Here is a 121,896-nt window from a genome sequence, read left to right as displayed (position 1 = left end):
TTTCTTTTTTAATTGTATACAACTTATTGATGGCACCTACTAGTCTTGATATGGACATCAAGAAAAACATTTTCAGAAAGAGAAGGCTAAAATTCTGAAATGGTGACCTCTAAATGTGTGAATGGAATGGATTAGTCCAATTGAAATGGTTGACATGGCTTGAAATTGCTGACAACAAACACATTATAAATTATAGACCCTGTTACCCCTTATCTTGTATGAGATTTCACAGATTGGAGTAGTTGTTGGATGAGCTTGGATGTATTGATGAGAGAGATTTTTCATGTGATTTGATGCCCTTGGCGATGGTAGATGGATATGATTATGGTGCTTGATTTGTTTTCCTTGCTTATCATGGTGTTGCTCATGATAATGTACTTATATATGTGAGATGTACCAAAGCAATTTTCCCTTGAGGCTACACATTTCTCAAATTAGAAATTACCCAAGTTGCCAAGTGGTCTCTTCAATTAAATCAATGTTGGTTTATTGCCTAGAACATTAGATCATGAGTCTATTGCATCATATCAAGCTACAACCACACATTTTGGGAAAACAATTGTTTGAGTAATTCCATAAATTCAATGCCAGGCAATTTTTCATCAATTAATTATATTGTGAATGAGGAGAGGAATGATGGAGTGAAGTGCTATGAACGTACATTAAAAATTATACTACATTTATTAACTTAACATAATATAGTTGTTTAGTTGTTTACCATTAAATATATGGTTCTTGCATTTCTTGAACAATCCTTAGTCTTGGAAATACAAGCAGTGAACCAAGCCAACTAGTCTTGACCAAATAGAGCCACTCATTCATCCTTGTCGGAAAAGAAGCCTTGAACTTGACAGAGAACACAATTTTTTAATTAATTCCACGAAAGTGTCCATGTTTATGAGATGGATAGGCCATAGTCACATCATCTACAGATCAACATTAGAGCAATTTTTCACATTGAAGAAGGAATGTTCCATGCTACAGGATTGAAGAAGGAATGGTAATAATTTAAGGTTGAGTGTAACTTCCAATAGGGTATTCTCTATGTGAATGCCATTGGTCATTAAAATTTGATAGAGTTTCCTTTTTCATATGTTGTTGGAGTGTGAATGCACATTCAATACATGCTAGATATTTTGCATTAGTTTATAAGTGAACTAGGAAAATCACAACATAAAATACAATACTTAATCAAGCACACATGCTTATGAATACGATACAATTATTTGACTTAGCAACTTGGATCCCATTAAAATGGTTTTTTAGTAAATGAAAGAAAATATTTATATTATTGAGAATTTACAAAGGAGCACATCACATCATTGTAGAGACTAGACAATCTTTCATCTAGTTTAGTGTTCCTATACCATAGTTTGTATATACAACATTTGGGAAAAAAAAATAGCAAATTGCTCATCTATTGCTTGTAATTTGTAAATACCACAAAAAGAAAGGTTGTTACTTATAAATAAGGGTAATTGCTTATGTCCATCATAATTCACCATGAATGCATGAGTATAGCAAGATTCTTAGATATGCATTGCAGTAACACATAAGCAGGTTGCTCTCTTTATTCCTCTCCAAAGACCCAAAGAGGTTGTAATAAGTTCCCTTGCCTGAGAGGTAGTGAGTGAATGATTAATTAAGTGATGGGGGTAAAACCCATCGATTTATATGGATTTGAGATTTGGGGCCCCAACCTTGGTTGTAGATGGAGGTCTTGCATCTAGTGGTTCTAGACTTGTGCTTGAACACCTTATTTGGTGCAAACTTATTCATAAAGATTGATCAATTGATTTTTCATCATCATATAGATCAATTTATATGTCATTTTATATACATGCACATAATCAGTCTTCCTAAAACATGGTTTTTCTTTGTGTGCCTTAGACTATTAAATGCCACAAATCATAGTGAGATGTGCTTGAGTGTGGGTTGAGTAATTGTGGGGGAACAAATATGCATCTACATTGTATATCAAAAGAAGAAAGGTGCATTATAGAATGCATGTGGGGTCATAAGAGAGGCTCCATGTCACTATCCTCGAGATACAAATATAAAAGGGTAGAAAAAATGTTAATATAAAAATGGATACCTACAATATCTAGTTAAAGTAGGGGTTTTTTTAATTGGGAAGGTGTATTGGGTTCATATTGGTAGGGGGTTAAATAAAGTGTTTTTTAGAAGTATTTTCCAATATGTAGTCAAATTAAGGGTATTGTTTAGTATGCCATGAATGCACGTGTTATGCCAGAGGTTCATTGAGTGATGCCCACATGAATAAATCTTGGTGTGAAATTCCTTTGTGTAAGTAACTCCTAAAACTCTGAATCTGGCTCAAGGATGGTCAACTATAAGAAAGGTTGCAATGTAGTTGGCTACGGTTGGGTGGAAAATTTAAGTCTCTCCTTCAATTTCCATTCATTTCAAGTTAAACATATAAGTATAATTACGTGTATCCATTTGAACTATGGATGATGAAAATGTCTAAGATGTGATATGCAAATGTATGGTTCAGCACTACCTATGGAAGGTTGTTGAGATTAATGTATGTTCATGGTCAATGGTTTGCTTTATATGCGTTCATAGTTATGTTGAAATTTTAGATATATGTGATTATTATTATCTTCATGAACTACAGAGTTATTTACATGAATATGATTGGTTTCTTGAATCTCCTCAGTTAACTTGTTATTGCAAGTGTTTTCAATTATCCAATATGTTTATGAATCTGATGGCTCACATCCTTGCTTAAGCTTGTAAACTACTTCACATAATAAGGAGATAATCCATGAATTGTATGTTAATAAAGATTTAGTTAAAAAAATATTGATAGTTACTTATTTTGAGAGTAATGTGGGAATGTTATTATTACACACCCATGTACATTGTTGTAATGTCTTGAGCTTCATAGAGAAAACATGGTTTGTGGTTTTCCCTAAGAAATTCATCCTTTCGAGCCATTTCTCCCTTTGCTAAATATATTATGTAAGTTAGGCCTATTGGTGTCATTAAATCCTTTGTGCTCATTGCACAATACCTTTGAAGGTCGATTTTCAAAATCGTGATCTTATCGTTGGAATTTGGTGCTCTAGGTAGATGTTCTGCCTTAAGGAATTTTGATAAAATTCCTTGAGTTCTTCCTCTTATAAGTTTTGGTAAAAAGTTGGATGATGTATTTAGGACAGGATCATCTCTTGGAAGACTTGTATCCGGGTCAGATACCATTTTCATCTCCAAAGAGCGAACTACATCCAAATGTGCAAGGGGTGGATTCTAGCTTAACATTGTGGATGCATCTGCTAGTCTAGGCCATCCGGCTGGATAGGCTACGCACACTTTTGAAAAGAACTGGATTTAGATTAAGCCGAATTTTTGTGAAAGATATAGTTTAAGATTTGAGATTCGACGTAGGCCCTGCTGAGGTGGAACATTTTGCGCAAGGTCGTATTTTCCCACAAACAGATGTTGTATCTGAAATATGGAACATTCAATCATGATTGAGTTGTTCATGCCTGGAAAGTCTCGGATGGGGTCGGGACTAGATAAGCCATAGAAATTGCATATGATTCGGAAAATCCAAGATCCAGGGGCGGTATGTGGTTGTTAGGCCCCTATACTACTAGTGTAACTCCTTATTGTTATTAGTACAACCCCCTTATTATATTGTTGTACCCATGTAGTCCCCATATTGTTACTATTGTGCCCCATAGAAGCTCACTATTGTTATTATTGTGCCCTTACATTATAATTGTTATGTCGGCTCTGATTATATTATGACCTCTTAGACTCCTATATATAGAAATGAGGTCTTCTCATTTGTATCATCCAAGAATTGTTCATTTGTGTAATGTAAAAGAAGTTTCCCCCTCGAAGAGGCTGAATTATAAGGCGTTGATATATCTTTTCTATCTTTTTGTGAGCTGGTTTCATAACATTTGGTATCAAAGCTTTGGATTCTAGGGTTTTCGCTGCTCCAAACAGGTCATCGTGGCATTTTCACTATAACTTTATTTTTGCGACGTTTCAGAAGCTAAAAATAAAACCCATTTGAGACGAAATCTCGCTGAACCTCGGGTCCGAATTTCAGAGCTTGTCTCGCTATATTTTCGGAGATATGATCTGAGGAAGTTATAGTTTTTGCAAGCTCTAGAATTTCATCTAAAATAGGTCATCATGGAATTTTCGCTATAACGTTTTCGCTACGAAGTTTCAGAAGCTAAAACAAAAACCTATTTGAGAAGAAATCGATCTGAACCTTGGATCTGAATTTCAGATCTTGTCTCGCTACATTTTTGGATATATGATCTGAGGAAGTTAGGGTTTTTGCAGACTCTCGAATTACATCTTAAACAGGTGACCTTGGGAAAATCGTCATAACTTTCTCTCTGAGCATCAGATTGAAATTTTGTAAGAAGTTATAGAAAGAGGAAGGATTGTAGTCTTTTGTGTGTATTTTACAGATTCGAAGCTCAAAACAGTGACATGTGGCACGTCATACAAGTTCGTTATTCTGGAAAGGTGTATAATCAAGTTGTCTTGGGAGATTGTGCATAACTCTTTCTTGGAGAATCCAATTTTGTTCAGACTGATGGCATTGGAAAGAGGACGCAGAGAACTATTGTAGGTCATGATTTCAAAATTGGAAGATATGAAATTACAGAGTTACAGTCGTTTCAAGATCGAGCTCCTAAAATAAAATAAAAGAAGTCGAGATGAGGAAGTTTGATGGCAAGGATTCGGTAAATTGGATACTACAGATGGAGAAATATTTTGATCTACATGGTGTACCAGTGTTACAAAAGGTATGTATTGCATCTAATTATTTAGAACCGAATCAATTTTTATGGTATAAAGGACTTTGTTCTCGTAAACCACTTGTCACGTGGTCAATTTTCACGGAGGAAATGATAGCACATTATGAGGATACAAAGAGAAACACCTTCTTTAGCCAATTGATAAATCTCAAATAAAAGTGTTCAATGGCAGAGCACATTGAGGACTTTCAAAAATTAAATATAAGGGAAAATGATATTCCAGAGAAGCAGAGGATTGATGTCTACATAGGGACTTTAAAGGATAACATTCAACATGAGGTTCGTCTTTGGGAACCTGATTCATTGGAGAAGGCATTCAGGTTGGCAAGAAAAGTGGAAGGCAAAATTATGGAAACAAGGAATTCTACCCCTCACAATTATAAACATGGAAGTGTTGTTTCTCCTAGCCTTCCACAACCTACAAGGGTGACACCACAACAATTGGAAGAAAAAAGAGAAAAAGAGCTTTGTTACAATTGTGATAGAAAATGCACTAAAGGTCATAAGTGTGCTGATAAGAAATTATTTTACATAGATTATGAAGAGGAGGAAGAAAAGGATCAAGAAACATCAAAAGAAGAGGATATGCACCAGGAACCAACCCCAGAGAAAGAAGAAATGTTTCCGACCATATCTTGTAAAGCATTGGCAAGAATTACCACTCCTCAAACTCTCAAGATAGAAGGACATATCAAGAAGAAAAAGGTTCCAGAAGAGAAAGATCACATCGAGAAAGAAGAAATGAATTCAACCATATCTTGTAATGCATTGGCCGGAATTACCACTCCTTAAACTATCAGGATAGAAGGACATATCAAGAAGAAAAATGTTCAAGAAGTGAAAGATCACATCGAGCATCAAGAAATGAATCCGACCATATCTTGTAAAGCATTGGAAGAAATTACCACTCCTCAAACTCTAAAGATAGAAGGACATATCAAGAAGAAAAAGGTTCAAGCAATGAAAGATCACATCGAGCATCAACAACAAGTTCTCCAACTTTTAAAAGATAACACCACTTTGGTGCAGAATCGAATGAAACAACAGGTAGATCAACATCGCAGTGAAAAATGTTTTGATGTAGGTGATTGGGTATTTTTATGGTTACATCTCAAGCAAGCTATTTATGAAAAGGAAATGTTGGCAATACTACATGCACTTAAGAAATGGCGACCTTACCCAATGGGAAGAAACTTCAAGATAAAAATGGATCATGATAGTCTTAAATACTTTTTAGAACAAATGTTATCTTTAGAAGAATAGAAAAAATGGGTCACAAATATGTTGGGTTATGGCTTTGACATCATCTATAGAAAAGGGAAGCAAAATTTTGTTGCAGATGCACTCTCAAGAAAGGATGAGGATGTAGAAGCATTGTTTTGTGCTATTTCTATTATCCAACCAGATTGGATAAACAAAGCAAGGGATGAATGGAAGAAGGATGAAGACGTGTGGCCACTCATTCAAAAGTTGCAGAAGATCCCAATTCAAACAATATTGCGAGAACTTGAATAGGAAAGAAAAATCATATTGGAACCTGGAGCAGTCACAAAAACAAGAACCCGACAGCTACAAAATCAATCAATTTCAAAGTATCTCATCAAGTGGAAGAACTTACCCACTGAAGATTCCACATGGGAGGACAAGAATTTTATACAGGAGCATCAAGAACTACTTAAGCGTTGAGGACAACACTTTTTGAAGGAAAGGGGCATGTTAGGCCCCTATACTACTAGTGTAACCCCTTATTGTTATTAGTACAACCCCCTTATTATATTGTTGTATCCATGTAGTCCCCATATTGTTACTATTGTGCCTCATAGAAGCCCACTATTGTTATTATTGTGCCCTTACATTACTATTGTTATGTCAGCTCTGATTATATTATGACCCCTTAGGCTCCTATATATAGAAAGGAGGTCTTGTCATTTGTATCATCCAAGAATTGTTCATTTGTGTAATGTAAAGGAGGTTTCCCCCTCGAAGAGGCTGAATTATAAGGCGTTGATCTATCTTTTCTATCTTTTTGTGAGCTGGTTTCATAACAATGGTGCCCACCTTTGTGGAGTCTCGGATGTCCACGAAGCCAGATTTTCCATGACACAACTAAAGTGATATTGAGGTTTGAGGGTCCAAGGGTGTGTCAACATTAGATAATGTGTGACAACACATATTTCCATGGAGCCAGATATAATGAAGAATTGTCACACAACACAAACGGGTTGGGCCCTGTAGGACATGCTAGGTTGGGATGATGTGGCAATAACCAAGGAAGCTTGGTAATGGCCTTGTGGGTGCCATGTTGGGATCACGAGTGATGTGGACTATTGGGGTGACGTGGCAGAGCCACGTGGTTCACACGTGGTTTCCACATGGAGGTCCCTTGTTAATGTGGTGCAATGTAATTGGTCAAACTTCAAATGGGCATAACATTCAATCTAGGGTTTGTATTGAGATACAATTTATATCGTCGAAAATCTCTTGATGACGTGAATGCGATGGTAGTGTTTTTTTTAGTTTTGAAGAAGTTGGAAAAAGAGGATTTTGTAACCTCATCTTCATAGCAAACCTTTAAGGTAGTGTTAGAACAGTAAGTAACACCTTCCACAACCCAAAATACCTTTAAAAAGTGACAAAAAGTGTTACAACATTGCTATGGTCTTTCTAATTATTAAAATTCAATAATAGTCTTATATTAACTATGACATATAATAACTTATATTTAATATTCTATCATATTTATTTATATATATATTAAAGCGATAACAACACCAACAACAAATCTGTTGATTTAAATAAATACTTTTAAAACCAAACAAAACAAAAAACACCACACCTTTAACAAACAAAATAAAAGAAGCCAGACAATTACCTCTGGATTAAAGCACGTGAAATCATACACGACTTTTGTATTATCGGGCCCTAAACCCTTGGCATCTGCGTCCACCTAATGAAATATTTGAAATCTTTAGCTTATCAAGTTTTCTATTTTTTTGGGACATTGTTTCTACCAGTGTTTTTGCTCATCCTTCAGATTCTCAATTTATTTTCATTTTAATGTATAAACAAACCAAAGCTTGATCATCCCCCGCTAATAACACAGTAAAAAGTGAACCCAAATTCTCAACCTTCAAGCTCTCAACATCATTTAAATTCAAAATGTAAAGACAAATGACTCCAGGTTGGTGGGTAGAATAAAGCACGTGCAAAGGCTAAACCCTTCTCATTTCAGTATGCGTCCTTATCATTTCATTACTGCCTTCAATGTCTAGATTTATTGATTACCCTGCGAAACTATCCAAAAAGTTATTTTCAGGCTCCATAACCTCCTCAAATTCAGTTTTTATAGTACATTTGTCCACCTGCTATCTCGAAAATTTATTTTCATTACTATTAAGATCAGTATTCAAGATGGTTTCTTTCTCCAAGAGTATGGAAGCGCATTGTCTGATGATGAATTGCAAATATCAATATTTGCAGGGCCCGATTCACAAATAGTCGTTTTGGAAACCCGTCGTTCTTTCTGGGAAATCTCCAATAGCGCCCACCCTGACTTCATTTTGTTTTCCCCTTGGGAAAAATTCCACATGCTCTTGTTCGATGGCTGACCTACTTGATTTGGATTATTGGACTGTTAACAATTTGATTAGACCGTGGGTTCTTCTTGCTAACCATTAATAACCTAAGACCCAGTAAGGAAGAAGTACGGCGAATCGTGTCGGCGAATCGACATTTTGGCGCGTGAAACGTGAACCATCTCGGCTGGCTTTTCTGGTCCCTGATCTACTTTCCCGCAACACACAGATTGAGTTAATGGTAAGTAATAAATTGTATACACACATGGGACTTTCATCCTATTGTTGAGGCATTCCATTGTGGGTTGTTCCACGAGTTTCTTGACACTTTACCTAACGATTTGGTACATGGTTTAGTTAACTACATATGGCTGGGATGATTTAGCACATAATTGTATCGACCACTTATGGTTTAATAGCATTTCAACCTTTTAATATTGAGATTTAGGATTACACTTAGGCTCAATTACATGAGGACTGCGGCTTTGGAATAATAGCAATAGGAAATGGATTTGGCAAAATTGAAGAATTGGTTCTCATATGACAAATTTATGAAGACTCACTGGATTAGAGGATTAGAGGCTTTGAGGTGACAAAGAATGGTGGGTTTTAGGCAAATATTGTGAGGTCAAAAAAAATTACTTTGTCATCAAATGTTACAACATCTGGCTACAATTTGGGATAGTGTTTCCTTGTGAGGCACTAAGAACATGTAGACCAGTTTCCTACTCTCCTTGAAAAGATGTCCCTGCTTAGTTTCTAATACCTGTTTCTATCCATCCTTGAAAACTGTAGAATTTGAACCTATAACCTGATCTGAAACCATTTCCTTATATATATATTTAAAACCCAAGGATGAATCCTTGTAGGTTGGTCACAAAGTTTGCCAATGATTGCAAAAGCTTGAATATAAATTTCTTGTTCTAGAGAACTTGCAATAGGCTCATCACTATTTTCAAAGAGCAATAATGAATACGCATTTTCTCACCATGGAGTGTAAGAAGAAATCAAGATTTCTTTATCCTGGATAGAAGTTGACATTTTGAAACTATAATTCTTTTGTTTTACAAAATAAAAGAACATATTTTTCAAATGCATAGGAAGTAGCCAAGGACCAAGTAACAGAACCACAATTTCTTGAAAAAGAGTCATCATTTATACCTGATTGTTTTGCAAGATCCCTTCATTTCTTTGTTAGCAAGGCTGACCTTCTAGTGGAGTTTTGAAAAACAGTGGAGTTGCCAGGTGAAACTGTGCAGCCTGTTTCTGATCCTTGCTCACCTGATTTGATCTTTGTAAAACCCAAGGAAATATTTCTTTCAGATCCGTTCCCCAGAAATAGCGCTAAAATTTTTTGTTTCTTGAGATGTTCTTGGTTTTTTAGTAACCATGGCAAGGCATCATTGACCAGCGTTTGGCTTGAAGTTGGCTCTTGGGCCACAGGCGCTGCCACAACTATCGACAACACCTGGCTATTTACTGTCATTAAGCAATCGCATGTTCCTTTGAGCTCATAACACTAGATTTAGATTGGAAAGGATGATAAACATGGTTGAGGAAACGGAAATAGATTAGGATAAAAACACTGCAAATCTTCGAAACTAGAGGCCTTTCCATTGTGCATAGAGTCTCTTTAGCAGAGAAGAATAGTTGATAATGGAAGGTGGAAGAAATTAAGGAAAATAATAAATATCATACCTAGTAGTGAGTAAGGCAGTCACTACAAATTTGAAATAAAGAAAGGTGATTTTGCTAGGCATTTAAACCTGATTCCAACAAATGAGAAGTGTTATTGAGTTATTCTTATATTGGGCATGAGCTGAGCACAAAATAGTGAATTTTGTTGATAAACACTTGTTAAAATTGGCAACTAGGGCCAAAATCCATGTGGGTCATCTTATTTATGGCAACTGATATTTTTCTTGGATCCCTCTCATCGAGAGGTGTAGGATTGATCTAAAGATCATCCGATTCTGATAAGTATTCATGGAGTTATGAATTTAGTTGCGTTATAAGACAATTCGTCAAGGTCGGCCAGCAACCAAATAAACCCTACATGTGCTCAACGTTTTAGTATAAATAGAGGTGGCCTTCAAGTCATTTCAACACACTTGGGATCTCTTCCTCTCTCTACTTGTCTTTGGGTTTTAGTAGGAGGAGAGATCCTAAGAAATAACGTTGCCCTGATCCAGAGGGCAGAAAGCTAGAAAAGCCAGAAAAGCCGGAACTGCCGGAAAAGCCGGAAAATCCAGAACTGTCGGAACTACCGAAAAAGCCGGAAAAGCTGAAAATGCCGAAAAAGCCGGAACTGCCGGAAAAGCCGGAACTGCCAGAAAAGCCGGAAAAGCTAGAACTGCTGGAAAAGCCAGAACTGCCGAAAAAGCCGGAATTGCCGGAAAAGCCCAAAAAACTGGGAAAATTGGAACTGCCAGAAACACCGGAAAAGCTGGAACTGCTAGAAAAGCCAGAAAAGCCGGAACTGCCGGAAAAGCTAGAACTGTCGGGACTGACAGAACTACCGAGAACAACCGGAACTGTTGGAACTGCCGAGAACAACCGGAACTGTTGGAACTGCCGAGAACAGTCGGAACTGCCGGAAACTGTCGAAACAGCCAGAGCATCTGTATCCGAAGGAGAGCAGCGTGCAAGGGACAACTAACTAACATTGGGACGGTTGTATGGTACTTAGCAACAAATACACCAAGCATGCAATGTTACAACTAGCATGCAAGGGACAACTAGCATGCAACAACAAGCATGCTAAGGACAACAAGCATGCTAGGGACAACAAGCAAGTAAGGGACAACAAGCAAGCAAGGTGCAGCGAACACATAGGTCAGGATGGCAACATGGTGCAGCTATGGCACATAATGCAGTACAGTGATGGGTACAGTCATGATTAATGAAGCGTGATTAGATGCAACATAGTGATGATGGGTGAAGCATGATGCAGCGCGGTGAGGTGCAACATGATAACGAAATGCAGCACAATGATATGTGAAGGAGTCACCTTGGCGAATCAGTTGAAGCATGCTGCTTCAACTGATCTCATGTATCATCTTCTTAGAGATAATCTATGCTCTTATCTAGATAAATCAAAGTGTTGACTTCTGTTGTAAACGTACTATCTCTCTCTCTCTCTCTGGTGAACTATTGAAGAACATATAAGAAGAATTGATCAAGGGTTTCCCCACATTGGGGTTTGTCCCTGGCTAGCGCCACATCTTGTGTCCTCTTGTCTTGGCTTGTCTTCTGCGATTTATGTTTATGTTCTATCTGCAATTTACTTTAATGCTAATGTGATTGCTAATCTGGAAAAGATATGGAGCTAACTGTGAAAATTGAAATAAATTGCTCTAAGCATAGAACATCCCTAAAATTAACAACACTTCAATGTGTAATTTGCATATATATGTTAAAGATGCACATATAGTAGTGGTAGTAAATTGACTGCAAAGTTCAATGATAAAGCAAGAATGAAGATGAAATTTTAAGAAGCCTAACACAAAAAATAAAGAGAAAACAAGGCTTTTCTACTATGAGAGGTGAATCTAATAAATGGTTTCCTCATTCAGAAAGATTTACACAGAAAATGACCCCTTGGGCTCAAGACAAAAACTCAGTCTCTCATTGCCAAAAGTATTCCTCTCCTCTAGTCCCCCTGGAATATCTTCAATTGTTGTTTATATGATGTTGAATGCTGATTGGATGTCTTTATTTCTGGAACAAATTTATAAAAATAAAATAAACAAGAAATCACTTAGGAGTTTTAGACACCTGGAGAGATGAGTTGTCTCATCTTTCTAACTATGAGGAAATGGTTATTTGTTTGAAATCTCTTTGTTGTCACCTATTTTTTCTCCACCAGTTGTCATAATAATTCTGCTATACTTGTTCCTTAAATGGTGGTACTGAAATTACAACCTCATAGTCCTATAATCCATCTGTTGTCTTGTATCGTGGTTAGTGTCAAAGTCATAGCCAAACCTTGGACTGACACATAGTTTTTCCCATCTTTCAAACACAAAAACTGAAGTGATGAGGTTGCATTTGTTATGACTTGACGTACATTGGCTTGTACATGGTTCCGATAAGTGAATAGGAAAACAATAGTCAATGCAAATCTTAGGTCGTATGGGCTATCACTCCAATGACAACATGCTCATGGTTCCAGGTATCCAATCTCCAAGAGCGTATAAGTTGTAGACAGAATTCCAACTCTTCCAAGGACATTTATTTCGTTCAAGGAAGCTTGGATAACCATCATCGGTAACCCTGTCAAAAACATTAATCCAAGACACTGGCAGCACCACAAGGACAAATGTAACAACACCACTTGTTGATACATAAGCTAATACATAAGCTAGAAAACTCAGGTTGTGTAACCATACTTTAGGTAAGATAACTAAAGCTGAAAGTAGAATGAATGATTGTTGTGAGTTGATCCTTATCCTTGCAAATTCTAAGGCCACTTTAGGAAAAATCCGGGCCAAATTATCCCCCTCCAAAATGAGGAATTCAACCATAGCATAAAGCACAACATAAAGTAATATTGATACAATGATTCTTCCTTTATGGCCAAAAGCTACCTGCCCAATGTCAGGATAGTTGCAAGTTCGTGCATTAGTTTCCATACATTTTTGTTTTCCAAGGAAAATTTGCAACTTTATTCATAATGAACATGATTACATATTGCGGATGCTAGAAAGCATATGCGTAAAACAGTGGATCCTGGAATCTGACATCAATAACAACTCATCAAAGAGTTAATACAACCAACTCTACTCTCTTCTACTTTTCTTTTTTCCCACTTTCATCTAACCATTAGAATTGAGAGTGGAAGATACAATAGACATTTGAGTTTCTTTTACATTTGCAAGATATTCTTTATCAGATCTGATCTTTCTGATGCATGAAGTCTTCTGGTACCACTAACTTCTTTTTCAGATGGGATTTTCTCTACCTGTTGCTGCTGAATGGAAGGCATAGGAACTATTGAAGAATTATGTTTTACATCACTCTTCTGCATGGATTCCTAAGGCTTCTGAATAGTGTCGTTTGTAGTTTTTCCCTGGAATTTCTACATCCTCTACTTCGACTTCCAGGGATTCTGAAAATTGCCAACCTTATGGCTTTGAAGCTTGTTGGATCTGTTTTTGCTTGTGGACACATATTTTGAAGATGACTAGTTTGAAAGCACATAGGAAGGTCGTATTCTCATAATCAATAGGCTGGGTCCACTTCAAATTGTTGTGTAACAAAATAATTCTATCAAGTAATCCTTTACTGAGATCTACTTCTACGCATATTCTGGCAAAGGTGAAAATGCCTTTTGAGACTCGATCTGCATCCACTTTTAGGAACTTCCCCAAGGAATTCCCTATTCCTTGTAATACTAAGTGATGCCAAAAATGTAGGGGAAGGTTATGTAACGGGACCCATACTGACATTTTGGAAACCACCATGGTATTTGCATCGAAATCCAGGAACCATGGTGTCAATAAGAGACCCGCATTGCCCCAGAACCATGGTCCCTCATTTAATACGTATTCTAAATCTGTTGCTGTGTCAAACTTCACTATGAAAAAACCTTTTGAACATAGATGAACTTCACAGTTTTCTGTCCAAGTAGAGAATATCCATTGATCTAAGTTCTCCAATTTGGACTAGAAAACATTAAATCTGCATATTATTGCTTTTGCATGGAAATCAGAGTATAGTTCATTAACTTTTGGCAAGTTGATTGTCAATGTTGGCACCTAGTTCATCTGCTCCACAATATAAGGAGCAGGAATATTGGGGCGTTGTTCTGCATTAGTTTGTGGTTCTGCCTTCTTTTTAACTGCATCCTTGAAAGAAGCTGGGCCTTTGGAGCTAGATCTCGGACGCCTTTGGAGCTAGATCTCGGACAACCTCCAAGTAGACGCATGTTCAGGATGATGGTTGAATCAGTTCCAATGCCGTAGTCCTATAACTTGAATCCCTCTTGCAGAGATTTTCCCGCATAAATCAAATTTTGAAATCGTATTGGAATACCCAGCTGTTCATGAATCTTTTGCTGCAGAACTTGCACCCATTCCCAGATCCAAATCCTCACACCTACTGACTTCCCGGTCAGGGTTTTAATAAAAATTTGGGTCAGACCCCCGTCAATCAGGTCTGGGGCTTGACAACCTTGATCCGTCTTCATATGGATCGGGCCTCCTTCAAAACGATCGGAGGATTGATCTTCATAATCCATCCCATTATGCCTCCATTTTAAAGCAGACTTTGCTACTCCTTCGACAGGATCTGCGAATAAGAAAGAAGAGGGACGAAATTGACGCGACAAATCTTGGAAGAGATAAAAGTTTCGACCCAAATCCACACTTACAAACTTAGATCGATTAAGGCGCAATTCATCAAGTCTGTGTCTAACATGAGTGATATGATCGAGCTGGATAGCTGCATCTGCATCAAGGTATTTCTTGTAAGCAAAAACCTTATTTAAGATCGCATTTGTACCAACCAGATCTGCTCCATGCATTTACCCAGAGCTCAGATCGCCAAAATGGGGGACGGCGTACAGATCTAAGACAAATTAGCTTCCATACATTGTAGGAGATGAAAGTAAAACCTTGTGCAATTGTGGAGGTGATGGAGTTGATACATCATTGTTGGATAAGCTACAAGCATTCCCTCTTGTATCAGAAGATTGCTCCAAGAGGCATAGGTGTAAGGGATCCAAACTAGTGTTAAACTCCACGCATTTTAGGTTATAAAACACCATGCCACTTGTCAATCTGATAACTATTTTGAGGGGTCTCTCAGCTGTTTTGAAAACCGTAAAGAGGGCACCCAACTGTTGGCACGTTCCCCATTAGAAAGAAATGATGGTTTCCATTTCAAACACCCGCACTTTATTGATTCTCGAGTAGGTTGGGAGGGTTCGAAATCCATCATAACCATTGATTTTCCACCTCCTTCCATATCTCGATCTTCTGATACTATCACCTACACATCTGTATATATGACCAGCTCCATAAAGGCTTAAAGAGAAGATCAGAGAAGTGCAAGATTGTTAGGTTCTCGATGAGATCCTTCCTTGCATTGATTTCTTCAGACCATCAACTTTCAGCTCTTCATAAACATTGGTTTGTGAGAAAGCCGAAAACTATATCTGCACTTGCAAGTGAGCTTGATATAGCAAAGTCCTGGGGGTACCTTGACAAATTTCCCATATATTGTGCCATCTCTATGGTTTGCTTGTGTCCATGGAAATATTTGTAATTGATCATGTAGAGGCATAAACTCGACATTTAAGACAATAGATTTGATCCCAAAATTTTCAACATTACTGCAATATGATATATATCTCTTTCCTTATTAGGTATGGCATGTAATGCCTTCGATTCAAGCACTTTGATGATTGAACCGCAATGTTCTCTCAGTAATTTTGTTTTTATTATTATTTTATATTAAAGTGAGAAAAGCACCAGCAACAAATCCTTTGATATAGACCATTTCTAAAAACAAAATGACCCTTATGTCCACACACCTTTAACAAAAGATTAAAGAACTGTGAGCAACGGAAATTACTTGATGATTCAAGCAAGTGAACTCACATGACCTTTGTATTTGTATTCTCAAGCCCTGAAGCCTTGGCATCTGCTCCAACTAATATAATATTTACTAATATAATATTTTCAATCTTTGGCTTATCAAGTTTTCCATTTTTCGATCCACTATGTTTCTGCGAGTTTTTTTTTCTCATTCTTGAGATTCTTATTTATCAATTTATTCTTAGTTTAATGTATATGCAAATCAAAGCTTGATCATCCCCCCTGCTAACAACACGGTAAAGTGAACCCAGATTCTCAGCCCTCAATCACCCATCACTGTTTAAATCTGAAATGTAAAGACAACTGACTGAACCCTTCATATTTTATTATGCATCCTTACCATGGGTATCATTTCATTACTGCCATTAGTATCTAGATTTATTGAAGGTAAAAAAAGTACTTCAAAAAGTTGTCGGACTCCATAACTGCCTCAAATTCATTTTTGCCTGGTACATTTGTCCGCTTGCTTATTTGACTTTTATTTTCGTTGCCATTAGGACCAGTATTCAAGATGGTTTTTTCTGCAATAGTATGGAAGGGCATTGTGCCTGATGATGAATTGCAGTAACATATTTGCAGAGCCTAATTTACTAACAATCGCTTTTGGAAACCCCGCTTTAGCCCATAATTTGGTCAACTAAATATGGTTTAATATGATTTCAACCTTATGGTCTTGAGACTGAGGATTACACTTGTGATCCTAACTTAGGTCCAATTACATAAGGAACTAGGCTTATAATTAAGCCATAATTTTATTTTTTAAGAAATAATTTAAATAAAAATAAAATTCACTTTGATCAAATTTTGACTTGAAATAATAGTAATAGGAGATGGATTTGGGAAAATTGGAGAAATGGTTATCATAGGAAAAAAATTATGGAGACTCACTAGATTAGAGGCTATGAGGTGAGACAATTATTGGTGGGTTTTGTACAAATATTGAGAGAGGTCAAAAAAACTTTGAATTTGTCGTGAAATATTACAAGAAGTATAATGATCATATGTGCCACAACAAGTGTAATGCTTATTCGTATGAATACCTTTGCTCTGCTTGGATTAATTACCTTGTTGTTGGGTCATGGTGTTAGATTTGCCCCCATTATTGGCATTAGGTAATTGGCCTTGGTTGCCTAGGTTCCCTTAATTATGGGCATTCTATTTTCCTTTCACTTTATTCTTTTTCTTTAAATTAGGGGGATTATTCACGTTTTCATGTGCATACACCTACCCCTATTGGGGTGGTGCATCTTGATCCATGGGACCCTAAGGTGTTGGGGTGGAAGGGGCTAGATCACTTGGCTATGGAAAGGGGTAATAGGAATTCAAAATTGCACTTTGGAAGGTGGGGTTAGTACAAGCATGCTCAGGCACATGCCGATGGGGATGGGTATAAGCATAGGAAGTACTAGTTCCCCCCTTTGAGAGAATGCAAGAAGTATCGAGAGGAGAATAGGTGTAGGAGGTACTAGTTCCTCTTTATGATTAGTCATATCCCATTGGTCCAGGTGGGCTCAGGTGAGGATGATGGTATGTAGTGATCTAATCACGATGTCAAAGGCATGAGATGCCCCAAGTATTGATGTGTCGCTAGAGTAAGAGTGAAAAGCATCGGGGATGATAGTATATAGGTAACCAATTGGGCATAGATTAAATCATATTGAATGGCCTTCTAGATGGCCACTTCCTCGGTTATAGGGAATGTCAAAGCAACATCCTTGGCTGTGGGAGGAAAGAGTGACTTTAGGAACCAATACATAAAGAACCAATCATTAAGTTTTGGAGTCTTGCATAGGCCACTCATAAATGTGATTAGTAATGTGAGTGGTTGTCATCTGGAGACAAACAATTAGAATTATGCACGGGGGCTTCACTGAGGGAGCAATACCATACCATGTGCATTCATATTGGGGGATATATATTGAGGAAAAAATGACATAATATATTGAGCATATAATAGGAGGTAAAGGGTTTTTATATGGGAAGGTATAAAAAATTGAGCCCAAAGTTGATGAAAAAATATAAAGGTGTATAAAAAATGTTAATAAAAAAATGGATACCTACAATATCTAGTGAAAGTAGGGGGTTTTTTAATTGAGTAGGTGTATTGGGTCTGTATTAGTAGGGGGTTGAATAATGTGATTTTTAGACATATTTTCCAATATGTAGTCAAATTAAGGGTATTGTTTAGTATGCAATGAACGCACATGATATGTCAGAGGTTCATTGAGTAAAGCCCTCATGGGATTATGATGCTAGCTTCATGGAAAACTAGTGGCTGAATATAAGAAAGGAAGGCATTCACAATAGTTATGAACTTTTGATGGGTTCCATGGGGTTGGTCAATGTACCACTTCATCGGAGCACCAATCAGTGTGCGTGAAATGGACAAACATGGATAGAGTATTTTGTAATGGAAATCTAAGAACACCACATGTGGAAGGATTGGATATGGTTGGATGGATCCTTGCTAGAATTCCCCTCAAATTGGGAGATAATTAAGGGAAGTTTGGTTGGCATTGGTAGCCAATTCAAATCGTGGAGGAGGGGATTGTTAAAGTATGAGCTTGTTCAAATCCAGCAAGTTTAAAATAGCCATAAAGTGTAAGAAGGGTTTGGTGATGTTTGTTCTAGGGTTTCTTCCAATATTATATAGAAAAATTGACTCTAACCTTAAAGATTAACTACACCTCATACAATCCCTAAACTATGTTTTGAATGGCCTTCAACACAACCTAAGTGCTAGGTAATCATGCCAAGTAAGGCCAAGTGAAGGTAAGAGGAAACAGTTACCCTTAGGATCGGTTAAGTGATGGAATCTTAATGACTTATAAAATCCTACCTCAAGTGTAGTTTCGCTCCATAGCCACCATCTTTGGGATGGTTTTGCCTAAAAGATTGGCTACTATGCTACCTTCATCTATTGGAGGTGAAAGAATCTCATCTTGTGGGTGTCAACCACACACCTAGATTCCCTACCAAGAGTTGAGACCCTCAAGCAGAACCACTAGATCTAAATTCTAAGCCTTAGCCCCTTCACAAGTTTCTTCTTGCTACTTAGTTTTTACCAATGGATGGTGAAGGATTTCAAGCTCCTTATAAAGACAACTATTATGTTTGAGTGTAAAGAAACTATAGGAATTTTATTGGATGCATATCCCTAAGATCCTAACCTACCTAATAATGTATTTTGGTTTCCCAAGTGAGCTTAAGTGAGTTAGATTAATGTTGCTTTTATAGAGGCTTAGCTTGGGATCGTGAACCTAGCATTGCTTATCGTATTGTGCATTATGTGCACATCTGTTGTGTTACAACTTAAAATGAGATGTTTCTTCAAAATGAAAGGAAAATAAACCATTAGCAATTAAAAGAAAGGAACATAAATATACTGCAAAATAGAAATTCTCCTAGCCTATAAGGGTTTCAAGCAAGCAAAAATGTCCAAAAACGAGAACTAAAAGGTTGGAAAATGTATGAAGAACAAAGGATATGTATTTTCTACTATCTTATGGTTAATGTTTCCTAACTTACTACAAAAAATGAATCTGGTTTTGGGCTATAATCAATGAACTAAAAGGTCAACTAATGGGAGGGGGATCCAAGGATATGAAATGGGAGTATTAATATTAAATCTTGAAGGAAAATTTTGTAGTTCAAACTCAAGGAATGGAGCTTAACAAGTGGCCAAAAAGTTTTAAATCTAAGTCTCTACTAGTCTAAAATAGTAAAGTATTCTATTGGTTACCAAGATCTAGTTTGGTGGACAAATGCTAAGAACCTTTTGCGGTCTTGTTTTTTATCCTAGGAACTAGTGCTATAAAGATATTAGTTTAATGAGGGTCTACTATAACAGGAAAGACAAACCCTAGACTACAGGATGACAACTAAAATAAAAAACTGGAATTTCTAAACAATTGTCCCTTATATGTTTCTAACGTGTTTTCTACATTGGCAACACAGGTGTCCCCTCAGAGGGTTGTGTTGAGCCACTGCATGTTTCCCTAAGAAGATTTGTTGGTAGGTACAAGTACTCTGGCTACTGAAAACTAGTCCTCAAATGTTGTTTGCCAACCTCCCAAATCTTATGACCTATACACATAAAATATAGAGAAAACAACGACAAATGATCCAAAAAAAATAGTAAATGAGAGTAAAGGACAAGTAGAAAGAGGGATTTTACCCACAGGATACAAACCAAGACCTTAATGTCTACATATTCCTAATGGAGTGGTCAATTTGTTGGTGTAATTCCTACAAAAAGGTGAGCAAAAACTACTTCTTAGTGGTTGTTCCTAGTCTAACATCAAAAATGGATTACAAACCCTAGAATTTCATGATTATTAAATTAAATGTGCTACTCGTAGATCTAAAACGAACAACATCAAAATAGAAATTAGAGATATGAGAGACAAATAACAAAGTAATAAAGTCCAAATTTATATTACCCAAGAATGACTTAATTTTGTGACCCTTGTGAGTTGGCTAGAAAAAGTGGTTTCCTAGCCTTCTCCTTGTGAGGGTTCTTTATGGATCCAATCCATACAAGAAAAGTATCCATCTCTCTCAAGCAGCTAGCAAAAATAGCTATGGCAATAACTCAATAATGGGAGAACTCAAATGAAGAAAGACTATAACAATGATGAAATGGTCATGGTGAAATGAAGGAGAAGACCTTTCCTATTTATAACAAAATAGTTGTTACATTTGATATGGATGATAAAAATGATTATTGGACCAAATCAAGATCTAACCACTTTTGATATTTTATTATTATTGGGAGAGAAAAAGTCAAAAAGGTGGTTAGTGACCTTTATCATAGGTAACTAACTCAAGAATAATGATTCTTTAAGACCATTAATGAAAATAATTCATAACTAAATGATTTATTGAATTATTTCTATGTGAATGACTCAAATGGGTAAAAATAATTTAATTAATTTGACATAAATGGGTAAAATAGTGAAAAGACCTAAAATTACAGGATTTGAGTTATTTTCATATAGATAAGCAGGGTACCCACTCAAGTACATCCATCTATAGGCTTTGGGTGGTAGATGAGTAGGCATATCAGTGTAGAGAATCCATTTTAGGGTGACATGGATATATGAGCACCTTTACTTCCTTTATTGATACTCAGACCAGGAACCCTTTGATAACTGACCTGATCCTTAACCTTACACCTTACCTCACCTTCCATGGCAGGGAAGCAAGCTCGATACTGCCTAGGGTCAACGATTTGAAGAGAGCATATGGCAACTTGTGATCAGCACACTAAGGCCTTGGCTTAATGAAAATATCCAGCCAGAAAGTATTATATTAGGGAAATAGGAACATGGATATACTCCTTTGGAATAGATCAAATTCTTATATTTTTACGTCAACTTCTTCATTATTTTGTGAGTGGAAAATTGCTAAGGGATTGTGTCCAATTTTGATTAAAAGGAGGTCAAATATTATTTTTATCGAGTAGTCTTTAAGTGTGACTTTTTGGAAAGTTTTCAGGTTTATTTTTTGATCTGACTTGTCTAGAATCTGGTAGGGATTCATTGAAGTCACAAGTTTGATAGGTGAACTCTTCACAATCGAAGTGCCCTAGGGGTTTTGAGGTTGTTGAATCCATATATGCACTCAAAAAACCAGTTTAAACAACAAAAATCAAGATTTTGCCACAAATTTTTTAGTCGGATTGTGGCTAGAAATCCACTTGAAACTCCAAAAAGTCATACTTAAAGACTACTCCTTATTTTTATTAGAAAAATGTAGCAAAATAATATTTTATTGGAGAATGGCAACAAATATTATTTTATTAAAATGACAACAAAAATCTATTAAGTGGAAAATGGCCTTCACCAATAAAATAATATTAAAAATGAGTCTAAAAGCATGGAGATAAATTATTTGAGAGACTCATTTGTTGGGCATCCTTTGACTATCGCACTTCACATTTTATCTTCTCTTGGAGTTGTTTAGCACAAGGGCCAGAGTGTTGTTTAGAACAGGAATTCCAGGCGGAATTCCACCCTCATTTCAGAGAACTTCGAGTGTCTCCCTAGTGAAGAAGTTGGAGAGTCCATTTTTTGGGCTTTCATAGAGCATATTGCAGGTGTTTACCCAGTTCCACATATTTTCTGGGCGTAGAAGCAGTTCGGAGTGTCCATTTTGAGAAACAACTACAGAGGGTTGGAGTACCCAAGGTTTTGCAGGAGATTTCTCTTATTTGCACTGGTGATTTTGCAGTGAGTTTGCAAGATTGAAGAGTTGAAGCATTTTGGTATGAATTTATCTTATTTGGAGCAATACGTAGAGTTGGGTATATAGGGGAATTCACACTAATTGGGGCTTTTCGGGTCAATTGTAATTTGCCTACGATTTTTTTGCATTTTTTTTTTGTTTTTGTGAGAGACATGGTTTAAATTTCATAATTTTTCGGGCCGTGTTCGGCTGGAAATCAACATTCCTTTGGCAGTGTGTTTTATAGGTACACTGGGTAATTCACACCACTTGGTGGGCTTGTTCTTGTCTTGGAATTAAGTTAAACCATTTATCGGTTTTTATGGGTTTGGTGTGAGGAGATCCGAGTTAAATTTTCAGAATTTTCTGACCAGTTTTGAGGGTAGAAACTCTAGTTCTTCTTTAGCAACAATAGTACTATTTTATGGGCAGTTTGTGCTACCTGTTTGGGTCATTTCCAACGCTTGGGTCTTCACATTTTCACCTGGGTTTTGTATTTCTTGTAGATTCAAGCCTAGGTTCTATTGTTCTCACTTATATGTACCATGTTTTCATATTTAATAAAATGGCTCCACACTTTCGCCTTATTTCTTTGGTGTACTGGTGCTTGCGTGGACAAAATTTATTTGTTGTTGCTAGTTCATGTTTTGGTAGTTATTGTTAATTTTCCAATTAGGAATATTACATAAAATTAACTAGAAAAAGTGGTTCGTTGGACTATTTTCATGAATGATAGGTTTTAATGTGGTAACTGATGAGCCTAGGTATTGCACAATAATGCTGCAACTCCCGGGGCTACCAGCTTTACTTATCAACGCGGGGTTCGTATAAACTTGGAGGTGACAGTGCTATATGCACAAGTAGAAGTGAAGGTCCTGCCTGTTGTCACTGTTTATAGAGTCAGAAGAAACTTTAATTCTTTGATGGAAGGAGAGCAAACCTTATTCTAAGAGAGAGCTACTTCTATTGCAGTAATGAAGAAAATAGCATGAAAGGCTAAACTTGCATCATAACCTAACTTAATCAACCAAACAACTATGCTAAGCAGAATTGCTAATTTAACATTAACCTAAGGCTAATTATCTATGTTTGCAGAAGTAAAAACATAAAAACTAGACTAAGGAGTAACAAAGAAACTTAGGCTAAGTTGGGTTTCAGGCGGAAAAAGCGATCGGAGGTCAAAATTAGTGAAAGGAGGGCGTGAGGGAGAAACAGTGCATAAGAACCGTTGGATCAGTCGGGTGAAAGGTAATGAATGGTGGAGATTTGATCGTGGAAGGTTACGTAGGCAGATGGGTGAACAGGGTTGCTAACGGGATAGACGGTTAAGATCTTATTGCGAAGGTTTTAAGTGAAGGGATGGACGAACAAGGGAGCAAGGCAGATGAACGGCAGAGATCGTGTCGCGAGGGATTTAGGTGAGTGGATGGACGGATAGGGGAACAAAGGAGATGAGTCGCTGAGATTTAATCGCGTTGGTGAAGGTCAGAGATGGACGGCGGAGATCACATCGTTGGGAAAAGCAACGTGTGGAAATGAGTGGGTAGGTTGCTAAGGCGGAAAGTAGTTTCTCGCGCGCCCTTCAGGCAGTAAGCAGTTTTCAGAATTTTCACGCAATTAGCCTTACTGCGTGACACGTAGCACGATAAAACCACTTTTCTCGCGTGCTCTCGGGCGGATAACTTTCGTGCATTAATCCGCGCGAGATTGTGCGATAGCCATTGGATCAGGCGGGGCTGATCAATGGTGGAGATAAGCCAAGCTAGTTGGCGATCGGGTGAAGCGACAGCCGTCAGGTCAGGCAAGGCAGATCGACGGTCGGGACTTAAAGTTCATAAAGTGAATGGTGGACTCCACATGAGGTAGTAGTTGAAGAAAATAGTGAATCGGATGGTGATTGTGAAGCTTTTTTGGTGATCGGACAACGAGGAAGTGATGGAGGGAGAACGTGCTAGAGGCGGTTTCAAAGGAAAATAACAGAGAAAACCAGTGAGGGTATACAGCTAACTGCATTCAAACAACGAACTCCATAACCTATGCAAGAACCAGAAATTGTGTTTTTGGGGTTGCTGGCGGGTCTCTGCCTCGAGTCATGGTCCCAGAGGGAGGAGATGAGGCCAAGACACCTACGCACAACCTGATCGTAATATTTTCCTCTAATCTGACCTGTGAATTAAAAAAACACAAATGACAGTAAACTACAACAAATGCAACTACTGAAACAGATGAACAGAAACATGAAGCTATTCAAATAAATGAACAGAACCAGAAAGCTGCTTAACCAAATGAATCAGAACCAAAACTTCTTGAGAAAATGCATCAACAAACCATGAAACTACTTAACAAATAAACAGAACATAATTCTATGCTAGAATAACAGTACAGTAAAGAGGAGTTGTGGCTGCTTGGGTTGGGCCCTAACCCAAGAGCTTCAGCCCTCGAAGTTTAACTCAAAGCTGGCTTAAACAGAACTCATCTTTATTATAAAAACCATGGATTACAGAGCAAATTCACAAGTCTTTGCAGTTTAGAAAATAAAACAGAGTTTTACAAATGAAGTTCAAATAATAGTGAGGTCCTAAGCCTCTCTATTTATACATATGAAGTCTCCAACAACTTCCTCTCAAATTAGGGTGGTTTGGCTCCCAACTCAAAATAAACTGTTTTCTGTCCTTTTCACTTGTTTGGCTGTCTTTTAGTCCTAATGATGTGGTTTTTCGCACCTCGAGCTGGTCGAGGAATATTCGAATGGAGGGGTAGTATATGAGGAGGATTAACCTCCTATAATTCCTCTGCATTGTCCCATTTGAGTCTTGACCAAGGTCTTTGCTATAATTCTTTGCTTTTATCCTTTATACTTGCTTTTATCCTTTATACTTGCATTTCTCCTTGCTTTTATCCTTTATTCCTGCATTATATGCACATTAGACCACAAAGCCAAATATCCAACTGTAACTCATTTCATAAACAAAATATAATCAAAAGTGTGCAATAAGTTGTGAGAATAGCTAGTTTGACTGAGCTACGAGGTGAATTAAAGCTAATTAAGGCTCATATAATTACTCAATAATGAGGCTCATCATCATCCCCTACTGAAAGTGTTGCTCATCCTCTAAGCAACTTAGTGGCTCTGGTAGCCTCTCTTACATCCCATGCTTTTGCTGGGGTCTCTTCTTCTTGTTCATAGAACCCTGCTTTCCTTTCTACTTCTTCCCACTACCTCTTTTCCTCTTCTTCTTTTCTCTGATCTTCAAATTGTGTGGCAGTGTGTTCTATTTTAGCAGGCATGTATATTATCATCTCTTAGCAGCTTAAATATATCCTCAAAATGTGAAATTGCTTGCCCTTGGGCAACAAGATATCTAAGTGCCAGCTGAGGATCATTTGCAATCAGATTATGGGTGCTGAGTAGGGCCATGGGATTTGATTGTTCAGCTTTGATGAAAAGAGGTTCATTTTGCTCTCTGGCCAATATTCTTTCATCTCTGCAGCCCTTGACTTCTCATGGTTTAGCCATGATGCCAAAGCCATTAATTGTAGATCTCCTAGCTTTGCATTAGGATCCCAATTATTCATGTCTGTGAGGGCCATGTTATGCAAGTAAAACTCAACCATTTTGGCCCCATCCTTTAGTGCACTTTGATCACAAAGATCAATAAATTGTCTGCAGTCCTAAAATGGCATGGTGCTCCTTTGTGCTAGTGTTTTAATCTAAAATTGCAGTTATTATTATCTGAGGTAAAGAGCATAGGATTTAGCTGGCATCCTACACTGGATGGCCTCCAATGAGAAGCTGGCCATACATGCTAGCTGGTTTTCCTTTTCCTGCAGTTGTCCTCTTTGTTTTTCTTATCTTCTTCCTTTTGTTGTTCTTTCGCATCTCCATCAGTTTCTTCCTTTGTTTCCTCCTCTTGTTTCAGCATCATCTTCCTTGTCTTCTTTCAGCATGTTCCTCTGTATTAGTTTCTTCTTCACCCATCTCATCCCCGTCTATGTCTGTATCTTCTTATTCTTGTTTTGCCCCCTCCTCACTGGCAAAAGGACTAACATCATATGTGAGGGTTTTGATTTCATCTTCTGCTGGTAAGTTTCTGAAGACTGACCATGTTATGGGGATCATGAGGCTTTGGAGGGCATCCTTAATGAGGATCCTGATCAACCCATGGTGAACCAACTACTGGGAATTTCCTTCCTTTACTTTGTTGTTGGAGTCTATGAGTGATTGCATCAAGAAATAGGGTATGTCGAGTCTTTGGTGAACTGGTGTTTTTACCCCAAATCTTAATTCTTCAAGTATTCTCAAATGGTTGCCATAACAACACTATATCTATGGACTCTTGCATTTTCTTTTGAATTATTAAAGAATTTCCTTTTTGCCACCTTTTCACTTATAAACCAACTACCTCTTAACCTTTACAACTTTTGATCAAATGATGCATATGAGAGAGTGAGTAGGATACTTACCTATGGTTTTGATTCCATGCTGCAATTGTCAAAGATCAGAGGTGCTGTTGATGGTCATTCTTCTTCCTCCTCTGTTGTTTGTTGATGGTTTATTAGCTTTTGCAGGTGTCTGTGACTGAAGATCTGATGCTGCTGTGGAGCTCTTGGATTTGATGCTATTGCTATTGTGGAGCTCCTGGATTACCACTTGGCAATGTTTGGTGTCTTCCTTAGAATTCTTGATCATGTTGCTGGATGGTGCTGTGAGGATGCTGTAATGAATGGACAGAGGGAGTAGGAGTGTATGTGGATGCAGGGATGATGGTAATGGTTGAGGTGATTCTGTTAGAAAACACAATCTTCACCTGAATGGAAGCAATGAAGTGAAAAAACAATAGAATTGATGGAGGGATGCATTGGTAAGGAGTGGAGGAGATGAAATATATGTGAGGCAAGGTTCCCTTTGGATCTTCTCTTTGCTCCTTAGTTGTCTTTCTCACCCACCTGCACATAACAATTTTTTTTTTTTTTTTTTTTTTTTTTTAAACAAAACACCTACGCTGCCTCAGAGAGGTTTTCATCCTAGATATCTGCCCTGGGCTCCTCAGGAAGGTTTTCACCTAGGGATCTTCTTATCCTTTTCATTTTTCTCATCCTTGGGCCGCCTCATGATGTTTTCAACCCAAAGATGGGACTTAGGCGCCTCATAGAGGTTTTCACCCGAATCCTTATTCTTTTTCCTTTTTCAGTAACCAGATGAGGGAGGAGCTGGAACTTGCTCCACCATCATGACTGTCTTATTAATGTTGTTAATGAACTCGTCTTAATAAATGCCTCTTGTACATATTCAATCTGGTCCATTAACTAGCAATGTAATGGCTTCTTCATTAATAGTCCTAATTTGCACTGAACCATTGTCATGGCATCTTTCCACCACATAAGGTCCGAGCCATCTTGTTCTTAACTTGCCCTTAAAATCTTTAAACTTGGAATCATATAACAATGCCCAGTCTCCTTGAAATTGCTTCTCCTTGATGTGCTTGTCATGCCAAACCTTCCTCTGAAGCTGAACTATCTCTGTATGTAGGAGGGCCTGCATTCTGAATTCATCCAAGCCATTCAAATGCAACAACCTTTCTTTCTGTGCATGACTGAGATCTAAATCTAGTTGGGCTGCCATCCTCAATGTGTTATATTCAAATTCAATGGACAACACAACCTTTTTACCATAGACCAGCTCATAGGGTGTAAATCCAGTGGTGGTCTTCCATGTTGTATTATAGGCCCAGGTGGCCTCAACTAGTCTCTCTTCCTAGTCCTTTCTACTGCTGCTCACTACCTTGGTTAAGATGTTCTCCAGTGCCCTATTGGTCACCTCCACTTGCCCATTAGCTTGTGGATGATAAGGAGTGGAGGTCCTATGCTTGATTTTGTGGTGGTTGAGCAGTTCTTCAATTCTACTAGAGGTAAACTCGCTGCCTTGGTGTGTGACTAGCTCTTTAGGGTACCCAAATTTGTAGAATATATTCTCCCATAGGAACTCAGCCACCTTTTCTTCTGTTATTGCTTTAATTGCCTTGGTTCAGCCCATTTAGTCAAATAATCAATGCACACAATGATGTGTTTTTTTTTTCTTTGAAGGAGGGTTGATAGGCCCATTCAAGTCCATGCCCCCACTTTTCAAATGGCTCGAAAATCACTTAAGGTTGTAGGGGCATTTCATCTCTCGAAGTAGGCTTCCCCATCCTCTGGCACCAATCACACTGACTAATGTACTTCTTTATATCCTGATGAAGAGCGGGTGTTGGGACTCAGAAATGTCATATTTTCATCCACCTTTTTCTTCACTATTCCTTACATTTCATCATCCCATTAACCTTTTATCATATCATTTTCATAAATACATTTGGGTTTCACCTTCTTATTTTCCATTTTATTCATTTTTGTATTACAAGTGAATTTATGATTAAATATTAGAAAATATACATATTTATATATATATATCTCAAGAATATGTGAGTTTTGTGATGTGTAGGAAATATGTGAAGAATTAATTCCAAGAGACTTCTCAAATATCTCCTCCACCATATTAAGGAGATAATTATGCAAGCCTATTCCTAAGGAGAAAATCATGGCGGATTTGGTTGGCATATCTTATCCATATCTCCTCCACCATATTAAGGAGATAATTATGCAAGCCTATTCCTAAGGAGAAAATCATGGAGGATTTGGTTAGCATATCTTATCCAAGATATGTGAAAGATTTGTGGAGGATTCAAAGGGATCATATTTTGTAATAATGGGAAAGTAGTTGAAAATGCTTGAGAGATTTGTGGAGGATTCAAAGGGATCATATCTTGTAATAATGAGAAATTAGTTGAGAGTGCTTGAGAGAATATTGGATATGTAATTATGAGATGGTTATCTTCCTCATGTATATAAGAGAGTGCTTTCTCTTCATTTGGATAATAATGAATAATGGAAAGAATGGAGAATTCTTAGTTTTTCATCTTTTATTGTTATGCTTTCATGATTTGTAATTTGATTCTTGTAATATAATTTGAGATAGTTTTATTGTTGTGAGCTCACATATGTTGTTTGTCATTCAAATTCTTCACATGTTGTATTGCTTTTCCAATTTCCTGCTTTCCTAGTTAGTGTTTCAATGCTTTTCTAGATTAATTTGATTTCAGTAATTTAGATTAGATTAGATTAGTTCCACTTCAGTCCTGCATATATAGTGCATGTGTCTCGTAATTCTACGAACCTCGGATTGACAAATTAAATAGTTGGGCAAATACTACAACAGAATTAAACGATAATATTTTCACCCAACAATGGGCCAATAATAGCCTGCTTGCAACACTTTGAATGTTGTCCTCTTTGCTGCAAAATGACCTCCACAAATCCCATCATGATAGGTCAGAATGATGTCAAAGACTTCCTCTTCCCTTACACACCTTCTTAAGATTTGATCTGGGCCAAGTTTGAATAGATTTCCCCCAATCTAGGTGAAGGGGGCGCTCTTTCTAATTATCTTGTTCTTTTATTTGGAGGGCAAGTTTGGTGGGAACTGTGATGATACCAGACAATTTTCTATATTAGCAAACCATGGGGAGAGAACTGAAATAGCAAATAGATTCTCATCTGGTAACTGGTCATCCACCATTCTTTCTTCACTTGTAGGCAGATTTATTCTAGATAGAAAGTTAGCAACAACATTTTCCTTACCAGGCTTATCAATAATGGTTAGATCAAACTGTTGTAATAGAAGCAACCATCTTATAATTCTAGCATTTACATCTGGTTTTTTCATTAAATATTTGATTACAGCATGATCAGTATGCACAAATGTTTGATATCCTATAATGTAATGCCTAAATTTGTTCAATGAATGCACAACAACTATGAGTTCTTTTTTAGTCACAATATAGTTTAGCTCAACCTTTGACGAGTTTTTACTGATAAAATAGATGGCATAAGGCAATTTCTCCTCTTCCTAACCTAAGGCTGCTCCTATGGCTTTATGTGAGGCATCAACATGAATATGAAAGGGGAGGGCCCAGTTTGGGCCTCTAAGGATTGGTGCAGTAGTCAACTTACCCTTGAGAATGTCTAAGACCTCTTGACAGTTCTTTGACCATATAAATTCAGAATCTTTGGCCAACAATCCAAACAAAGGAGAGGCCAACTTGCTGAAGTCCTTTATGAACCTCTGGTAGTATCCAGCCAATCCTAAGAAACTTCTGACATCTTTCTGCTTTTGTGGAGGTGGGACCCCTTGGATGATTGTTATTTTGTTTGGGTCCACCTGTAGTCCTTGCTGAGATATTGAATGACCTAACACAGTCCCTTCAATCATTAAGAATTCACACTTTTCTGGACTGAGAGACAAATTCATTTCAATGCATTTGTGTAATACTTTGCCTAGGTTAGTCAAGGCTTCTTGGAAATCACAGCCATAAGGTGTAAAGTCATCCATATAGATTTCCACAGCATCATGTACTAATTCAGCAAAGATACTCAAGACTACTCTCTGGAAAGTGGCAGGAGCATTGCATAGGCCGAAAGGAAGGACCCTATAGGCAAAAGTACCCCAAGGACAGGTGAATGTGGTCTTGTCCTGGTCTTCTGGGCAGATTTGGATTTGGTTATACCCACTAAATCCATCTAGGAAAGAAAAGAATTTCTTCCTTGCCAGGCCATCTAGCACTTGGTCAATGAAGGGTAGGGGAAAATGATCCTTCTTGGTGGCTTTGTTCAACTCCCTATAATCCACACAAATCCTCCACTTACCATTTTTCTTGGGTACTAATACTAAAGGAGAGACCCACTCACTGTCTGAGATAGGGTAAATAAATCTTGCATCTAGCAGTTTTTGTAGTTCTTCCTTAACTATCTCTTTAAGAGCTGGATTCATCCTCCTTTGTGGTTGCCTGACTGGCTTGCAACCTTCTTGGATGTAGATGTGGTGAGTACACACTGAGGGGTGTACTCCCTTCATTTCCTTATAGCTCCAAGCGAAGGCTTCTAGGTTCTCCCTCAGCAGGTTGCATAGCTTTTCCTCTTCCAAAGCAGAAAGAGATGGATTAATTTGCAAAGCTTTCTCTGGGCCAAATTCTATGGTTTTGACATGGAGTGGGTTGGAATTGGCCAAGCATAAATCAATTGGATGTTTTTTCAGGGTTTCCCTTACTTCTTCTTCTAATGGCAGGGAACTAGGAGTTGGATTTTGGAGCAGGTGTTCAATTAAATCATCCTCATCTTGTTGTCCTCCTCCTATGATTGCTTCCAAAGTATAAAGTTGGGCAGAGTAACCCTCATCTTCTTCCTCCTCCTCTAACCATAAAGGTAAATCATGTTCTAGCGAAGGTTGAGTAGGAGGGTATAGGACTAATTGTTTGGACATATGCCCATTCTTGATGGTCATATTCCCAGCTCTGCAGCTAATGTAAGCATCAGTTGTGGCTAGCCATGGCCTCCCAAGGATGAGAGGGTAACCAGTAAGCTTAGCCTTAGGCTGGAGGACTAGGAAATATGCAGGGTATTCACAGGAATCAATAGAGACCATCACATCCTCCACAATTCCCTCAGGGGTGACTGTGGAACGGTCTGCAAGTTGCAGTACTGTTGTGGTCTTTCTCAATGACCCTTGGAGGTTGAGTTTGAGCATGGTTTCCTTTGTTATCACATTAATGGCAACCCCAAGATCAATCAGAGTGTGTGGGACAATGGTGCCATTGATGTGTACATCTACTACAGGGGTTCCAGAGTCCAAATATTTTGGAAATATTACTTGCCCCAGCATTAAGTCAGACAACTTCCCAATGACATTAATGGTAGGGGCATCCCTTTTGCTTCTTCCTGGATGCTTGAAGCACTTCTCCTTAATTAATTTATTGTAAATAGGCACATCTTTGATTGCCTGGAGAAGGGGGATTTTTACACAGAGATTTTTCAATTCTCCCAGAAGTTCAGTTTTTTCTGGGGTAGGCTGGAGTGGTTGAGCTAATCTTTGAGGAAAGGGTGGATTTACGTTCAAGTTTCTTTCCTCTCTTTCTTCCTGAACCTCCCTATGTGGAGAGTGTTGGGCGATTTAGTTGTCTGCTAAATCCCTGTCATTTAATTTATCAATCCGGGGTATCGTAAACTTAGAAGCAAACCAAAATATATGGGACCTTAGATGAAACAGGTGTAGGAAGTTTGTTTAGAATGGAAATGCATATTACAAATCTAAACTATCAGATCTATTTTATGAAAGCATAAAAAATGTTTGATCAATGGAATTATTTTACTTTAGAAGATAGAGAAGAGTCTCTTGTTCAAGAGTCCTGATTGTCCTTCTACAATCTTCCTATAATAACATTACCAAGCACCTAAGAAAGCAAGAAAGAAAGCATATAAATGAAAGCAAGTAAATATTGTTTTCAGTTCAGTTCTTAATGGAGAAGAGTCTCCTAACTTAGGAGGACTTGATTTCCCTAGATACTGAAAGGGAATCAATATTCACATAAATGTAATCTAGGAAAGCGTATGAGAAAGTAAATCTTATTTCAATTTAATCTAGCTCATGGAGAAGAGACTCCTAACTTAGGAGTTCTTGGTTTTCCTTCTCACATCAAAACTAGCTATTGGAAGGAGATCAACCTTCACACAACAAAACATGGCCACAACATGAATTCATACTAAAATTATCTACAAGTATTTACAAGAAAGAAATAAGATGAACATCATAATTAAAATTAGTATATTCACAACATTACTTTACAACAAAGTGCACTTATCTTAGTATGGGGATCCTTCCATTCCTCAATAAGCACACATGAACAACTATCACACCTTAAGAATCAAACAACACTCATAACTCATGATTTGGAGAAGATGATATTATTCATGTTGAATGAACAATCATATATTTGGTGCTAATGAATAACTGATAATTGTTTCTCTCCCTCCTCCTCCATCACATGATTTTGAGGATGCTCTTCTTATTTATACATGAATTAGGGATATCTACTCAATAAATGTAGATCCCTTAAATATCTACTAGATCCATACTTGTCTCAACTTATCCCTAAATACTAGATACAAATCCCATGACACATCAAAATCTCCATGATCTTTCTCCTTGGAATATGGTCCACCTCTTGAGTTGAAATTCGAATTTGATCTTGGGAGGCCACATAAGGGTGCCTTGGAAACTTCCAAATGATCTACACATGTCATCAAACTCAAGCCACTTTTAGGTATAAGCAAATACATGTTATTTCTCTAACTTTTAATCATAAATTCACTCTAAATACATGAAATTAATAACTTTGGAAAATGAAAATATAAACTCATATGGTAATGGAAATATAGGGTTATGTAATGATAATATGATGAAGTGAGGTGACAAAATGAGGATAAAGGTGAAAATGGAGTGAAAATTGAGGTTAATTTGGCGGCCCAACATAGCCCCCAACTTAAGTTATTGCATGTCCTCATGCAATCTATTACATTGATCATGATTTGATCTTTTGAATTGTCTTGCTTTTACATGAACTTTGGCTGATATCGATTTTTTAACTTCACATAATTTTCTTTTTGACAACTTTTTTCCTTTTTGCAAAGTCTTCTCTTTTAAAAACATTTGATTGCAACATATTATTTTGGTTGGTTCTTGTGTGACAACCAAAATTTGTTTAGTATTGGTTCTTGTGTAACAATACTTTCAATGTTTTGTAGCATCAAAAGTCTTTGAAAACATTTAATCAACCATTCTTTCTTTGATCATTATTTGCAAGACATGTAACATTTGAATCATAATGCAATAGTAGTTGTTTGGAAAAAGTGTGTTGGTTAGGATGATATGTGTAGAAAGGACATGTATGACATATGGAAGGTGATAATGGAGTATGGATGTGAATATGAACATGGTGAAACATTTTCCAAAAATTATAATTTTAGTATTAAAGGAATTGTATGATAAAAAGCTAGAAAAGAACATACCTTTACTTACCTGAGTGGACAAACTGTGTATATGTAGAAAAGTGTAGCTTCTGTTGTTGAATCATGGAATGAAGAATACAAGAATGTGATCTATGTCTTGGTTGCATATATGATGGATGAAGTTGCGAATGTGGATCTTTTATTACTATTACTGAACCTGTTGAATCTTCTCTTGAATCATATAGTCTTCGTCTCGTCCCATATCGTGGCACAATTCTTTCCATGTGAATGAATGTGTCAATGTCGAACATGGAAAGAAGTCATTGGATTACCGACCATTGATGAATGTCGTTAACCAATGCGAGACAAACTCACCATTAATGTCAATGAGTGCCAAGGTACCCAAGTACATCTTGCAAAGTGCGAATGAATGAGCTGATGTCGAGCTATTTGCAAGATCCAACAAACAAGAGACATTAATGTATTTCCATTGTTCGTTGGCGAGAAGACTTGCCATTAGGGCATGCAAGCCTTAAGGTACTAATAATGTCTGGTCTTTGTCCCAGATAAGGTGTTGAGGTCGATGGGTCAAGACTTGTTGAAAGGTGGGCCTTAAGGAATCCCACATCAGTCAACGCGAGTTCGTACAAATGATTGGTAGGACTATAGATACAAGATTTTATGGTCAAACAGTTTTTATGGCAAGGAAAACAAGGCAATGTAGAGAGATGGATGGTTTATTCATGAGGCAACAAGATGAACTGAAAGGTAGGCAAAAATGTATGCGACTCAGCAAATTAGACATGTATGAAGTCATGATGGATAAGGCAATGAATCAATGGACTTTAACATGAATGACTGATGATGCTTTGAAGGAGAAGTGTGGGTAACATATCATGACGCAAAAGATTTATGTGTAGCAACAAATGTCACGACATATTTAATTAACTCCTTCAAGCTTTCAATGATGAATGTGATTTCTCGAGATCACATCTGCATGAACTTGGATCCTCGCGCGCCTGTAAAAGCTTAGTACAAATCCTGCATGAAAACTTTAAGAGCTCTTCAAAAGAGATAAAATGCAAGAATGAGTATGAATGCTTAGCAATCAAAATGAAATGAAATGAGTTGCCTTTGCGCGCAGATGTTGGGCGATTTAGTTGTCTGCTAAATCCCTGTCATTTAATTTATCAATCCGGGGTATCGTAAACTTAGAAGCAAACCAAAATATATGGGACCTTAGATGAAACAGGTGTAGGAAGTTTGTTTAGAATGGAAATGCATATTACAAATCTAAACTATCAGATCTATTTTATGAAAGCATAAAAAATGTTTGATCAATGGAATTATTTTACTTCAGAAGATAGAGAAGAGTCTCTTGTTCAAGAGTCCTGATTGTCCTTCTACAATCTTCCTATAATAACATTACCAAACACCTAAGAAATCAAGAAAGAAAGCATATAAATGAAAGCAAGTAAATATTGTTTTCAGTTCAGTTCTTAATGGAGAAGAGTCTCCTAACTTAGGAGGACTTGATTTCCCTAGATACTGAAAGGGAATCAATATTCACATAAATGTAATCTAGGAAAGCATATGAGAAAGTAAATCTTATTTCAATTTAATCTAGCTCATGGAGAAGAGACTCCTAACTTAGGAGTTCTTGGTTTTCCTTCTCACATCAAAACTAGCTATTGAAAGGAGATCAACCTTCACACAACAAAACATGGCCACAACATGAATTCATACTAAAATTATCTACAAGTATTTACAAGAAAGAAATAAGATGAACATCATAATTAAAATTAGTATATTCACAACATTACTTTACAACAAAGTGCACTTATCTCAGTATGGGGATCCTTCCATTCCTCAATAAGCACACATGAACAACTATCACACCTTAAGAATCAAACAACACTCATAACTCATGATTTGGAGAAGATGATATTATTCATGTTGAATGAACAATCATAAATTTAGTGCTAATGAATAACTGATAATTGTTTCTCTCCCTCCTCCTCCATCACATGATTTGGAGGATGCTCTTCTTATTTATACATGAATTAGGGATATCTACTCAATAAATGTAGATCCCTTAAATATCTACTAGATCCATACTTGTCTCAACTTATCCCTAAATACTAGATACAAATCCCATGACACATCAAAATCTCCATGATCTTTCTCCTTGGAATATGGTCCACCTCTTGAGTTGAAATTCGAATTTGATCTTGGGAGGCCACATAAGGGTGCCTTGGAAACTTCCAAATGATCTACACATGTCATCAAACTCAAGCCACTTTTAGGTATAAGCAAATACATGTTATTTCTCTAACTTTTAATCATAAATTCACTCTAAATACATGAAATTAATAACTTTGGAAAATGAAAATATAAAGTCATATGGTAATGGAAATGTAGGGTTATGTAATGATAATATGATGAAATGAGGTGACAAAATGAGATAAAGGTGAAAATGGAGTGAAAATTGAGGTTAATTTGGCGGCCCAACAGAGAGGGAGGTTGGTTATCGGAGAGAATTCTCCCTGATCTTAGGTTGATCTCCTGGATTTCTACAACATAAGTTGGGTATGATGTCTCTCCATTGTATGCTTGTTGAGCCTGCCTATTTTTTGGGTTCGGATTTGGTTGGGTGGGCATCTGGGGTTGTTTGGGTGGAGCAGAGTGCAGGAGTTATGGTTGTGCAGGTGGTGGAGGCAATAGGGCTGGAATATTGTTGAATTGGGGCCTCCACCCTTGGGGTGGGCCATTCCACTGATGTTGTGGCTAAACATAAGGTTGAAATGACTAACTGGGATTGATACTGAGATGCATAAGACCAAGGAGGGGGTGTAAACCAGGAAGGATGAGCAGGGGGTCCCCAAGAAGGTATATATGTGGCTTGGTTGGGTTTTTAGTATGCATGGGATGGCCCTTGCATACCCTGCTGGTATGGTCTAGGCCTAGGAGGTCTCCTTTGGTTGATGTAGCAAAGCTGCTCAGTGATCCCTTCAGCTCCTGGATATACAGCTTTGAGTCCAGGTAAACAAGGGCACTTGTTTGTGGAGTGGTTTTCTTCACAAGCTGAGCAAATCTGAATACAGTTTAATGGACATTCATTCCTAGGATGCCTCTTAGTGCATCTAGAACAAAAAATGGCCGTCTTTCTATGATTCCTCTTGCTTCCTTTTGATGTTCATGGTGTCCAATTGTAAGGCAAGGGTTTGCATCATGTCACTTTTGAAATCTTCCAGCATGTTTCCAATTTCACCTTTGATGGATAAGTTAGAGGATGATGTACTAGCCATAGGTTGACTACCCCTACCCTTTTTCCTGGTTGTCTTAGAATGGTTTCTAAAGACAGTTTTAATGTCCTCATAGGGTAATTGGTAGGAATTTCCTCCTACTATCATATGTAAGGTATCCAGAAGATCTTCCCTTACTCCTCTAAGCAAGACCAGCTTTAGTGACTCAGGGTCAAGTGTGCACCTGGCCCTTTTGTAACTAAGCTGGAATCTTTCTTCATAGTCTTCTAGGGATTCATCCTGGCCTATGGTCATCTTGAAAATCTCGTCTTTAGTGTCTTTTACCTACAATGGTCCCTATATTTGTTGTTAAAAGCTTGCTGCATCTGAGCCCAAGTTGTGATGTTATCTCTAGGTAAACCCGTGAACTAGCGCAATGTTGCATCCTTGAGGGTAGATGGGAATAGTTTTAACTTTTGCTCATCATTTGTATAGTCATAGGTTCAGCATATAACAAAAAATTCAAATAGGAAAGTGTCAAGGTCCTCTGTGGTCAGGCCATGGAAATGAGGTAGAGCAGAGGGGCTTATAATTTTCATCTTGGTGTCCTCGTTGGTTTCCCTGATGGGGAAGGCACTCCCAATTCTCTCTCTATCTCTCCTGTCATTTTCGTTTCGAGCCATTGGTTCAGTAGGAATGGGTTCTTCCTCTTATTCTTCTTTTGTAGATTCCCCAAATAGGTAAGTTTTCTCACCTAAAGGGTCTTCCAATTCACCGTCACTGAAGAAGAGAGAAGGTTGCTTGTTGGATGCAGTGGGGGTATTTGACAAGAATTTTCTTGAATTGTCCCTAATCCTACGAGGCATGAAAGGAAATGTTTTTGGGTGGTTTTTGTAAGATTTTGTGTTAAAGCTAGAAAGTACTTGCGGAATGGAAAGGAAAGCAGCTAATAATAACTGAAAGAAAGAAAGAAACTAGATCACTTTTGCAGAAATAAACTAATGGAAGAAAGTTTGAAGATTAGAAGTAGAAGAAAAGAAAGTAGGAGACTAGAAAATAGAAGAAAGTGGTAATTACTTCTACTTAGACACCTCCCCGGAAACGGCGCCAAAAAGTGATGAACCTAGGTATTGCAACAATAATGTTGCAACTCCAAGGGCTACCAGCTTTACTTATCAACTCGGGGTTCATACAAACTTGGAGGTGACAGTGCTATATGCACAAGTAGAAGTGAAGGTCTTGCGTGTTGTCACTGTTTATAGAGTCAGGAAAAACTTTAATTCTTTGATGTAAGGAGAGCAAACCTTATTCTAAGAGAGAGCTACTTCTATTGCAGTAATGAAGAAAACATCATGAAAGGCTAAACTTGCATCATAACCTAACTTAATCAACCAAACATCTATGCTAAGCAGAATTGCTTATTTAAAATTAACCTAAGGCTAATTATCTATGTTTCCAAAAGTAAAAACATAAAACTAGACTAACGAGTAACAAAGAAACTTAGGCTAAGTCGGGTTTCAGGCAGAAAAAGCGATTGGAGGTCGAAATTGTGAAAGGAAGGCATGAGGGAGTAACAACGCATAAGAACCGTTGGATCAGTCGAGTGAAAGGTAATGAATGGTGGAGATTTGATTGTGGAAGGTTATGTAGGTAGATGGGTGAACAGGGTTGCTAATGGTATAGACGGTTAAGATCTTATCGCGAAGGTTTTAAGTGAAGGGATGGACGAACAAGGGAGCAAGGTGGATGAATAGCGGAGATCGTGTTGCGAGGGATTTAGGTGAGTGGATGGATGGATAGGGGAACAAAGGAGATGAGTGGTTGAGATTTAATTGCGCTGGTGAAGGTAAGAGATGGACAACGAAGATCACATCGTGGGGAAAAGTAATGTGCGGAAATGAGGGGGCGGGTTTCTAAGGCAGAAAGTAGTTTTTTGTGCGCCCCTCAGGTAGTAAGCAGTTTTCATAATTTTCACGCGATGAGCCTTACTGCGTGACACGTAGCACAAGAAAACCACTTTTCTCGTGCGCTCTTGGGCGGATAACTTTCGTGCATTAATCCGCGCGAGATTGCGCGATAGCCATTGGATCAGGTAGGGCTGATCAATGGTGGAGATTGGCCAAGCTAGTTGGCGATCGAGTGAAGCGACAGCCGTCAGATTAGGCAAGGTAGATCGACGGTGGGGACTTAAAGTTCATAAAATGAATGGTGGACTCCACGCGAGGTAGCAGTTGAAGAAAATAGTGAATCAGATGGTGATTGTGAAGGTTTTTTGGTGACCGGACGACGAGGAAGCAATGGAGGGAGATCGTGTTGGAGGCGGTTTCAAAGCCTCTCTATTTATACATATGAAGTCTCCAACACCTTCCTCTCAAATTAGGGTGGTTTGGCTCCCAACTCAAAATAAATTGTTTTCTGTCCTTTTCACTTGCTTGGTTGTCTTTTAGTACTCATGATGTGGTTGTTCGCACTCCGAGCTGGTGGAGGAATATTCGAATGGAAGGGTAGTAGATGAGGAGGATTAACCTCCTGTAATTCCTCTACCTTGTCCCATTTGACTCTTGACCAAGGTCTTTTCTATAGTTCTTTGCTTTTATCCTTTATACCTACATTTCTCCTTGCTTTTATCCTTTATTCATGCATTATGTGCACATTAGACCACAAAGCCAAATATCCAACTCTAACTCATTTCATAAACAAAATATAATTAAAAGTATGCAATAAGTTGTGAGAATAGTTGGTTTGACTAAGCTAGGAGGTGAATTAAGGCCAATTAAGGCCCATATAATTACTCAATAATGAGGCTCATCAGTAACCCCACACTAACATGGTGTATTTTGATAATCCTATCAATTTTTGCTAGTTATCACTTTTTTTATGATAATATCAAGACTTCCATCATCCTTGGGCATGATGTAGACATCCCAAAGAACCATGGGAAGACCTCGAAAATCCATCGTATTTGGGTCATAACTAAGAATGTAGAATTTTCTCTATTCGACACAACTGAGTCATGCTAGGGATCCAACATGAAACATAGTAAATATGAGATGCCTAAAGAATTTTTCCCATCATTGTTAGCTTATGACCAAAGGGAATATTCTTGTATTTCCAAATAAGATGCTTATGTTGCAATCTATCCAAACACCAATGCGACGTAACAATGGGGGAAAGGTCAACCCAAAAAGGAATGCCAAGATATCTCACAATAACCCTTGGATAAACAAGCCTCAAAGTGGTTGAAATCCATGCAAGGAAATAAACAAGACCAACAAGCCAAAAGTTCGTCTTATGGTCACTCACGATAGCCCATGATGTCTCATAGAATACTGCAAGACAATCCTTTGTAACTAAAACTAACTTCTCATCAATGGAAATCAATAAGAGGGTCCAATCATCTACAAAGTGGTCGTTAACGATCTTTTCCCCCTCATGCAAGGAGGTACCCTAAGTTGACCCTAAGAAAGGGCCATGTTGTAGAGACTACAACCACCCTCCAAAATTTTTCCTTAGCCTGTTTTGGAGCCTCCCTACCAACCTTACACAACACTTTGTTTTGCTTCGTCAAGTACTCAAGTTTTAGTGTTTTCCTCCCACAAAGTCAGCCTGTAGATCACAGTTGATCCATTCCCCTCAGAGGCTGCTCACCCGGACTTGGTCCAGCTGCAAGCTAAGCAGCTTCCCCTTGAAAATTGTACATTTATGGAGGGCAACCAACCTTCCCTCCAAGAATTGCGCAATCCTCTCTAACAGCCTGTTGAGCTCCAAGATTACGCAATCCTGCCATCCAACCCTCCCAGCAAGATTTGCGCAAATTTTCCCAGCAGCAGGCTGTTCAGCCCAGGATTTGCGCAAATCTGGGCAGCAGTCAGCTGCTCTGCCCAGAAATTGCGCAAATCTCCTAGGCAGCCAGCCCAGCTCCCAACCAGAAATGCACATTTTTCTCCAGCAGTCAAGCAGTCTCTTGCATGTGCAGCTGAGTTGACCGGTTCCCTCCAGGACTGAGCAAAACAGACTTGCATGCATGGGTTGTTTCTCCCAAGGAAACATGCAAAGGCATCCCTTGTTTCAGGGATATATGTTTAGCAGTTGGAGGTTACATGCAAGGAGAAATTCTGAAACCTCCTACCAAGTGTTGGTTCCCCTAGATTCGTGGCATGCGAATCAAAACCTTGATGTTATCAAAACTCGTCAACCGGATGCTGTAGAGCTCATTCCTCACATCAACCTTGTACCTTTGACATCCCACATCACATCTAGGAGCATTTGACACATTCAGCTCAACTAATTTGGGGTAAGCTCACTTCCCATGCCTTGTGCTGCATTTTTGTCGCTTTTTGTGTTTTCTCTTGTGGGAGTATTGTTTGCTTGATTTATTTTAACGCTTGCTATCATTTACATGTATACTAGCTTATCCTAGCTCTGTTTCAGATTTCGTTGCTACCTCACTGATGTCACATGCATGAAACTATTTTGCACGAACGTTCGCCCAACCGGCGAACTACCTCACCCACATGCATGTTGATCTGTTTGTTTAATCTTTCATTCATGTTTTGCATGCATTGTTAATCACTTCTACTATCACTTAGTGTCGCCATGAATTCATTGACTTACTTTCTTTCAGTTGCCCATCGGCGAGTTGGGCCAACCTTGGCCTGGGCTCTACCTTCACCAAGGCTGCATTGCGCAATTTGGGAAAGGAAGGCTCGCCTTCCTCTCCATATTTGCGCATTCCTGCCCAACACTAGCCTCCAGGAATTTTTTGCGCATTTCTGAAGGACAGTGGCTGCTTGGCCCAAGAAATTGCGCAAATCTGTCCTTAAGCGAGCAACCCTTCCCAGTTAGAATTGCGCATTGCGCAATACTAGCACTGAGCAGTTAGACTGGATTGTGCATTGTGCATTTTCAGCAGTCAGTCAGTCTCCCAGCATCCCAAACTGTGCCTTGTGCAGTCTTGGTAGTCGGTCTCCCGACCTCCTGGTCGAAATTGTGCAACCTTCACGATCATGCACCTAGGTATGTTGCAAGTCAGTTCTTATGTTCATTTTGGTTTTCGACTGACAGATTGTTTTCCATAAGTGTTGCCATGTCTCTAGATGTTCATCTGTCTCTCAAAAGTACAGGTACAATGGTTTCCAAGAGAGCAGAGTCGAAGAAACCATTCAGAGAACACCTAAAGATGCAGTCGATCAAGTGTCTATGAGCTTGCCTACTCACAAAGACATCAATTTGTTCGTAGACAAGGACATCAAGCAGCAACATCATAGCGAGCAACATCATGAACAACAGCTGAAGGTAGCATACCGAATGCAAAAGGAAGGTTGTTGACAACACAAAGGCAGAACAAAGTTGCAATATCAAGCAGATCCATTGATAATGAAAGCAACTCTGGAAACTCCAGCTATGAAGTGATGACGCGACATGAAGATCGCGCGAAGGCATAAGATGGAACAAAGAAGGAGTTGCATGTGCTGAAGCAGCAACTCAGGAAGAACATGAAGATGCATAGCCACACGAATGAGCTGCAACAGGAACAGGAACAACAGTGGGCGCAACATGCATTCACTGATGAAACTGCGCCCATACAAGTTAAGGATCCATCCCAGCAATTGACACAGAGCAGACATGATGAGCAGTGTTATTGATCACATGTAAGGGATTCAGCAGCATGCATGTCATTGAGTGCACGCATGCAATCCAACCCATTCAACGCACTCACCAAGGCGAAGACAAGAAGCAAGTCCAAGTGGGGCTGAACATGTACTTCGGCAAGTTAATGCGCATGAACACCAGCACACACTTGAAGATCAGCACAGACACTATGCATCAGTGTGTCGCTGGTTCACTCGTACCCAAGAAGACCATGCGCATGTTAGCAGACAAGTTGGATGAAGGGACCGAATCAATGCACCGATTGCAACGGAGGCAAGAGTTCGCTTCAGCAAGATGTCACCATGAGGTGCATGCACACCATCACGGATGACCAAGCTTGGCATCAGCCCAACACCTTCACCATCACAAGCATGTCAAAGAGTTGGTCTCACTACAGTGGATCAAGTGTCAGTGATGTCTTGCAAGGCTTGCTTAAGCCATGTTGTCTCACATGAGTACATGTGCATTGTAATGTTGAGTCATGTCAAGTGTCAATAGTGGATGTAACAATCATAGAGTAGGTGAGCAGCCATGAGAGTAGTTGAATGGTCATAAAGGGGAATGTCAAGGGTCACCCCACCCTTTGCTATAAATAGTCCCTCATAACTCATTGTATGGGCTTTTGGTCAACCAAGCTTCCATTAAGACTATTTGAAGAAGTCTTGGACAGTATTGTAACGCGCCTTGGCTTCTCCACTGCACGGAGCTAGTACATCTCTTTGGAGGAGTAGGGGGGATGTGGTTGTAACGTTCCATTGTTGGGGCTAGCAGGTTTACATGATGTATTGTATGATTGTGACTTACACTTCTTTATATAATGAGATCCAGCACATTTTCATGCATATGTTGTTATTGTAGTTGGACTGCTCCGGTTGCTTTAATGATATGTGTCGTTTAACTTACGTACTTGTGTATGAACTGATTCACATGCAATTAAATGAATCTTGTTGTTAATGTGTTGCATATGTTGTTAATGTTGTCACCATTCGTGTTGACTGCTCTGTTGGACATCAGACAAACCTTTCACATGAACCTTGCTATAACAACCGTCACACTCGTCTCAGACTGATTCGTGAGTGATGTTCGTGTTATCTTACCTTGTATGATGTGATTGTCGCATCTGAGTGGACTGCTCCGCTGAAAGCTATGCATGCCCTTTGTGTGGTGTGTTCCTAGCCGAGTTGGGACTGATCCCTTTCAACCTGGAACTCACCTTCACCTTCCTATCCCTTCGAAGTGTTGGAACCTCTCATACACCTTCCTTGACTCACTACATCAGTCACACCCTTGCTACTGACAAAGTTATCTTTCCTATATGCGACATCGTGATCGAGGCATTACCTTACGACCACTGCTGGAACTCCTACACCAAATGGTCTGAGGTCTAATTGGGACTTCTTAGCGGGGAGATCCTCTTGACATGTTGGCGGGTCCAGCACCGTCAACATTTTTGGTGCTAGAAGGAGGGCCTGATGATAAGCTGCGTCCGTTCCTCCAGTTTTGAACCTTTGCATATCTTTCATGGAGTTTTGCACTCTTCTTCCCCCAGGTGTTTTTCGAATCGTGAAGATGTCTCCATCTCGGGAAATCTTTTTTATCTCTTATCCACTCACATGTCTGATGGTGAAGGCGAAGTGGCCTAGCCTGAGCACTTATATAACTTTTTTTTCATGATTTATGAGGAAGATGAGTTTTCTAACGAACAGGCCGGTTTTCTGCTTGCATACACACTTCGTGAATCTCCATTTAATTGGGTGCTCAGCCTACCGGCTAACACCATGCACTCATTTGAGCACTTATATGATCTCATTGAAGACACATTCTATCATTTCGATCCAGACTATCTTGACCGGAAACTGTTAGGAGGGCTCCGCATGAATCCGTCATTGATTTTTGGCAGCGCTTTCATGACTTGCAGTTTCAAGCTCCGAAGAGCCAGATGAAATTTGCTTATCTTTGGGATCGGTTCGAGTATTTCCTTAAGAAATATGCCCATCCCAAGAGGAAACTTGATATCAAGCCTCGCTCAACATTCTTCATTGATGGAACTACGCAATGTCATGTGGGAGTGGGCACTGTCTCAACTGACTGTCCGCCTCCCTCTCATTCAGCAACTCCACCACTACCCAGTGATGTTGAGGATCATGCTCACACATTTGTTCATCCTTCACACTCTCCCAACATCACTCCACTCAATTTTCATGTAGATTTGGTTGTGAGTCCTTCAAGTTCGCATCTCAGGTGTTCCTTCGGATGATGTTGTCTTGTGTTCGTCCATTCCGGACTCTCCACTTGTTTTGAACGAGGAACAACCCATTGACGGAGTCGGTGTTGCACAACCAACGTGTGCTGTCATTCTTGAAGAGTATGAGTGGGAACTTGAACATCAACACTCGACGAAGGATGACTCCCTTCTATCTGAGTCCCTTTGTTCTTTCCTAACCTCTTTGGTGAACCTGTCATCCATGATTTTGCATGTGTATCTTCATCCATGAATGCACCCATTGTTGATCACTCACAGGACTCATCAAATGTTAGTCCATCATCCAACAATGGAGAGGACCAATCATTCATTGAAAATCCACTTGATCTTTCATCTGCTTTTTCTAGAAACGCAGAGGGTGAACATCCTTCTTCCTCATCTACCCCTCTGTGTGATTCATCAAACCATGAGGATGCCAACCAACATCCTGAAGTTTCTGATCTTGGTTGTCGTGATCTCTTCACCTCATCATCCGATCACGATGTTGATTCACTCATTTTTAATTCGTCTAAGCCACTAGTCTACAAAGATCCATCTATCAACAAAATCGAAATCCCACAGACCGTCGAGGCACTTCAGCCCGCGCTATTGGTTATGTTAGGCCCTCGTTGCCCTGAGGTTGGTTTCGCTTCTGATCAGGAAATTGTTCAAACACTCAAGGCTCCTCATCACTCATTTGTATGCACTCAAGATCAATATAACACTCAAATTTTACTTCCTCCACTCGAACTACATGATCCCATTGCTCATGCATTGGAGGAGTCTTACATTGCAAGCACTCGTGCGCGATGCAAGTTATCTTTGTTTCTTTCGTTTGCTTGCATGTCACAATCAAGAATGTGCTTATGCTTCAAAGTTGCACGTAGTGTCACACAACACCATGATAAGTCCACAAACTGCCCGTCATGCACATGCACTCACTTATGTCCCGTGGGCACTTTGAATCACGAAGTGTGGTTGTCTTCATTGTTATATCTTTCTTGCTTGTTGGTTCGCACAACTGAGTTGCTTGCGGACCAAGCCTTCACCAACATGGGTCTACCAATGCATCGGTCACTGCATTGGAAGTATCACTTCACTTGATCAGGCCCATGTACTGTTAGTGTAGGAGTAGGAGTAATGTTTGCTTTCAGTTATTTGCTTTCATGCTTGTTTGATTATGTGCTTTGATTGCTTGTTTGTTTGCTTGCTTGTTTTTTTACTTGCTTCACTTTCATTTTTGCGTCTGCTCTTGCTTTGCTTTGTTGATTGTTAGTTCATTCGCTTATTTCGTTCATAGGTTAGTTTTGCATGAAGGCATGTATGACTCTTGAAGCGAGCTGGGTAAAGTACAAGAGGGCTTGTACAACTATCACCACTTGGTTATCTATTATCTTGCCTCTGTATGATGAACTTGTTGCTTTTAGTCCATGATACGTCGAAGGAAAATACGTATTGTTCGAAGTGAACCTTGGTGTAAACACAATGCTTGCACGCTAACTAGTGTCACCTTCTATAGTCGATTGTTTTTGGGTTAACCCTTGTCAGCTCATTCAAGTAAAGGTAAGGGGGAAAACCTTAACAGGCACGTGAGAGATACAATAAACTACTTCTCTGCTGGAACAACCTCTTCTGCTCTCAATAAGTCGGGATCCCTCTTCCGCCTCTGAAATGAATAAGTGCTATGCATAGTGAAAAATGAAAAAAATGAAAAGTCAAAAATTCAAAATGAAAAATGAATGAGGCGAAAGAAGAGAAAGACTTCATGTGCAAGGAGGTTATGCAAGTAACTCTGCCAGGGTACTGACCAGGCCCGCTGGCAACGGAGCTATGCTTGTGTTCCTATGTGACTCCACCAGGGTACTATCTAGGCCTGCTGGTAGTGGATAAACACCAGAGATGAAACTAAGACTCTGACAACTACACTGCTTGTGCACTTATATACCCCTCAACCCTAATTGAAACAACTGTGTTGCCTTGGCTTGGAATGTGTGTCAATCGACCAAGGGCTTAGAAGATGCTACATCTTACAATCAAGTTAGTGTGAAACCAAGATGAGCTAAGAACTGAACAATACTTCCGGAGGTGTTAGACTTTATTTTCACGAACAAGGTCTATGCAGAGAGCTGGAGTTCTACCAGTGTGTCGCCAAGTGTTGTAGCGGCTACAACCACCCTCCAAAATTTTTCCTTAGCCTGTTTTGGAGCCTCCCTACCAACCTTACACAACACTTTGTCTTGCTTCGTCAAGTACTCAAGCTTCAGTGTTTTCCTCGCACAAAGGTAGCTTGTTGATAACAATTGACCCATTACCCTCACAGGCTACTCACCCAGACTTGTTCCAGTTGCAGGCTGAGCAGCATCCCCTTGAAAATTGCGCATTTCTGGAGGGCGACCAGCCTTCCCTCTAGGAATTGTGCAATCCTCTCTGACAGCCTGTTGGGCTTCAGGATTGCGCAATCTTGCCGACCAACCCTCCCAACAGGCTTTGCGCAAATTTTCCCAACAGCAGGTTGTTCAACCCATGATTTGTGCAAATCTAGGCAGCAATTAGCTACTCTACCCAGAAATTGCGCAAATTTTCCCAGAAGTAGGTTGTTCAGCCCAGGATTTGCACAAATCTGGGCAGCAATCAACTACTTTGCCCAGAAACTAGGCAAATTTCCTGGGCAGCCAGCCCATCTCCCAGCCAAAAATGCACATTTTTCTCCAATAGTCGAGCAGTCTCTTGCATGTGCAGCTGAGTTGACCAGTTCCCTCCGGGATTGAGCAAAACAGACTTGCATGCATGAGCTACTTCTCCCAAGCCAGCGTGCAAAGGCATCCCTTGTTTCAGGGATCTATGTTTAGCAGTTGGAGGTTACATGCAAGGAGCAATTTTGAAACCTCCCACCAAGTGTCGCTTCCCCTAAATTCGTGGCATGCACGTAACAACCTCGATGTTATCAAAACTCATCAACCAAACACTGCAGAGCTCATTCCTCACATCAACCTTGCAGATCTGACATCCCACATCACATCTAGGAGTAGTCTACACATTTAGCTTAATTTTTTTGAGGTAAGCCCGCTTCCCGTGCCTTGTGCTGCATTTCTGTTGTTTTTTGTGTTTTCGCTTGTGGGAGTATTGTTTGCTTGATTTCTTTAAATGCTTGTTGTCGTTTACATGTATCCTAGCTTGTCCTAGCTCTGTTTCAGTTTTCATTGCTATCTCACTGTTGTTGCATGCATGAAACTGTTGTGCATGGACGTTCGCCCAACCGGCGAACTGCCTCACCCACATGCATATTGATCTGTTTGTTGAATCTTTCATTCATGTTTTGCATGCACTATTAATCACTTCTGCTATCACTTAGTGTTGCCATGCATTCATTGACTTGCTTTTAGTTGCTCGTCGGTGAGTTGGGCCAACCTTGGCTCGGGATCTACCTTCACCAAGGTTGCATTGTGCAATCTAGGAAATGAATGCTCAGTGCCTTCCTCTCTATATTTGCGCATTTCTGCCCAAAATTTGCCTCCAAGACTATTTTGCACATTTCTGGAGGATATTGGTTCCTTGGCCCAAGAAATTGCACAAATTTGTCCTTAGGCCAACAGTCCTTCCTAGCTGGAATTGCACATTGCGCAATCCCAGCAGTCAAAAACCACACTGGACTGTGCATTGCGTAGTTCTAGAAGTCAGTTAGTATCTATTATGAAACCAGCTCACAAAAAGATAGAAAAGATAGATCGACGCCTTAGAAATAAGCTTCTTCGAGGGGGCAACCTCCTTTACATTACACAAATGAACAATTCTTAGATGATTCAAATGACAAAACCTCCTTTCTATATATAGGAGTCTACAGGGTCACAATATAACCAAGCCGACCTAACAATAATAATATAAAGGCACAAAAATAACAATAGAGGGATTCTATGGGGCACAATAATAACAATATGGGGACAATAGGGGCATAATGATAACAATAAGGGATACAACGACAATAGTAATGGGGGAATCACTAATATTATAGGGACCTAACAGTTTCCCAGTAGCCCAGACTATGCCTTATGCAGTCTTGGCAGTCGGTCTCCCGACCTTCCGACCGAAATTGTGCAACCTTCATGATCATGCACCCAGGTATGTTGCAAATCAGTTCTCATGTTCATTTTGGTTTTCGACTAACAGATTGCTTTCCATGAGTGTGATGCAACAAAACTGCAACTTTACATAATTCGCACGTGAACCTGTGGGTTATGGGCCCACGTATACATCAGATGCATTTCAATCAGCGAACTTCACACAAAACCTGACCAATCACCGTCAGCCGTGTGTCACACAACTAACGTATTCATTTTAACACTTGACTTTTGGCGCTTCAAATCTCCACCGTCGATCTCATTCCTTAATCCAATGAATATCGTGTCACCCGCTTGCTAACTAGCTTGGCTGATCTCCACCGTCAATCAATCCCACGTGATCCAACGGCTATCGCGCAATTTCGCGTGAAATCTTGCTTGAATGATATCAGATTGAGAGCGCGTGAGAAAAGTGGTTTTCTTGTGCTACGTGTCATCCGTTAAGGTTAATCGCATAGAATTTAGAAATATCGGTTACAAATTTTAGGGCATGCAAGATACTGCTTACCATCTTTCCAAGACCACTACATCCTTCTGCTAACATGTGGTGTTAATCTCCACCATTCCTCTTCCGTCATTATTATCCGTCGATCTGGTCAATCTGACAGTTTCCATTGTGGTATTCAATCGACTCCAGTTTCGATTAAAACTCTCCTCCATTGATCTGTTCTTAAATCCAACGGATCTCTCGTTCGCCTATCGATGGAATTCGCATTTCAACACAAATTTATCTCTGCCATACTTGTCTAAGGCGAAGTTCATAGGAACTTCGTCCATTACACTCGCACATTCCATTTATCAACTTACAATAAAGAATGTATATGTAAACAATACAAAGACACACAAAATCCAAATTTCGCCTAGATGTATAATAACACGCGTATTTCAATTATAAACAGAACTCGATTATAGGCTAAGGTCTCACAGCCCGAGTCACAAATTGCCCTGCGGCTACATTGCACACTCTATCTATCTTTTCACACAACACAAACTCTCTTATATAGGAAATTACGAAGGGAGGAATCGTTTAAGATCCATGAGTTTCTCCAACAATCGCTCAATCAAACCCCTAAATCTCTCTATTCGCATGTCTGGTAGATAATTACATTTAATCAAGCCTTCTAGAGACTTATCAATTCCATCAATTTAGCTCTGTTTAAACAGAATTTGCCCGGTTTATAATGATTGTCCACGTTTCCCATTTCACAGCTTTGAATTTAAATTTTGATTAAGGGTGTTACGATGCTCCTGCATCAGACTCCCGAGGTACAAAAATTTTATGACCTCCTAGTCATATGCCTTCTTCATCCCTTAGCAATTCTATCCACATCCTCTGTGGAATTGCCTTTATGTTCTTTCTATGAGCTGCAACAAAACCTCTATAGTAACAAGTCCTCCTTGCTACCTAATACCTCACCAACCTTCTCTCCTCTGAGCTTAGTCTTTCAGCATCTCTCTGGTTCTCTCTTCTTTTGAACCATTTGAGCACACCTGGCTGCAATCGTCTCACCTTCTTTTGTCGCTACTTGTACGACAATATAAAGACCACAAACTTTCAAATCTAAAACATAACTATATCTTCTGTTGCAAGCAGAACCTTCTTCTGCTTTGATACCAATTTGATGCAGCAAAACTGCAACTTTACATAATTCACGCGTGGACCTGTGGGCTATGGGCCCACGTATACATCGAAAGCATTTAAATCAGCAGACTGCACACAAAACCTAACCAATCACCGTAAGTCGCGTGTCGCACAATTGACGTATTCATTCTAACACTTGAATTTTTGCCCTCCAAATCTTCACCGTCAATCTCATTCCTCAATCCAACAACTATCGCGTCACCCACTCGCCAACTAGCTTGGCCGATCTCCACCGTTGATCAATCTTGCAAGATCCAACGGCTATCGCGCAATCTTGCGTGAAATCTTACTCAATTGATATCAGATCGAGAGTGCGTGAGAAAAGTGGTTTTCTCGTGCTACGTTCCATCCGCTAAGGTTAATCGCGTAGAATTTAGAAATATCGGTTACAACTTTAGGGCGCGGGAGAAACCGCTTACCATCTTTCCAAGACCACTCCATCCTTCTGCTAACACGTGGTGTTAATCTCCGCCATTCCTCTTCTGTTCCGTTGATCTGGCCGATCCAACGATTTCCACTGTGCTATTCAATCGACTCCAGTTTTGATTGAAACTCTCCTCCGTTGATCTGTTCTCAAATCCAACGGATCTCTCATTCTCTTATCGGTGGAATTCGCATTTCAACACAAATTTATCCCTGCCATACTTTTCTAAGGTGAAGTTCATAGGAACTTCGTCCCTTACACTCGCACACACCATTTATCAACTTACAGTAAAGAATGTATAGTAAACAATACAAAGACACACGAAATCTAGATTTCGCTTGGATGTATAATAACACATGTATTTCAATTATAAACAGAACTCGATTACAAGCTAAGGCCTCACGGCCCGAGTCACAAATTGCCCTGCGACTACATTGCACACTCTATCTATCTTTTCACACAACACAGACTCTCTTATATAGGAAATTACAAAGGGAGGAATCGTTTAAGATCCTTGAGTTTCTCCCACAAGCACTCAATCAAACCCATAAATCTCTCTATTCGCATGTATGGAAAATAATTACATTTAATCAAGCCTTCTAGAGACTTATCAATTAAATTTAGCTCTGTTTAAACAGAATTTGCCCCGGTTTACAATGATTGTCCAAGTTTCCCGTTTCACATCTTTGAATTTAAATTTTGATTAAGGGTGTTCCGATGCTCCTACATCAGAATCTCGAGGTACAAAAATTTTATGACCTCCTGGTCATATGCCTTCTTCATCCCTTAGCAATTCTACCCACATCCTCTGTGGAATTGCCTTTATGATCTTTCCGTGAGCTGCAACAAAACCTCTGCAGTAACAAGTCCTCCTTGCTACACGATACCTCACCAAGCTTCTCTCCTCTGAGCTTAGTCTTTCGGCATCTCTCTGGTTCTCTCTTCTTTGGAACCATTTGAGCACTCCTGGCTCTAGGTTGCTGCAATCTTCTCACCTTCTTCTGCCGCTACCTATACGACAATATAAAGACCACAAACTTTCCAATCTACAACATAATTGTACCTCCTTTTGCATGCAGAATCTTCTTCTGCTCTGATACCACTTTGATGCAGCAAAACTGCAACTTTACATAATTCGTGCGTGGACCTGTGGGTTATGGGCCCACGTATACATCGGAAGCATTTCAATCAGCGGACTTCACACAAAACCTGACCAATCACCGTCAGCCGCATGTCGCACAACTGACGTATTCATTTTAACATTTGACTTTTGGCACTCCAAATCTCCACCATCAATCTCATTCCTCAATCCAACGGCTATCGCGTCACCCGCTTGCCAACTAGCTTGGCCGATCTCCACCGTCGATCAATCCCGCGTGATCCAACGGCTATTGTGTAATCTCGTGTGAAATCTTGCTCGATCGATATCAAATCGAGAGAGCACGAGAAAAGTAGTTTTCTCGTGCTACGTGTCGTCCACTAAGATTAATCGTGTAGAATTTAGAAATATCGGTTACAACTTTTAGGGCGCGCGAGATATCGCTTACGTCTTTCCAAGACCACTCCATCCTTCTGCTAACACATGGTGTTAATCTCCACCATTCCACTTCTGTCATTATTATCTGTCGATCTGGCCGATCCGACAGTTTCCGTTGTGCTATTCAATCGACTCCAGTTTCGCTTGAAACCCTCCTCCATTGATCTTTTCTCAAATCCAACGGATCTCTCGTTCTCTTATTGGTGGAATTCTCATTTCAACACAAATTTATCTCTGCCATACTTGTCTAACACGAAGTTCATAGGAACTTTGTCCCTTACACTCGCACACACCATTTATCAACTTACAGTAAAGAATGTATATGTAAACAATACAAAGACACACGAAATCTAGATTTCGCCTGGATGTATAATAACACGCGTATTTCAATTATAAACAGAACTCGATTATAGGCTAAGGCCTCACGGGCCGAGTCACAAATTGCCCTGCGGCTACATTGCACACTCTATCTATCTTTTCACACAACACAGACTCTCTTATATAGGAAATTACAAAGGGAGGAATCATTTAAGATCCATGAGTTTCTCCCACAATCGCTCAATCAAACCCCTAAATCTCTCTATTCACACGTATGGCAGATAATTACATTTAATCAAGCCTTCTAGAGACTTATCAATTCCATCAATTTAGCTCTATTTAAACATAATTTGCCCCGGTTTATAATGATTGTCCACGTTTCCCATTTCATAGCTTTGAATTTAAATTTTGATTCAGGGTGTTCCAATGCTCCAGCATCAGACTTCCGAGGTACAAAAATTTTATGACCTCCTGTTCATGTGCCTTCTTCATCCCTTAGCAATTCTACCCACATCCTCTGTGGAATTTCCTTTATGATCTTTCCGTGAGCTGCAACAAAACCTCTGCAGTAACAAGTCCTCCTTGCTACCCGATACCTCACCAAGCTTCTCTCCTCTGAGCTTAGTCTTTTGGCATCTCTCTGGTTCTCTCTTCTTTGGAACCATTTGAGCACTCCTAGCTCTAGGTTGCTGCAATATTCTCACCACCTTTTTTCGCTACCTGTATGACAATATAAAGACCACAAACTTTCCAATCTACAACATAAATGTACCTCTTTTCGCATGCAGAATCTTCTTCTTCTTTGATACCACTTTGATGCAGCAAAATTGCAACTTTACATAATTCGCGCGTGGACTTGTGAGTTATGGGCCCACATATACATCGAAAGCATTTCAATCAGCGGACTTCACACAAAACCTGACCAATCACCGTCAGTCGCGTGTCGCACAACTGACGTATTCATTTTAACACTTGACTTTTGGCGCTCCAAATCTCCACCGTCAATCTCATTCCTCAATCCAATGGCTATCATGTCACCCGCTCGCCAACTAGCTTGGCCGATCTCCACCATCGATCAATCCCGCGTGATACAACGGCTATCGCGCAATCTTGCGTGAAATCTTGCTCGATTGATATCAGATCGAGAGCGCGCGAGAAAAGTGTTTTTCTCGTGCTACATGTCGTCCGCTAAGGTTAATCACGTAGAATTTATAAATATCGGTTACAACTTTTAGGGTGCACAAGATACCACTTACCGTCTTTCCAAGACCACTCCATCCTTCTGCTAACACGTGGTGTTAATCTCTGCCATTCCACTTCCGTCATTATTATCCGTTGATCTAGTCGATCTGATGGTTTCCGTTGTGCTATTCAATTGACTCCAGTTTCGATTGAAACTCTCCTCTGTTGATCTTTTCTCAAATCCAACGGATCTGTCGTTCGCTTATCGGTGGAATTCGCATTTGAACACAAATTTATCTCTGCCATACTTGTCTAAGGCGAAGTTCATAGGAACTTCGTCCCTTACATTCGCACATGCCATTTATCAACTTACAGTAAAGAATGTATATGTAAACAATAAAAAGACACACGAAATCCAGATTTCGCCTGGATGTATAATAACACGCGTATTTCAATTATAAACAGAACTCGATTACAGGCTAAGGCCTCACGGCCCGAGTCACAAATTGCCCTGCGGCTACATTGCACAGTCTATCTATCTTTTCACACAACACAGACTCTTTTATATAAGAAATTATAAAGGGAGGAATTGTTTAGGATCCATGAGTTTCTCCCACAATCCCTCAATTAAACCCCTAAATCTCTCTATTCGCATGTATGGCAGATAATTACATTTAATCAAGCCTTCTAGAGATTTATCAATTCCATCAATTTAGCTCTGTTTAAATAGAATTTGCCCCGGTTTACAATGATTGTCCTTGTTTCCCTTTTCACAACTTTGAATTTAAATTTTGATTAAGAGTGTTTCGATGCTCCTGCATCAAAGCGTTGCCATGTCTCTAGGTATCCTAGGTGTTCATCTGCGTCTCAGCAGTACAGGTACAATGGTTTCCAAGAGAGCAAAGTCGAAGACACCGTTCAGAGCACACCTGGAGATGCAGTTGATCAAGTGTCTATGAGCTTGCCTACTCACGAAGACATCAAGTTGTTTGTAGACAAGGACATCAAGCAGCAGCATCATAGTGAGCAACATCATGAACAACAGCTGAAGGCAACGTACCGAACGCAACGAATGCAAGAGGAAGGTTGTTGACAACACAGATGCAGAACAAAGTTACAAGATCAAACAGATCCATTGATAATGAAAGAAACTTTGGAGACTTCGGCTATGAAATGACGGTGCGACATGAAGGTCACGCGAAGGCAGAAGATGGAACAAAGAAGGAGTTGCATGTACTGAAGCAGTAACTCAAGAAGAACATGAAGCTATACAGACAGATGAATGAGTTGCAACAGGAATAGGAACAACAGTGGGCACAACATGCATTCATGGATGAAACTGTACCCGTACAAGTTAAGGATCCATCCCAGCAGCGGACACGGAGTAGACATGGTGAGTAGTATTGTTGATCGCATGCAAGGGATTCAATAGCATGCATGTCATTGAGCGCATGCATGCAATCCAACCCATTCAACACACTCACCAAGGCGAAGACAAGAAGCAAGTCCAACTGGGGCTGAACATGTACTTCGGCAAGTTGATGTGCATGACCACCAACACACACTTGAAGATTAGCACGGACACTATGCATCAGTGTGTTTCTGGTTCAACTGTACCCAAGAAGACCATGCGCATGTTAGCAGACGAGTTGGATGAAGAGGCCAAACCAATGCACCGGTTGCAATGGAGGCAAGAGTTCGCTTCAGTAAGATGTCACCATGAGGTGCATGCACACCATCACGGACGACCAAGCTTGGCATCAGCTCACCACCTTCACCATCACAAGCATGTCAAAGAGTTGGTCTCACCACAATGGACCGAGTGTCAGTGATGTTTTGCAAGGCTTTCTCAAGCCATGTTGTCTCACATGAGTACATGTGCATTGTAATGTTGAGTCATGTCAAGTGTAAATCAAGTGTCAATAGTGGATGTAACAGTCATAGAGTAGGTGAGCAGTCATGAGGGTAGTTGAATGGCCACAAAGGGGAATGTCAAGGGTCACCCCACCTTTTGTTATAAATAGTCCATCATAACTCATTGTATGGGCTTTTGGTCAACCAAGCTTCTACTAAGACTATTTTGAAGAAGGCTTGGACAATATTGTAATGCGCATTGGCTTCTCCACTGCACAGAGCTAGTACATCTCTTTGGAGGAGCAGGCGGATGTGGTTGTAACGTTCCACTGTTGGGTCTAGCAGGTTTACATGGATGTATTGTATGATTGTGACTTACACTTCTTTATATAATGAGAGCCAACACATTTTCATGCATATGTTGTTATTGTAATTGGATTGCTCCAATTACTTTAATGATATGTGTTGTTTAACTTACGTACTTGTGTATGAACTGATTCACATGCAATTATATGAATCTTGTTGTTAATGTGTTGCATATGTTGTTAACGTTGTCACCGTCTGTGTCGACTGCTCTGTCGAACATCAGACAAACCTTTCACATGAACCTTGCTATAACAACCATCACACTCGCCTCGGATTGATCCATGAGTGTTGTTCATGTTATCTCACCTTGTATGATGTGATTGCCGCATCCGAGTTAACTGCTCCTCTGGAAGTTGTGCATGCCCTTTGTGTGGTGTGTTCCTAGCCGAATTGGGACTAATCCCTTTCAACCTGGAACTCACCTTCACCTTCCTCTCCCTTCGAAGTGTTGGAACCTCTCATACACCTTCCTTGACTCACTGCATCAGTCACACCCTTGCTACTGACAAAGTTATCTTACTTTCCTCTGTGCGACATCGCGGTCAAGGCATTACCTTACGACCCACTGCTGGGACTCCTACACCAAATGGTCTGAGGTCTAATTGGGACTTCTTACCGAGGAGATCCCCTTGACATGTTGGCGGGTCCAGGGCCGTCAACGGGCCACTTCTAATAGATACAGAGTGTCCACTATCATGACATAAATGGGCAAATGGGAATCCTTGTCTAATGGACTTATGAAGATGGATACAAGGGAAAAACACATTATTCATTGAAAGAAAAGTAGATGCACGTGTAAAAAAAGTGTTGACAATGCCTACTCATTGTTGTCCAAACCTAAGGCAAGTCAACATATGCATGATAAATGTCCAGTTAATATGATCATAAGCTTTGTCAAAATTAATTTTTAGAACAAGGGCCTACTAACCTATCGCTTTGGCCCACTCCATAGCCTCCCAAGTTGACAAGACTGTATCTAAGATAACGTGTCCTTAAATAATGCATGTCTACTCCCAGCAAACTATTATCTGAACCACATCCTATATCCTCAAAGCTAAAGCCTTAGCCATAATTTTATAGGCAACATTCAATAAAAGTGATCAAATGCACTGACCATTAGAGTCTCTCGCAAAATTATTTGTATTAAGCTTGATAACGTATTGATTAAGAAACTTTGAAAGACTCCCTATAGAAAATACTTCCTAAACAAGGTTGCAAAAATCACCTCCATCCATATCCCACATCTAGTTGCAAAACTCATTGATAATATCTCACTTTTTTTTATCCTTCAACATTATTAAAATTGATTTGTTTTTTATTTTTACAATGGAAGAACTAGCACTCTTACGTGTGAATGTTAACTTCTTAAAAATTAAAAACTTGTAATTTAAAGTTATATATTCTCTAAATGATGTTAGAAATGTGAACTCTCTATTAAATAGCTTTATCTTAAATTTCTCCAATTATAAATTGGCACACTAATTTTCATTAATCATAATATTAACTTCAATATAATTTTGAAATTTGATTTAAAAAATAAATTAATAATAAAATTTCATGAAAATTTCGTGCCGCCTTCTTCATAAATATAGGTGAAGTGAAATAGATATATATTTTATAAAATTATTTTTTTATTTTTACATTATTAATAAATTGGTCCTTAGTTTTCCTAACTCCATATGTTTGAGTGGTTGGAACATCTATACATATTAAAAATAAAAATAAAAATTCAAATAAAATATAGTATATATATTATTATATAATTATTAATAATTAAAATAATATTTTTTTAATTAATTTTTGGATATTATCTTTTAAATAATTTTAATTATATTTTTCAAAAAATAGTTATTTAAAAGAACAAAATATATATATATATAATTTTTTAAGTAGTTATATAATATAAAATAATAAGAAGGGAATTTAATTGTAAAAGGAAGTAGGAGAGCGAATATCCCGGAGACCAGCGATCGAACCCGGAGATGGCCCACTGCGTCTGCTACTTCTCGGGCTCGGTAACCGGCTTAGTGCATGGAGGAACCAGCTCCATGGCCGCCTATCGACATCCACAGCCTCGCGCTCAAGTAAATCCTAGAAGGAAAAAACCCCTGGACCGCCGAAATCTGCCAGAAACGGAGACAAAGGGCGCAGTCAAGCAGTGGAACGAAACAAGGGTTTCGTATGACCACTCAGGATATCACCAGGATCCAGCAGACGCAGACGAGAACAAGCTCGGAGGTGAAGCGGTTTACTGCAACAACGAAACTCGTGGGAAGGCAAACAGTAGTTCTTGTTCAAGGTATGGCAGAAACACCCTCTTCACTGAATATCAGAATGATGCTCTGTATTTTATCGGAGTAGATCTGGCTTTTCTCCTACCTTGGAGCTCCGAATGGGCTACTTTCCCATCGATCCGCGACATCCTGTACAACGCAGGCCCTCAACTAACAGAACTAGACCCTATTATGGCATATCGACCCAATCTCGTACAGATCCAAGGGAATGTGCGCAAGGCAAATTCAGGGGATCTGAAGGCATTCTCAACAGATCTAGGGTTCCAAATCTTTATAAAGCCCCCCACTGGGAAATCGACCCCAATCTGGGTTCAAGCTTCAGACAAGGTCTCAAAACTGAAGGAAATCATCGTCAAGCACAGTGGCCTTCCGGAACGATACCAACATCTGCTCTCAGAAGGCAGATCGTTACAAGATCACTGGACAATAGGCCACTACAACATCAAGCCAGGATCAAACATCATAGTCAACATGAGGCTGCGGGGAGGAGCATCAGCAAGCGGAACACAGACTCCAGGCTCCTTTCGTGATGCAGTCAATGGGACCAGCTCAAAGAATACAGGCTCTTTCAAGGATGCGGTGAACGGTAAAGGGGAAAACATTCAACCCAAACCAGTACCAGCACCAGAGCTACCAGGTCCCTACATTGTGGAACAAACATTAGAAGCTCCAACGATCCAGGTAACTTCACTGGGGGTAATCAATATACACACTGATTTAGCCACTCATGCTGTTATATGTAGATTTAATGGTTTCTGGCCAAAATCAGATGCCCTGCATCACTGGATCCTCACAACATGGTCACCTGACTGTGAAATTCATCTCTGCTCAAAAGGTTTTTTCATAGTCCGCTTTACAACAGAGCAGGAACGTGATAACATTATCAATCAGGGGCCATGGTTTTGGGGAAAGGCTGGCCTCTTCACCATCCCCTGGTTCCCTGAATTTGATGCAAATACTATGAAAGTGACAACCGTACCTGTTTGGGTGAGACTGCATAACCTCCCTCTACACTTCTGGCACGGTAAAGTGTTATCAGACATAGGGAATTCTTTGGGGAAATACCTTAAAACAGATGAAGAAAGAATTAACCAAGGAATATTCACCTATGCTAGAATATGTGTAGAAGTGGATCTAAGTCTGGGGCTACCTGACCGCATCACTTTGAACTATAACAACACGCAGAGGATACAGCCGCTTGATTATGAAAATACAGCATTCAGATGCCTTAGATGCATGCAAACAGGGCATCTTCAAAACACCTGCCCACTGGGCAAGAAGGACCCCAAAGTGAACAAGAAACAACCAAAAAAGCCGAAAGGATGGCAGCACACCGATTGGAGGGAAAAAGAGGACATGCAGAGAGCAGAGCATACAGTGACCCAAGAGGAACCGGATACAAATATGGAACAGAACGGCACACAGGAAGAAAAAGCACCAGACCCTCAAATGGAGGACCATCTCCAGCTGCAGACAAATCCACAGCTGGAATTCAGTGGCAACAAAAGAACTCACGGATCTGAAGGATCAGAATCCGACAAAGAATCTCCAGCGAACATACCCGAGCACCCGCAGGCCATCATTATTCCCCCTCCTGACTCACAGGGTTGGCGTAGGGTGGAAAAGAAGAAGGGCAGAAAAATATAGGCTTGATGTATTTGAAATTTTTTATTTTTTTTCAGTTTTTGTCCTAACCATGGACAGCCATTTGCATATGCTCCAAGCATCTACAAAATGTAATTTATTTCAATCATGAATATAAATTACGACTTTTTTCTACGTGAAAAAAAAAAAATATAAAATAATAAGAAATAAAAAGTGTTTTTTCTTTTTTAATTTTTTTTTCAATTCTTTGGGATAACATTTTATTTACTACACTTCACAAACAAGTTAGCCCACCAGTTTTGAAATGAGATTTTAGGAAGTTTATGTTTTGTGACTCAATTCTTTATTTGTCTTATTCAGTATATTTAAAAAAAATAATAATGAAATTAATTTTTATAATATTAATTTAAATAGAGAAAAAAAATTATCAACCATTTAAAACAATATTTTTATTTTTTATTTTTTAATAGTAAGAAATATAAAATTGAATATCAAAACTTCACTATTCATCTATCTCATTATGACCCATCTTAATAAGTACATATAATAATATCTTAAATACATTACATAAAAGTTCATGGATTTATAATTAACCTTAAAATTGTAAAAAGGTTTTAAAATAAATTTCTAAGTGCACATGACAACAGATGGTACATATAATAATATCTTAAATACATTACATAAAAGTTCATGGATTTATAATTAACCTTAAAATTGTAAAAAGGTTTTAAAATAAATTTCTAAGTGCACATGACAACATATGGTAGTAAACATTTACATTATACAACTCTATTTCTAATTTATTACATTTAGGCAATGAAAATTGGTTTAAAGTATTTATCAATGTGAATCATGTTATATTTAAATGTATTTCTTTTATCTACAAAATATATTTTTGGAGAATTAGTATTTGTTTGGAAAATTATAAAATGAAATAACGAAAAAGTTAGATGTGTAAATTTTGTGGTGAATATTTTACTAGAACATGTTGTCACAACAAACCTTATGATATTTTACAATCATATATTACGCAATGTTTCTACTTTAGATTTCAGAGTTAATATTACTAGCCTAGCACACTTCCACATAATGAACACAAGATTTACTACGTAATGTTTTTACTTTAGATTTCAGAGTTAATATTACTAGCCTAGCACACTTCCACATAATGAACACAAGATCTACCCCAGCATAGATCCATCTTAAATACGGATTTAACATACATGAGTCGAGAGGGATCAAATTTCTTCATGTGCAAACTTCTTTAGAGTGCAAATACAATGTGTAATTTTCTTTATTTAAATTGTATTTTTGAATGCCATATAGAGTATATATAAGACCAAATAAACATTTTAACCATAAAAAATTATTTTTCATGATATATACATACATTTTTTTATTATGGAGGACATTATTTTTTTCTCTATTTAGAAGAAATTTATTTTTATTTTAAAGAAGCACGTGTCAACTCGATAGATGGACGGACAAACTTACACATCCCCTCATATTGGGTTGTAGAATGAACCTCTCAGGGCAATAAGAAAATCCAATATGAGAAAAATTCTCCTAAAAAGCGCAGGCATATGCTCTTATCACTTTCTTCTCTTTTAAGAAATGCTAATACAAAGAAAGTGCATTCACTATGGAGTTGTTGTTGATGCTCTATCCCTTCTTCTCTTTTAAGAAATTCTAATACAAAGAAAGTGCATTTACTATGGAGTAGTTGTTGATGCTCTATCCCTTTCTTCTCTATTAAGAAATGCTAATACAAAGAAAGTGCATTCACTATGGAGTTGTTGTTGTGGACATTGTAGCTTTGTATGGCTATTATACAATCTTCAACTCATTCTTTTTCAATATTGCACCCCCAAATGTGTTACTCCACTATGGAACAATAAACAATACAATAAGAATGGAACCCATTCCTATCGTAGCTATTGAGATTTTAAGTATGCCTTAATAGCCATCTCCGATTGAGGTTAAGGTTTTTACATGCCTCCATTGTAACTCCCCAATGCAACAGTATAATAAGAATGGAACCCCACCTATATTAGTGACCTAGTTTTTAAGTATTCCTAATAGTCATTTATGGCAGGGTTAGGGTTTCAACATGTCTCAAATGCTAATTAGGGTTAGGGTTTTGGGCCCTCTAATTTTTTCTTGAAAGTCCACACTTGACTAGCTTTATATGTATAAATAATGGAGATTGACAAGGCATTCATTTGATATAATGATAGGTCAACTTGTAAGAGACATAACTTCTACATATAAACTCTAATTGAGGTGATTTTCAGATCATTGGAGAGCTCTTAATCTGTAAAACTATGTGCATTAAAAACTTTGTTAACAAAGTTTTGATCACAAAAACACCATTTAAAACCTAACAATGTTCAAAAAAAAATTAGACCTGAAATGACAATAATGAAAGCCACGGTTAAAATGGCTTGACAAAAGCGTCAATTTTTCCACCCAAAAAATACCAAAATAATATAATGGTCAATTTCAATCAATGTTTCAAAAATCGTCTAAAAATAATCTGGTTGGAAAAATAGCATCCTCTTCTTTGAACACTACACGAGATGATAATTTTGTTTGAACCACCATAATAGACATCCAATTACATTTATGTTTTGATGTTAATTTAAGTATATAACTTGAACAAGACACTAATATGAAAGTCTTACAGATTGTGAAATAAGTATAGAATTTGGACAAGGCTCTAATATGAAACTCCTGTAGATTGTGAAATTTTGTCTAAACTTTATAGTAGTGACGTCTTTAAAAAGAATAACACAATAACATTATTCTGGAACTAATAATAACCAATATTATCAATGCATGCATTTGTTTTGATAAGTTATATATTAAATTTTATTGCCTAATGTTTGAGGTAAGTGTTTTTTATTTTCTTTACAAATAAAAAAACATGGTTTATTTTCACTTGCCAACAAAAAAGGGTTATTCGAATTGAAATACAATCCAACCCATTCCAACCCTTCACATTTGTTCGTTCCTCATTACAAACAACATGGGAGATCACACTTGTATGTGTTGATAGAGGAGCACCATCTCACTCTCGGTATTCTATTCATTTTAGTGATTATTATACATGGCTTGTCTTGTCCTCCACAAATAAGTGATGGAATGCAAATAAGTGATGGAATGCACTTGGAGGATGATGATGGTACATTTTTTTTTCTTCTTTTCCAAGGAAAACATTGCCAAGAAGCCCCAAGGGATACTTCATCAATGAATATTATTTTTAGTAAAACTATTGACATAACTAACGCACCTCAATATTTTTAGTAAAACTATTGACGTAGCTAATGCACCTCAATCCTATGGATTCGAACCAGGCATCTATTAAACATATAACTACCTAAATGGCTAATAATATCAATGACCATTGGTTAAACTAACCCTTAGGACTAAATAATGAATGATGTTTTCTGAATTTTTTACAATTTCAAACTTTTAAAGGTTTCCAACTATTTCTAAGAAAAATATCAAAATATTTCCTTAAAAGATAAATCAAATTATATCGATTTCCTTCCCATAAATTCATATATAAATGTTTATAAATTCATATATAAATGTTTATAAAAATTACATGAATATTCCATTTAAATTTTGTTTACAATTTCAAAATTTTAAAAACAAATCCTTAATACTAGATATAAGATAAAATATTTTTTTGAAAAATAAAGTTTTTATGGCGATTCTTTTTATATATATATAACGTATTTTCATCTCAATTCTTTTTATCATTTCACAATTTTAAAAATAAATACTTAGTAATATTAATATTCATTTCAAAATTTTAAAAATAAATACTTAGTAATATTAATATGATGTATGGGAGGCAAGGGAATCGGTGTAGAAAGGAATATTTAATTTATTATTAGAAGAATATTTTATTTTTAAATTTTCCAAATATTCCTTTCTACACCGATTCCCTTGCCTCCTATACATGCATTTGTCATAATTCCTTCACTCCTATACACCAATTCCCTTCCCTCCCACACGTGCAGTTGTGATAATTCCCTTCCCTACTATACATGCAGTTGTGATAATTCCCTTCCCTCCTCTACATACAAATGCATTGTGAAAGACATTCGAGTCTTATCATCCAAATTGTTTTTAAAATCTCAAAGGTTGTCACCTAATACCCAATGAAATGATCAAATACTTCCCTGTAAAATTCCTTCCCTTGATGCATGCATACATGTGTTGAAATCATATAGAAATCATTTCTTTGAATCTTCAGCGATCAAATATATGTGAGAGTACGTTCACCAAGTTTGGGTTGGCGTATGATACTGCACCAAAGACGATCAATTATAATCTAGGTGGAAGGTGGTCCACCAAACCATGATATTATTTATGTAAGAACATGTACATAGCTACATAGTTCCATAAAATTGTCATGGAGTTGTCTCGCATCTGCTAGGCGGCACAGGCTTTCTCATTCCGGGACATGGGTTTTTATCACTTAACCTTACAACTACAAAATCAAGGCCTTTTTTGTTACAGTATTCCTCGTTAAGCTAAAATAATGCCCAAAGTAAAATGTCTAGAAAATATGCCGAAGTCTGTTCGTAGAAGATATATATGGAAAATATTTAACCCTATAATTAACATGTTTTTTTAACTTATATTTTTTAACTACATGGTGAATAGGTAACTGCCAGGCCTAATTTATGGGAGATCAAGGATCAAGCCTATAATTAATATATTAATTAACATATTACTAAGAACGAATTTCATGGAGACTAGGAATGCTAAATGTTGAATTACTTATTATGCTGGACTGGGAAATTGGGATGGATATAGTTCAAATTTTCAGTGATTCTTTAAATGTTATAAACTGGTTATTCTGCACCCGGTGTGCATGATGTGGTGGTTGGGGCGGTTGGCTTTCGCACCCCCCAACCACGTTCGAATCCTGCGCGATGCGCGTTAGCGGCTGCAGCATTTCGATGTCGATGATGACGTATTCTGAGCGTTGATGATGACGTTTATGTGATGGATGATGACGTATTCTGCTTGATGATGACGATTCTGCTTGCTTCAGCGATATTGTATGATGAATCTGCTCGCTTCGGCAATATAAGACGTATTATGATTCTTCAGCGGGGATTCTCTCCCCCACTGAAAAAAAAGAAGTTTAGAGATGTCAAAATCACATTTTGATTCTACTCGGAAAAGAAATATTACATATTAAAATGGAGTCGTCTACCGAGGTGGAGGAATTGCCCAGACAGCAAAAGTGGCCGGAATCCAGACAAAAAAAAAATTCAAAAAATCTAGTAGCAGCAGTATTTGAATCATGTTTTTGATGATGGAAATGGATTTAGCACCATCAAAAACGTCTAGGGCACCCAAAATATTGAAGTTTGAGAGCTATAACTTGGATTTAGAAAAATTCCTGCCAAATTTTATCAAAATATGACCAGAATTTCCATAATTTTCAAGGCAATAAAATAGCTTTAGTTAGATTACGGCTATTAAAATGGGTTTTGATTCTATATCTGTTTGCCACCTATACAGGGAGCGGAACTCAGAAGCAAATATCCATTGTAAAGAAGCTCTGCAACAGGATTTGGGCACATGGCGCATAACAAAATCAGAGGATGGAAGGATCTGGCACATGGCACATAACAAAATCAGAGGATGGGAGGATCTGTGTGTCGGATCAGACGATGGAAGGATCTGGCACATGGCACATAACAAAATCAGAGGATGGGACGATCTGTGTGTCGGATCAGCAGCCGTACAACAACAGATGATATGTGTTTTTTTCCCTAAGATCTGGCAATCTCATTTTACTTTATCTTTTTATTTTTGATACAGTGCTATCAGTTGTATTTGGTTCGGATTATTGTCACTACTGGTACATTTACTTTTTGGTGGACATATTGGCTAGAGTCTCATATAAACAGTTATTATGTGTGGGCTGTTTTCTCCGTGATATGGGAGGCCTAGTTAAACAAAATCAGAGGATGGAAGGATCTGGCACATGGCGCATAACAAAATCAGAGGAGGGGAGGATCTGTATGTCGGATCAGCAGCCGTACAACAACAGATGATATGTGTTTTTTTCCCTAAGATCTGGCAATCTCATTTTACTTTATCTTTTTATTTTTGACACAGTGCTATCAATTGTATTTGGTTCAGATTATTGTCACTACTGGTACATTTACTTTTTGGTAGACATATTGGCTAGAGTCTCATATAAACAGTTATTATGTGTGGGCTGTTTTCTCCGTGATATGGGAGGCCTAGTTATGGTTTTGTAGTTTTTGCATGTTTTCTGAATAACAGTCACGGTTTTACTCAGATTCTGTGTGTTTTTCCTTGTGGATTCACATTTCCAGGAATGCTTAAGGCATCTACAGCTGTAACTTTTTATTGACTTAATAAAAAATTTGATTTTTCTCTGGGAAAAAAATATATCAGTATAAAACATAATGGCATCAAATTTATTCACAATTTGATTGGAGTCAAATTTGGTTGACCAACCTTTCGAACAAAGTGTTGCAGTCCAATGTTGCAAGTATTGTTTCAGGGAATAAATTGCAGAAAATCTGAGAATAAACTTATTGAATATTGAACGATATCACAAAATATGTATTATGGAAAACCTCAAAAACTAAGAAAAATCAAAAGATACTGGAACTGGAGATATTTGCAACACTATTGCAATTTACTTAACAGAACAGAGTGAATTTTCTAGAATCATCTGGCTGGCTGTAGACATATGATATCTTATATGACATGAAATGAACCAAGGTGAGAATAGGGCACATATGCAAGCATGCACTTAGTAACAGTAATAATGTTTACGGCTTGTCTTCAATAGAAGGTCAAGTTTAGATACAAGCAACCAATTTAAAAGATCAATATAACCATTCGCGCTTTTTCCAAATTCATCCTGAAACCCATCACGTCCTAATATCTTGAAGTTGAACATTAATTCCTCATCCACAATTATCACATTAAAATTGTCCAAATGCAATCTTTCTTTTCGAAAATCGCCGAAATTCTCTAATGTGCATTTACAATGTAACAACATTTAAGTTGGAAAAGCCTTCATGCAAAAACGCATCATTCAAACAAGTCCTCAACTATCTGGTAGATAAGATACGATAAGTGGGGGGATAGTGGATCATGTTCTAATAAAAGAAAAAAAACATGGGATTGTTCTCCTACCAAACACTTGTAATCTGAATTTTAGGCCAGATCAATCAAATTTTTGCAGTCCACCCTCTCAAGCAAATAAAAGGGCCCAATGGAAGCGAAAGAAGAAAACAATAGCAGTTTGGAAATATATCGTTCATCTAGCATAAGGTGCACCAACCCAGAGGTAGCTAATCCTTCTTAAATTGAGGAATTTTCTTGAATGGATTGTGTATTACTAGGATTGTTTCCAAAAAGACCCCAGGACTATCCTTGGACCATGGTTGCAAACACTATTAACTGATTGCATGATCACTGTTCTGCCATGATTCAAGGTCTCCAAATGTGTGAACATACTCAATATTCCACACAGGAAGATCAGTCTTTCCCTCAATCGACATCCATGTTAAGAATCCCTTGCATATCAAATTCCCTTCACAAAGATTAGGAGACTTGAAAATTCCCCAAGCACCACATGTTGGACATCTGCTAGCACACTAAATTTTGTGAGGCCGTATTGATTTTTGAGCTCTTGAACATTAGAGGAAATCTTCCTGGCCTGCTGGGTATGTTAGTAGTAAACCAGGAAAGATTATTGAACTCGACTTGTCAAATCATTGGTAGCAGAGACCAAAATATTCTCTTGTAAAATAAAAATTAATAAAAAATGAAACCCCAAAACATATTGAATATATAAAATTTTCTTTGAGTTTCAAGTTGGGTCCAAGATACTCTACGCGATCAATTATTCCAAAATATTGAACTCGCCATGCTACATACAAGAAATAGACGCACAAATACAACTCACAAATCACCACGTAGGACTGCCAGTCTGTGTGTGGAGTGATCACAGAGAAAAAAAATCTTGGCCCCTCCCTGGGCAAATTTGCCACCACTTGAGAATTTTACTGGTTAGTATACATACAAACAGTGGACTAAATCCATTTAGAGGTCAAATTCTAGCCGTCTTGGAATGTGTACTTTCTGACTTGCATTCTGGTCAACAGAGGAAATTGAAATAGATGTGAAAATGATTGAATCAGCCATATATTAAATGGGGCCACTGACTTTCTCCAGCAACTCTGCAACATGCTTCATTGAAGGCCGCCTCTCAGGAAATCCTTGGACACAACCCAGTGCAATCTTCAAGACACCAAGGATTTCTTCTTCTTTATGCAATTCTTCCACTAGGACAGGATCGAGAACATCCGGAAGAGGCCTCTTCTCTTCTATAGAAACTTGTACCCACCTTACCAAGTCCATCTCTTCAGAACCAACCTGAATTAGAGGAGATTTGCCAGAAAGCAGTTCCAAAAGAATAACTCCAAAGGAATAAACATCCCACTTCTGTGTGGGCTTTAAAGTTTTCGAAACTTCTGGGGCCTGGTAGGAAGAGCCCGGACTCATTAGTATTCCTTGAGATGTAAAGCCCATGGAATGAACAGGGGCAGATTGTGCTTCTAATCCAAGCTTGCTCTCTGGATGTGTTGTCCCAATCATCACATTCTGTTTAGTTGAGAGAGCTCCTGCAATGCTTGCAAGGCGACCCAGACCAAAATCTGATATATAAGGTTCCATGTTTAAGCCCAAGAGAATATTGGTGGGCTTTAGATCTCCATGAATGTATTTCTTCGGACTGCACTCATGTATATGGGCCAAACCTTTAGCAACACTTTTTGCAATTTTCAGGCGAGCAGCCCACAATAAAGGTGAAGAAGTTGCTGCTTTCCCTGCACCAATGCAGAGTATCACCGTTGTTTTATAATTTAATGCAAATATCCTTACTGTCATCAAAATAGTGCTTACGAACTACAATAGAATCTACAGAATACTAATATTCTGTAGTGTCTGTTTCAGTGTAAAGGAATATATAGCACGAGGCTTAGAATAATGATGTTGGCGATATGCAAAGCCTATATTTTTAGGACAAATTCTGCTAATGCTAACAAATAATGAGATAAAGGTAGGAGATTTGAATTTCAGATTCACAAATAAAATTAGAAGGAAAAGGTAACTTACCATGCAATGCAGCAGCTAAACTGCCATTAGGGATGTAGTCATAGATCAGCAGTTTCTCATCTACAGACCAGTAATAGGCTCTAAGAGTAACTATGTTGCAGTGCCGAATTCGACCTATAGCTTCCACTTCTGCTTGAAACTCTTTGAATCTCTGAGAACCTCCTTCCCCAAGCCTCCTAACAGCCAATGTGAGCCCGTCTTCTAACACCACTTTGTATACAATGCCAACACCACTCTTTCCCAGGACAAAAGCAGAGGCCCTCAGAAGCTCGTCAAGATCATAACTTACCTGCCCATCCAAAGCTACAAGATCTGCCTGTTCCATATTCTCGGAATAGACTTCAGAGTCATCCTTCCTTCTAAGGCAAAGCCAACCTCTTCCTCTCCCTCCACTCGTTGACTCCTCGTTTGCAGAATCTTTGTCTTGACATCCGAGGGCTCTCCAGTAACAATATAGAAAGATCAAACTTATCAAAATAATACCTGCCACATCTCCAATGGCAATGGCTACAATTGCTCCTCTACTTAGACCTTTGTTTTTCGTAACCATCTCCACCGATGGGCCTGTATGTGAAGGACCTAAATTGGGCAGATTGGGAATGCTAGAAGAAGTCGGAGGAGTTGGGCATGATTTTTGCAGGGGTGAACCACAGAGACCAGGGTTTCCCAGAAACGCTGTTGGCCCCTGATTAGCTAAGGCTCCATTCTGAGGAATAGCTCCAGTGAGCTTGTTGTAAGTAAGATCTATGCTTACCTTTTCAGGCAGATTGCCAAAACTTGCGGGAATTGAGCCTGTAAAGAAGTTGTTGGAGAGCTGCAGAGTGCTTTGAAGATGGGTTAGATTACCAAGATCAGGAGGAATGGATCCATTGAGGAGATTGTATGATAAGTCCAACTGTTGGAGAATGGGGAGACTGTTTCCCATTCCTCGAGGAAGCAGCCCCGAAAAATTGTTATTGTTCAAAACCAGCCTCCTCAATCTAGTGCAATTGTTGATTGCCGGGGGAATGATGCCCACAAATGAATTAAAAGATAAATCAAGGTTCTGAAGGTACCTGAGCTTTCCAATTTCTTCGGGCAATGGACCTGTAAGGGAATTGCCATTAAAAATTAAACTCTGAAGACCTCCTGCATTGAAGAGCTCGCGAGGCAAGCTTCCATTGAGCCTGTTGTGTCTCATATTGACACGGCGAAGGTAAACAAGCGCTCCTAGCACAGATGGGATAATACCCACAAGCTGCCTCTTTGGAATAATAATCCCCACAACACGGAGCTCTTTATCATGCCCAATCTGCGTACAAAGGATCCCATTCCAAGCACAGGGGGTCTCATCAGAGGCATTCCAGTTGTCCAGGGAGCCTTGTGGGTCTTCCAATATGGCAGTTTTGAATGCAATGAGAGCAACCCCATCCCTGTTTATGCCGAGAACATTACGAAAACTGAGATGCAAAATAACGACCCAAAGAAGAAACCAATTGATGAATCTGGATGTCATTCTGTAATTTGCACGATTGACAGTTTCAGGAGAAGTAAAAACTCTGAGAAGAACAAACCCACAAGAGCTCTGTTAAAAACAGTTAGAACCTTGGATTCTCAGCGTATCTTTTCTTCATTAAACACTCACGACCTCTTGCCATACAAAACACGGGTATAAACTCCAGCCGGTACCTTAAAAGGCTCAAGAAACACAATAAACGCGTGCATTGATGGGAGAAAGCAGAATCCTAACCACGCCTAACAAACGCCCAGAACCTTGTACAGAGTAGGGCAAATGAAAACGAAACTAGTACCATTCAAAGGCAACACACAAACCAAACAGTCCATTCCTCAACTTGATAAAGAAAGAAAGCAAGGCAATTGCTTTATGTGTTCTATCATTACAGCTTCATAGAGACTACGCTCAGCTTCAGAATGTTGTCAACTTCGACTAGAGTGTTGATGAACTACATACAGGCCTCAAGGCTGAAGCTGACAGCTTTTCTTGAAGGCAGATCTGGCCTCTGACGCTAAAAACATCACATGTTGCTACATTTAGTAACGATTAGAAATTCATGAGCATTTTCGTCTCTGAATTCACAGTTTGCTAGCCGTTTGTAACCCCACCTTCCTGCAAATATTATTGTTATTGCTCTACTCTATCTAGAACAGGATAATTAAATATACTGTGAGAAAGACGGGGATACACGCTCTGTTTCCATGAAATAACACACTCGTTTTTTCCATAAAGATATGACTTTGTGGCCTAGGAAACGAAATGAAGGCAATAAATACGCTAAATTTAGGTTGAATATAAGGCACATCCACATGTATATCCAACGGCTGTCTTTGCAAATTTAAGCACTGGTCCACGGCTGGGCCCTCTCAGAAAAAGCCGAAAGCTGAAACTGACCCATTCCACACAATGCTCCCCTGCAAAATGATATACACACAATGTTCGCACAATGATACACACAATGTTCGGGCACAGCAACATATATCATGGAAGCAAAGGTACCAGGTAGCTAGTAAACATGGCAGTCAATGCAATGGCTGGGCTTCACATACCTCTCTTCTTCTCTCTCCATCCGCCTGCCACTGTTGGTATCATAGCGTGCCCTTTTTCCAAGATTGGTATATTATTATATAATTTCCATCGTATTTGATTTGATTGATGACACTGTGGAGGGTACGGCCATTCTTTTACTCCATGCCATGCAAAGAGGAGTAGCTACCTCCTTCTTTCGCATCTAACATCGTTTTTATAGAATCCAATGCCCCTAAGTGTCCTCTCATCCCAAACACCTTTCACATTCGTTAGTTGGAACTTTGAGATTTGTTAGATTGGTTAGGAACAACCAAAATGGAGTGCTGACATATCAATTCTTACAACCTCAAAGATTTATCATTAAGTAAGGGTTTCTTTTAATAAGGTGGGAAAACTTATCATAATTCAGTGGTCAAATCAACACTGAGGACAACCATCTCTAGCTGCTAACGGCGAATGTAGGTTTGACTCATCACCATTATTCAAGGAAAACCACGTCACATGGAATAACCCGTTGGTGGTCCGTAAGGGGGTCGTAACCCATTGGTGGTCCGTAAGGGGGCAGGCTTTCACCCCTACCAGAGGCTTTCACCCCTACCAGATGCCTCTGGGTCTTGGGCCGTTAACCTATTTCCTTGACTCATCACCATTATTCAAGGAAAACCACGTCACATGAAATAACCCGTTGGTGGTCCGTAAAGGGGCAGGGTTTCAATCCTACCAGATGCCTCCAGATCTTGGGCAGTTAACTTATTTCCTTAAGTCCAAGAAAAACGAGCTCTTAGCCAAACAAAAACAATTTTAAGACATACTCCAGACCTAAATAAAATCATTTTTTATTAATTGAAAATTGAAATATATATATATATATATATTCCAATTATACTACCATCCCAACCATTACATAATATTTTTATTTACTATACAAATTTTGAATTATTTATTTTAACTATTAATTGTATTTCACAAGTACTAAGCTAAGAACAGGTTTAGGCGGCAAATCGCATTTCTTTTGTTTTTGTGGTGGAGCAGCGTCTGAGGTGCGAAGTGAATTAGGGAAGGCGTAAATGGCGGTGCCATAAAAGTCCATAAATAATGGATTATGAATGAATATCTTTGCTGGTTGGTTGGGAAAAGGGAGCACCACATTAACTAGTTGAAAACTCAATTCACTTTAACACTTCCTCTCCTTCTCATGCATCCTACTTTTTCAAAATAACGAAAATCATAAGTGCTGGGTCCCACCCTCGTATGCTTTATTCCGTACTCCCAATGAATTTAATACTACTTTTCCTTAATGTTACTGCGAGGGGAAGCCACTTTGGGCCCTTTATTTTATATCCTTTGACTCATTGTTTAGTTGGTTTTTATGATTTCTCATTTCTTATATTTTCTTTTAATTATGAGATGTTTTGAAGTTTTTTTTTTTAATTTTGTTAAAAATAATTTGGTTAAATTTTAATTTGTGTTATTTAAATATGATTTTTTATTATATATAAATTTAGTATTTTCAAATAAATTTGGGGCATTTAGTTTGTAGAGAGTTCACAATTCAAATTTGTTATTCTATGAAATTTCTATGATCAGATTAGATTAAAAATTAAACTTTAAAAACTTCCAAAAATCTCTATAATCAAATTAAACCAAAAAATAAACTTAAAACACTTTCAAAAACCTATACATTTTACTCTCTTTAAATATGGTAAACAAAATATATTTAAAATTAAAATATATATATATATGATTATATGATTTATGATAATTGGAATAATCTTAATAAAAAATAGTTATATTTTATACCTAATGTGAGATATGCCATGTTTGTAATATTTTAAAATTAAAATTGATGGTGTAAAATACATTATAAAATATTTAAAATATATATATTAAAAAGTTTAGTTATTTAATTAAAAAAGTAAAAATATATCATTTTTATTTTATTCTTGTACCAAGAGGTACTTTACAGCTTAGTATGGGAGTGATGTTGTAGTAATGGTGTAAATCTTTGTTTGTAAACATGCCCATGTCAATAAAAAATACTAAAAGGTTAAAAGTAATATGGAGCCCAATAGGAGGGAGATGTTGAATGTAAATATTTAAATATTGGTTCAATTAATAATAAGAAATTAAAATAATAAAATTGAATTTGTTATATTATAATTTTATTTTTATTAAAAAAATTATGATTAATTTTTAGATAAAAGAAAAACATAATATGCATATCATATTAAAATATATAACATATAAATAGTAGCTATAAATTAAGGTCTAATTTACTATATAAATTAAAATAATGATTATGTAACTATATTTAAATTTAATTAATAAGCACATAAAAACTTAATACTTACAATATAGTAAGATTCTTAACCATGAATATTCGTCTCCACTTTACCATGGATATTATTAATTTGTACGTAGGCTTTATTACAATACTATGGGCCAATATTATGGGTTATCAATACCACATGCCCAAAAACCATAACTCATTTCACAATCAAAATATTTTATAAAAATATTATTTTAATTTAATTTTATAACATTTTTAATTAAATCTAAAAGCAAATTACTTTTGAGATATATCTAAACCCTCTATCATCACTACTACTACAAACAAATATTACCTGGATATTGCATAGAGATTAAATCAAGATTTTAATGAAATTCAAAATGAGAATTCTTTTATATATATATAAATGTGAAGCCCACTCCATATAAAGCAAACTGTGACAGGGTGTTCTATTAAGGCACTACGTGATGTGAAGGTCACCGGTTTAAACTCTGTGGGCAAAAATCCAGCCATGCAAAGGTCGAGTGCAATCCCTAGGTAATTTTGACGGCTTAGATGCCCCTAGGTTGCAGCTACCCAAGCCACATGTTAGGTGTACCAATCATCTCAAGACTCACATAACCTAGAAAATATATGTGTGTGTGTGTATACATATACATGTATACACACACACACACATAGAGAGAGAGAGAATTAAGAACCAACATAGGTCCATTTTAACTAAGGATCTACCAAGCAATGACAAAAATCAAATCTCTCGAGGTGCAAACATTTCCTAGAGTTTTGCACTCAAAAAGAAGTTTGCATCTTGAGAGATTTTATCCCTCTTGACACTTGGTAGATCTGGAGTTAAGATGGATCTATGTTAGTTACAGTCTTAAGAAGATCAATTTTTTAAATAAGTAAAACCTTTTCAAAGTGCAAAAAATTAAGAAAAGATTTGCATTCTCAATGGACTAGTTTATCTTAACCTTCAATAAATCCAACTTACAATGGATTTAAACTAAATTTATTTCATTATGCATTCTTGTCGTTGTTTTATACGTGTAGAGAGAGAGGTGGTGAGGGCTTACCAAGGGTCAAATCGAGAAAGACATAGTAGATTGTGGCAAGGGAAAAGAGTTATATCCCAAAACTATATTTAGATCTAAGGAGGAACTCTAGAAGATATGGATGAAATTAGAGACTTTCAATGATGTGCTACCTCTAGGCCAAGGTAAAGAGGATAACCCTAGAAGGAAATTTAGGGGTCGAGACAATTGATTCAAATTCTAGTCCAAACAAGGAAGGACAAGTATATCAAGTGAAAGTGCTAGTGGAAAATGTTATGGAAAACAAGGTATTACATACAAGACAAACACCTTAAGTAACTACACACACAACCAAATCAAAGATCATAACATTGGAATTTTTGCATGGTTAAAATCATTTAAGAGGGAAATAGTCCACAACCCCAACGACACATGGTCACTTGAGGCAATTTTATTAATGTAAAATAAAATGTGTACATATTAAAGTTTCTCACAATTGATCATCAACAACAACCCTCCATACTCTTTAAATAGAGATAATGGACAAAGGGGGTGTTAATTCATAGATCAATAGTCGTTTATATGGAGAATATGAGCCATAAGATCAATTTATGTCTATAATGTATGGTGACCATTGGATTATAATGCAACAAACACATACTAAAAAACACACTTTTACATAAAGACACATTAGACCAAGTTGATCTTAACTAACTCCTAAGTGTCTAAATATCATAACATCCCCCCTTAAGAACAACTGGGGATAAGATTGAAGGATTTGAAGAGGTAACACAATAGGAGAAGGAATGAGACATCAAAGCCTATCCCCCCTTAATGACAACTTCCTTAATTCATAACATAAATCAAAGTTTGGAAAACTTTGCTTTTATAAGAGACTGTGAAATGCCTACAACTTGATCTTTTGTAGGAAAAAAGAACACTTTAAGAACATGATCATGAATCAACTTTATGATGAAGTGCATTTGTAGCTCAATGTGTTTGTTGCAATTATGCTAAATTGGATTTGTGGTGGGTTTGATGGCATTCTCATTGTTGCAACATAGTCTAGTTAGATGTTGCTACTAGAAACAATTCTAAAAGATCTATCAAAGCCCTAAATCTTCTTGAGTTGCATTAACTACTATTCATTACAAGTTTTCTTCTACTAACAAAATAGAAGTAGTTTGTTGTTTCTTAAAAGCCCAAGTGATGGTTCTTAAACCAAGAAAAAAAAATGAAGTAAACTTTCAATCATCAAGGTTACCATCACAATTTGAATCAATGAAACCAAATAACAAAGGAATCCCCCTTGAATTGTAATGTATCTCAAGCTAAGTTATACCTTGAATATACTAAAGTATCCATTTTTTGTTTTCTAATGACTTTCATGGGTTGTTTGCATATATTGGGAAACAAGACCAACAACAACAAAAAATGCCACAACAAGTATAAGTCAAATATAAGAGGCTACCAACTAGATGATGGTACAAAGTAGCATCAATTTCGAGTGTAGTGCATGTTGTAGCAATTTGGGCTCCAAAGTAGAAGGGAGAAGGGTTGGTTGGTTTACAATGTTCCACGTGAAAGTGACAAAGAAGGTCACATGCATACTTAGACTGTGAAAGAGGAATTCCTTTCTTGGTTTGCATTACTTGGAGGCTAAAGAAATAATGCAAATAACCTAAGTATATCATTTTAACTTTATTCTTAGGGATTTATTTCACATGGCTTAAAAGCTTGGGGTAACTACCAGTGAGGATAAACATAAATAACAAGCATTATGAGATGGATTCCTACTTTATTGGTGTAAATAATAGGGTTAAATGGCATTTAGAAAAGTTGATGTCAAGAATAAATTTATCCATTCCATAGAGAGATTTCTTAAGGTGACAAACAGGGCTCGAGTCACTCTAAACACAGTGAGGAGATTGTTCCATGTAGATTTCTTCTTATAGATCCCCATGCAAAAAGGTAGATTTAACATCCATATGATTGACCTCCCATCCATGTGAGGCAGCATTAGCAAGGGCAAGGTGGATGGACTTCATTTTGGTGATAGAGGCAAAGGTTTCATTGTAGCCAATTCCTCCAACTTGAGAGAATCCTTTAGCAACTAACTAGGCCTTATGTTAATTCCATATGATCATACATATTCTATACAGCCATTTACATATAGTTGTTTTCTTCCTTTTGGAAGAGCTACAAGTTCCCAAGTAAAGTTCACCATTAAGGAATAATATTCTTCATTCATCATTATATCTCAATCTTGATGGCATGAAGCTTGTACAAATGTTTATGGATCATGAGTCTCTAAAACTTGAGCCAAAGAGAGGAAGCTCGATGGAACTATGAATGTGTATGATGTTGATTTGTAGGATCGCCACCAAAATCACCAACTTCTTCTCATGTAGAATAGACCAATTTGGGAAGTTATGGTATTGGTGTAGGTTCACGTCCAATGGACTCACCTAAAGGAAGGCGAGCATGAAAATGTGTATATATAAAAAATTGTTTCATTTGAATACCATATGTAGCGTCATAAGTTTTGAATTTGTTGTTGACATATTCACCTCAATTATTTACAGTTCTTAACCTTTATAGTTGATTTACATGTTGTTTTTCTACAAGGACCTTGTAGGCTAAGAGCAAGTCAAAAATTTCACTCTTAAGTTTTAAGAAGTAAACCCAAGTGCATTTGAAGAAGTCATCAATGGAAGTTAAGAAGTATTTGTACCTAGAGAAAGAAGGAGAAGAAAGTGGACCACGGAAATCACTATGAACAAGTTGTAAATGGGTTGAAGTTTATCACACAACATGTTTGTTAAAACTATCGCGATGATGTTTGTCAAGAATATAACTTGCACAAATACCATCTGTGTAAGAAAAGGGAGGAATATTAGTCACCATATTTTGATTGCATAGTTGCAATGAGTGATAGTTTAGATAACCAAGTTTCTCATGCGAAATTTTGCTCAAGTCATCGTTGTGAGCAATAAAATTTGAGGGAAAAGATGATAACCTAATTTGTTAAACTTGCATAACCTGAAAATATCATCAGCTATTCCAGTGGCTAGGATATGCTTAGGATATTTTATATCCTTAATTAAAACTTGGTGAGGTGAAAACTATGTTGTTTTACCTTCAGCTAAATGAGTGATTTGATCGACTGGTAGAAGGTTTTAGCAAAGACTTGAAACACATAGTACATGATCAAAATGGACATTATCTACCTTAATTGTTCCACACCCTACAACATTAAGAGATCTATCACCACCAATAAATATTTATTTTGTGTCACAATCATTTAGATAAGAAAAATGACATTGTCTTAGTCATATGATAAGATGCTCTAGAATAAATAAGCCATTCATCATAAGGAGAAGTAGATGTTGCATTGAAGGAGAAACCAAAAACAAAAAGTGTGTGTTTATGAGAAGAAGTGTTTGAAGAAAAAGAATCAAGTTCGATGTTATGCTTCTTAATTGTTGCTCTAAGCCTCCATCTTTTTAAAATATTTAAACTCCAAATGACTACCTTTCCCACAAAATTTACAATGTCTGACAATCTTACTCTTTGATTTTGTTACTTTGTCACCAGTATGAGTAGAAACTAGCTAAGAGGGTTTGGGACCCTTGTTTTGCTTATTGTTGTGAGGATGTTGCTTCTTGGGATCCTTGGTTCTATCTTATATTGGGAAACTATGGCCTTGTTAGATGTACCTGTTATCTTAATCACTCCAATATGCAAGATCTTGTCTTACTCTCTAATCAAATAATCACAGAAAGATTCAAGTCAGTGGGATATTTATATGCATCATGTAGAGCTTCTCTTGTGGCATTAAAGGTAGATAGAAAAGCAAAATATCCAGGACCAAACTTAAAAAGAATAACATATATACATCCATAATCCTTTAGATCAATTTGACGATCTTTAATTAAAATTATAAGTGTTTTCAACTTAAATAAATAATCTTCAATGCAAGGGAAGTCATTAGAACTTAAAATCGTTATTTGATTTTCAAGTTGATGAGCTCAATTGTTAAGTTTTCATAGGGCTACATTGTTCTTTGCTTTGATAATTGCATTTCTTCATTAATATATTAAGTTCACGCCATATCATCATTACATTATTCAGATATACACCATTATATGAAATTATATAGAAAGAACAACATCATCATCATCAATGCAACAGAACATAAATGAACAATATAAGAAAAGCATGCACATACATAGAGACACCAGGATTGGTCTGAGACCAGGGCAAAACCCACTATGGGGAAAACCCTTGCAAATCTTCTTCTTCTTAGATTGTCATCAAATGATTCAGTAAAAGAGAGTATAATGATCCATAAATTTATCTATGCAAAAAAACAACTATGATATCCATGAAACAAATATAATCATGCATATAATCACAACCCTGATTCTGAGGATTGTAGTGTGATGTCACTAACTATAGTCAACTGCTTGATATTGTTGTCACTATGTTGAACACTGTTGTCACTGAGCAGACTCTTCGGAATATTGAAACCTCATCTTTGAGTCCTGGACAGAGGGAGGACGGGTTGTGCGAGCGTCTATAGCAATTTTGGACACTCTTTGCAGAACTGGAAGACTGCGTCTAGAATAGATCTAGACGCTCCCAAGTGAAATGGATGAGGGCGTCTGGGGTCAAACATACTTAGATCTTCCTCAAACACTGGATGCTCTCATAAGGCTTATGTGCGAGCGTATATGGCAGTCTAGACATTCTCAAGACCATATTGTGTCTGCATCTGGGGACTAAACTAAGCAGTGAAAACCTTAGCCTCCCGAACGCTCCCATAAACACTTTGTGCCAGTGTCCAAGGCTCCCTGGATGTTGTCAGGAAGATATTGTGCCAGCGTCCAAGGATGAAAATACTCATTTTCATGCCAACGTCCAAGATCCAGAAAACCCTAGATCATGCGAGCTTTGACCCTGTAGTTTCAGACCCTTTGTGCAAGATTTCCTTCGTCGAGCCTGTCCGAAGCAAGACAATAAGAGAAGAGAAGATGGAAAATGTGTCCAAATGAGCATGAGGTCTCTTCTATTTATAGGCTTTCATGAGGGTCCACTTGGGTTGAGGCTAACCTGTCCAATTTAACACGTGCTTAGGGCTGACCTAACCCAATATACATGAGTGAATAAATAAATTCAAAAACCAACTTGCTCTTGTCCAAATAAGGTGATATTTAGGTTGATTTTGGTCCTCTCGAAAATAGGAATCTAATGAAATCATCATCTCAGTCATCTGAGATGTCCAAGGTGAAATTTGACTGCAGTTGTAAATATTAACACTCGCTCTCAACTAGGGAGAATTCCACCTACCAATATCTGTCCATCGATCAATATGCCATTCTTATGTCTTCAAGTGTCATCACGTATCATCCTTGATCATCTTTGTCATGTAGTCATCATGCCATGACCACCTCAAGTATCTCATCATCACAAATCATCAATGTACATCTCAATATATCCCTTGCTTATTCTTTCTTATCTCTTGATTGTTCCTGCTCGTATGCTGAACATTCTCGAATCTAGAAGAAGAATAATTTGTTACTGGAGGGGAGCTTAATCTATCACCCTTCATCCACCAGGCTACTACCTGGAATCTTTTCCAATGGGCTACTACCCGGAATATCATCATCAATCGTCATCAGAGAACATATCATCAAGGAGCACATCTCAACCTAGAACCACATCGGGGAACACATCTCGACTTAGAATCTCATGGGGGAGTTATACATCTACAACCACATATCGAGCAATAGGATATCCAAAAACACACTAGAGCACATTTTGATCCTGGGATCTCATCAGGGAGCTCAATCTCAACCTGGAATCGCATAGGGTTATCTCAACCCATCTTATTGCCTATTGATCTTCCCATTGATGACCCTAAATAGTCATGTGGTAGAACACCTGCATCATAATAGACTTGGGTTGTACATCCCAAGTACACTCTCAACTAGTTGGCCAAACGAGGAGTGGTATTCCTGACAAGCCCAACTTGTGGGTATGATGCCAACTGAGGTATACTCTCCAAAGACCAGATAAGGGAGCATCATCTTCAACCCTATGGGTAACATATAGGGGTCATACCCTATTGTCCAGAGTTCCCTCAACCCCACGAGCCAGCTATCTCAATTCCTCACCCTGGGAGCTCAAACAAGGAGGAAGAGTTGGCTCAATGTCCTCGATCAACTTTGCTCTCTACATACCCAAATCTGGTATCAACTTGTCTCAATAGAAGTTGTTTCTTGTTCACATAGGACATCAAATAAAATATCATGTCAAAAGATAAATAATCATATAAATCTCAAAAGGATACCATAATCATCCTCCCTCTCAACGAGGTGCCAACCACAAGCCTGATCTTGTTTCGAAGAGTTGCACTATCTCAATATATGAGAGTATATTGGTCCCAACTATAAATATGGGACTTTCTGCCAATTGGATCTCACTGTATGACATCACAATGTATCCATGTCATATCCAGATCATGCTCAGAAAACTCTCTAAGGAGCTTCTTCATCTTGCCTCATAGTTATCCATGCTAGCAACATCGTACTCATCCTCAATTGTACTATGGACCTATCATCCAAGGTATCATACCAGATCTCATACTAAAGCAACATCCAAATGTGCTTAACAATAATCTATATCGACAACAATACGTCCATGCAGTCACATATCATAGGAGAAATATCTCCGCCTCAAAAATAGGCAACTCTATGTGAATGAAGCGGCTCACTCATGAATTTATTCAGGTTCTATGCATATCATACATATATACAGATAGATGTTAAAAATAAAACATCAATGCTTCAATCAACAATCGGATTCCATGTCAAGTTCAACAACATGTTTGAACTTCAAATCGGATTATCCAAGGATTCACATTTTCATTATTCAAAAACATTTTTCAATAGATTTGCAATATATAATTTCTTTTCCAAATTCTAGAAATCGATTCATCATGCCATGACACATCATTTTAAGCTTCAGAAGCTATGTCCCTCTGATTTAGATCGTCAGAGGCTCATCACCTGTCAAGAGTAGACCATCAGGATGTAAAACCAAAACCATAATCAAAATCAAAATTATACCTTGGAACTCATTATCCTGACTTCATCAGATAACTGTCAAATATAAACATATCTCGATCAGGTAGCTTGCTTCATTCAATGCTCTAAGCTTAATGCCTTGTTAAGCCATCATAAGCAACCTTACATAAATCAATGTTGTACCATCACATTAGCAAAGTCAACTCATCAAAGTTTAGAAGCCAGATCACAACCATTGTCAAAGTCATTATTATCATGGTATCAATACTTTCAAATGGGTGACAGGGGGATCTCATATCAATTCATACTTCATTTATTATTATTCCAACAAATTATCATCAACCATGCATTATCAATCCGAACTTTATCAAGTCATTCTCATAATCATAATACAAGTCATTTATGTCACTAGGTGAAAATGCTTACACCAAGGATGAGTCATGTAGGTTCCATGTTCATGTTGAATCACATCTATCAATACCTCAACCATTGTGCTACGAACAAGGATTCCAATTTCCGAATACCCACATAACATTGACATTAGGGAAAATCAACAATCATCAGATCAAATCATTAGACACCAGGTCAAGTCCAAATTTGTTATCATAGAGATATCTATAGTCAAAGAATATCTCAATCATCAATTCAAAGTTATTTTCAAGCATCAAGGCAACACGTTGTTCATCTATATCAATCATCCAAATCATGTCAACCTCTTGTAGCACAAACATAGTGAGATATCAATATGTAAGTCTCGGTCACCTGCAAACACAAGTTCAGTCTGCATGTTCATGTTATGGAAAACATTCAAGATTTTCATTCTCCTAGATCTTGTTATTTGCAACATATCTGTGGAACTGACATCTTCCATGTGACCATTTGATGTCATGCACAATACTTCATTTTTATGCGATCAACAATTTAACCCAACAACTTCAGAAATCATATTACAGTAGCAGAATATGTCAGATATAGCTTGGTTCAGAGTTTAGACAACTTCAAAAAGCTTGAGATGATGGTCAATTATAGTCAAACCCTTGGATTCTCCCTTCAGGTTAGCATGGGAGTATCTTTAGTTGCCTGGACACTACATGGGCCTTAGCATGTGTGCGTCCAGTGTAGTATACCTAGGGGAATATTATGGGGTACAAAGGTAGGTACCCAAGGTAATAATGAGATGTAAAAATAATAAATAAATGGGCCATTGTTAATAAATAAAGTAGTTAAGCGCATCATGTAAGGGACCACAAGTAGTTAGGAATAATGTGATAAGCCCATTGTATTAGATATATGGTATTGAAAGACCCATGGTAATGCCCCATGTTATTGTATGTATGAAGCCTATATAGGGGCTAGATACTCCCCATTAAGACATGTGAAGGATTATTTTATTGACAAACATATGGCTTGTGGAGTGTTCTCCTTCCTTAAGGAGTGATTGTATGGTGTTACCCTACCTCAAGGGTTTGATATTAATAAAGGTATGAAGTTTATCTATTTCTCTCTTGTTATTTCTGGGCATATTTTTATTTTCATATATTTGCATATCAGATCTATTACAAGTGGTATCAGAGCACTTTCTTGGGCAAAGTAGAGAGATTTTTTTATTTTTTTTTGTAGGAATTTTTGGGGCAACGAGTTTGCAAATCAGATTTGAAACTTCTGGTGCAAAATTTACAGGGAAAAAAATGTAGATCTAGATTCTTTGCAAAAAAATACCCAATTAAAAAAAAAAAATCGGCCGAATCGGAGTCCTAATGAGGGAGATATCGCTGATTTAAAAATCAGTTGTGTTGTAGAAATTTTTCTAACGACAATTCATGGACGACGAATCTCTAGTCAATTTTTGCAGTTTTTGTGGGGAATTTTAAGAAACTAATTGCAAATATGAGATCCTCTTGAAGAATTACCCAATTTGATTAATAAAGAGAATCATTTCTATATTCATATCTTTATTAATATCAAACCCTTGAGGTAGGGTAACACCATACAATCACTCCTTAAAGAAGGAGAACACTCCACAAGCCATATGCTTGCCAATAAAATAATCCTTCACATGTCTCAATGGGGAGTCTCTAGCCCCTATATAGGCTTCATACATACAATACCATGGATCTCTCAATACCATATATCTAATATAATGGGCTTATCACATTATTCCTAACTACTTGTGGCCCCTGACATGATGCAGGTTAACCACTTTATTTATTAACTATGGCCCATTTATTTATTATCCTTATATCTCATTATTACCTTGGGTACCTCCCTTTTTACCCATAATATCCCCACTAGGTATTGTGGTGAAGTAAAATTATAAGTGCGGACACAAACGAATTCCTCTAGCCCGATAATGGGTCTAGCCATGACAGATACATTCTATAGAAGATTTCCTTAGGTTAGAATCAGTCAAGAGGGATTCCCTCTTGGTCGCTCATCCTGCTTGATGATGTCCTCTCTTGCTCGCTCTAGCAATCTTCTCGCTTCCTTCTTGAAGCTCCTGAAACAAGTAAACAATGACAACACACACACATAATAATAAACATATTGCAATTCAACCTACTTAATGAGTCAAGAAGCATTATGAAACGAATATGTAATATTACAAAACATGCAGGAAATCAATCAATAGTTGCATATATTAATATCAAAGAAATATTACAACCATTCATCTTGACGTCGCAGTCTTCCTCTAACAAGACCGGGTTCCCACACACTTCTGCTAGCACTCCATGATGGATTCAAACAAAAATAGTTTAAAGGCTTTTCCCTTTAGGCTTCACTCCAAACCAAACACACTTCTCCTTCACACAACTAGATGGCTACAGCTAGTAATATCTCGCTTGTCTAATCAAAATAGTATACTCACACTCAGCCAACACTCTAACTAGCTTGTGCTTGGGAAGAAGGGAGGTTTATATAGGAAATATGGATGGGAGATGGATCCTCTTCTCATGGGAGAAGGACTTATCCCTTGAGTTAGTTCCATCATTATAGGGGAAAGGAGCCCAAATTGTCATCCTCGACCCCATCCGACCAAACCATTTACCAGACTTCCGTTACGGAGCTTCTAGAGCTGGAAACTTCGGCTCTAATTTTAAAAACTTTCCATAACAGGACTGGCGTGACTGAAACACAGCTCAGTTACTCTGGGCGGCACAAGGAGTAGTGTTAATCTCTGCACATCAGTGTGGGGGAGAGAAAGGCCATTAGTGCCAGTCTTGTAAATTGGGAAAAACAGAAGTTTAAGGGGAAACGGTGCAAAAGGGAAATGATCTGCTCATGAAGAGGGACATAATGGGAGTTTCTTCATGAAGGAAAAGCATATGGGGTTCGCTATAGAGGTCCTTTAGGATCAAGGAACGAGGAATACAGGGACAATGAAAAAATGATGTGTAACAGATGCCCCCTAAAGCGTGAAGGCCGAGCTGGAGTGAGGGATGAAATGCTTTATAAATCAGTTCGGGGAACCGGTCTGTCATCTGAAAACCTGCAAGCAAGTACAGATACATATACATAAACTGAGATCTCTATCAAATGATACATGAATCGTGGCATGGAAGCAACCATCTAGAGAATGATCATGTAAACAGATCCAGGTATGGGCACAGCCATCCGTAAAAAAGGATCATAACGAAACCAAGGTATGGTCACAACCATCCAATAATGAGAAGGATCGCATATGATAACCCATGGTCTGGTCACAGGCAGCCATATGAAAGGGACACGCATATCATCATAAACCATGTCACACCACTTTGCAACCAGACTTATGTGATCCGAGTCCAGGGTCTTGCGCTCCAACACGACCCAATCAAAGTACAGATTCTAGCATGTGAATAGATGTGTTGACGTCGAACATGCTAGAAAGTCACTTGATTACCAGTCAATGATGTAAACTGTTAACAAGCGCGAGAGAAACCACCAATAATGAAAATGGCCCTCAAGGTACTATAAGCACAATTCACGGAATGTGAATACATGAAATGAAATCGAACACCCGTGAAATCACTCGATCAAAAGCTAATGATGTGAACTTGTCATTGAGTGCGAAGAACTTGCCATTAAGGCATGCAAGCTCTAAGGTACTAGAAGGGAGTCTCTCGGTCAACTTCCCAGATAATAAGTTGATGTCGATGGAAAGTGATCGTGTCGAAGGAGGGTGTTATAGACATTTTTGTGCCTTACAGCATTGAGCATGAAATGTCCATAATCTAAGGGATCCAAAGTCCCTAAACATGTTGTTCCTACCCCTAGAGGAACAAGGCTAACAAACCATAGCAATTCACAGAAGTTCTCCATCAGAAACTGCTCAAAAACAAGTCAATTCAGGATCAATTCAGTGACTCCACTAGCTGTCTGCACTGAATGTCAAAGCCAACACTGGCTACCTGCACTGCAACGCAGGTAGAAGCACTACCAGGGTGCGCTGAGCGAGAGTTGACAAATGGCAAGTTCATTCCAAGAGGTGTCAAGACCCAGGAAGCTTCCAAAATCTTCCTCAATGACACTTGCCTCAGTGAATTCGACTAGTGATGAGTAAGAGGTTCCTAATCTCCAAGTGGAAGCAAGAACCTCCAAGTGGAATCAAGAATTGACAGAGGGAGAGGACACTAGTTAGATCTCAAGCTGACTCATCCTCTCTCCAAACATCTATATATGGATCTCTCCTCCATGAGGTTAGAGGCTGGAATTTTGTTATTGCAAAGAATTGTTGTTGGTTTGAGATTGGAATCATTGGGTGCTTAATGCTTTGAAGGGGGTGAAGATAGGAATTCCGTTTGCTGGGAAGGAGATACTGGATTGGAGTCCTATGGGTTGTATCTCTTCCTGAACCTTGTTATTCATCAATAAAGCTATCTTGGTTTCTCCTATATACTGGTGTATATTTGATGTATGATTGCATTAGTATGTTTAGTTTATTTCTAATCCTGAACTAGTTATGAATATGAATCCATGTCTTGTGTAGTGTTCTCTTCTTGTGATCTTGCAGAAACCTCTTGAAGCTGGGCGAGCGAGAAGGCAAGTAGCTGGGAACTCTCAAAGAGAAGAGAAACCGGATCAAGGGACAAACGGAAGACACCGGTTAGTCCATCCATCTCTCTTCATTCTTAATTCATAAAGGAAGAATACTAGAATAGCTGTCTCTGTTTGTTGCTAAGGCACTGTCACACCTTAGGTGGATAGGATCGTCCTGCATAGGCATTTTTCCCTACAACAAATTGGCGACTCCGCTGGGGAGATCTGTTTAGTCATTTTATTTGTGTCTCTATCATTGCTTGTTTCATAGACTCAACACCAACAATCGAACTGCATCTGCTATTCTCAGATGCAAAGTAGACAGCTGCTGCTTTGATCCAATCACTGGATTTGTCTATGATCTGAACAATGGACTCACAAATGATTTGATGATCCTTTGTGATAGATCTTAGCCCTCCCTCAAAGCATCCCTTTGATTGTACCTTGCTTGTTGCTTTGATTTGGCCTGAAACTGTAGATTAAATAGCAAACTGTGACCCAGAACCCAGTGAGAAACTCTCGTTTCTCCTTCAGCGCAGACCCTGTGAAGAGGTTCTGCATTTCAACGCAGGTCCCGTGAAGGCTACCTGCGCTGAATGTCAAAACCCCTGTGTTGAGGGTGCGCTGATCCAGTTAGGCCTTGTGCAACTGGGGTTCTCTGCTCTGTTTTGCCTTGTTTTGATCTCTGATTTTTGCAGCCTGTAACTAGCATAGGTACCTGTCTGATAACTCCTTTTCTCTGCTTAAATTCCGCCTCCTTTTGTACAAAAAGACTGTGAGTGTTTTTATGTGTTTGTGGCGTCATTTACAGTTTTCCTTTGCAAAGAGTGAAATAGTCATCCTGTAGCCCTTGATTCAGATCTGTTGATTGTGATCTTAAGAGAGAGTTCATTGGTTGTTTACAGTTGGTTATACATTCATTTTTGCTTTTGGTTTGAGTTTGTCTCTTTTAAGTGTCGAAACAAGTGTTCATTTCGAAAATCGTTAAGTGTTGTAATCTCTTCTACCCTCTCTGATTTCGAAAAAGTAAACTTGTTTGTATTTGTCATTTAAAAGCAAATTCAAAGTTGTACAAAAAGCTTTCTTTGTAGGCATCAATACTAAGAAATCGGAAAACAAACACCTGCATTGTGCATTTGCATCTTGATAGTTTGCATGTTTGATTTAGGAAAAGTGCATTAGAGTGTGCTGATTGCTCTTTGAGAAAAGATGGTGACTTTCTTTTCCTTTAGTAGCTAGGATTTTCATAAGTTGAAAAAATATAAAGCTTGCTTATCATCTTTAGACTGCATTTAGGAATTGTATCATACATCTCGTGGTGAACCTCAAAAGGCAAACTTCTAAAAAGATCAACCTAAAATAAATTGAATGAACTTAACAACGCTTTGCAACATAACGCACAACATAGAGGTCTAGGCTAGAGACGTGTTCCGGCGTCGTAAAGCCTGGTGACTGTCGATCTCGTTGATGGTGGGTGATTCCTCTTGAGGGACGATAGCGCCAGTATGGATTGTGCTCCCACATACCGTCGCGTATATATTGGGAGACCCCTATAGGCATAAAACCTTTATCCTTAGGAAGCCGTGTCGGCCGCCCTACTGATCGCAATGCACTGAACACAGCATTCAAGAAGATCGACCGCCCGTACCTTAAAAAGTATTCTGCGGTTTTGCGAAAAGTTTGGCACACCCTCTACCTAGAACTCCAGAGCAGTTCCTTTTGGCCTTTTTCAGACTCTATAACGGAAAAAGTCCATCCGAGCATTTGTCACTTCGGGCTCGTTAAAACATCGAAGGAGACTAGAGTCATCTTTTGCTTTTTCTCGACTCTTTAAAATTGAAAAAGCAAGTTGTGTCTAAGCGTCGTTAAAATTTATTTTAAACGGAATAATCATCACCATTCCCTCGTTGATCTTCGAAGTTAGTCTCTTTTCATCATAAGTTCTTGTAGAATCGCTAGAAAATCTTTTGGATAGACTAGATATGTCTGAACAACCGTCGACATCCAGGACTGTGTCATCCGACACAGCAGCGGCAAAGCCTCCTGCTGCTACCCCAACGATGTTCGATGGTATACCATCTGTCCCGGCAAGTTATCAACAACAAGCCGGAGTCCCATCAGGGACTGCTTCGACGACATGGTTAGTTCCTATTTCTTCATCCGGATTATCATCTGGTATTTCTTATGTTGAAACTCAACAAATTGATCCAATGTGTCTTCAAAGGCCAATCTGCCCTTTAAGTACTGGATTGCCACCATATGGAGGGCAGTATGCCTTTTCATTGTTCCCTCCCAGAGAACAACCATATGGGAGTTTACAACAAAGTTCAGGTCAAACTGGAATTACATCCAGCGGTTGGGTACCAATACTGCCTCAGCAACCAAGGGTTGTATATTCAATGCAACCAGTCCACCCTGTGTCGAATATTCCCACTATACCTGCTATGGTTACTGCGTCGCAAGTACAAGCGCTACCTGTTGTATGTCAACCCCAATAGCCTCAGGTTGCAATACAACAGCCTCTTGTCTCAACGACTCAATCACAACCTCAGGTTAGTGCCTCCTTATCTGGGGCGACTCAGGATCAAACAAGTACTGTGACTCCTCATCTTGGTCAATCATCCAGTATTGGTCAACAGCAAATGGTTCAACAACCAGAGCTGGTTCAAACTCAACAACCCCCATTCCAGCAATCATATCAAGGACCTGAGCAACAAGTCTTTTTAAGTAATGGGCAATCGCATTTCCAAAGCGGTAATCAACAACTATATTATAATGGTTATGCCCATCAACCTTGTCAAAGTTGCCAGCATCAAATACATTATGCTGGTATGCAAAGACCCACTGCTCAGGCGATTCCATCTTATCCTGAGTATGCTTCGCCTAACCTGAATCAACAGTTACCCTTTGTAGCAACTCTAGAATTACCAGATCTAAACCGGCTGACAAATGATCCAATTGCTTATGCCCCTTGGTGGCCAGCGATTCCGCATAAACTTCCGTCAGATATTCCTAAATTTAATGGAAATCCGGTGTTGTGGGGAAAAATGCCTATGCAGGACGATCCTATCCACCTAAGGTGTGACAGTGCCTTAGCAACAAACAGAGACAGCTATTCTGGTTTCTTCCTTTATGAAATGTGAAAGAAGAGAGATAAAGAGACTTACCGGTGTCTTCCGTTTGTCCCTCAATCCGGTCTCTCTTCTCTTTGGGAGTTCACAGCTACTTGCCTTCTTGCTTGTCCAGCTTCAACGGGTTCCTGCAAGATCACAAGAGAACAGCTACTTGCGACAAGAGAACAACTACTTGTGACAAGAGAAGAACACTACACAAAGACAGATATTCACATTCATAACTAGTTTAGGATTAAAAATAAACCAAATACACTAATGCAATCATACATCAAGAATACATCAGTATATAGGAGAAACCAAGATAGCTTTATTGATGAATAACAAGGTTCAGGAAGAGATACAACCCAGAGGGATCCAATCCAGCATCTCCTTCCCAGCAAATGGAATTCCTATCTTCACCCCCTTCAAAGCATTAAGCACCCAATGATTCCAATCTCAAACCAACAGCAATTCTTTGCAATAACAAAATTCCAGTCTCTAGATCTCATGGAGGAGAGATCCATATATAGATGTTTAGAGAGAGGATGAGTCAGCTTGAGATCTGACTAGTGTCCTCTCCCTCTGTCAGTTCTTGATTCCACTTGGAGGTTCTTGCTTCCACTTGGAGATTTGGAACCTCTTACTCATCACCAGTCGAATTCCCTGAGGCAAGTGTCATTTTGGAAGCTTCCTGGGTTTTGACACCTTGAGAAATGAGCCTGCCACATGTCCATTCTCGTTCAGCGCAGGTAGCCAGTGTTCCCTTTGACATTCAACGCAGGTAGCCAGTGTTGGCTTTGACATTCAGTGCAAACAGCTAGTGTAGCCACTGAAATGATCCTGAATTGACTTGTTTTTGAGCAGTTTCTGGTGGAGAACTTCTGTGAATTGCTGTGGTTTGTTAGCCTTGTTCCTCTAGGGGTAGGAACAACATGTTTAGGGACTTTGGATCCCTTAGATTATGGACATTTCATGCTCAATGCTGTAAGGCACAAAAATGTCTATAACAGTTGCCCCCTAAAGTATGAGGCTGTTTATCGGGTGAAATGCATTATCAGGGGGATCCGAAGTTCATCCAATGCTGGGAGGAGACCTGTAATAAGATACAATACAATGCATTATTTTTCATACTGCTTTCATGATCTAGCTGAGGCGGGCATTCCCATGCTCAGCTTTATAAATTCATTTTTCTGTACATAGAACAGACAATCGTCTGATGGTAGACCGATAATTTTGATGAAATTATCATCCTTTGAGTAGGATGATTATCTGCTGCAATGATGTACATGTCAATGTCTTTATCTTTCCTGAATATATATCGCAGCCCGGATGGATGAAACTAGATCCGGGGTCTTCAAACTCGTTCGATCTTCACTCTAAGTACAAGTCGATCCATGTGAGAAATGTTCTGAAGTCGAACATGGAAAGACATCACTTGATTACCGGTCAATGATGTAAACCGTTAACAAGCGCGAGAGGAATCACCGATAATGATATTGACCCTCAAGGTACTGCAGTACAATTCACGTGGTGTGAATAAAGGACTTGGCGTCGAACACCACGCAAAATCTTTCGGTCGAAGGTCATTGATGTATACCTGTCGCCGGAAGTGAGAAACTTGCCATTGAGGCATGCAAGCTTCAAAGTACTGAAGGGGTTGTTCCTAGATCAACTTCCTGGATAATGAGCTGATGTCGACAAGAAGCGATCCGTCAAAGGAGGGCCTTAATGAATCCCACATCAGTGACACGGAACGGAGCTAATGATTATAATGGAGGTGAAAACGATCTGTGACATATGATTCAGGGTGGCGGTCATGAAAGGATGAAGGATAATGTATGGCAGTGGATGGGACACAGTTGACTTTTCTGAACGACTTATCTTGAACATATGGCGACACTGATGCGATGGATTGGTAGCATTACTCCAAATATGGATGGTATGGCGAGACCATGGATGTGACCGGTGAATGAAACAACCCAACACGATTGTGGTACGGAGGAAAAGTGTCATGTTCAAGAGCGACTTGCTACCATCAAAGTTTTCTTTAGTTTCTCCCAATTTTTGCCCAGTCATTGCTGACCAGTACCTCTTTATTTTTGTCAAGCTTGAGGAGGATAACATATGCTTGTTCTATAACCTGCCCTTCGGGAAAGCCCATCACTATGTTTTAACGAGCCTAGCGATAGTGAAACTCGTTCTTGTCTAAAGACAAGTTTGTCGCTATTTAATGATTTTAACGAGTCTAACGACAAGGATAACTCGGTCCTTTTCATTTTTAGAGAGTCTGAAAAGGTACATAAAGTTAACTCCAAAAGTCCTTTTTCGTCATCTAATCCCTTAAGTCCGAAAAAGTATAAAACAATACAGAAGGGATGAGTTTTCGATAGTTTTAATGAGCCGAATAAAACAAGCGCTCGATCTTTTTGTGCAATAATCCCTCAGGTCCAAAAAGATTAAAATCTAGAGGAGGGATAGCTCTTCATGTCCCTTTAACGAGCTGGAAGGCCAAGGACTCGGCAATCTTTTCATATTTTACGAGTCAGTTGAAAAGAGCTTAAAGAAGACTTGTCTTTTGAGGAACGAGTGATAAACAGGGTTAGCAGCTAATTCCAGGTACAGGTTGGAATTTTCCAATCACGGCAGTGTCACGAGGATGGCTAGGTGAAATCACTCTTTGCAGCTGTTCCTCAAAATGGGTAAATAATCATATGGAGGTGAACGATCGACCAAATGAAAAGTGGAGGTGACAGTGCAAACACGACCAAGGCTTTAATGGCTGATGATATTACATTCGCAGTGGTTATTTACCGGGATAGTTCATTTTTTAACGAGCTTAAACGCGGGTGGAAACATTTGCTCGATCTTATGTTTATTTTTTAACGAGCATGAACTATGTGCTAAAACTGCTCGGATCTTGCGTTTATTTTTTAACGAGCATGAACTTTGTGCTAAAACTGCTCGATATACCAGTCATATGATAAGAGTGTCTCATTGAGATTCTATTTTTTATGGAGCTTCATCTCACAAAGCTATGCCCCGCATCCTTTCTTTATGCAAGTTAGGAAACGGCTAACCCAAAAAATAGATAAATAACCACTCTTTGCTTGCACTCCAAAAGGTTTGCATGCCCCCAGGTATAAAGTACGATTTCAAGGTTACCTCTACTTCTTTTCCTTCAAAACAATTGTTTTAAAGGGAGAGGCTTACCTCTTTCAGGTTACCCAAAGATTGTCTCGTTAATCTTTCAAACAAAACACTTCCTCAACAATGTCTACTGAAATAGACAAAGGTGAGCGACGATGCCCGCCAACTCACATAACTTTGACAAAATAATCTTATTCTAGAACAACCCCTCTTCCTCTATGGACGGGGTACGGACTAGTCATATTCTCCCGAGGAAACCTACTCTATACCCAAAGTTTCCCTGTCGAAGCAGACCAGGACGCATGCCCCCTGGGTTCCAGTCATATCCTCCCGGATTACTCGCGCTCATCAGGAGGACGGACCGTGGGTTGAGACACTTCTTGCGTGAATAGACCATTTAGGGCTGGTAAATGACTATTTGCGATGCGTGATCCGGGAAATGAAAGTTGGTCCACGAGCTTGACCATTCTTCCTTCATGCGGAAAACACATTACTCTAAAGAGTGAGGAGACTATAGCTCCCATGCAATATATATAGTCTCGTCCAAGGAGTAGGTTATAATCCAAGGGTCCTTGAACGACCATCACGTTCATTTGAACGGTCTTCCCTTTCAATGTAATAGGCACATTGGGGAGGATCCCTAAAGGTCGACTGGTTCCTTTATCAAAGCCTGATAGATTTCTCATTTCAGGCAAAAGCGCTGGCGAACCAAGCGCTTTCCAAGCAATAGAGGAAAGGATACTCACAGATGCCCCCTCATCAATGATAGTGCCAGCCGTTACCATTCTGTATATTTGAACGATAATTCTGAATGGTATGCTTGCTGGCAACCGGGGTCTGCCTAGTTGGTTCCAGTCAAAGGACACAACCAGGTTGCTTGGTGGTGGGACCGAATAGACGGCCGGATATGACTCTGACGAAGTTCCTTCCTGCGATAAAGGAATGGGAAAATTTCCCCCTTGTTCGTCGGAGTCAGTGTTGATGAAGAGAATTTGGACGGTGTCGTCTTTATTCTCCTCTGTGATGGTATCATTCGAAGATAGAGCCTCTGAAGGCAAAACCGGGTCAACTGCCGTCTCAACCTTTCGACTTTCGTCAGGCATGGATCCAGATGGTTCATCTTCAATGATAGGTGCTTCGGCTGACCATCTGGGCGGGCCAGCCGGGTTCTCAACTAGTGAAGGACTTGGCAGGTGTTTTTGATATCCAGGAGGAAGTTGCACTGGTAAAACCGGGTGATCTTCCAAAACTCTTTTAGCCTCACCTAAGAAGGGACAACAGTGGATGGCGTGCTCGCCTTCACACAGTTTGCAGGGAAATCTAGCTTTCCCTCTCTGTCCTGGGACTTCACTTTCACTAGTTGACAGTGAGCAGTCAACATGGCTATCAGAGGTCGACGCTACCGAATTGTGCAAACGAGGAGACCAGTCCCTTAGTATCCATGGGATGCAGGGACAATTTCTGTGGAAGTGGTCTCCCTTGCATATGACACATGGCGATTTAGGCCTAGTCAGTGCTGTGTGTGGATTTTTGTCAGACGACACTTGTTTGCCCCCAGTCGCCTTTGGCTCCTTCTTCTTCTTCTCTTTCTTCTTCTTTTCCTTCTTCTCCTTAGGAACTTGGTTTTTTGTTTTACCAGTTCCGTCAAGCGAAGAGGAAGGAGGAGAGGAAGAGTTAGATGAGGTAGAAGGCTGGTTGGCAACTCTGGTCTGGTCTAACTGTTGACTCGACTGTTCAGGAATGGTGGTGTTCTGAACGACATTGGTCGAAAAGAGCCAGACTGGCAGGCCAATTGTCAGTCCTGGAAGAGACAATGTGGCCATGTGGGGTGCACCAACATCTCCCCAAGAGGAGAAGGGACTAGGATTTCCACCAAGGGGAATTCCTTGGTTGGTGTGCTCCATTTTTTTCAACCTAAAGATCAACGCAGGAATAAGGGTGATTGTTCTGTTTAAAATAAATTTTTAACGATGCTTAGACACAACTTGCTTTTTCAGTTTTAAAGAGTCGAGAAAAAGCTAAAGATGACTCTAGTCTCCTTCGATGTTTTAACGAGCCCGAAGTGACAAATGCTCGGATGGACTTTTTCCATTATAGAGTCTGAAAAAGGCCAAAAGGAACTGCTCTGGAGTTCTAGGCAGAGGGTGTGCCAAACTTTTCTCAAAACCGCAGAATACTTTTTAGGGTACGGGCGGTCGATCTTCCTGAATGCTGTGTTCAGTGCATTGCGATCAGTAGGGTGGCCGACACGGATTCCTAAGGATAAAGGTTTTATGCCTATAGGGGTCTCCCAATATATACGCGACGGTACGTGGGAGCACAATCCGTACTGGCGCTATCGTCCCTCAGGAGGAATCACCCACCATCCACGAGATCGACAGTCACCAGGCTTAACGACGCCGTAACACGTCTCTAGCCTAGACCTCTATGTTGTGCGTTATGTTGCAAAGCGTTGTTAAGTTCATTCAATTTATTTTAGGTTGATCTTTTTAGAAGTTTGCCTTTCAAGGTTCACCACGAGATGTATGATACAATTCCTAAATGCAGTCTAAAGATGATAAGCAAGATTTATATCTTTTCAACTTTGAAAATCCTAGCTACTAAGGGAAAAGAAAGACACCATCTTTCCTCAAAGAGCAATCAGCACACTCTAATGCACTTTTCCTAAATCCAACATGCAAACTATCAAGATGCAAATGCACAATGCAGGTGTTTGTTTTCCGCTTTCTTAGTATTGATGCCTACAAAGAAAGCTTTTTGTACAACTTTGAATTTGCTTTTAAATGACAAATACAAACAAGTTTACTTTTTCGAAATCAGAGAGGGTAGAAGAGATTACAACACCTAACAATTTTCGAAATGAATACTTGTTTTGACACTTAAAAGAGACAAACTCAAACCAATAAGCAAGAGTAAATGTATAATCAATCTGCAAACAGCCAATGAACTCTCTTCTAAGATCAGAATCAACAGATCTGAATCAAGGGCTACAGGATGACTATTTCACTCATGCAAAGGAAAACTGTAAATGACGCCACAAACACATAAAAACACTCACCGTCTTTTTGTACAAAAGGAGGCGGAATCTAAGCAGAGAAAAGGAGTTATCAGACTGGTACCTATGCTGGTTACAGGCTGCAAAAATCAGAGATCAAAACAAGGAAAAACAGAGCAGAGAACCCCAGCTGCACAAGGGCAAACTGGTTCAGCGCAACCTCAACACAGGGGTTTTGACATTCAGCGCAGGTAGCCTTCACGGGAACTGCGTTGAAATGCAGAATCCCTTCACTGGGTCTGCGCTGAAGGAGAAACTCTCGTTTCCCACAGGTTCTGGGTCACAGATTGCTATTTAATTCACTGTTTTAGGCCAAATAAAAGCAACAAGCAAGGTGTAATCAAAGGGATGCTTTGAGGGGGTACTAAGATCTATCACAAAGGATCATCAAATCATTTGTGAGTCCATTGTTCAGATCATAGACAAGTCCAGTGATTGGATCAAAGCAGCAACTGTCTACTTTGCATCCGGGAAAAGCAGATGCAGTTCGATTGTTGCTGTCAAGTCTATGAAACAAACAATGATAGAAACACAAATACAATGACTAAACAGATCTCCCCAGCGGAGTCGCCAATTTGTTGTGGGGAAAAATGCCTATGCAGGACGATCCTATCCACCTAAGGTGTGACAGTGCCTTAGCAACAAACAGAGACAGCTATTCTGGTTTCTTCCTTTATGAAATGTGAAAGAAGAGAGATAAAGAGACTTACCGGTGTCTTCCGTTTGTCCCTCGATCCGGTCTCTCTTCTCTTTGGGAGTTCATAGCTACTTGCCTTCTTGCTTGTCCAGCTTCAACGGGTTCCTGCAAGATCACAAGAGAACAACTACTTGCGACAAGAGAACAGCTACTTGCGACAAGAGAAGAACACTACACAAAGACAGATATTCACATTCATAACTAGTTTAGGATTAGAAATAAACCAAATACACTAATGAAATCATACATCAAGAATACATCAATATATAGGAGAAACCAAGATATCTTTATTGATGAATAACAAGGTTCAGGAAGAGATATAACCCTGAGGGCTCCAATCCAGCATCTCCTTCCCAGCAAATGGAATTCCTATCTTCACCCCCTTCAAAGCATTAAGCACCCAATGATTCCAATCTCAAACCAACAGCAATTCTTTGCAATAACAAAATTCGAGTCTCTAGATCTCATGGAGGAGAGATCCATATATAGATGTTTGGAGAGAGGATGAGTCAGCTTGAGATCTGACTAGTGTCCTCTCCCTCTGTCAGTTCTTGATTCCACTTGGAGGTTCTTGCTTCCATTTGGAGATTTGGAACCTCTTACTCATCACCAGTCGAATTCCCTGAGGCAAGTGTCATTTTGGAAGCTTCCTGGGTTTTGACACCTTGAGAAATGAGCCTGCCACATGTCCATTCTCGTTCAGCGCAGGTAGCCAGTGTTCCCTTTGACATTCAACGCAGGTAGCCAGTGTTGGCTTTGACATTTAGCGCAAACAGCTAGTGTAGCCACTGAAATGATCCTGAATTGACTTGTTTTTGAGCAGTTTCTGGTGGAGAACTTCTGTGAATTGCTGTGGTTTGTTAGCCTTGTTCCTCTAGGGGTAGGAACAACATGTTTAGGGACTTTGGATCCCTTAGATTATGGACATTTTATGCTCAATGCTGTAAGGCACAAAAATGTCTATAACACCGGGTGAAGATCCGTCGAATCATGTGATGACATTTCATCTGTGGTGTTCATCAAACACCCTAAACGATGATTCGATTAGGCTTCGCCTTTTTCAGAGGACGTTAACTGGTCCAACGGCAAAATGGTATATTGAATTGCCTAGAGCTTCGTTCAACAACTTCAGTACCTTAGCCACGACTTTCTTAACCCATTTTCAATTACCGATAAGGTATGAAACGGGAACGGAACTCCTAACCAACTTCAAATAGACAACGGCCACTCACATATCTGATCATATACATGAGTGGCGACGTCGTCGTAGGATGGTAAAAACGTACGTTCCCGATCAGCTATTAGCTGAATGGTTTATCAAATCCTTACTTCCTACAATCACTGAAGATGTGGCAAAGGGGGGAGTCGTAACGGAAGAGCAAGTCATCGCTCGTGCGCAATATCTGGACTTGGTCTATACTCAGTCTGGCACGCTCTACGGAAAAATACCTGACGCCCCTAGACCGGAATTCTCAATTCCTCCTCCTCCTAAATCAAACAATGACTCTCATACCATCGATGGCGTGATTGGCACGACAGACACGAAATCAACAAAGGCTACCTCTAAAAGGGCCCGTAAGATTTCTAGTCAAAATGCAAATGAGGAACTTCTTGCCTCGGAAGTAAATGCCGCGTCGACCGACAAGGGCAAACAACTGAAGCAACCAGGGGGCAAGAAGAAAAAGAAAGGGAGAAAAAGGAAACCCCCTGTGGGGTGTCATATATGCGATGAGGATCATTGGATGAGAGATTGTCCACATATAGCTGAAGTTAAGAAACTCTTTAAGAGTTCAAAAACCTCAGCAGTATTGACTGATCCGTTTCCAAGCCCGGGTACCAAACTGGTTGCTAATCAAAATGCTTCCCGATCCCAAGTGCTTATGTTGTCTATCTCAAAGCAGCAAAATGATGCTTTGGCAAGGAATAAAGATTACGGGAATCCACAGGTGTCGAATAACAAGGCTAATGAACAACCTAGTAGTTCGACAACAACTTTGACCAAAGTTGTACCACCCACAATTCCTGAACAAATGATAAAGTCGCCAAAGGGAGTAGGGTACAAGTCGACATTTAATCCTCGTGCAAAAATAGCACAGAATAATAATATAATAGAGGACCTGGCCCAATCGCCGTCTATGTCGATGCTTGAGGTACCGCAAAATTGCCTCTCCTAAGAGCAAGCTTTATTATCAGCAATAGGTGAAATTGACCCAATGGACTCCAATCTTGTGGCCTTTGATCATAAAGGATATGACCCTCAGTTACCAGCTCAACTAGCTTTCCTTATTCAAGTGAAAGCCCTCAACAAAACTGTTCATCGAACAATTATTGATGAGGGGGCATCTACGTGTATTATGTCGATGAGTTGCTGGAAGAATTTAGGCTCACCACCCTTGTCGAGATCGCCAACGACGTTAAAAGCATTTGATGGACGATCATACACTCCATACGGGATTTTAAGTAACTTGCAAGTTGAACTAGGGGGCAAAACAGTAGGAATTGATGTTGAAGTAATTGATGGAAACCTCGATTACAACATCCTACTGGGAAGGCCCTGGATATATGCCATGGCCGCAGTTGTGTCGACCTACTTCAGGAAGATTGCATTTCCCTTTCAAGGAGGAATTACAGTCGTCGACCAACAAACTTTCCTCCCCGACAGTTCACAAGTTATGGGAAGCATTCCAATGATCCATGGAAGCAATCATTCACTTCAAAATATTGGAGTAGGTCTCCTAAAAGACCCTGCATTAATGGGTACTTTTGCCCTACCGCCTGCAAGTAATCTGGCGAAAGTGGCCATAGTGGAAACCTACAATATGAAATCTTCTATATCTAATGGATTCAGAAGATTCCTAAACATTTTGTCAGCGTGGATCATCGCCCTAATAGAAATACTGTAAATACAGTGGGCTCCGAGGACGGTTCTTATCTCGTGTCAACCTCGTTAAAAAATGAAACAAGGAGTCATGAGGATAGTTCTTTTACTGTGTCAACCTCATTAAAAAATGAAACAAATCCCCTTTCCAAGTCTCAAAGGTAAACCTTCATTCTAACCACCGATTTGAATGCAATTGAGCTTGGGGGGCATGCACCTCGATTTGCGTTATTATGCTGGGGGCATGCAAACTTATCGAGCAGTTTTAGCACACAGTTCATGCTCGTTAAAAAATAAATGCAAGATCCGAGCAGTTTTAGCGCATAGTTCATGCTCGTTAAAAAATAAACATAAGATCGAGCAAATGTTTCCACCCGCGTTTAAGCTCGTTAAAAAATGAACTATCCCGGTAAATAACCACTGTGAATGTAATATCATCAGCCATTAAAGCCTTGGTCGTGTTTGCCCGTCACCTCCACTTTTCCATTGGCCGATCGTTCACCTCCATATGATTATTTACCCATTTTGAGGAACAGCTGCGAAGAGTGATTTCACTAGCCATCCTTGTGACACTGCCGTGATTGGAAAATTCCAACCCGTACCTGGAATCAACTGCTAACCCGTTTTATCACTCGTTCCTCAAAAGACGAGTCTTCTTTTAGCTCTTTTCATCTGACTCGTAAAATATGAAAAGATTGCCGAGTTTTGGCCTTCTAGCTCGTTAAAGCGACCAGAAGAGCTATCCCTCTAGATTTTAATCTTTTGGACCTGAGGGATTATTGCACAAAAAGATCGAGCGCTTGTTTTGTTCGGCTCGTTAAAACTATCGAAAACTCATCCCTTCTGTATTTTTTTATACTTTTTCGGACTTAAGGGATTAGATGACAAAAAAGGACTTTTGGAGTTAACTTTATGTACCTTTTCAGACTCTCTAAAAATGAAAAGGACCGAGTTATCTTTGTCGTTAGACTCGTTAAAATCATTAAATAGCGACAAACTTGTCTTTAGACGAGAACGAGTTTCACTATCGCTAGGCTCGTTAAAACATAGCGATGGGCTTGCCCGAAGGGCAGATTATAGAACAAGCATATGTTATCCTCCTCAAGCTTGACAAAAATAAAGAGGTACTGGTCAGCAATGACTGGGGAAAAATTGGGAGAAACTAAAGAAAACTTTGATGGTAGCAAGTCGCTCTTGAACATGACACTTTTCCTCCGTACCACAATCGGGTTGGGTTGTTTCATTCAACGGTCACATCCATGGTCTCGCCATACCATCCATATTTGGGGTAATGCTACCGATCCATCGCATCAGTGTCGCCATATGTTCAAGAGAAGTCGTTCAGAAAAGTTAACCGTGTCCCATCCACTGCTATACATTATCCTTCATCCTTTCATGACCGCCACCCTGAATCATATGTCACAGATCGTTTTCACCTCCATCAAAATCATTAGCTCTGTTCCGTGTCATTGATGTGGGATTCATTAAGGCCCTCCTTTGACGGATCGCTTCTTGTCGACATCAGCTTATTATCCAAGAAGTTGATCTAGGAACAACCCCTTCAGTACTTTGAAGCTTGCATGCCTCAATGGCAAGTTTCTCACTTCCGGCGACAGGTATACATGAATGACCTTCGACCGAAAGATTTTGCGTGGTGTTCGACGCCAAGTCCTTTATTCACACCACGTGAATTGTATTGCAGTACCTTGAGGGTCATTATCATTATCGGTGATTCCTCTCGCGCTTGTTAACGGTTTACCTCATTGACCGTTAATTAGGCGATGTCTTTCCATGTTCGACTTCAGAACATTTCTCATGTGGATCGACTTGTACTTAGAGTGAAGATCGAACGAGTTTGAAGACCCCGGATCTAGTTTCATCCATCCGGGCTGCGATATATATTCAGAAAGATAAAGACATTGACATGTACATCATTGTAGCAGATAATCATCCTATCCAAAGGATGATAATTTCATCAAAATTATCAGTCTACCATCAGACGATTGTCTGTTCTATGTACAGGAAAATGAATTTATAAAGCTGAGCATGGGAATGCCCGCCTCAGCTAGATCATGAAAGCAGTATGAAAAATAATGTATTGTATTGTATCTTATTACAGGTCTCCTCCCATCATTGGATGAACTTCGGATCCCCCTGATAAAGCATTTCACCCGATAAACGGCCTCATACTTTAGGGGGCAACTGTTATAGACATTTTTGTGCCTTACAGCATTGAGCATGAAATGTCCATAATCTAAGGGATCCAAAGTCCCTAAACATGTTGTTCCTACCCCTAGAGGAACAAGGCTAACAAACCACAGCAATTCACAGAAGTTCTCCACCAGAAACTGCTCAAAAACAAGTCAATTCAGGATCAATTCAGTGACTCCACTAGCTGTCTGCGCTGAATGTCAAAGCCAACACTGGCTACCTGCACTGCAACGCAGGTAGAAGCACTACCAGGGTGCGTTGAGCGAGAGTTGACAAATGGCAAGTTCATTCCAAGAGGTGTCAAGACCCAGGAAGCTTCCAGAATCTTCCTCAATGACACTTGCCTCAGTGAATTCGACTAGTGATGAGTAAGAGGTTCCTAATCTCCAAGTGGAAGCAAGAACCTCCAAGTGGAATCAAGAACTAACAGAGGGAGAGGACACTAGTCAGATCTCAATCTGACTCATCCTCTCTCCAAACATCTATATATGGATCTCTCCTCCATGAGGTTAGAGGCTGGAATTTTGTTATTGCAAAGAATTGTTGTTGGTTTGAGATTGGAATCATTGGGTGCTTAATGCTTTGAAGGGGGTGAAGATAGGAATTCCATTTGCTGGGAAGGAGATGCTGGATTGGAGCCCTCTGGGTTGTATCTCTTCCTGAACCTTGTTATTCATCAATAAAGCTATCTTGGTTTCTCCTATATACTGGTGTATATTTGATGTATGATTGCATTAGTATGTTTAGTTTATTTCTAATCCTGAACTAGTTATGAATATGAATCCATGTCTTGTGTAGTGTTCTCTTCTTGTGATCTTGCAGAAACCTCTTGAAGCTGGGCGAGCGAGAAGGCAAGTAGCTGGGAACTCTCAAAGAGAAGAGAAACCGGATCGAGGGACAAACGGAAGACACCGGTTAGTCCATCCATCTCTCTTCATTCTTAATTCATAAAGGAAGAATACTAGAATAGCTGTCTCTGTTTGTTGCTAAGGCACTGTCACACCTTAGGTGGATAGGATCGTCCTGCATAGGCATTTTTCCCCACAACAGAGGGCCATAATGAATCTCACATCATCGATGCGAGACGAGAGGATGCAAAATGATTTTGGATGATACAGAGAAACAGAGGTAAGTGTAACTGCAGAAGGACAACTCTTGAACATATCAGCGACACAACTTAAAGTTTGGTAGCTTTTGGATCCATAGGATCGGTGGTCATAATGATGTGGCAGAGATCAAATGGAAGGCAAAAATGAATGGCTCAAACCCAGGAAGGTTAATGATACAAAGGAGGATGTCCCAACCCCACACGAAGCAAAAGAGTGTCATGTTCAAGAGTAAGCTGCTGACACGACTCGATAAATTTCCAAATTTCCCCCCACGATTTCTGGCAAGTACCCCAATTGTTTTTTAATCACAGGCTTGAAGGGGATAGCATATGCTTGCACTGTAAGTTCATCCTTCAGAAGAATCTGACCTAGTAAGTTTAACGAGCCCTAGGAAGGAGAAGCTCATGTTCATCATGGCGACGAATTCGATGTCGTTTAATAGTTTAATGAGTCCAACAAAGGTGTAACTCGGTATCTTTCTCATGTTTAGAGAGTTTAAAAAAGGCACGTAAAAGAAAACTCCAAATGGTCCCTTTTCGTACATTTGTGTCTGTCAACCCCGAAAAGGTTGAAAACAATACTTGAGAGAACCTCTTGACCATTTCAGTCAAGAAGTATCTTTTTCATAAACAGTGCATCCCAACCTGAAAAAGGGGTAAACTTATACTGGGTGCACAAAGTTTCGCATCCGTTAACGAGTTCGAAATGACAAGGGCTCGACCATCTTTTCGCTTTTAAAGGGTCAGAAAAGAGCTGAAAGTGGACCCCCCATTTTTATTATCTTTAATGAGTAAAAAAGGGAGAAAATACTCGGAAATATTTTCATATGAGTTTAACTAGTCGAGAAAAGATTTGAAATGTGACTCGCTGTCATTGCCAAACATCCATCACCTGTCGTTGTACAAGTAAGGCAAAGTGTATTATCGAGTCCTTGAGGTAAAATAGGTCAAAAATATTTACAAAACCTGATATTTTCATGAAAAAATGAATAAAATTGGGAAAAGTAAATATATCTTTACCATTTACCATTTTACCTTTGTAATGAAGACTTTTTACCCACTTTTTCCCTAGTTTTTCTAGAGCAGATTACGGGAGATCCGGGAGGTCAATCGATGAGCCGTCAGTTCCAAGTAATAGCTGAAGCCCTGAGCTCCATTTTCATGCTATTCATTTATGTTTTTAGCCATTTTTTATGATTTTTAGGGAGGTTTTTGAGAAATTTTCTCTCCCTCGGTCGGCGCGATTTCTGGGCACGTGATCCCGCTGGCTGAGGGTGATTTTCATAACCATCCACATTGTCTGGTGCGACTATTTCTAAAACAGGCGCGTTGGCGCCATGGATAGGGAAAACCATTTTTTCTCAAGAATTGACTATTAAAACTTGAATTTTATGTGCCAAAATTGATGATTGACTCAAATAAATGGCTTTTGCAGGAGAGAAATTGCCGAAAATGGTGGATTGGAAGGAAAGAGAACACGAAGATGTTGACACCCAGGCATTGAATGATCCAAATTGCCTGGAGGCTTTGAGGGCTTGCGGGCTCCTCAAATTTTTCCTTACACCAGGGATGTGGGCCCAGCCCGAGTTGCTTCGATACTTGATAAGCCTTTGGGACATCAATCGCGATATTTTTGTCATTGGGGACCAGGAGCTGGAGTTGACAACTTCAGATATCTACTTCATCACTGGACTGTCTCACAGAGGTGAGCCAGTGAACTTGTATGGGTCACGTCCAATTGGGGCAAGCATATCTTCCCTGCTTGCCGAGCACTGTCCCGAGGCCTTGAAATCCAAGAGTGGGAAGATAGAGATTTCCAGTGTGCAGGATCTGACAGTGAGGGTGCTTTTTTTGACTATCAATAGAGTGGGGGGGGTCCCATGCAGAACATGAGACTAACAAGTCGAAGTTCCTTTATGCTATTGACTACACAGCTCCTATGATCTTCAACTAGGCAGAGGCCATGAATATGAACATTAAGTGTCAGTTGTCCAAGGCCAAGGCGGGGAATATGAAGCAATTTGGCTTTGGATCAGTACTTGTGACCTTATTCTTGGAATGAGTGCCACTATTCCAGTATCAGTTGACTGAGGTCGATTCTCCTGCGCCACGCGATTTGCGGATGGCTCGCTGGAATCGTCTAATGCCCAGGATCACTGGGGGTCAGCATATGTCATACCAACCAGCGTTCTTCTCATGGCTATGACAACAGAATATCATCATGGAAGACTGGCCGTATAGCAGCACCGATTTCCATGGAGATCCAGATATGCCTTACCAGATGGAGAGGACTTTGATGACGAAGGTACAATATCAAAACTTTTTGATTTTGATGTTTTTTAATTGTTTTTGGTATATGCATGCTTATAACATTTCTCTTATTTATGCAGATGTTGGACTAGAGCGGCCAACCGAGATGTCCCCGATAGCCAGGCACGTCCCCCGTCCTATTGATGTTGTCGCCCCTTATCAGGAAGGGAGCGATAACGAGGAGGAGATCACAAGGAACCTTGAGGGGTTGACTCATGGTATCCCAGAGTATGCTCGGATAGGAGACATGCCCCGACGATACCAGAGGCACACAGTGGGAGTCTCAAATTAGATCCGCCGACTGCTGAGTCGGGTTGCACGAGCTGTCTCGTGCTACCATGACCACCATGCTGAGTAGTTCCTAGGTCTAGCACTTACATATTTTTTGAGGCCTGCGTGCCACGGATGTACAAGGCCTACGAGCCGCTGATGTTATTATAGACACACATATTATCTTTTGGGATTCTGATGTATCTCACACACACACACACTCACACACACACACACTCACACACACACACATATATGTTGTATTTTCCTGTCTATTATGGTACAAATGGTTTGTCTTATCTTTTACATGTTTCGTAAATGTCTATCCAACACGTAATTAGATAATGCATCTATCAATGTATTCATGCATCTAGGAATAAGATGATATGTAATATAATCAAAATGTCTTTCCAATAGACGAATATGGAGACACATTCGTAATATTTGAGGGTTCCTGACAGAATATTTCCCATTGAGTTGAAGGACGACAAGCTGTGAATCTAGGTTGAAAACCAATTCTCTGATGTCCAAAGTGATCGCTTCTGAGAACATTTTGATGATCGCACTGTATTAAGTAATGTTGTTGGTTGTATGACCTAGGTAAATACCTTGAAGGCAAATCAACTCACTGTTAGGGCCATAGATAGCCCATGCCGCAGATGATAAGTTCTGGGTACTACAACAAACACCATCGACGAATCCAATGTTAGGAGTTGCAGACATCTGCAAAGCAAGAAAAGCATAGTAAACAGGAAAGTTGTTTGAAAACTATCACACAAAACCACATTGTACAAAAATGAATCACACACTAATGTACATAAGTATCCATGCAATATTACCTAAGCATAGTACTTTTTGAGGTAAAGCCCATTTCGAGGCTTATCGAGAGGATTTCCTTCATAATCAATAAGCTCATAGGCTCCTTTCTGCAAAACGATTTTTACAATATAGGGCCCATGCCACATAGGTTCAAACTTGCATACCCCTAGCTTATCGTTAGCTTGGTCGTATAGTAGGATCAAATCACCCTCAAAGAAAGCGCGAGGGGAGACCGACTGATCGAAAAGGGATTTGACCCGTTTCTTTTGTGCTTTGATGACCAAGGCAGTGAGATGGCGAGTCTCGTCCAGTCGTTCTAAATATAAGAGGCATTCCTCTTGAGGTGATGTTTCGGGAAGGAGTTCAATAGCTAACTTGAGTGAAGGAATCTCACATTCGATCGGCAATTTTGCTTCCAGACCATAGACCAGCTGAAAAGGTGTGAAACTAGTTGCATCTTTGGTTGAAGTTTGGTAGGCCCACAGAGCTGAAGAAAGCATGAGATGCCAATTTAACTTGTGCATCCCAATAGTACGTTGAAGCATGGTGACCAAAACCTTGTTCACGGCTTCAACTTGGCCGTTGGCCTAATGGTAATATGGGGTCGAGCCATCGTGGCACAAGCCCAATGCAGATGTCAGTTCTGCCATCATGTAATCTCTGAAATGGGAGCCATGGTCTGTGAAAATGGCTCAGGGTACACCGAACCTGGAAATAACATGGTTAAAAAAAAATTGAGTCATCGTCTTACCATCTATAGAATATGTAGGCATCACTTCAGCCCATTTGGTGAAATAATCCACAACGACGATAATATAGCCATGCCCCCCAGTCGAACGAGGGTTACATGTCATATAATCGATGCCCCATTTGGAAAAGGGACCAATGGTAATGACGGGGTGTAGGTGAGCGGGTGGGGCGCACATCTTGCGTTGGTAAATTTGGCATTCATGACACTTGCAGACAACAAGAATGCAGTCTTTGAAGATAGATGGCTAGAAATAACCAGCACGAAGGATTTTTTGAGTTGTAGCATAACCAGACATATGACCACCACATGCCCCGGAGTGGCAATCATTCAGAGCTCTTTCAACTTCCTCGATCATGAGGCATCGACGAAGAACAAAATTGACACCGACATGGTATAAAGTATCGCCAATAATACGGAAGGGTTGGGAATGATGCTGAATCCTTCACGATCATCCTTGGTTAACATGGACCAAAACATGGAGGTTTGGATATACATGATGATATCACCATACCATGGATCAAGGGTGCTAATCAAGAAAAGGGTCTCCTTCAGAAGTTTTTCATCTGCACCAGTAGGGAGAGCTTTGGAGGGAAGGTAACAAATCAATTCAGTGAAAACAAGTGACTTCTTAGATTTGGCCGTAGTGAAGACCAAATCGAATTCTTGCAGGATAACAATCCATTTAGAATGCTTTCCCCCCAGCAATTGATGAGTCAGGATATAGGTCATAGGGTTGCATTCAGAAATCACTGTAGTCGTACGTAAAAGGATATAGTGCCGAAAGCGTTGAACATCCCGAACGACAACCAAAGCCAACTTCTCGACATGTGCATAATGCGTTTCAGTGTCAAGGAGATTTCGACTAAGGTAGTAGATCACATGTTTGTTGCCTTTGTCGTCATCTTGGACCAACACCATAGCAATGGTGCTAGGGGTTGCGGCTAGGTAAAGGAAGTAATCTCGATAATAGTCTAGTGGATGCAATAGAGGAGCATTTATGAGGATGGCCTTAAGATCATCAAAATATTTTTGGGCCACCTCATCCCATGCAAAGGGCATTCCTTGTTTGAGCAACCGTGTAAATCCTATGGCTAGCCCGACGTAGTTGGGTATAAAACGACAGAGAAAGCTGGCGTTTCCTTACAGGATCTAGAGTTGGTGCAGTGAAGATGGAGGGGGTAAATTTACAATGGCCTTGACTTTTAACGGATCCAGGCGAATCCCATCCTTGGAAACGATGAAGCCAAGGAGTCATCTTGATTCCACGCAAAAAACACACTTGTGTGGATTTAACCAAATTTTAGAGTGTCTGCAGTGTAGAAAAATTTGTCGAAGATGGTCTTGGTGATCTTGGTGCTTATGAGAATGGGCAGGAAGATCATCCAAGTAAGGCTGGACAATGTTGCGAATATCATGAAACGCATAGGACATTGCCCGTTGAAACGTGGCTCCAGCATTTTTGAGGCCGAAAGGGAGATTCTTGTACGTGAACGTACCCCATGGGTAGATAAAGGTTACCTTTTCTTGGTCGGTCGGTGTGATATTAATTTGGTTATAACCAGAAAAACCATCCGTAAAGGAAAAGATGTCGCTCTAGGCACATTCATCATTGATTTGATCAATGAAGGGAGTGGGATAGTTATCTTTAGGACAAGCACGATTAAGATCTCGATAATCCACGCAAACACAAATTGTTCCTTGTTTTTTAGTCATCGGAAGAATATTGGACACCTAGTCTGTAAGGGGGATGGGATAAATGAACCCAAATTTGAGAAGCTTTTCGACTTCACCCTTAAAAGAAGCAACCTTCCTAGGGTGCACCGGGCGAAGCCGTTGCCGAACGGGCTTCGTGTGCAGATACGTTGGTATTTCATGCACCACAATGCTAGGATCGATGCCAGACATTTCTTTGTAAGACCATTCAAACACATCATGAAATTCCTGAAATAGAAGAGTATATGTCTTGATCTCATCCGGAGAACAAGATACCCCAATATGAACGTGTTCAACGACACCAAGTTTGATAGAAATGTCAATCAGTATCGTTTGGGTAATATTACCCAAATTTCCTTCTGACCATACTTCACGAGTAACAATCAGTGGCAGAAATGGAGAAGAGGACTCTTCGAAAGCGGTAGACATGACTGCTGGGTGAGGCAGGAATGAGGATCAATGATGAGTATCGATCCATGGTGGTTCCTCGAGAGACATGATTTCCATGATACCTCCATCAGCGAGGAAGGTATCGACTAAGGGATCAGATGATTCCATAGTGCCAAGCCAGGGAGATTGACAGTACATATTGAGAGAGGTCTTCGACATATGAGAATCAGAGGATGTAGAGTTCGAAACCGAAATAATTTCCATGTAATTGACTTCGGTGGGACTAAACGGCATGACCTCGCCCCAAGCATCAACAAGATTTGGTGCAGGTATGACCCAGGGATCAGATTTGACTGAGACCATATTGACAGAGGCAACATGAGGAGGTGGGAGTGCAAAAATTCCCATTAAGGCACAATCTTTGAAGAGACCTGCCCCCACACTCTCATAGGGAGAACCAGAGTACTTGACGTACGAAACATTGCCATCCAAGGAGGAAGAGGCAAAGAAAGACAACTGATCAATGGTGACAATCTTCCCTTGATGGGGAAAACGGATCACGTGAAACAAAAAGGAGGCCACGACATGCATGGCATGAGTCCAACTTCAGTCAAGTATAAGATTATAATTGAGATTGGCATCAACAATCTCTACTTCGACTTGCACTGTCTTGCCTTCCAGGGTGACGGCAAGGTTAGGTAAGACACCAAAGGGTCGCGAATTGCACCATCAAAAGCTTCCAAAGTGTTTGGAGTCTGGTTCAGTGCAGGGGAACCAATAGCCTTCCAACATGCAGTTGACATGATGCAGGTAGAAGCACCTTCATCGATGACAGTGCGGTGGATGGTCTTCTTGTTAATGATTACCTGAATAAGAAAGGAAATCTGATGAGGGAGCTGTGGAACATGGTTCTCCAGATCAAAACAGATCAAATTAGAATCGGTGGGATCGATGCCCCCGATAGCTGACAGCAAAGATTTCTACTGCGATGGGAAGCTTTGGAGTACCCTAAGAGCTGACATGGCTGATGGTGCCTGAGCCAAATCTTCAACAATATTGTAGTGCTGAGTAGCTCGGGCATTGGGATTATACAAGGATTTCTACAGCACACCTTGAGAGGGTGGCCGCGTAGCGGAATCAGGGTTAGGGTGCTTGATTTGCAGAGGGTCAGAACTCAGGGTAGAAGACGAAGGTGTAGCTTCTTTGGAGTTTGATAATCTTTCGATCAGGTAGCCACATTAATGAATGTTCTCATCATGAACACTTCAGATTGAGAGGAAGCAGATTGGGGTTGGTCTACCATATTAGTCTACTGAGACAGAAATGGCTCTTTAAGGACAGCAGGGGTCCCTTTGAGTAGGTGAATAACTTCGGATCGTCGTGGACGATCCTTTGTATAGTGATCCTCCTCGCAAATGAGGCAGGGATACTTAGTTTTCTGTTGTGAAGATTTGCTAGCAGACAATTTGGGAGGACCCTGTTTCGGGGCATCGACTTTAGCTTTGCCTTTTCCTTTCTTTTTTCCTTTCGAGGATTTTTCCGCTGCGGTAGACTGGATAGCGTGGACCTCTGAGGTTTTACCAGGGCCTAACAGATTTTGAGATGAACTATTAAGAGAAGTATTATAGACCGACTTCTATTTGGAAGAAGTTTTAGCCGGGGTTTGGGATACTGAACTAATAACTCCATCAACAGGAGGAACAATTGGTGAATTTGATGCTGTGAGATCAGATGATGGCCACAGAGCATTGGGTAACAACTCGTATAAGGTGCTAGACTGAGAGTAAACCAGATCCAAGTACTGGGCACAGGCAATGTCTTGCTGTTCAGTGACACATCCACCCATAGCTATATCACGAGCATTTGGGGCTATGAATGATTTGGTAAACCATTCAGTGAGCAACTGATCAACTATCTTAAACTTGATTAGGTGATGTCTACATCTCCATTCATGGATATGATCAGAGATGTGAGTTGCAGTGTCTTGCTTAAGTGATGTGAGAAAATAGGTGCCAGTTTCATAATGAACCGACCGCTGAAAATGTGTGAGGAAAGCCATGGCTAACGAATTGAAGTCATGGAAGGTACTTCGAGGTAGCTCGATGTACCATTTCACTGTGTGAGGGTCCATTGGAAAATACGAAGACGAATGGAATCGTCCACGTAAGAGTTCAACGAGCACCAGAGGTGATATGTCATCACATGGGCCTGAGGATCTTCTTTAGCTTTTCCATTGAACTTTGGGCAATCACTTGGTATCTTGGACAGCACCGAAGGCTAGTACGATGAATGAAGGATCAGATCATTCATAAGGCGTGATACATCTGGCAACTCAAGTGTAGCCAAGAAAGGTAATTGAGTGTTAAAAGGCATGGGAGGTTGATAAGTGGGCCCATAGGGAGGAGCCCATCCCTACTGGTAAGGATTTTGGCCCCATAGTGGGGGATTTTTGCCATATGGCATCTGAAGCTACCCCCATTGTGGATTACCTTGACCAAAGGGAGGATTTTGACCTTGCATACCTTAAAACTGTCTAGGCACAAGTTGCTGATAAGCAACATATGGGTTAAAAGGCTATTGAGCCTGTTGACCTTGGACATATGGATATGGGACCTGTTGTCTTAGAACATAGTGATATTGAGCCTGTTGTCCCTGAACAAGAGGATTTTAGACCTGCAGCCCTTAGGCATAAGGTTGATACACTTTTTTCCCTTGAACGTAAGGGGTTTTATACCTAGTGCCCTTGGACGACAGGATTCTGAACCTGTTGACCTAGGACAAGAGGATTCAGCGCTTGCTGCTGCAAGACTTGACCTTGACCCTGTCCCTACTACTGCAAGACTTTACCTTGACCCTATCCCTGCAAGGGTTGACCTTGTTGATATGTATACAAGGGTTGTTGCTGCCCGGGTTGGCTTTGCTGCGGCAAGGGCTGACCTTGCGGTTGCAAAATTTGTCCCTGGATTTGCAGAGGTTGGCCCTCCAAGGGTATGGGTTGAAAGATATGCAGAGCATATTGCATCTGCTATTACACAGCCTGCTGCAACTGTTGGAAGAATTGGACTTGTGGTTGTTGTAGGAGACCTTGCTGCGGGATAATATGCCCTTGCTGTTGCGTGGAAAACCCTTGCTACAACAAAGGTTTCCCTTGCGTTAATAAAGGCTTCCCTAGTTGTTTTAAAGGCTGTCCTTGTTGTTGCAAGGGTACTTGAACAGTGCCCGGGAAATTACCGAATTGAATCTAGCCGTAGCCAGGCTGGATGTACTGCCCAGATTGGAGGGTGTAAGGTTGATTAACCAATCCTTGAGAACCATATGGAACGTAAGGATTTTGGTATTGGACCTGAGCCCCATAAGGCTGCTGATATTGAACATTGCTCGATCCTGACGGACCACCAGTATTCTGAACCTGTTGGTACTAGACATTACTTGATCCAGTAGGGTCAGTAGGGTTATAAATAATACCAGAAGAGGGATGGTTTATACCAAGCATGTGAGCTTGTGAGCCGCTCACGTTAGTGGCACCTAACACCATAGAGACATTCAGGTTCTGCCCCCTAGGCGGTGGCACAATCTGGCCACTAACTAATGGGACAAAAGAATTGGCAGAGACAATATTTGAAACCGTCGGTTGTGATTGCCATGTAATTGGGATCGATGATACAAGAGTATTTCAAATTTCCAGATGGATTGAGCTCACATTTGGATGAGGAAGAGGATGAATGAACCTTAATCCATTATCCCTTCCTCCATGGAACCACCTCCCAATTTTGGCAAAGCATTCATGAGGGCCATTAATGGCTTAACCTCCTCCATTCAGCTATAAATTGACCAAGCATTCAAAGGCTGGTCTAGGTTGGAATTTCTTGATCTAAGGAAATGCTGTTTGAATGATATTATTAAGAATATTGTAATGATGTCGAATTGTTGCTTCATGAGGAGAGAAGGGATTGAAACTGGAAGGAAGACACTAAATCAAGCATGAACATTCATGGGTTGTAATCTTTCCTTTTATCAATAAAGAATTCTAAGCTTTTTCCATTCATGTGTTTATATGATGTATATCATATTCTGGATTCTATGATATGTTTAGTTAATAGATCGTTATTGTATGCTTTGATGGGTTTCTGTCTCAGCTTGTGTGCAGGTACTTTCCAAGCGAGTTAAGTACGGAAAGGAGTGGCGAAATTGGTCAAAGGAGAGAGGGATCAAGTGAAAGTTACAGGTTGGTTCCTTTCCCTCCTTCTCTTATCTGTTAATTATAGGAAAAGCAGCGAATTACTTTGACTGTTGTTTCTAGACAAGCTACTAGGTCTAGAGGGTTAGGAATTTGTAGAAACACTAAATTTGCCAAAAACAGGTAGAGTGATGAGGCACTAGGTGTGCCTGAAACTAAGTGTCCCAAAGACACATAGCCGGGTGGCAAGCTGGTGGGAATACCTTCCAAATAAGGGAAACCCTCGGGAGGAAATTTCAATTGCAATTCTTCCCCCTCAACAATGTGTGGAGTAGAAACTTTGGACTCATCTGGAGAAGTGACTGGAGCATCACCTTCGGGTTCCATGTTTGAAAACAAACGACGACAAATGGTTGAACGTGTACTGGGGGATAGTTCCAAAGGAACACCTGGTTGGTCGTATGGATTGTAAGGACGCTGTGGTGATATCTCAACAATGTCAAACAGAGGGTTCAGAGGATAGATAACTAGTCCAAGCTGACTGTTAGTGGTCGACGAGTTCTTTGGAGTTCGAACGGGGTTATCTAGAGATTCTGGGCCAAGATCAGCATATGACCCTGAATCAAAGGTAGGCAGAGGATGAGATGACAAAGGTTGAACACTCAAAACAATTGCGAGTTCAACATTTTGGTCCTCAAGTGACTCTAATAACTCAAGAAATGACTCCTCAAACAATCTTTCAGATGGAGGAGAGGAAGAGGAATTGGGTGAACCAGATGGTTCAACCACGATGACCTTGTCTTAGTCGACAGAACAAATAACTTCAAGGCTTTAAAATGTTCTTTTAAGGGAACTCATGATTTGGTCAAAAAGACTAACAGGATGTTTTGGATCATGGGAAATCAATTATTAAGATGCATAAAAGACTGATGTTATTTCATTTTTTAAGAGTCGAGAAAGAAACAAAGATGACTCTATCACTTTCGATTGGAAACGAGCTCGAAAGGACAAGTGCTTGAATGATATTTTAAGTTTAATGAGTCAAAAATATAAAATGACTACTCTATATGATCTACGTAAACAGGATTACCAGGCAACCGTGAACTGCAGAATACCTCTTGGCGAGCCAAGAAGTACGAGCAGTCAATCTCCCTGAATGTTGTATTCGGTGTATCACGTTCGCAAGGCGGCCGAATCAACTTCCTAAGGATAAAAGGATTGCAGCCTAGTGGGGTCTCCCCTTATATACTCGATGGTACGGGGAGCACAAATCCATGCTAACACTGTCTAATGCCGAAGTTAATGACAACTACTAGGTTTAAAGATGCCGGAACACGTCTCTAGCCTAGACCTTCTAGATATGATCGTTAATGTCAAATGCGCCCTAGGTTAATTGAATTCATTTTAGAGTTGATCTTGAGTTAAGTTTCAATTTTCATGTCTTAGTGATGTTACTCAAAAGACCTAAAAGAAACTAAATGGGACAAGACCCTTTCAATTCGATGAAATTCCCACACTAGAGATGGTAGGAACTACTCAATCAAATGCAAACAATCAAGCAACTGAAAACGAACTGATCTTTCACTACTTCACTTTTTCAAAAAATAAACTAATGAAAAATGCATTCCAATTCCTAATTTCCTGACAAGAACTTATCTATCAGTCCTTTCAAAATGAAAAAAAATCTCTTCCTTTTTCAAATGATGATGAAATATAGTTTTTAAGAGATGCAAATCATAATGATGCAACAAGCTAGAATTTCATACTTTCTCATGAAGCAACGAAACAAACTTTTCACATACATTCTTTCAATGAAAAGTTTTCGAGGTGATGAGCTCTTCAAGCAAATGAAAACATGAAAAGAGAAGTTCATTCAGATCAATGAAACACCGACTTTGCCAAACACAAGACCAACAATGTAATCTATGTCAGAAAAAGGTGTTCAAGCTAGTAAACAAAACCTTTTTCAAACTTGTGCAAAAAGAGGTCAAAGTTGTAAAAGGACCAAAAAACAAATGCAAGGAGAAAACACACCCACACTCGGACTTGATGAGTCCACAAGCTGTTGAATGGGCGACTAACTAGATGCCCTAGTGTCGCTGACCACTCAATGACTCAATCAATTAAATAGTAAGATGACAAGCCAAAAAGCAAGCAAAAACCAAATGAAAAGTAGCTTCCTAATCAGGGAGAAAATAGTAAAAAAGGCTCACGGGGTCAAAAACACAAGAGCAGAACACACTGGCCAAGATTGGGGTCAAGCCCTAATCTTCACTTACAGGCATCAACGCGATTGCCTAATTGGCAACAAGCGCCAGAGGCTGGTCGACGTGACTTTTCCTTCACAATTTGCACTGGTTGGCACGACTGTTTATCAATTAAATGCGCTGGTCGACGCAATTGTTTGCAGATTAAACGTGCTGGCTGACATGACTATTTGCAGATTAAACGCACTGGCTGAGGCAACTAAGGAAAAATAAAAATAAAAATCAAAGCAGGGACCAGATCTACTACTATGAATTTTAGACTTAGGCCAGTAAGCAGGAGAAAAGAAATAGAACCAAAGGGAAAATGTGAAACTAGCAAAGTTCTCACGAAATCATGAAATCCAAAATAAACAAAAGATGGGATCTCCCTAGTGGAGTCACCAATTTGTGGTGAAGTAAAATTATAAGTGCGGACACGGAAAAATTCCTCTAGCCCGATAATGGGTCTAGCAACATGTTGATGCCTCGAAAATCGCTACATCAACATCGGGGAAAACCACTCTGTCTGGACCTTAAAGCAGCTCCTTTTCTATTTGGTGTGGTGGCTCCGACTGGATGTAATGGGACTAGTTTCCCAGTGATATATGAGTTGATGGATGATTGGTTGGTAACGTATAACGGGAGTGATAAGTGCTTTATTCTAAAGTGCAAAAATATACAAAGATAACTAATCTATCCCGGGAATTCTTCTAATAATGTGATTCTTGATTGTTTTTATTGAAAAGTAAATAGGGAGATGACTTACTCATAAATAAAAATATGCATTCATATGATAATTACTTTGTTCATTTAATTGAACAAAGTAATTATTAATTAAAACAGTATCGCACTGATCGTAATATATCACTGACATATATATGTTTAAAAGATAACAACTCAGAAACATTCAAAAGTGACAAGTTAAAGAATTGTTGTAGACACACACACACACACACACATATATATAATAGCAAAGATGATAAATGTTAATTCACATAGAAACATAAAGAAAAAACATAGATAGTAGTACCGTATGCATTTGGATCTCCTCCACTGTGAATCATATTCAAAATCTGTCTTCTAATTTGAGAATACTTTCATAGGAAGCAAAAGTGCATATCTCATAAAAGCCTTCTTTGTCAAAATTCAGAATTCAGGTCCAGTCTTCTATAAAAATAAATATATCGGAAGCACAGGAGTGCAAATCTCGACTTAAGTCTTAATACAAAATTTAGGGCCCTTTCTAAAAACATGAAAGGGTCTATAAATACTACAAAAATAACAAACTATGAAAAAAATATGTTATGCGCTGGTATAACCAAAACATAAAAATATGGAATTCATCTTGAAATAGCAGTGCTGCAGTCGGTTGAAAGGATTCATTGAATCGACTTATCTTCTTGTGATCGGAGTTGACAAATGGCAAGCATTGGCTAGACCTCTGGTGGCTAACTCATACGAGAGTGTAACTGAGCTGTAAATGTGGCATCGACAAGTTCGGGGATCATGTGGTTGATCGTATCTGTGAGACACTTCATCGCCATTTGCTAACTATGTGGTTTTACAAGGAAAAACCAAAATGTTTCCCATGTTAAGCTATGAATGCCTTCGATCAGTTTTTCTCTATGCATGAGCTCCTATTTCCACTGCTATTTTAATGATTTCACATGTGGGAGTTTACCTGGAGAGCATTCTGTTATTAGATTACATAAATACAGACTGTTGTGGATTAATTCAATAAAATTATTTATCGCTGATTTGCATCTGGATGTAGCTCTCTCAGCGTTCAATAACTGAGATTCCCATTCGGAAAATAGAATTTCTTTAAGTGACTCCTGTATCTTTGGCAGGTTGGCAGCTTTTCCTTCATTTGAATCTTGCCAAGATAGAAACTTGTTTAAGCTCTCATCTGCCTTCTCTAACTCAAGCCTTGCATCTACTGACTTATCGATCATAGCTGCTATGATATCACATAAATGAATGACCAATGAGATATTATGACACAAAAGGTTCAACTGCCCCACTAGAGCCTTGGTTATCTCCAGGGCTTCAGTTTTGAATTTTTATACCTTGGGATATCCTTTGAATTGCTCTATTTGATTCTTCATTTGAGCAATTTGCTCCTTTTGATTTATTCATCTGCTCATTCAATAGCTGTAATTTTCTCAATGCTTGGGATAACTCTTGCTGCTTATGGATGGCATGTTCATCAAATTTCTGCTTTTCATTAATTAATTTCTCATTCAAATGGTCATTGAGTTGTCTTTGTTGCGCCAATTGCTATTCAAGCTGCTCTATTTTTTGTTGCCGTTCTATCGATTGTGCTTCTAGCTGAATGATCGCCTGGTCTTTTTCCTTTAATAAATGATTAACCTCTGAAACCTGATCTATTGTTGCCGCTGTATATGCTCCGACATATTGAGAAAGTTTGGTTAAATCTTAGGAGGGGTTTATTTCCACCCTCCATACCACATTCATCATTTCCATCTGAGGAGTCAAAAGAGGAGAGTGATCAATTTTCCTATTTTTCATCTGTTTTTTAACTAAAGCCCTATGCTTAGGGTTGTAGAAGACATCTAGTGGTGGTATCTCTTCTACATGCAAAACAATTTCATCAGTGGGATTTTCAGGGATGATCTCAATATCTTTATGAAACTTGGGTGGGCCGCTTGTTCCTGCAATCGGAACTGTGTTGACTACTATTTTCTGTGTTGTAGACACCTGTGGTGTAGTGAACCCTTGGGTGTTCTCTAGATTACTGATAATAGAATCAAATTGTTCCCACTCCTTTATTAACTTAGGGTCAACATTAATGTGTGTATCAAGGGGTTCACTAAGTGTTACCTGCTTCTGCTCCTATTCTAGTGTCTTCTTCTTTTCAGGAACCTTTTCCATTTCAGGAACATTCTCAGTGATTTTCTGTTCACTGTGGCCTTGTGGTTGAACCGTTGAGGTTGTAGCCAATCGATCTAAAGGCAGGGTTTCCAATCTCTAAGCCCTGAGCCTATGGAATTTCTCTAGTCCTCCTATTCCCAATTTAGTCTTAGCTAATCCTTTGACCTGGAAAAATAGTTCTGCTAAAGAAAACAAGTCGTCAAAGATATCCTCTTCATGATCAAATTTGGCGATTTTAGCCTGAGAAGTAACATTATAGGTAACCTTTTTAGGGTCATACTGCCTTTTTGGAATAGTTGCAAGATTTGACAACTTGATTTTCTCAGCCTCTTTCTCTGCATGTTTATAATCATGCAGAGTAAAGGTGTCACACCGAAGGGGAAATGTAGGCCACATGTGTTTCTTGGAATCCCTAAGGGTCTTTTACATTCCTGCAACTATTATCTGATATGCTAATTCCTAGGCCAATAGTTTATCGGGGATGTATAAAGGAAGAACATGAGGATTAGTGAGACTACCGAAAAGCCTTATATAGGTGAATTTCTCTTCTCCAAACCAACTACCCACTGTTGTTAGGTCAATTGCTGCTTCCTCGGATATCCTAGGGGCAGGCTTATTGAATAAGGAATAATGTACAGGAAAAATAAAACCATTACAAATTCTGTACAAATGGTTCTTATAATGGGCCTTCCATAGCTCTTTGTGATAGATGTGAACAGGATTGGGATACTGAGGAGTCCATTTTCATCCGAGAATGGGGTATTCGGAATTAAAATGGATGGTGTCCATAATATAGGCACTGAAGTAAAAAGGAGGTATCACCAGGGAAACTGCAGACCTCTTTCTTCTATATTGAAGTATTTCGGTGGCCATTTTGTCGGACAGGATGTTTGTCCAGTCCATAATATAGCCATGAACTGCAGCTTCCATTAAAGGATCCATATCTATAGAGAACTTAGTAGAATTATGGACTCCGAAGAGTCTGCACATCAATGTGCCAGCATAACAATAAGGAGAGGCTAATGAATCTACAGAGTACATACCCGATGTCTCGTGCTTGTGTTTGCTCCGGAAGTGTCTCCATTGCCTGATAGGATCTGATACAATTTCTTTTTCCTTCGCAAAAGCCTCTAAGAATGCTTTATTATAATACTTCTCTGGCTTGGGTAAATGACACATTTGTCTGAGATCCTCCGCTTTAAACGACCCGAACACTTTTCCTTCAGCTGTACTAAACGTCCTGTCTGTAGTTGTAATGCTTTCAGCAATCCATATGACCATGTCATTATATGGAAAAACCATGGCGCGCGCTACTATCCTGTGTAGGAATGAGTAGGCCAATTCTTTCAATGTATTTTTTGATTTGCTTGTAGAATCTACAGTAGCTTCTTCTTCAAGTTCTTCAGGCTCTTCTGCTTCTAGTAAATTATAGACACTCTCCCAGCTTGCTTTTCCTAAACCAAGGCAAGTTGTATCTGATATCAATCCTTTCTTATTCGGCTCTGGTTGGCTTGGTTCTTTAACTACGACAGGGGCCTTGGCTTTCTTCACCTTCTTTCCCATCTTTTTCGGATTCATAAGCTTAGAGTAGCTCTGCACAAGCAATTGAAAACGTAATAGAGAAATATTTGTGCTGAAAGCTAAAACGGAATGAAAACAGTTAAGGAAATTTGCATATGATAAACCAAATGTAATTAAGAATCACCACGGGTGAAATCCTCGAAGGGTTCACCCTTAATTGCGAAATTAATAACCATCATATCCACCAATTGTAGTAAATAAATGTCATAATTACCCGTCGCATCGGCCATATGCTTAATGATTCTTTCAAGCATGTCTTTAGATTTCCCCGATCGGCGATCAATGATAAATCGCGAATCGTAATCGGGAGATTCAATCGGTCGGTTTTAGCGCTTCAAACTAATAGCTCTGATTGCTATAAAGGAAAATATAATAAGGAGGGATATGTTCAACGAATAGTTTGGTTTATTGCTTTTAAAATTTATATTAGCAAACAATACATTTTAACGAGGTTTCCTTGAAATGAGTGCCTTTCTTTTAAAATATCGCAATCGATGGATTTTAAGTCCTTCTTTCTATGTGTTGTGTGATACCTCTGACTACTGATTGCGATTAAGTTATCGGATTGGAGGTTTTAATGACGATCTTTTTTGAGTGCATCCTTTTATTACTACGATATGCAATCTTCGATTGCTTTATCGCATCAGCGAGTTACTTATGATGACTTTTAACAGGATATTTCACATTTTATCAAAAGGTGTTGGGTAATAACTCTATTTCATCAGACCTTTTGTATGATATGACTAATGGCAGGCAAGCGGTTTTATTGAATCACTAATTTTCTAAGTTTATTAAAAAGGGACCTATTTCTAAT

At 39.2% G+C, this 121,896-nt stretch overlaps 1 protein-coding gene and 1 long non-coding RNA gene across 3 annotated transcripts; one reads left to right on the top strand and one right to left on the bottom strand.

Moving 5' to 3' along the window:
• Positions 1-8,090: 8,090 nt before the first annotated feature.
• LOC149228639 (uncharacterized) lies at positions 8,091-66,910 on the top strand. Its single transcript, XR_016247892.1, has 2 exons — positions 8,091-8,633; positions 66,122-66,910. It is a non-coding gene; the product is annotated as an uncharacterized LOC149228639 (long non-coding RNA).
• A 1,501-nt stretch (positions 66,911-68,411) lies between these two features.
• LOC149228638 (receptor protein kinase-like protein ZAR1) lies at positions 68,412-72,429 on the bottom strand. Of its 2 annotated transcripts, XM_089378309.1 has the most exons (3): positions 72,314-72,429; positions 69,770-72,178; positions 68,412-69,480 (listed from the first exon to the last, which is right to left on the bottom strand). In XM_089378309.1, the coding sequence occupies exons 2-3, from the start codon at positions 71,262-71,264 to the stop codon at positions 68,801-68,803; spliced, it is 2,175 nt and encodes a 724-aa protein (XP_089234435.1). In that variant the 5' UTR covers positions 71,265-72,178; positions 72,314-72,429; the 3' UTR covers positions 68,412-68,800. The 2 variants fall into 2 exon arrangements, with proteins under 2 accessions (XP_089234435.1, XP_089234434.1); XM_089378308.1 differs by lacking the exon at positions 72,314-72,429 and having other exon boundaries at positions 69,770-72,307.
• Between the last annotated feature and the right edge of the window lie 49,467 nt (positions 72,430-121,896).

This window comes from Pinus tabuliformis, chromosome J, assembly GCF_031772625.1.
Source record: "Pinus tabuliformis cultivar Carrire ecotype Pingquan chromosome J, CPIR1, whole genome shotgun sequence".
Classification (NCBI taxonomy): domain Eukaryota; kingdom Viridiplantae; phylum Streptophyta; class Pinopsida; order Pinales; family Pinaceae; genus Pinus; species Pinus tabuliformis.
Note: the sequence above shows the minus strand (reverse complement) of the source record. Positions and strands in the feature narration are given on the sequence as shown.

Bases quoted from the DNA above. Each gene is read 5' to 3' on its own strand.
- LOC149228638 (XM_089378309.1), bottom strand. From the start codon at position 71,264: ATGACATCCAGATTCATCAATTGGTTTCTTCTTTGGGTCGTTATTTTG. The intron at 69,481-69,769 runs GTAAGTTACCTT...GCATTGGTGCAG, and splicing joins TTTAGCTGCTGCATTGCATG to GGAAAGCAGCAACTTCTTCA.